The sequence below is a fragment of the Ahaetulla prasina genome, chromosome 18, assembly GCF_028640845.1.
Source record: "Ahaetulla prasina isolate Xishuangbanna chromosome 18, ASM2864084v1, whole genome shotgun sequence".
Lineage (NCBI taxonomy): Eukaryota > Metazoa > Chordata > Lepidosauria > Squamata > Colubridae > Ahaetulla > Ahaetulla prasina.
Window position 1 is genome coordinate 1 of NC_080556.1, and position 101,934 is coordinate 101,934.

The 101,934-nt window shown below is 50.2% G+C and overlaps 7 protein-coding genes across 21 annotated transcripts; 6 read left to right on the top strand and 1 right to left on the bottom strand.

The window, feature by feature from the left end:
* Nucleotides 1-8,210: 8,210 nt before the first annotated feature.
* Nucleotides 8,211-79,549, bottom strand: LRRC38 (leucine rich repeat containing 38). Of its 7 annotated transcripts, XR_009152483.1 has the most exons (4): nt 79,465-79,549; nt 72,824-73,726; nt 11,287-11,336; nt 8,211-8,819 (listed from the first exon to the last, which is right to left on the bottom strand). XR_009152483.1 is itself a non-coding variant. In XM_058161208.1 (2 exons), exons 1-2 carry the CDS (start codon nt 61,427-61,429, stop codon nt 58,024-58,026), a joined length of 873 nt encoding a protein of 290 aa, XP_058017191.1. In that variant the 5' UTR covers nt 61,430-64,404; the 3' UTR covers nt 55,639-58,023. The 7 variants fall into 7 exon arrangements, 1 of the variants encoding a protein (XP_058017191.1); XR_009152479.1 differs by lacking the exon at nt 11,287-11,336 and having other exon boundaries at nt 79,465-79,547; XR_009152480.1 differs by lacking the exons at nt 8,211-8,819; nt 11,287-11,336 and adding an exon at nt 49,518-49,655 and having other exon boundaries at nt 79,465-79,547.
* On the top strand, nt 16,579-23,674 carry LOC131187063 (arylacetamide deacetylase-like 4). The gene is made up of 4 exons (XM_058161205.1): nt 16,579-17,097; nt 19,226-19,442; nt 19,966-20,029; nt 21,584-23,674. The coding sequence occupies exons 1-4, from the start codon at nt 16,915-16,917 to the stop codon at nt 22,356-22,358; spliced, it is 1,239 nt and encodes a 412-aa protein (XP_058017188.1). The 5' UTR covers nt 16,579-16,914; the 3' UTR covers nt 22,359-23,674.
* Nucleotides 32,550-41,819, top strand: LOC131187066 (arylacetamide deacetylase-like 3). The gene is made up of 4 exons (XM_058161207.1): nt 32,550-33,378; nt 34,013-34,229; nt 35,033-35,096; nt 38,233-41,819. Exons 1-4 carry the CDS (start codon nt 33,205-33,207, stop codon nt 39,011-39,013), a joined length of 1,236 nt encoding a protein of 411 aa, XP_058017190.1. The 5' UTR covers nt 32,550-33,204; the 3' UTR covers nt 39,014-41,819.
* Nucleotides 44,697-50,013, top strand: LOC131187064 (arylacetamide deacetylase-like 4). The gene is made up of 4 exons (XM_058161206.1): nt 44,697-45,570; nt 46,124-46,343; nt 48,161-48,224; nt 48,880-50,013. Exons 1-4 carry the CDS (start codon nt 45,394-45,396, stop codon nt 49,652-49,654), a joined length of 1,236 nt encoding a protein of 411 aa, XP_058017189.1. The 5' UTR covers nt 44,697-45,393; the 3' UTR covers nt 49,655-50,013.
* Nucleotides 50,491-53,557, top strand: CFAP107 (cilia and flagella associated protein 107). The gene is made up of 4 exons (XM_058161212.1): nt 50,491-50,980; nt 51,126-51,239; nt 52,630-52,807; nt 53,340-53,557. The coding sequence occupies exons 1-4, from the start codon at nt 50,870-50,872 to the stop codon at nt 53,543-53,545; spliced, it is 609 nt and encodes a 202-aa protein (XP_058017195.1). The 5' UTR covers nt 50,491-50,869; the 3' UTR covers nt 53,546-53,557.
* On the top strand, nt 64,606-76,782 carry PDPN (podoplanin). Of its 2 annotated transcripts, none has more exons than XM_058161211.1 (5): nt 64,606-65,050; nt 68,700-68,794; nt 70,332-70,416; nt 73,396-73,501; nt 74,423-76,782. In XM_058161211.1, the coding sequence occupies exons 1-5, from the start codon at nt 64,735-64,737 to the stop codon at nt 74,427-74,429; spliced, it is 609 nt and encodes a 202-aa protein (XP_058017194.1). In that variant the 5' UTR covers nt 64,606-64,734; the 3' UTR covers nt 74,430-76,782. The 2 variants fall into 2 exon arrangements, with proteins under 2 accessions (XP_058017194.1, XP_058017193.1); XM_058161210.1 differs by having other exon boundaries at nt 73,396-73,507; nt 74,423-76,781.
* On the top strand, nt 79,533-101,663 carry PRDM2 (PR/SET domain 2). Of its 8 annotated transcripts, none has more exons than XM_058161198.1 (10): nt 79,533-79,608; nt 81,292-81,362; nt 83,867-83,895; nt 85,594-85,715; nt 86,329-86,432; nt 86,640-86,792; nt 89,991-90,120; nt 93,954-94,070; nt 95,436-99,849; nt 100,628-101,663. In XM_058161198.1, the coding sequence occupies exons 5-10, from the start codon at nt 86,424-86,426 to the stop codon at nt 100,638-100,640; spliced, it is 4,836 nt and encodes a 1,611-aa protein (XP_058017181.1). In that variant the 5' UTR covers nt 79,533-79,608; nt 81,292-81,362; nt 83,867-83,895; nt 85,594-85,715; nt 86,329-86,423; the 3' UTR covers nt 100,641-101,663. The 8 variants fall into 8 exon arrangements, with proteins under 8 accessions (XP_058017181.1, XP_058017180.1, XP_058017177.1 ...); XM_058161197.1 differs by having other exon boundaries at nt 85,594-85,711; XM_058161199.1 differs by lacking the exon at nt 79,533-79,608 and adding an exon at nt 79,696-79,714 and having other exon boundaries at nt 85,594-85,711.
* The last annotated feature ends 271 nt before the right edge of the window (nt 101,664-101,934 follow it).

Genomic DNA, 101,934 nt, shown 5'->3' on the forward strand with positions numbered 1-101,934 from the left:
TCTTTCTTTGACCACAGGAGGGCGCGGTTTTCTCTCCCTTAGCGATAGCGTTGAGGCCGTCGGAAAAGCCTTGGTTAATGCTATGGGATCGAACGGTGCCATCCTGTGGTCAAAGCGGGTATTGCGGACACAAAAACAAACCACCCTTTTTAATGGGACGTTAAGGTTATTATCCTGTATCTTTTATTATTGACGCCTTATTAATACGGTATTAGGGCAACGGGAGTCTCGTTTGCTGCAGCGTGGGCGCGGTAAAGAAAATCCTGCTTCAAAGGCCGTACACCGAGTTAAGGTGGCCTATTAATAACAAGCCTTTAATAATAAAGAATAACCTTCAAATGCCATTTAAAAGGTTTTTCTTTGGGTGGCTGCTAGAACCTGCTTCAACCCCAGGATGGCGCTCTTTTCTGTCCCTTACCGTGAGCGTTGAGACCATCGTAGATCTTTTTCGCTCGGTTTGGGTCTTGAAGGATTCCTTCTTCTGTGCCTGTGTTGTAGCTCCTCGGCCTCCTGTTGCCCTATTAATGTTAATAATTAGGGATTTAATAATACAAGATATAAAATAACAACCCTAACCCAACCCCTAACCCTAATCCACCCGACCCTGACCCTAAACCCTAACCCCAACCCTAACCCCCGTGCCACCTTTGCCAGATTCGCTTTACAACTGTGTAACTCACTTAACAACTGCAGTGATTCGCTTAACAACTGTGGCGAGAATGGTCATAAATTGGAGAAAAACTCACTTATTTCCCTTAGCGAGGAAAATTGGGGGCTCAACTGAGGTCATATGTAGAAGGCCGCCTGAAACAGGGCTGGAAGGGAACTTGGAGGTCTCTTAGTCTAACCTTCTGCTCAAGAAGGAGATCCTATACCTAATTCCATCTCTTGGGTGGGAAGGGAGACCGGTTCATTTTCTCGGTAGGATTCTGAACGGCTGTTTGCACTGGGCGACACCTAGAGTTGCTTTCTTTAGCCCCGGTGAGACTCGCAAATGTTAGAAATAACAAGGTCACCCGAGTTGGTCTCCCTTCTGAAGAGAGTCAGGGAACAAGGACTTCGACCTCCTGAGAGCCTGTCTATCTCCCCTGTTTGGGCGGCGGGTTGGAATAGATGACCTACAATGTCGCTTCCGACTCTGTCGTTCCTTCGACCCGAGTATGACTGGGAGGTGTCTATTTTAGGATTGCCTCGTACGTCGCATTACAATCGCACGATCTGGATACTAGCAGGGAACGTTAACGCAATTACAGGAAAACTGAAAGTGGCGGTGACATCATTTCTCCCGTATGCATCTTTCAGGTTTCATTTTTGGGTGGGGAGGAGGCAAGGAAGACTGCAGGGGTGATCTGCTGCCTTGATGGATGTGTGAGAAAGCTAGAAAAGGCTGATTAGTCAGGCCTACTGGGAAGGTCGCTGAGAAAGGAAGTTGAAGTGGGATGCCAGGAGAAGGGCACAAAGGAAGTCGGCCATACTGGGAAGGTCGCTGAGAAAGGACGTTGGGATGACAGGAAGTCGGTCGTACTAGGAAGGCCGCTGCAAAGGAAGTTGGGCGGAAAACTAAGAAGGATGGACGGAAGTCGGTCGTACCAGGAAGGCCGCTGCAAAAGGAAGTTGAGGTGGGATGCCAGGAGAAGGGCACAAAGGAAGTCGGCCATACTGGGCAGGTCGCTGAGAAAGGAAGTTGGGGATGACAGGAAGTCAGCCATGATGAGAAGGTCGTTTTAAAAGGAACTGGGGGACGGCCGCTGAAAATGGACGGGAAGTCGATCGTACTAGGAAGACCGCTACAAAAGGAAGTTGAGGTGGGATGCCGGGAGAAGGGCACGAAGGAAGTCGCCCGTACTGGGAAGGTCGCTGAGAAAGGAAGTTGGGTGGAAAACTAAGAAGGATGGACGGGAAGTCGGTCGTACTAGGGAGGCCGCCGCAAAAGGAAGTTGAGGTGGGATGACAGGAGAAGGGCACAAAGGAAGTCGACCATACTGGGGAGGTCGCTGAGAAAGGACGTTGGGATGACAGGAAGTCAGCCATGATGAGAAGGTCGTTTTAAAAGGAACTGGGGACGGCCGCTGAAAATGGACGGGAAGTCGGTTGTACTAGGAAGGCCGCTGCAAAGGAAGTTGGGCGGAAAACTAAGAAGGATGGACGGGAAGTCGGTCGTACCAGGAAGGTCGCTGAGAAAGGAAGTTGGGCGGAAAACTAAGAAGGATGGACGGGAAGTCGGTCGTACTAGGAAGGCCGCTGCAAAGGAAGTTGGGCGGAAAACTAAGAAGGATGGACGGGAAGTCGGTCGTACTAGGAAGGCCGCTGCAAAGGAAGTTGGGCGGAAAACTAAGAAGGATGGACGGGAAGTCGGTCGTACTAGGAAGGCCGCTGCAAAGGAAGTTGGGTGGAAAACTAAGAAGGATGGACGGGAAGTCGGTCGTACTAGGGAGGCCGCCGCAAAAGGAAGTTGAGGTGGGATGACAGGAGAAGGGCACAAAGGAAGTCGACCATACTGGGGAGGTCGCTGAGAAAGGACGTTGGGATGACAGGAAGTCAGCCATGATGAGAAGGTCGTTTTAAAAGGAACTGGGGACGGCCGCTGAAAAGGACGGGAAGTCGACCATACTGGGAAGGTCGCTGAGAAAGGACGTTGGGATGACAGGAAGTCAGCCATGATGAGAAGGTCGTTTTAAAAGGAACTGGGAGACGGCCGCTGAAAAGGACGGGAAGTCAAACGTGATGGAAAGGTCGTTTTAAAAGGAACTGGGGACGGCCGCTGAAAAGGACGGAAGTCGGTCGTACTAGGAAGGCCGCTGCAAAGGAAGTTGAAGTGGGATGCCAGGAGAAGGGCACAAAGGAAGTCGACCATACTGGGAAGGTCGCTGAGAAAGGACGTTGGGATGACAGGAAGTCAGCCATGATGAGAAGGTCGTTTTAAAAGGAACTGGGGACGGCCGCTGAAAAGGACGGAAGTCGGTCGTACCAGGAAGGTCGCTGAGAAAGGACGTTGGGATGACAGGAAGTCAGCCATGATGAGAAGGTCGTTTTAAAAGGAACTGGGAGACGGCCGCTGAAAATGGACGGGAAGTCGGTTGTACTAGGATGGCCGCTGCAAAAGGAAGTTGGGCGGAAAACTAAGAAGGATGGACGGGAAGTCAAACGTGATGAGAAGGTCGTTTTAAAAAGGAACTGGGGGACGGCCGCTGAAAAGGGACGGGAAGTCGGTCGTACCAGGAAGGCCGCTGCAAAAGGAAGTTGAGGTGGGATGCCAGGAGAAGGGCACAAAGGAAGTCGGCCATACTGGGCAGGTCGCTGAGAAAGGAAGTTGAAGTGGGATGCCAGGAGAAGGGCACAAAAGAAACCACCCTTTTAATGGGATGTTAAGGTTATTATCTGTATCTAACGAATAACCTTAAAATGCCATTTAAACGAATTTTCTTTGGGTGGCTGCTATAACCTGCTGTAACCGCAGGATGGCACTCTTTTCTGTCCTTTACCATGAGCATTGAGACCATCGTAGATCTTTTTAACTCGGTTTACGTCTTCAAGGATTCTTTCTTCTGTCCCTGTTGTGCGACACCTGGGCCACCCGTTGTCTATTAATTTTAATAAGGCTTCTAATAATAAAGATACAGAATGCTATTAAAAAGGGGTTTGTTTTTTCTTTTTGTGCCTGCTATACCGACCTGGACCACAGGAGGGCTCTGTTTCCTCTCCCTTAGCGTTGAAGCTTAAACCCGCCCCCGTGACGAGAAAGTAGCTGCACGAGGAAGTTGGGCGGAATACTAAGGATGGACGGGAAGTCAAACGTGATGGAAAGGTCGTTTTTCCAAATGGTGGAACGTCGCGCTGGGGGACGCCGCGTTGGACGGACAGGAAGTGTGCCGTGCCGAGAAGGTCGCTGAGAAAGGAAGTTGGGGATGACAGGAAGTCAGCCATGATGAGAAGGTCGTTTTAAAAGGAACTGGGGGACGGCCGCTGAAAAGGGACGGGAAGTCGGTCGTACTAGGAAGGCCGCTGCAAAAGGAAGTTGAGGTGGGATGCCAGGAGAAGGGCACAAAGGAAGTCGACCATACTGGGGAGGTCGCTCATACAAGCACTGGCACGGTAATCGGCAGCCATGCGGAGAAGGGCGACGGAAGCGGATCGGACCCTGAAGAGGAGCATAGAGTGGCGGCGGTTTACCTGCCGCTCTGCTCTGCACTGCGGGGCTTTTTGTGGCTGCCGTACCGGCTCGGACCACCCGATGACACCGTTTTCTGTCCCTTACCGATAGCGCAGAAGCCATCGTAGGCCTTTTAAAATCGGTTTCAGGATTCCTACTGTGCCGGTGTGGCGGCCCCTGGGCGTCCTGTTGCCGTATTAATATTAATCGTGAGGCGTTGAATAATAAAGATACGGAAAAATAAAACGTAAAATCCCGTTAAAAGGGTTTTTTTGTGTGTGTCTGCTATTCCTTCTTTGACCACAGGAGGGCACGGTTTTCTCTCCCTTACCGATAGCTTTGAGGCCATCGGAATGTTAATGCTATGCGGTAGAAAACTGCCATCCTGTGGTCAAAGCAGGGATTGCAGGCACAAAAAGAAACCACCCTTTTTAATGGGATGTTAAGGTTATTATCTGTATCTAAAGAATAACCTTAAAATGCCATTTAAAAGGTTTTTCTTTGGGTGGCTGCTATAACCTGCTTTAAACGCAGAATGGCACTCTTTTCTGTCCCTTACTATGAGCATTGAGACCATCGTAGATCTTTTTAACTCGGTTTACATCTTCAAGGATTCCTTCTGTCCCTGTGTGGTAGCCCCTGAGACTCCTGTTGCCCTATAAATGTTAATAATAAGGGATTTAATAATACAAGATACAAAATAACAACCCTAACTACTAAGCACTAACCTTAACCCTAAACCCTAAAGTCTAACCCTAATAGAAGGATTCACTGGAGAAGAGCCTGATGCCGGGAAAGATTGAGGGCAAAAGAAGAAAGGGACGACAGAGAATGAGGTGGCTGGATGGAGTCACTGAAGCAGTAGGCGTGAGCTTAAATGGACTCGAGGATGGTAGAGGATAGGAAGGCCTGGAGGAACGTTGTCCGTGGGGTCGCGATGGATCAGATACAGCTTTGCAACTAACAACAACGGCATTTATAAATTATTATCTGTATCTTTATTTGTTGTAGTTAGCTGCAAAGTCGTGTCTGACCCAGAATAATAAAAATGCAGAATAATAAACTTAAAATTCCATTAAAATCCCATTGTACCGAGAAAGTCGCTGCGCAAGGAAGTTGGGAGGATGACTAAGAAGAATGGACAGGAAGTCGGCCATGATGGAAAGGTCGTTTTTCAAAAGAACTGGTGGATGTTCGCGGTGGTAGGGCAGGAAGTTCGCCTTGCCGAGAAGGTCGCTGAGAAAGGAAGTGGGGGGGGTGACTGAGAAGGAAGGACGGCCATGATGGAAAGATCGTTGTTCAAACGAAATGGGGGACCGCTGTGGTGTCGGACAGGAAATTAGCCATTTAGAGAAGGTCGCTGCAAAAGGAAGTTGGAGGGATGACTTAGAAGATTGGAACGGAAGTCAGCCATGATAGAAAGGTCATCTTCCAAAGGCATTGGGGGACGGGCGCGGAGAACGGACAGGAAGTCTGCCGTGATGGGAAACGGTGCTGCGAAAGGAAGTTGGAAGGGGACTCGGCAAAGGGCAGAAAGGAAGTCGGCCATATTAGAAAGGTCGCTCAGAGAAGTACTGGCACGGAAGTCGACGGCACTGCTTTTTGAGGCTGCTATTCCTACTTGGACCACTGGATGGCACAATTTTCTGTTCCTCAGGGGCTGCAGAACAGGCACAGAGAAAGAATCCTGTTTCAAAAGCCTAAACCGAATTAAAAGGCTTCAATAGATACAGAATAATAAAGTTAAAATGCCATCAGAAAGGGTTATTCCTATTCGTGCCTGCAATATCTGCTTCGAACACCGGGGGGCAGTTTTCTGTCCCTTAACTATGATGGCCTCAATGCTATGGAACAGAAAACTGTGCCATCCTGTGGCCATAAGCAGGTATTACTGCCACAAAAAGAAATTAACCTTATTTATTTATTTATTTATTTATTTATTTATTTTGTCACAACAATATATTTTCATATTTTCAAGACTACTTCAGCTTTAATTGCAATAATACAAGAGCAACCAATAGATTTATGCTTAATGTCAACCGCTTTAATCTAGATTGCAGAAAATATAACTTCTGTAACAGAAACATCAGTGCTTGGAATACTTTACCTGACTCTGTGGTCTCTTCCAATAATCCTAAAAGCTTTATCCAAAAACTTTCTACCCATTCCTAAGAGGACCGTAAGGGGCGTGCATAAGCGCACAAACGTGCCTACCGTTCCTGTCCTATTGTTTTTCTTTTCTTCTTCCTATATGCTTATACCTTCTAATATTTATTCATATATATTTTTATATACTATATAATCTTTTTGTATGATACTTACATATATTGTTGTGACAAAATAAATAAAAAATAAATAAATAAAAACAATCTGGAACTGAACACACTGAAATCCGTAGAAATGGTGGTAGACTTTAGGAAAAACCCTTCCGTATTTCCACCTTTCACAATACTAGACAATGCGGTATCAACAGTAGAGACCTTCAAATTTCTAGGTTCTACCATACTGCAAGATCTAAAATGGACAGCTATCATCAAAAACTTCATCAAAAAAGCACAACAAAGAATGTTCTTTCTGTGCCAACTCGGAAAGCTCAAACTGCCCAAGGAGCTGTTGATCCATTGAGTCTGTCACCTGCACCTCCATAACTGTCTGGTTTAGTTCTGCAACCCAACAAGACAGACACAGACTTCAGAGGATCATTAGAACTTCAGAAAAAACAATGGCTACCAACCTGCCTTTCATTGAGGACCTGTATACTGCATGAGTCAAAAAGATGGCTGTGAAAATATTTACAGACCCCTCGCATCCTGGACATAAACTCCTACCCTCAAAACGACGCTATAGAGCACTGCACACCAGAAAAACTAGACACAAGGACAGTTTTTCCCCGAACACCATCACTCTGTTAAACAAATAGTCCCCTCAACGCTGTCTATTTACAGCTAACTATTTACTAAGTCTGCACTACTATTAATCTTATCGTTCCCATCTCCTTCAACTTATGACTGCATGACTAACTTTGTTGCTTGTATCCTTACTGTTTATATTGATATTGTTTCCTGATTGCTTATTTGTACCCTATGATTACCATAAATTGTTGTACCTTATGATTCTTGATGAACGTATCTTTTCTTTTATGTACATTGAGAGCATATGCACCGAGACAAATTCCTTGTGTGTCCAATCACACTTCGCCAATAAAAAATTCTATAATAAAGAATTATAACCTTAAAATGCGGTTAAAAGTTTTCTTTTTTTGTGTGTGGCTGCTATATCTGGATCACAGGAGGGCACTGTTTTCTGCGCCTTAGCAATAGCATTGAAGCTATCGAGATATTACTTTATCGTGGTAGTAAGTAGTAGGGGATGACTATTAAGGTGACCAATCGTCCTCCTTTAGGTAGGACAGTCCTTTCGTAAGTTCTGTCCTCTCAAAAAGTGTCCTCCTTTTCAATATTTGAAGATTAATCTGTAAATCTCCATATTCGATCGATTCCAATTCACTGCATGTGATGTGATGTATTTGTATTTGACCTGATGATTTGTCAAGACTCGGTACAGTGCGGTGAAATGCGATTATGAGACGCATGTGCTACGCACGGGAGAATTGTTTTGAGAGAGTGCGCTATGCGCAAGAGTGCGCCGTGCGCAAGAGTGCGCCGTGCGCAAGTGGCTTTGTTTACTTCTTACTGAAACACGACACGGCACACACGCACGCATTAGACTCACTTTTTTCTCAGTGAATATTCAATCATACGTAGGTGAGCACAATTCACTTTTATTAATTCCATATCTATTTAATAAATTCCAAAGATGTATAATTTTATTTACAAGTTTATTCGTTTATGTTATTGTTTCAGTTTTAATTTTATTTATTCAATTGCTAATGATTTTTGGAAAAGTGAAAAATCGAGATTGAAAAACTGCAGCACTTGCCATAAAATTCAATATGAAGGATATTTCTTGTTCAGATATTTCCAATATATTATTAGAAGATGATACATTGACAAAAAATATTCATTCAGTGGAAAAGTACTCATTTAAATAATTAATAGGCATGTAAGCATAATTACAATATAAAATGTTGTTGTAAATGTTTTTTATTATGCATTTATCATATTATAGAGTATTCTGTATTGTTGCAATGAATAAAATGTTTCTTTTATTTACGATTTTTTTTCCTTCAAATTTTTTGTGTCCTTCTCATTGTAAAAAAGTTGGTCACATTATGACTATAAAATTTGGACGGGTAGTCAGCCATGATGGAAAGGTCATTGGCACTGAGGGTCAGCGACAGTGAGCGGACAGGAAGTCCGCCATGCCGAGAAGGCCGCTGCACAAGGAAGTTGGAGGATGATTAAGAAGGATGGACCAGACGTTGGCCATGGCACGAAGGTCCTTTTCAAAGGCACTGGGGGAGAATCGTGATTAACGGACAGGAAATCTGTCATGCCAGGAAAGCCTTTTGAAGATGTCTGAAGAGGAAGCCGGCGGCCATGCGAAAAAGGCCAATGGAAGCTGCTCATCCCTTTTGGATGAGCATAGAGTAGCGGTGCTTTTGCTGCTGCTCTGCACTTTGGGGCTTTGTTCCTCGGTCTTCCCGATCCTGGGCAAAAGCGGAGGAGGAGGAGCCACTCAGCACGTTGCCCTCCCTGTTTTCTTTTTCCTAAACAATAAAACATAATTGTGCGTTAAATTGTTTTTATCTTTTTTCCCCCCAGACCTTCTGTTCAGCAAACTATATTGGGTCAAATTCACCTGAACCTCACCTTTTATCAAGGCCTGAAAATCAGGCAAGCTCCCTTAAAACCCATATTTCAAACAATTATGATAGTGTTTCCATGACTTTAAGCAGGCCCTACGGATGGGCTGTATGCTAAAATAAAGCCAGGTCACGATACACACTTGAAAGTAAATCAGGAAGACTGTAATTGTGGAGTTTGTCTGGCAAGAACAAAGAATGCTTAGCTACAGGAAATATGCAAGTGTAAATCTTGTAACAATTCTGGGTAGTTAGAAAACTGATAAAAGTAACAATAGTTAGACAACTTGCAAGCCTCATCAAAACTTAGGAATACAGATACTCTGCAACCAATTAAATGTGTATTAGATAACTCCTGGAGCATTCATTAGCCAAGGTTTAGGAATAGGGACAGCTAGAGACCAATAGAACAAATTTTAGTATTACTACTAAAATGTTTATTAGATGATATTTCTTATTATCTCACCTTCTCCCGCCTTCTCTTTTAGTGAAAACGAATAAAGCTTTCTTAATCCTTGGGTCTTGGGTCTTGGCATTTTGGCCAGGAGCCCTTCTCCTTGGAGTACTCCAATAAAAAGCAATCGGAAAAGCTGCACCCCATGTCTGGCATCCATCATTGACTTTGGCACCAGGTTCAGACCCGAACTGGGGACAACACTACGAGGCTACAGCACACTACCGTAAATGTCAAGAAGGTTTAATTCTGCCCACCTTCCCTGCAACAAATGACAGGTCAACCCTTTGAGCTGTGGGGAGCCATAGTACTGCCGATGGAAGAATCCCACCAAAAGGATTAGACGTGAGGTATCGCCTATCACGACCCTTATTTACAAAGGAGCACCTCGGGGGCTGAGAAGGGCAGTTAACTGTCGTAACAAGAGCCAGCTGTTTGGGTGAGGTAGCAGAAAATTCACTGGAAACAGATGACAACTGTTTCCCATGTATTCTCAGCTGCCTGTTTTCAAAGTTGGTCAGGAGATGCTTCACAGCCGAGTTTGTTCTTCAGAGCCATAATCCGAGATTAAAATCTCTTACCGGCAGCCCATTGTAGGACTGAACTGCAGCGTCCCGATTAGCCAGCTCCTCAGTGCCTACAACTATTCAAGCTTCTAATTGTTCATTTCTTTTATTTATTAAATTTATATGCCACCCATCTCACTGGTGAAGCAATCCTGGGTGGCTTACAAAATAATGGCTAGAGAGACTCGGTTTTAAATACTGCATGGTATAATCTTATGTAACAGCCTAAGCCCGTGATGGTGAACCTATGGCACGTGTGCCGCAGGTGGCATGCATAGCCATATCATTGGGCACGCCTGCTCAGCTCCAGTGTGCGGGCCAACAGAATTAGGGAAACAGGCTGTTTCCTGCATCTGGAGGGCCTGGGTGGTGGGGGGGAAGGCCTGTTTTGGCTCCAGAGCCTCTCTATGAGTGTATGGAGGGCTTCCCCACCACCCAGGCCCTCCGGAGGCCAGAAACAACCCATTTACCAACCTCTAGGAGTCTCTGGAGGTTGGGGACAGCAAAAAACGCCACTTCCTGTCCAATCAAAAGTTGTTAAACGGGCCGTTTCTGGGCTCCAGAGGGCCTCTGGGGTGGGTGGGTAAGGAAGGCTGTTTTTGCCCTCCCCAGACTCATAGAGAGGCTCTGGAACCGGGCCATCGCCTGCCAAGGTGGTGGGGTCGCACAGGCATGTGCGGGGGTGGGGCGCATAGAATTATGGGTGTGGGTATGTGTATGCATGACCCCCCGCCCCCCCTCCTGGCACCCCCACTGGCCTAACCGGTCTTCGTAGGGCCAGATGCTCTGAGAATAACGACAGAGAAGCAAAGCACATTGGCCAGCCTGGCAAATGTGTAGCCTTGCCTGAAAAGTAGAGAGAGAAGATTCTGGGGGCTTTTGCTATGGGGGGAGTCTAGGGGAATCCTCCGAAGATTTCATATATTTCTCCGATGAAACATTCTGCGGTTTCTGACTAGATCTGTCTACAATGAGCCTTCGGTTTCTTTTTTCATATTATATTTTGCTTATTTCAACTGTCAGACTGGGATACAGAAGAACGTCAAGGAGAGGACTACCGAATCTGCAGACGATGCAAAGCTGGGCTAATGCTCTGGAAACGTGTTCAAAAGAAACGTATTCAAAAAGACTAGCTGGGAAGGGGGGACGGACACAAAGTGAGTGAAACAAGAAAACAAGGGAAAAATATTATCTGTCTGGAGAACAAAAGTGGTTCAGATTTCCACTTCGGTGCTTGTTTTGCTTTGACAAAGGTGACAGTCGCAAGACGTGGAGTGGCGAGCTACTCATTCATTCAAATTGCCAGAGTCAATAATTAATAAGACCAAAACAAAATATGTTAAATTCTCACATCTGTTCAGTCGAGCTGACTGGTCCCCTGTCTTCAAATCTTATGCTGCACTAGAGAGACAAAGGGAAACATGGAGGGTCTGAGCTGAATTAGAAAACCTGGTTATTTAGAGCTTATTCAAAGACTTATTTTAACAGTCCAAATTTCAATGGATGCAGAATTTGAACGTGGCACAGGAAGGCGTTTAATGACGACTCATTCAGCAACCGTTTGACAGGACGGTGGTGCTGAATGAGTCGCATTTATGATATGTCCTCAAAGTTCCAGCCCTCCCACATCCCCACAGTCAGGTGATCACGATCCAGGTGTTTGGCATTTGGCTCACAGGGCAGCTAAAGTCTCCCACGGTCACTATTGTGACCTTTCCTGCTAGGTTCCCATAAGTCACATCCATGGGGAAAATGGCAGGTTGCTCCCGTAAGTCACTCCCACTCAGGCTGCTTTTTTTCCCCCTAAGGCTACGGAGTCCGAGTTCCCAGGGATCTTGTACTCGGTAGCGTATGTGCTCACAGCACCCTGCCTAGCCTGGATTCCATAATGCCCACTTGTGCTTCTGTGGCACCATGCTAGCCACTTACAGGCATGCCCTCCCATGCCTGGAAGCAGCCACCCCCCCCAATCGATCACATTCGTGTCAACTTGGGACAGTTGACCCATCAGCCAAGCAGATGCTGCCCTAATTCACAGAAACCCAAGAAGAAGTTCAGCAGAACCAGATTTTTAATTCGGCTGTTAATAACAGTTCCTGTAAAAGCAAGTTTAGGCTTCCTGTTGATTTCCTGGCCTGGCCTGGCCTGGCCTAGGGAATGAAGCTGATGGCGGGGCCTGGAGTTCAAGAGATCCAGTCGCCTTCTGATTGCCTTAAAGTACTGGAACCCAAATTACAAACTTCCTAGGTGTGAGTTTGCGGGGTTTGTCTCAGAGGACTCAAAACCTGCCTAAGACATTCCTCTGTTGGGAAGGTGGCTCAGGGCAGCTGACCCAGAGGAGAATGGCACGAGAAGTCCATAATTAAGAAAAGGGTGCAGATATAAATAGTCTTAATCAGCAGAAAGGATGAAGATTCAAGTGGGATGAAACCGGTGCTGACAGATATAAGCTCAATAATTGGATTTTGAAAGACATTGGTTTCTTCAGGATTCTGCAAGATAACTTGCATAATTATGCCAGATTTAAGCCAAGCGCTGTGGACCATGGTGCTTCACTTCACCGCCTTGGTCACGCTTTTACTATGGACCTTTTACTATGATTTCACCAGGACGCGAATCCCACCGGGAATCAGCCAGGGGGCAAAACTGCGCCTGATGAATTTGGCCATGAGCTTTGTTCTCAGACTGGTAAGGTTCCTTCCCTGGACCCTGTTTTTTGCTTTCTGGCCGGCACAGGCCTCAGCTGGGTGAGCCCGACTGTCCAAAGGGGCAATTTGCAGAACTCATAGGAAATCCGGTGTGTGTGTGTGTGCCAAAAACAATTGGTTTTTGCAGATTGCCTGGAACCCACCTCCCCTCTGTTGCTTTCTCATTCTGATCCGGTTGTCAGCCTAAAACGCTGCCTTCCCCACCTCGAGTGCCTCCCACCCACCCACCCCTCCCTCCCTTCGCAGCACCCTCAGATCTCTGGGATGAGCCGGTAGCCCCCTTCTTTGAAAAGACGGCATGGTTGCCTGCGTGTGGGTTGAATCAGTGGTGGGTTTCAAAAATTCTCACTACCGGTTCTGTGGATGTGGCTTGGTGGGCGTGGCATGGCTTGGTGGGCGTGGCAGGGGAAGGTTACTGCAAAATCTCCATTCTGTTACCACTCCGGGGGAAGGTTACTGCAAAATCCCCATTTCTTCCAGATCAGTTGGGACTCGGGAGGCAGAGAATAAATGGGGGTGGGGCCAGTAAGAATTTTTACTACCGGTTCTCCGAACTTAAGCAACCTACAAACCGGATGGACTATAAACTAGCGAGATTGGGCCAAGTGGGAGGCAAAGGGGCACTTGGGCCCGGAGATTGGTCGGATACTGAACGGTGGCAGACCCTGTCTCTTTTACAGACAGGGACTGCAGTCTGTAGGAGTGTAAGTCTGGTGAAAAACCCAGGCAATCTCTATTTCCACAAATAGAGAAAATGAACAACAACAACAAAAAGGATTTGCCCTCCAAAAAGGCTCTGGAGGCCTTTCATGCCAGTCTCCTTCACCCGTCGGCATTCATTCCGTCTCCAGGCAGGAGACCTCGCCTTCAACTGTGCCTCCCTCCCACTCTGCCTCAGAAGAGACCATTCTCCCCGGCAAAAGTGTTGCGCAGAGGTCGAGGGGACCTTTCCTGGTAGACACTGCTTCTCTCTCGCCTCTCTCCTGTCTCCTCCTCTTCCCTTGTCCTCTTTTTCTGAAACAGGTTCTTCCTGTTTTCCGAGCCTCTAGAAGAGACATGGTGGCCGGCTTCGTGTATACCTTCCGAGCTTCAGTAAACATGCAAACCATCTGCCCAGGTCTGCTCCTTTCATTTCTGCCCCCAGCTAAAAGCAAAGAGGGAAAGGGCAGGGAGGGGGGCGTTGTGCCATGACACATAATGGGCTTTCTCAGGCCCATGTCTCAGGCATGCCTCAGGCAAGAAGCTGATCCCTCCAGAGGGCCCCAGATGGGCAGGCCTTGTCCGGGGCCCCTCTGCCACTGGGTGTTGTGACCCAGGCCCAAGTAGGTAGTAGGAAACTCAGTCAGTGAAAAAACAAACAACCTTTATTCGAACAGCTGAGAATTACTTCATTCCCAGCATATTTCAACTAAATTAAAACAAATTCCTCCCAACACAAATTCCTCAGTCCTATCGCAAACCTTGCTCCAATTAGGCAAACTGCCAAAGGCCTTTCTTGGCAAATGTTCAGAAGTCACAAAAGTAAATGCAAGACATAGACAGAGAAGACGACGAAGCTATCAACATTGTTTTCCAGCAAAGAGCCCAAACACCGTTGCTGATCTGTTTTAAGCCTTATAGGAGGGGCCAATCATCTCTTGGCCCTACTCCCGAGTCATCCTCTTTGCTTGAGCTGCTCTTGCCTTCTGGCAGCTCTTCTCATGCGTGTATTAGGAACAGGCTCCTCCTTTTCCTCTGCCTCGCTACTGTCAGCCTCTGGAGGCTCCGGAGTCCGCACATCACTCCCCGATGGCCCTGGCCCCACATCTGCCTCATCGCTATCCGACTCCATTGCCAGCTCCGCAGGCTGCTTTCAGACCACAACACTGGGGGCAATGGCTGCCCGCAGGAGAAAAGAGGAGTAGTAAGTAAAAAAGACCCACCTTAGACTGCGACCCCAGCCTGAAGGAGGCCAAACAGCCACCGATTCCATCCAGCAGCTGAGAGAGAGCATCCGGGTGGGGGGTGGGGGTGCCCGGAGTCCCTCAGGCAGAGTCACCAAGCGGCTGGACTTCCTTTGGAGCCAAGCAGCCGTTTCCCCCCCAGTGTTGCCCGGAGCTGTTTTCAATCCATGGGACTTTCACTAGAATGACATCCTGAGGGTTTTCTTTATAGGGGGTGTCCCTATTCCATTTGTGTTTGTGTGTGTGTGTGTGTGTGTGTGTGTGTGAGCACACATGTGCTCACTAAATGTGACTCCAGGAAGAAAAAATAATTGCTACCAACCTGCCTTCCATTGAGGACCTGTATACTGCACGAATCAAGAAGAGGGCCATGAAAATATTTACAGACCCCTCGCATCCTGGACATAAACTGTTTCAACTCCTACCCTCAAAACGACGCTATAGAGCACTGCACACCAGAACAACTAGACACAAGGACAGTTTTTTCCCGAAGGCCATCACTCTGCTAAACAAATAATTCCATCAACACTGTCAGACTATTTACTGAATCTGCACTACTATTAATCTTCTCATCGTTCCCATCACCAATCTCTTTCCATTTATGACTGTATGACTATAACTTGTTACTGGCAATCCTTATGATTTATATTGATATATTGACCATCAATTGTGTTGTAAATGTTGTACCTTGATGAACATATCTTTTCTTTTATGTACACTGAGAGCATATGCACCAAGACAAATTCCTTGTGTGTCCAATCACACTTGGCCAATAAAAATTCTATTCTATTCTATTCTATTCTATTCATACAACAAAAAAAAGGAAATATAATAAGTCCCTGTAAAAGCAACGAGGAATGGGGGCGGGGGATGGGGGGCATCATCTGCCACACCATGCCGGATCAGCTCACCTCCGTTTTGGGCCAGGTCCTGAGGGAACACCTGGAGGGACCTTCAAGACCATCTTCAGGGGCCCCAAAGGCTTCAGGGCTGCCAGGGAAGGACCACTCCAGAGGGCAGGTGCTGTAACAGTGAAGGGTTCCCCCCCCGCACCCCAGCAGGAGGCACTCTTCCGAGGCAGCCCCTGCAGCATCCCCTTCTGGGTGAGCCAGAAGCCAAAGGGGACAGGGGTGGGCCTGCTGCGTAGGGCTGGCCAGAGATCCCCAGCACCTGGAGTTGCATCCAGAAAATGTGGCAGCAGCCCACAGAACGAAAGCATCCTACGCGTGGCCTTCAAGGGCAGCCCCATGCCAAGTGCACACCATCACGGCCTTACCAGAATTGAGCTGCCCATCCAGAGATTCCCACATGCTCCCCATTCCCAGGGGGCCCGGTGAAGTTCTCCAAACCAGGTTCGCTTGGGGGAGCTGGTTGGGGGAGCGCTCTGTCCCCCTCCGGAGCCCTGGCTCTGCTCTCTCTTGGCCCTCCCTCGATGCCTCCCCTTCCCCTTCCAGCCTCCTCTGCCTTCAAGAAGCGCCTGGCCAAACAGGTCAAGTTGGCCGAGGGGAAGGACGCCGGGCCCCTCTCCCTCCAAGGTGGCTCTGGCTGTCCTGGCAGCTCTTGCACAGCAGCGCTTGAAGCGGAACTTTCCCAAGAGACCCGGAAGCGCCTGCTACAAAGCATACATGGGCTTACGGACTGGCTCGGGACCAGAGGCATGGAAGCAGAAGCCTAAAGAGAGGTGAGCTAGACTAACCTGCTTTTCACTGTTATCCGCACTGATATTTTTATCTCGTTACAGTTGCAGATACGTACCTAAGACATAAGCAGCCAGTGAGCTTGGGCAGGGCAACCTTACCGACTGGATTCACATCTATGCCTGCTGGAGTATATATGCTAAGGGGTGGGATAAAAGACAGTGTATTTCTCCCCAATGGATCCTCTTTCCAAGAAAGGAGCCCTAAGATCCTGTAGCCACACTTGTGCCAAAACCTTCGATTTCTGTAAATCAATGTATAGCCAATTTTGTATTACAAAACAGTGGTTGGCAGAAGCTCGCCTAGGGCAGAACCTGCCTCTGTAGTCCATAATTAAGGGATGTAAACAAATACACACTCTCATTTAATCTGCAGGGTGATCATCCAGTAGAACAAGGCTGACGTTGGCCCATGAGATCATCAAGACTAGAAGGATTTCAGAGGAGTTCTGTTTGTTAGGAGTTTGCAACATGAATTGCATAAAAATACCAAGTGCACAATTAAAATCCTGAAAGAAAGGGCATCGAGCTGTGCCCGTCTCCCGTAGCTTAAAAGAACTATGTGAAAACGCAGCCCACCCAGACCAAGGGCGAAGGAGACCTTTGGCCAGATACTTGATCTTCCCGTGGAGATGGAGATGACTTTGAGCCAAGCGCTGTGGATGCTGACGCTTCACTTCAGTGCCTCAGTCGTACTTTTACTCCTCGGCTGGACCCTCTACTATGACTTCACCAGGGCACGAATCCCGCCAGGAATCACCCAGGGGACGAAACTGCGCCTCATCAATTTGATCATGAACGTTTTTCTCGAACTGGTAAGCCTCCTTCCCTGGACTCTGGCTTTCCTTTCCAAGTGTCTGTCTGGCTAGTGGCTGGGTGCTCCCGAGGGTCCAAAGCAGGGATGAAATGCTCCCGGTTCGGACCGGATCGCGCAATCCGGTAGCGATGGCGGTGAGTGGTTCAGAGAATAGGTAACAAAAATCCCTGCCCCCCCCTTGCCCAGCTAAGCCACGCCCTCATCAGAGGTTTCTTTTTTTAGTTTTAAAAGCATTTTTTTGTTGCCTTACTTTTAAAAGTAAAAAAAAAAGCCTCTGATAATCGCACGGCTGAGCTGGAATCGTCAGAGCCTTTTCAAAGCATTTTTTCTACAACCTCTTTGGCCGAAGAGGTTGTAAAAGAATGCTTTGAAAAGGCTCTGACAATCCCAGCTGAGCTGGCTAATAGTCAGAGGCTTTTTTTTCTTTTAACGGAAAAAAATGCTTTAAAAAGAAAACAAAAGCCTCTGACAATCAGAGAACTCAGCTGGGATCATCAGAGGAGCCTTTTAAAAGCTTTTTTTCTTCGGCTGAAGAGGTTGTAGAAAAATGCTTTTAAAAGTAAAAAAAAAGTTGGCCATGTCCACCCAGTCACATTAACTGCCCCCCAACCAAGGCATGCCCATAGAACCAGTAGTAACAAATTTTCCATTTCACCACTGGTCCAAAAGGGCGATTTGCAGCATTCATAGGAAATCAGGAGGGGTTTTGCTGATTGTTGGAACCCACCTCCCCTTTGCCACATTTTCACTCTCATTCGGTTATCCGTGATGCTGCCTTCCCCACCTCCAGCCAGGAATCCCAACCATGAATGCCTGCCTGCCTCCTTCCCCGCTGGGTGTCCCTTTGCAGCAGCCTCCTTGGAGAACGCCTCTTGGCAGGGCCTCCTAGGGCTCCGAAGGGCTGGGATCAGTGCAGAGCCCCGGGGGAGACTGCCCGCCCACAGATCCCTGGACTGCTGCTTGGAGATGTTTCCCCCATGCCCTATTTCCTTGACCTTGGGCATCCTTATGTCTTTTTCCCAATGGAAGAACACAAGCCGTGCCCTGCTGGATTGGACCCTGCAGTCTGCTTTTGCAGCGGCCAAACCACCGCCCAGGCATATCTCAGCAGATGGCTTTTGCAGGCAATTGCCGTCAAGGCCAGGTGACCAACATTTATGACCACTGGTTTTGGATCAGGGGTGAAATCCAGCAGGTCCTGACAGGTTCTGAAGAACCGATAGTGGAAATTTTGAGCAGTTCAAAGAACCAGCAAATACCACTTCCGGCTGGCCCCAGAGTGGGGTGGAAATGGAGATTTTGCACTATCCTTCCCTTGCCACGCCCACAGAAGCGGTAGTAAAAAAATGTGGATTTCACCACTGCCTTGGATACATGTCTGTACAGTGTCCGAGGAAACACTGCATATAGCTGGTAAAGCTATTGTAAATTACGGATTATGCGGAACAAAGGATCCATTTAATTGGAACTGCCAAAGAAATCTGATTAAAGGCAAGGTTCCAAGTGGTGTAATTAGTCCATTCAGTTTGGGTGCCCACAATACTATTCAATGGGACAGTTTGAAACTGTGGGGCAAAGTTCATTTGCCCAACCTCAAGACCTGCTGAATCTTCCAAGGTATTTGGTGGGTCCGATAGGATCCTTCCACTCGCTTCCGTGCTTGGATTTGAGGATCCCATTGGATCAAATCCTTAAGGCGGCTCCGAGGTGAAACAGCAAGATCCCTCTGTCCTGGACGCAAGGAAGCCGGCAAATTTCTCTTGGAGTGGAGAAAGGATTTGCCTCCCAGCCGAGTAGGTCAAGGCACAGATGAACAGACGGTGTGCAGCCTCTCTGGGGTGAGCCCCCTGGGTAGCCACGGACGGCTGCATGCAGACCGACTGCTTCCCCTGTCCCCCCACCTCTGTGGGTTTCCCCACTTGTGATTCATGGAAAAGAAATGACTTTTGTTTTTTCTTTCATAAGGAGAAGAGAAAGTGAGTGAAATTAATAATTCCGGTCACATCTTCCCCAAAGGTTCCCCAAAGTCTGAGGAAAGGGAACTCACTTTGGGCAGCCTCTGCATACACGCCTCACGCCTTGCCAAGTCAGGTTTCTTCTTCCTTCTGTTTCTCTCCCCCGAGCAGGCTGTGATTCTGGAGAAAGTTGGCATCTGCCCCCAGTACGTGGTATGGAGGCTACTCATCAACGGGATCCCCCCGGGGAGAGCCCCTGACCTGACCATCGAGGAGATGCTTTTTGAGGCGGTCCCAGTGAGGGTCTATTGGCTTGGGAGAGCAGGTGCCGAGCCCAGGCGAGGACTGGTCTGGATTCACGGAGGAGTGGGCCTCTTTGGCAGCCCCCGTGAGTAGCACCAACAGTTGGCAAGAGGGGCTGAGTGGGGTCCTCCTGCAGCAGGCCAAGGGTGGTGCCTGGAGAAACAGCCAATCCTCCCATCAATCAACTGACAGATTACAAAGGTTGTTTTTAAAGATCTTCTGCCCGGCCACAGTTGCCAAGGTCTTTCTCACAGGTCTAGAAGGATGTTAAAATAAATTATGTGTCATCGTCATCCGTCCCCCCATAAATGAAATCGTTTGCTATCAGTCATTTTTGGCTTTCAGCCGGATGTTAGCACGAACACCATAAACGTTTTAATACTCAGATGTTGAACTAAAAATCCATTCTGGGTAATATCAGGGCCAAATCAAGGTTTCTTCTGCATTTGGGCTGAAAGTCCTCATCCCTTTTCTAAACATGTACCTCCACACTAGAAAACATCATCCTGTTCCAGGAATGCATGCATTAGCCTATAAATTAAGGGGCTGATATAGTGAGACATTCTCATCTAAAGATCAGTGCAACCATTTTTTTTGCCGTATTTCAGGAGCCTATGAACGGTTGTGCTGCCTCATTGCCCGGGAGGTTGCCACAGTGGTCGTGTGCATCCGGTAAGTGGGCTCAGGTCGGCTGTCTCACAGAAGGCTGTGCTCCATCGCTGGGCAGCATTCTGACCTTCGGTCTCCAGCCAGCCAGCCCTTCTCTGTTCCACATCTACAGCCACCCGAACGGTCAGCCAGCTGGCTGCACCCCATGGATGTTTCCAGTTTACCCCTCCTCTTGAAAACCCTCCCCTCCCGATTTAAACTCTTTAGGAACTGGGCATGCTGGGTGGGGCACATGTAAAAGATGACCATTCTGCATTCACTGATCTGCTCAGATTCCCCGGGGGTGGGGGGTGGGGAGGGCAGGGACAGAGAGCTTTTTGGAGAAAAGATTATCCAGACCCATTTCAGGTGACTTTCAGACCAGGGCGCAGCACAGAGATGGCCTGGGCCACGCTTGATCATCCTTGTGCTCCAGGATATCTTAGCAGCTTTGGGCACCATTGATCAGTTGCCCATCTAGACAACTTCCAGGGTTAGTGGTGGGGAGGGGGAATTGCAGTTAGGAAGGTTAGGGTATCTCACAGTCTGGGATTGAGGAGGAGACGGCAGGAGCGGGCAGTGGGGCCGTCCTCTTGTGCCCACGAGGTCCCTGAGACGACTACTCGTGCCCTGGCCACCTTGCCGCTGGAGCACTGCAATGTGTTCCATGTGGGACTGCCCAGGAAGACCATGCGGAAGCTACTGCTGGTCCAGATTGCAATGGGTTTTTGTCTTCAATCATTTTCATCCGCCCTGGAGGGTCAGGCGGAAAGTGGGCAGTTCAGGGCCCTTCAATGAAACTGGATCATGATGGGGGACCGAGGAAAGGTGGCCCCTCCTCCCCTGCTGCAGCCCCTGCCCTCTTCCCTCAGAGATATATGGGCTGCGCAGGGATGCTGCCTCCCCCAAGATTCCTCCGGGCCCCCGCAGGCCCTGGCCCGCTCTCAGTGGAGCCACTCAGTCCCCCAGGGGGCCTAAAGCTGCCGGCACAAGCCACCAGTGCTCTTGCCTCCGGTAGGCGAGGCTGCTTGCCACTCAGCCACCCACTTACCCTGCCTTTAAGGAGGCTCTACCAACAAAAAGCACCCCTGCAGGATGGCGAGAACTGCCTTTGGGGCCCTGGGGCAGCCTCTGCAGGGAAGCCCGGCCCTGTGTGGCAGCGCCTGGGCCCCCCACAGCAAGGAGCAGAAAGGCCAGCCAGGGGTTGCTGGCCCTGGAGGAGCAGCTGAGTCCTGCCAGTCCCAGGTGGCTGGGTGGGCAGCAGGCCAAGGCCTGTGGGGGGCCAGAGGGAAGAAGCAGAGCATGGGCTGCTTCCGGGGGGCGGGGGGGCTTAATAACCCACGCGTTCATTTAACAGCCACATCAGAGAGAGCAGGGGATGGGGGTCCTTAAGCAAGGCCGTCTGGATTAATGGGCACTTGTGACCATAATAGAATGGCCCCTTACAGGCGCAACTTGAGGACTGCCGGTATGGGAAGCTGCAAGCAAGTAACTATAATGAATCAACAACAATAATAGGAATAACAGGGATGCCAATGTGTTTGTAAGATTCGTCTTTTGGCTTCTCTGTTGCTGTAGGTACCCCTTGGCACCGGAGCACCCCTACCCGGCTCAGCAACTCAGCTGCTATGCTGCCGTGTCGCACTTTCTGAAGAATGCGGGGGACTACGGAGTGGACCCCCAGCGGGTTGTGCTGGCTGGCGACAGCAGCGGAGCTGGCATTGTTGCTGCCATTTCCCAGCAACTGGTAATGAGAACCGACCTTCCGCCTCTCCGGGGCCACGTGCTCCTCTACCCTTTTCTCCAAGCTCTGGATTTCAATCTGCCTTCCTATCAGCAGAACCACTCTGTCCCCTTATTAGTTAAAAAACAGGCTGCTTCTCTCGGCTTGCTCTATCTGTTGGGAACCGATGCCAGGGTCAAAGAAGTTATGTGCAATGCCCACGTTCCGCAGGAGCTCAGGGCAAAGTACCGGAAATGGATCAGCCCAGAACTCATCCCGGAGGAGTTCAAAGTCTCGGCTCACGAACCGTTTGTACCCGGTCTGTTTTCAGAAGATCTTTACCAAGCGTGCAAAAGAGCCTTTGAGCCCACACTTTCCCCGCTCCTGGCGGAAGATGCCATCATCCGGCAGTTTCCAGAGACCTTCCTCCTAACCTGCGAATACGACATTTTCCGAGACGACGGCCTGCTCTACAAGAAACGGCTGGAAGAGAACGGGGTGTCTGTCAACTGGCATCACCTGAGGGATGGATTCCACGGGATCTGCCTGCTGACCGGTTTGGGGCCCCTGGAGTTTCCTAGCACCAGGAAGAGCATGAAAAGCATAATCCAGTTCCTAGAGAGGTTCTAGAAATCCATCAGCCTCGGCTGGTTTTTCCCTCGCTACGCCCCCCCCCCCGGGTTTCCATCTTCTCCCTACTGCCAGGACAGGGGGTCCCTGCAGGCGATCTCTCTTGGGGGTGATCTTTTAACCACTGCAACCTATCACCATAATGCTGGGCGTGGGGACCCAGGCAGGAACACCAATGTTTTCCAGGGAGGGAGTGGGGAGGCACCTCCCAGGGAGAGGCCTGAGTATGTGCAGTGTGCACCTGTGTGTGAGGTGGATGGTGGTGGAGGTGGGGGAGAGGTTCAGGGGAGCCCCTGCCTACCCCAGAATCTCTGTGAGAAGGTTGCAGCTGTATCTGGGGAGGTGCCATCCCTTGGGGTAAGCAACTAAATTGGATTGGACTCATTCGGATTTCACCTTGTTGCCTTTGGGCCCGACTCCAATTTTCTGTCCTGCGGGCCGATGGATGTGGCTAAAAAAGTTAAAGAAGTCAAGGAGCTAAATAAATTTCTTTTAACAATGTTTATAAATCTTCCTGCATTGGACCGCCAGCATATTCACTATATGGGAAAAGTTCCCAAGGTTTTTTGGGGGCTGCAAACTCACGACAGGGAAACAGATGGCTTCACTTCCCATGAGGTGGCCTGATATCCCCTTAATGTCCCTCCCCCGCTTCTTAGCCTGCCTTCCCTCACGCCCCAAAATCTGGGTTAACTGTACAGATGAGCTCTGTTCGCCTGACAGGCGGTGCCCAGGCACAAAACCCTTCGAGGGATAGCCAGATCCACCCAGGCGGGCGAAGGTGATCCTTGGTCTAGAGAGCCACCAGGCAGATGGGCTGCGTTTCTATGCCCACACATGGGTGGGGGGAGGAAAGTCCTGAATATTTCAAAGATGTTTTGTGTCCAGCTGTAGTGTCGAGCTCCACAGATCCTTGGTCTTCTCCTTGGTGATCCGAAAAGAGAGAGGCAGAAGCCCACTCTATGTGTCCCCCATCTCCCCGCCCCCCCTGAAAAGCCTGAATTTTGCTATGAGAAGCTGATGATCTGAGCCTGAGCAGTCAGCCCCAGCTCTTGTTTTTACTGCCTGTAAGGAGCTTCTGCCTCTTTGGCTGCAAAGTAGTTCATCGACCCAGTTTCGGTATTGACCCTCTGGGGATGTCCATGTGTAGAGTCAGCTCCTTGGTTGTTGGAAAAGGGTGTTTGCTCTGAATCTTCCCTTGACACAATTCTATTGGTCTTCGCCTTGCGTCCTTTTCTACTCCAGGGCCAAACTTGCCTGTTTGATCTTGACTTCCTGATCACCATTCCAATCCCCTATGATGAGAAGGGCATCTGAGTCCTTCGGGAGAAGGACGGTACAAAAATTAAATTATTATTATTATTATCTCTCTTTTTTTCCCCCTCCCCCTCTTCCTCTCTCCCCAACCCTCACTCTTCAGCCTAGGGCTTGGGGGGGGCACAGACTTAGATTACTGTGATGTTGAATGGTTAGCCTTGGATTCGAACCCGAAATCATCCAGTCATGTATCAAAGCACACGGGGGCGCATTCCTTTCCTTTTGTGCTGGCTGCATAACACTTCGTTTTGCAACCTGCTCGAGGGATGAAACTGCACAATCCAAGATGACACAACAATGAAAGCAGTAAAACTGCAACAGGCTGACAGCTGCCCTGCGAAGGATTTCGCAATCTATCCGTTGCACCAGGCAGAAAGAAATAACAAAATGCGCAACCCCTTTGATTTCTGAAGGGCACTAAGTGGCCCTTCCAGGCTTTGGTCATAATGGCCGCTTGCCACCTCACAAACTCCAGAGGCAGAAAGTTTCCAGAATGTTCCTCGGAGGTCTGGGACACATGTATGGGATCTCGGGAGACCGCCAGAGACCCCCTCTGGTACAATGGACACATTCCAGGCAGGGTCGGCTGAGTTTTATTCGGACTCTTCCCTCTTCCTCCAGAGAGCTCAGGAACTGAACATCTTCCCCCCACTCCTCCTTTCTCAGCATCAGGCCAATGTCACATTGCACTAGCTACATCCAAATGCAAAATTTATTATTATGAGCTTCAAAAATGTTAGCAAGAGGTTCTCTGCCCCGGTTGCTGGATGGGTGTGGCCATGATGGGTGTGGCCTAGTCCAGTGGTCACCAACTAGTGGTCTGTGGACCACTGGTGGTCCTTGAGAAAATTTTGGTGGTCCACAGAAAGATTATTTGCATTTTTTATATTGCACTAAATCAGGGGTCCTCAAACTACGGTCCTGGGCCAGATGTGTGCAATGAATGTTTCTGTTGCTGCAGAGAATCTCCCCCTTCAGGATCTTTTTGTGCAGGTCGGAGGGGGGAAGAAATTCTGACTTGGGGTCTGCTTCAGCCTCCTGGTGCAGGGCTTTGGGTGAAGGCTGGAGGGAAGTGCCACTGGTGGCAAAGAGCCAGAGGGCCTTGTTCCAGTGGGACTGCATCATGGCCTGGAACTGGCTGACCATCTCAGCCCACTGAGCCTCCAGGCACGGGTACCTGGCCTTGCACTCCCACAGGTCTTCCCTCTGCTTGGAAAGCCTATGGTCATAGTCCTCAGTGAGGTGCTTCTACTGAGCCTCTTTTTTGGTCAGATCCAATTTGAACTGAGCCAGCTGTTTTGCCAACTCTTTTTGGTGGTGGCTGCTTAGCTCCAATAACTGCCTCCTGTTGGGGGCAGGCGAAGAGTGGCTGGGAGGGGAGGTGCAAGTAGAAGCTGGCAAGGCACCCCTTGACGTGAGTGACATTGAGTTGGCCATGCCCACCCAGTCTACGTGACCATCTAGCCACACCCACAAAGCCGGTCATTAGGTAGATCATATTAGTAGTCCATGGGATTTAGAATTATGAATTTAGTGGTCCCTGAGGTCCGAAAGGTTGGTGACCACTGGCCTAGTCAGCCTCCTGCACCATGGTGGGGAGGGGCGCTTTTGCCCTAACCGGATTCCAGAGGCTTTCCTTAAGCCTTCGGCAGAAACGGCCTCCCCAGGCCCTGGGTGACCTCTGGAGACCAGAAACAGGCCTGAATCTCCGGTAGGCCCGTTTTTCGCCCTCCCTGATCCTCCGTGCATGCTCTGCACTTACCTGCATCCAAAACAGGCTGCATGGGGACTCCTGGGAGGGGTGCAGTGGGTGGAGCCAGCCAGAAGTGGGTTTGGCGGTTCTCCAAACTATACAGAATCTTAGCTAGCCCCCAGCAGCCCACCCCAGCTTACTACGCCTTGGATAATAATGATGATTAAGAGTGCAAAAGAACTTTATCTTGAGTTCTCCCTCTGGACTCTTGACACTCAGCCTGCAGACCCCGGTGGCTGCCACGTGCTCATCTCCATTGCCTCGCGTGAAGGTCGGTCTCCCCACAGCCGTTCTTGCGGTGGCACATCTCCCTCACGTTTGATCCTGCCTGCATCCCATGCGTTAACCAGAAAGCCCTCTGGCCTTTTACGTAGGAGGAAAGGACTCCAAGGTAGGCAGAGCAGCCACCATGCGCAACGTATTAAATTCCCAGGCAAAATTAGGTCAGTAGATTCTGAAGGAGGCTTAAGTAGTTTATTACCGAGATTAAGAATGTGATTGCAAGGAGAAGACAATGGGGCAGGATATGAATCCTGCAAACTTCAGCTCAGCACCTGATCTTTCGGACAGGAATAAACAACGAGGCAGAGACATGTGCCTATGCTGGACTGGGAAAACATAGCAGGGCACAGAATACAAGCTGACAATGCCCAGTTCAGTTCAAACCATAAAGAGGCATGCGATTCATTGAACAATGCTGATTTTACGTTATGACAGCCTTGGAAAAAGTGACTTACAACCTGCACTCTCACGACTGTCACACTCCCCCCACCCCAAATAGGAGATCACCAGCTGGCAGGAAATCCTGCAAATAATGATTGCACAGCTTTAAAAACATGGCAACCGGTGTACATGCGAGCCAACTGCCCAGTGGTCAGATTAGAGCAACTGACCTGGGGGTCTTGGGATGGCTACAATCTCAGAGATCGATCCCAAGTATCACCTGCTCAGCACCATCACAACCTCAAATGGCCGCTGAACGGGTGTTGTTAATTGAGGGAGGTCTGTACAGTTTTTGGAGACACAGATGGTGTTATTCACATAGATTTCCTTAAACCCAGCACTAGACGGCAACCTTCGAAGATTGAACCTATGATTCAGCAAAGCCCAGAAGCACATGGAGGAAATATTTTGAGTGTCAGCCTTTCCTCACCGGGCACCCGAGAGTATTTCACCAACTTGGCCCCCACCACCCATGTAGTGCAAACTGGCAGCATGCGAGTTTGATCTTTTCCCCCTCCCAAAATGGAAGGACCTCCATTTGACTCAGATCAAGACACTGAACAGACAGAGGCGTTACTTTCCACTCAGCACACACCCCGTTCCCCATGTTGTTGATTCCCTTGATGGGAATCAACAGCAGGATGCTTTTCCTGTTCCTGCTGTTGATTCCCTTGATGGTTTGTCCCTTGCACTCTTTTGGGTCAGGAGTCCACCATCCTTACAAACTAAAAATTTATCCCACAAGGCAGGCAGCCAATGCCATCACACACCGATTTCCTAGACAGAAGAGTCCTCTGGTGGGTAGAGGAGGTATTGCAAGTTGCGGGAGGAAGCCAGGATTCTACAGAATGGGACCATTAAAAAGCCTGAGGCGGGCACAGGAATTGCCTGCTAGTTTGGGTGGTCTGTTCGTTGTGGCTCTGGGACAGAAGAGGCTCAGCAGAGTCTAAGTGGCTCAGTTCTGCAGTACAGGAAATCCTCCCCCGTCATGGATCAACCTAGTCAAGGAAGGATGCCCCTGTTCCACGGGAACGGGCACTCGCCAATGGGGAAGGAGTTTAGCTCCCCAGTTGGTGGCCACCTACTGCCTTCTTCATGGCAGCAATCTTCCCAGGGCTCAGCGGCTAAAGGTGGGCAGGCAGAGGGCCCCATTATTCTCAGCCCTCGTTTTTTGTTGCCCTGGCCCTGGATCAAAGCAATACTGCATCTGATTCTAGCGGCCAGGCCCTGTTTAAGTTGGGAAGCAAACTCTCAACTCTGAATCCCACCCACACACACACCCACACCCAGTACTTGAACGGCCCCCTCCTCTTGTCCTATGGAAGGCTGCCCAGACCTGCGTCTTGCACCAGACAGTTTCCACCTGGTGAAAACATCAATCTGGATCAACCCACAGATCTGCAGGCAATAATGGCGATGTGCAGTTCCCGCAAGGAATTAGTGTTCCTTCCTGTGGTTTGCAAGGCTGATCTGTCCTTCCTCCTGAGGTGAGGCAGAACAACGGCACACTCGCACACCCAAACGGAGACCATCTGTGGGTCTTGCTCCACGGGAGATTGACTGATTTATGGACTGAGAAAAAGCAACCCAGAGGGAAAGGCGCCTCGGAGAGGGCCCCGTCTCTCAAGTGGGGAAGTGGGACGACCAAGGAGAGGGCCTGAAGCTTGACAGATGTCTCAGTAAAGGAAGCGTTTTTCCCAGAGAGAATGGTCTATGGGGCAACCCGGTCTACCCAAATATGGGATTGCTTCCACTTTCACCTTTCAGCTCCAATCCAGGAGTCTTTGCAGGCATCCGCTTTTGTGACAAACTTTTTTCTAAAAATTGAATTTATATATTACAGAAAAAGAAATAAAGGGATACCAGTATAGACCTATTTCAAGCTATTAAGCTCTGGTCAGGTAGCCTGGGATTCAGACCTGGGCTACTTATATATTAGGTAGATGTATTAACCTCTACCTAATTCAGGTACATTCAACACAAAAATAGTTTGTTGCAAAAGCGACTGCCTGCGAAGGCTCCTGGATTGGGGTTGAAAGGCGAAAGCAGAAGCATATTTGCTTCCCATATTTGGGTAGACCAGATTGCCTCGATAGACCGGTCTCACAGGAAAAAACACTGATTCTCTCCCCTGGTATAGCCAACAAAGCAAGGAGAGCACGTGGCTTAGAGGTTAATACATCCACGTAATATGTAATCTGATTCAAATCCCAGAAGGGTCTGGCTAGCTGGCAAGAACTAAGTAGCTTGAAATAGATCTATACTAGTCTCCCTTTATTTCTTTGTCGGTAAATATAAATTCAACTCACTTTTTTAGGACCGTCCCTCCTCAAACAGTGATAAAGAGTTTTGTGGGGTGGGATGGTCATGGCTCATGGCCAAAGAAAGGCTAGTTTTGAAAAAACAGTAACATCTTCCATCTGACCAGTCACTCTGCCAGAGAAGGTGGTCCATGTTGAGATGGAAAGGCTACAACTGAACTTCTCAACTGCAGTGAAAGACAAGCTTTCCTCGGAAATGCCTTTGAAACACTGATGATGTACCCTAGTTGGGTAATGAAACGTCTGCAAGAAAACAGCCAAACTCAGAGACCACTTTATATTTTATGATTCTGACAAAGCTCAGCAGAAACAAACACCCCACTGGACTTGTTAATCTTCTCTTATCTACCCACTTTACTGGAACATCATATTATCACGATCAAGATTGTTCAGTCTGCTAATGACATCCGATTGCTCATGGCTTCCAAATCTTGCCAACAAGTCCGCCTGTGCGTGACCTCCATCCTTGCAAGGGATGAGAGAATGGGAACCGAGCAGTGTTTTTAACAGATTAAGAGAGTTGGAAGGGATCTTGTAACCTTGCCCAAGCAGCAGACCCTACAACAGTTGTCCTCTGTTGTCTTCTATGCAGATTGGGATTCTTGTTCCAGTCTGGATACAGGCAGGGATTACCACACCTGTCCCTGAACTGAGGGCACCTCACATCCCTTGTAGGGTGGGATGGTCATGGCTCATGGCCAAAGAAAGGCTAGTTTTGAAAAACAGTAACATCTTCCATCTGACCAGTCACTCTGCCAGAGAAGGTGGTCCATGTTGAGATGGAAAGGCTACAACTGAACTTCTCAACTGCAGTGAAAGACAAGCTTTCCTCGAAATGCCTTTGAAACACTGATGATGTACCCTAGTTGGGTAATGAAACGTCTGCAAGAAAACAGCCAAACTCAGAGACCACTTTATATTTTATGATTCTGACAAAGCTCAGCAGAAACAAACACCCCACTGGACTTGTTAATCTTCTCTTATCTACCCACTTTACTGGAACATCATATTATCACGATCAAGATTGTTCAGTCTGCTAATGACATCCGATTGCTCATGGCTTCCAAATCTTGCCAACAAGTCCGCCTGTGCGTGACCTCCATCCTTGCAAGGGATGAGAGAATGGGAACCGAGCAGTGTTTTTAACAGATTAAGAGAGTTGGAAGGGATCTTGTAACCTTGCCCAAGCAGCAGACCCTACAACAGTTGTCCTCTGTTGTCTTCTATGCAGATTGGGATTCTTGTTCCAGTCTGGATACAGGCAGGGATTACCACACCTGTCCCTGAACTGAGGGCACCTCACATCCCTTGTAGGGTGGGATGGTCATGGCTCATGGCCAAAGAAAGGCTAGTTTTGAAAAAACAGTAACATCTTCCATCTGACCAGTCACTCTGCCAGAGAAGGTGGTCCATGTTGTGATGGAAAGGCTACAACTGAACTTCTCAACTGCAGTGAAAGACAAGCTTTCCTCGGAAATGCCTTTGAAACACTGATGATGTACCCTAGTTGGGTAATGAAACGTCTGCAAGAAAACAGCCAAACTCAGAGACCACTTTATATTTTATGATTCTGACAAAGCTCAGCAGAAACAAACACCCCACTGGACTTGTTAATCTTCTCTTATCTACCCACTTTACTGGAACATCATATTATCACGATCAAGATTGTTCAGTCTGCTAATGACATCCGATTGCTCATGGCTTCCAAATCTTGCCAACAAGTCCGCCTGTGCGTGACCTCCATCCTTGCAAGGGATGAGAGAATGGGAACCGAGCAGTGTTTTTAACAGATTAAGAGAGTTGGAAGGGATCTTGTAACCTTGCCCAAGCAGCAGACCCTACAACAGTTGTCCTCTGTTGTCTTCTATGCAGATTGGGATTCTTGTTCCAGTCTGGATACAGGCAGGGATTACCACACCTGTCCCTGAACTGAGGGCACCTCACATCCCTTGTAGGGTGGGATGGTCATGGCTCATGGCCAAAAAATTCTCCATATGAGGACCACAATCATAGCTATATTAGCAACGTAACACCACTGCAATAGCGAGAATTGATGGGAAAGGAGCGAGATGACGCACATTTAAAAATCGGCAGAAGGTTGGGGATTAAACCCTCATGGTGACCAGATGGGATTACGATGCCCAGCTGATGGCAGGAGAACTGCTGAGAAGATATTGGCCCCAAGAGAAGCCTGTAGAATCCTCAAACTAAGGGATCTACTTGGACCTCCAGCCAACTGCATTTCCTAATCGGACAGCCTGTTATAGAAAACAAGGATGGACCCAGTGCTGCCTCCCATCACACCTTCCTTCCTGCTTTGTTCTTCCTGTAGGTGAAGCACAGAATGGGCGGGGAAGAGAAGGTCAGCCTCCCCTTATCAATCCTGGACCATCTATTTTTCCATGGATCAAAGCAATACTGCATCTGATTCTAGCGGCCAGGCCCTGTTTAAGTTGGGAAGCAAACTCTCAACTCTGAATCCCACCCACACACACCCACACCCAGTACTTGAACGGCCCCTCCTCTTGTCCTATGGAAGGCTGCCCAGACCTGCGTCTTGCACCAGACAGTTTCCACCTGGTGAAAACATCAATCTGGATCAACCCACAGATCTGCAGGCAATAATGGCGATGTGCAGTTCCCGCAAGGAATTAGTGTTCCTTCCTGTGGTTTGCAAGGCTGATCTGTCCTTCCTCCTGAGGTGAGGCAGAACAACGGCACACTCGCACACCCAAACGGAGACCATCTGTGGGTCTTGCTCCACGGGAGATTGACTGATTTATGGACTGAGAAAAAGCAACCCAGAGGGAAAGGCGCCTCGGAGAGGGCCCCGTCTCTCAAGTGGGGAAGTGGGACGACCAAGGAGAGGGCCTGAAGCTTGACAGATGTCTCAGTAAAGGAAGCGTTTTTCCCAGAGAGAATGGTCTATGGGGCAACCCGGTCTACCCAAATATGGGATTGCTTCCACTTTCACCTTTCAGCTCCAATCCAGGAGTCTTTGCAGGCATCCGCTTTTGTGACAAACTTTTTTCTAAAAATTGAATTTATATATTACAGAAAAAGAAATAAAGGGATACCAGTATAGACCTATTTCAAGCTATTAAGCTCTGGTCAGGTAGCCTGGGATTCAGACCTGGGCTACTTATATATTAGGTAGATGTATTAACCTCTACCTAATTCAGGTACATTCAACACAAAAATAGTTTGTTGCAAAAGCGACTGCCTGCGAAGGCTCCTGGATTGGGGTTGAAAAGCAGAAGCATATTTGCTTCCCATATTTGGGTAGACCAGATTGCCTCGATAGACCGGTCTCACAGGAAAAAACACTGATTCTCTCCCCTGGTATAGCCAACAAAGCAAGGAGAGCACGTGGCTTAGAGGTTAATACATCCACGTAATATGTAATCTGATTCAAATCCCAGAAGGGTCTGGCTAGCTGGCAAGAACTAAGTAGCTTGAAATAGATCTATACTAGTCTCCCTTTATTTCTTTGTCGGTAAATATAAATTCAACTCACTTTTTTAGGACCGTCCCTCCTCAAACAGTGATAAAGAGTTTTGTGGGGTGGGATGGTCATGGCTCATGGCCAAAGAAAGGCTAGTTTTGAAAAAACAGTAACATCTTCCATCTGACCAGTCACTCTGCCAGAGAAGGTGGTCCATGTTGAGATGGAAAGGCTACAACTGAACTTCTCAACTGCAGTGAAAGACAAGCTTTCCTCGGAAATGCCTTTGAAACACTGATGATGTACCCTAGTTGGGTAATGAAACGTCTGCAAGAAAACAGCCAAACTCAGAGACCACTTTATATTTTATGATTCTGACAAAGCTCAGCAGAAACAAACACCCCACTGGACTTGTTAATCTTCTCTTATCTACCCACTTTACTGGAACATCATATTATCACGATCAAGATTGTTCAGTCTGCTAATGACATCCGATTGCTCATGGCTTCCAAATCTTGCCAACAAGTCCGCCTGTGCGTGACCTCCATCCTTGCAAGGGATGAGAGAATGGGAACCGAGCAGTGTTTTTAACAGATTAAGAGAGTTGGAAGGGATCTTGTAACCTTGCCCAAGCAGCAGACCCTACAACAGTTGTCCTCTGTTGTCTTCTATGCAGATTGGGATTCTTGTTCCAGTCTGGATACAGGCAGGGATTACCACACCTGTCCCTGAACTGAGGGCACCTCACATCCCTTGTAGGGTGGGATGGTCATGGCTCATGGCCAAAAAATTCTCCATATGAGGACCACAATCATAGCTATATTAGCAACGTAACACCACTGCAATAGCGAGAATTGATGGGAAAGGAGCGAGATGACGCACATTTAAAAATCGGCAGAAGGTTGGGGATTAAACCCTCATGGTGACCAGATGGGATTACGATGCCCAGCTGATGGCAGGAGAACTGCTGAGAAGATATTGGCCCCAAGAGAAGCCTGTAGAATCCTCAAACTAAGGGATCTACTTGGACCTCCAGCCAACTGCATTTCCTAATCGGACAGCCTGTTATAGAAAACAAGGATGGACCCAGTGCTGCCTCCCATCACACCTTCCTTCCTGCTTTGTTCTTCCTGTAGGTGAAGCACAGAATGGGCGGGGAAGAGAAGGTCAGCCTCCCCTTATCAATCCTGGACCATCTATTTTTCCATGGATCAGCCACCGGGCTCCTCACAGCCTCCACGGGCAGCTTGGCAGAGGAGGAGGAGAATCTGTCCCAGGTGAGATGCAATGGTATCCTACGGGAAGCGCCTGGCCTGCCTTCTTGTTGCAGGTGCTGTCTACCCAGCCGTCTTTCTGCTCTCGGTCCTTATCCAGTACATAGGAACCGTGTTTCCTCCTGGGATCGATCAACCCCTGAAGGCCCGCATCTTCCAGACGATCTTCATCACAGTGTTAATTATGGTAAGGTTTCCTTTCATTCCTTTTTTCATGAACTGTGACAGAAGAATTGTAATGATTTATCCTTTTCTTAAAAGATTAGAATTGGCTTGAATTCATGAACGTTCACATCAATGGAACAGAAACAGTTTATTGAAGCTGTGAAACTGACTGTTCAGTATCTGTCCAGATTTGGAAGCCTGAAGGAGGAAGGCTTCCCTCTGTAAAAGGCAGTATTCCCCCACTGAAGTCCTCCAGCTGGTTGAGCTGGAGGTCCCATGACTCCTAGCAGGCTCCCACCAATATCATAGGGCACCTCTAGCTTATGGAGGTAATCCACTTTGCAAAGTTTAACGTCCTGCTACATCTATTCTGCCATAGCTGCGATCTACTACAGCTTAACTCCCTGTAATTTGGGCACTTCGGGTATGCGTTGAAGGGAGACCAACAGGATGCATCACAAAACTGAAATGCAAACTCTGCCTCACGTCCACAGACAAAAGGCACAGAGCCCGGGTGGCTACACCACGATGTCCATTGTTTCATTCTGAAGCCTGCTGTGGGTACCATGTGGGTGTAGGAATTCCAACTCTCTGCGGTAAAAGATTAAGGTGGTCTCCCAAAATTAAATTTTCCTCTTCTGTGCTTTGGCCAACAGGGAATTGTTTTAGAGGAGCTCGGTTTGTGCCGCCTCCTTGATGTCTTACGGCTTTCGACTAATGGAGTACCTCCATGTAGGGATCCATCCCTTGTCATTCAGAATCGGAAATTTGATGGGGTGCCAGTGAGGATCTACTCATCCAAAACGGTGCCAACTACAAAAAGAAAAGCTGTGCTTTACTTCCATGGAGGAGCGGGCGTTCTTGGAAGCATTGGTAAGGCAACAGGGACTATTCCAAGCCAATCTCGGACAGCTAAGGCGAGAAGGTTAGGCAATCTCAGGGCAATAATAGCTGGAACCCTAAAAACTTCCCACGTAATGGCAAAATCCTTTCAGGTTGGCAGTTGGCTACCAAAACACACCAGGGAGATTTCATGGAGTTGCCTGGCATTCCCAGATCACTCAATGTTTCTCCCTCTCCCTCCCTCCCTCCCTGTCATACAGACACACAAACACACACAGAGAGACACAAAGTGAGCGAGCGAGAAATGAATACAACTATCCACACTAAACTTAGAGCTTGGTAGTGATCCTACTTCCCTAAGTACAATGCGAAGGCTATCAAAGGCGCTTTGGCCATCCAACCAGCCCTCCCTGTCAGATTGATACTTCTTCCTTTACCCTGTGTAGGTCTGGAGACTTCCACCAGTGTAAGTGAAACAAACAGAACTTTTGTTAGGCCAGCGGTCACCAAACCACCTTAACCCAACAGCTGAAAAGAGCAAACCCATCCAAACACGGCCCGTTTGCTGAGCGTATCTGAGGATGAAAGCCGAGAGGCCCAACTGTATTAAAACCTCTCCGCTCTCCACCCCGATCCACCTGGGGGATTCCCCCCATATCTGCCCTTTGGCAAAGTATCCCAAAAGCAGGAGAGCTGAGCAGCGACCGTTGCCGTCCTTAGTGTGACCACTTGTCTTCCGCAGACCTCCCTCCGAGGCTCCAGGCAGGGAAAGAAAGAAAGGGGTTTGCAGGAGTGACTTTTCATCCAGGGCAACTCTCCACTGCTTCTTTCAGATGCCTATGAAAGAACCCTGCGCCACATGGCCAAAGAGGGGGATGTGACGGTGGTAGCGGTTGGGTGAGTGTCGCCTCTTCACCTCTCTAATCTGCAGCAACGGGGGTGGGTGGGGGGGGTGTAGGTAGGGGTAGTGGGAGGCAAAGGGCTCTAAAATTATGGTCCAGGCTGACAGCCTTGTATAGGTAAGCAAAGAAAAGGCGTCTGACTGCTCTCCGCAACAGACAACACACAATCACGCTTTGTCAAGGCTTATGGAATGAATCTTTCCCCAGCTGGAAAGGGTCCCTCCACCCAGCTGCCTCCCGAGGTCTCCCCTGGGGATTACATGGAAAGGGAAGGGAGGGGGACTTAGGGAAGAGCCAGAAAGTGGCTGTACGAGGAAAGGAGGGGGGAGTCCCCAAGTGAAGGAGAAATTCAAAATGGAGCCCCCGGGTCCTGTTTGGTATAAGTTTGGGCAGAGAGAAATTCTGGCGTGTTTTCAAGACTCCGACCACTCTATCTCACAGCCCAGCTGGCTCTGCCTCTTGACCTGGCCTACCCCAGAGGGCTGACAAAGGCTAACATGGATAACTCTGCCACTAAGGCTAAATTTAATACCCTCTTTTAATGGCTCCGCACCAGCTTGAAATAGAAGCCGCTGAGCCATTCCGAAATGCTTTGGGCATCAGTGATGTCAGATCATTATCAGGTTCCGGAACGGTGCGACAGAGGAGGGGCTGACACCGACAGTTGCATTTTGTGGCGATATTTAAATTTAGCACCTGGAGCAGTAATGGATTGGGCAGGAACCAGAAGACTCCACTGTGGTTGATTGGTTGAAGAATGCTGGCCTAAGGCAATCTGTGCTGTGATTGGTTGCTGTGGGTGTCGAGGGGGTGTTTCCCTTTTTTCCTGCCTTTTCTTCGGTGTGCTCTGTGATTTACCTCACTGTGCCCTTGGTGGCCTGACTACCTTGCTTACTCTAAATGTAGATGTAAAATATTTATTTATAAAAAAACAAATTTGTGTAAGCGTCTCTGACTTAATTGGACACCTGCTGTGCAATTCCCTGACATATCCTTGGAATTGGGTGTCCAACAATTTTGTTGGGTTTTACTCAGGGTTAATTATGATGTTTTTTTTTTTTTATTCAAAAAGTTTTTATTAGTCAAAAAAGGTTTATACAAATACATATCAGGTATGGTAAATTTTCATTTTTCTTATCTAAAATAAGAATTTTACTCAAATTTTTTAACACATACAACAGCCATAAGGCAAGCAGGTGACACGAAGTAGCTAAGTTTGCAAATTTTAAATACGTAATAAAGAAGAGTCAAGAATAAACAGAATATCGTACAAAAGAGAATAAGGAAAACCAACACAATCCCAAATATCTTTATCACTTCCTAGTTTTGGATCTCAGAACTCTGGGTTCAGCCTGACCCAACTCCAGGGCCGCAACAGCGGCAGCCGCTTCAGCCCCATGATCTATAACCTCCCCTTCTTCAATTCCTGGGTCATCTGATTCCAGGAAGGCTTTGTGTTCCTCCACATAGGCCGTAGCCTCCGCAATTGTACTGATTTTTTTCGTAATGCCCTCCCGGAAAATCATCAATCCTCTGGCATCAGCCATCTGAAGCCCACTCCCTTCTGGTACAATTTGCTTGACAAAAAATAATATTTCTTTCTTTTTTCACGTACCTGTCTGGGAATCTGCCTCAGAATGGCTATCTCCCTGCCCCTGTAAATCAGTGCCCCACTCCTATGTTTTCTAAGAATTTCATCTCTCGTCTCTCTTCTCACAAATTTGACATGAACCTCTCTGGGAACTGCATGCGTGCGTGCATATTGCGAATTAACTCTATAAACTCGATCCACATCCCAATTCATGAAATCAACACCTCTCCCAAGAAATTCTCCCAACAATTTAGTCACAACATCTCTCAAGTCTTCTTGGTCCACTTCTTCCAAATTTTGAAACCTAAGGAAATAAGACATTTTATCCATCTGTAGTCCAAGCACAGCATTGCCTGTCGTCTCCTCTCTTTTCTGCACTGCCCGCATCTCACCCTCCAAACCTTCCACTTTCTGCTTGTTTTCTGCTGAAACTTGTTGAGTATCCTTTAAATCCTTTTGGATAGTCACAATTTCTGCTCTTATTTCATCCAATTTCTTGTCCATATTAGATAACTTTTCCAAAATTCTCTCCATCTCTCCAGCAGTTGGTCTCTGACCTTTTGCCATTAAGGAAAATAATACAAAATCCTCAGGCAGGCACAGTATCCTTGTAATTTCCTCCGGATCCACCAGGGGGCACTCACAGGAGCAACGAGTCCAGAGTACAGTTAGTCAACCAGGAAGCCGAAGGGAAGTGATGTCATCAAAATTCTCATAGTGAAGGCGGAAGCTGGACGCCACCACTGTTCCCCAGAAGGAGGGGGGGCCTCAAACCTTCCCTCCTAAATTTCTCCATCACCTCTTCTCTCCAGAGCTCCACAAAACCGGTAATCTTCTTATTTTAAGTTCTCCTCTCTCCAGAATAACTCGTGCTCCTTCCAACCGCAGGGGAGAAAACCCCGCACCGAGCACTCCACCACGCCACCGATATTCCCTTCCTTCTCCTCCTCAATTCTTCTCCGTGCCCTGTTCACCACCAGGCTGCTGCAGTTATAAATCCAATGCCCCGTGTCACGGGCACAGCGCCCAGGCGACGACCAAAATAATGGCCGCGGCCTGTGGCCTCCGAACCCCGCCGAGCCTAGGACGCGCCAGCATCGGTCCCCACAGTCCTGTATGTCGGCTGGGAGACCCCTGGCGAGCCGTCCGTGCGGCAGGTGTCCTTTTCGGAACACCTGGCCCCTGAGGGCCTCGGCGGCGGCCGGATTCGGGCGCTGGAGGCAGGAGAAACCTTCCAGACGTCCGTTGCCGCTGGATACCGGAAGTCGTCTCCGGTTAATTATGATGTTGACCTAGTCCTTATGATGTTTATTGGTTAACTTTCATAATTTCACATGGACATTTTTTAGATCCCACAGCTTAAAAACAGTGTACTACCTTGGTACTACCTTGAATCATTACTTTTATAAAAGCTCACCGTAGTTGCAAGAGTGTGGTTCCATCTTACATGTTTTTAAAACAAACTGTTACAAAAGAAAGCAAGGACTGAATTCATAAAGGAACCAAGAATCCATAATAAGTAATTTTCTCCTGCTTTTAGGTATGGACTTGGGCCAGAGAATCCTTATCCAAACCAGTATACTGAATGTCTGAAGGCTGCCATCTACCTCATGGAACACGCAGAAGGTTATGGCGTAGACAGTTCCCGTATCATCATTTCTGGAGACAGTTGTGGAGCTAATTTTGCCACACGCATTTGCCAGTTACTGGTAGACCGCAGAGACCTTCCCAAGATCCATGCTCAAGCACTGATCTACCCAGGACTTCAGGCCATGGATTTGTCTTTGCCATCCTATCAGCAGAACTGCAGAAGTCCTCTCTTGTGGAGAAAACTGGTCGCCTACTTTTGCTGCCGTTACCTTAACAAGTCAACTTCCTTTATAAATGACTTTCTGAAGAGCAGCCATGTCCCCAAGGCCACCCAACTAAAGTACCAGAAGTGGGTGAATGCCAACAACATCCCCGAACGGTTCAAAGTCAGGGGCTACACAGAACAAGACCACTCTTTCTCCAATTTTAACCCTCAGCTGTACGAAGAAATGAAAGAGATACTCTCAGAGACTTTTTCCCCTTTGCTGGCCGAAGATGCAGTCGTCTGCCAGCTCCCTCAGACCTTCCTTTTGACCTGCGAGTTTGATGTCCTTCGAGACGACGGGCTGCTGTACATGAAGCGGCTGATGGACAATGGTGTCCCAGTAACCTGGAGCCATGTGGAGAATGGCATGCATGGAATAATGCCCCTTTTTGGCTATGGCATCCTGTCTTTTCCTTCAGCGAAAAGGGTCGTCCATGATGTCACCGATTTTATCAGACGCTTGTGAGGCCAATAGAGAGGCATCAGCTTTTCATCTTGTTCCTGAAGCGCAGAGAATTTGGTGACCCAGACTTGTGCTCCCCTTAGGAAAAACTGCTTACCTGCTGGTCAATCAACCCTGGATGGAGAGGGGAGGTCCTCCACACAAGAGTGTAGCTCTTAAGATCATAAGGACTTCCTGGCTCAGAAGAACTCTTGAAGAAGATGGCCACCCAGCTGCTTCTCAAGGCAGAGGCCCCTATAATAGTGACAGAGGTTGTGCCAATGATCCCCACCATCAACACCCTGATCTGAAGTGTGTGTGTGTGTGTGTGTGTGTGTGCCAGCCAGGGAGGGACTGTGCCTGGAAAAGCAGGACCTTCATACCCGGGACCCTCAGCCACTCCTGACAAAAGAAGTGCAGGAAGACTCACTTCTCCCACAGGCAATTTCAGAATGAGAATCAAAGGAACTTCGTGTGTGTGTCTGTGTGTGAATTCATTCCTTTCAGTGGAACCCCAAGCTCCACTCCAAAGGGACCCACAGGGGAAATCCGACTCTCTTGCGTCCAGGGGTACTGAGCAAGGGCTGATGGAGGCAGGGCTCTGGGAGGCCACGTGGTGCAACTGCAGAAATGCGAGAGGCCCTGTGCTGACTTCTCAGCCCGGGAGCATTGTAATTATGCCAATCAGAGCATGGCCTCAGCTTCTCTGCCAGCATCAGATGCCTATGGCAGTGACTCAGCTGGGAGAGAAAGGGCATGCCAGGAAGCAGATTGGCTTGGAGAAGAGACGGCCTCTCCGACACCTCAAGGAGGTAAACCAACAACTCCACAAGGATCCATTGGCCTCCCCTGAGAAGGCGCTCCATTCACCCTGCTCACAAGGGAAGGGCTCCTCTGATCAGCAGCGGCCCTTCTCAGCTCACCCTCCCCTCCTTCTGCTTCCCTACCCACCAAAACATATGTCGAGGCTCAGCATCTGAGGTGCCACCTATCGATAGTAACTATGTTTGGATCGCAGCCAATTCAGGAAAGGCGGGCTGCATTGTTTTCACAACCAGGAACAGCAGTTCACCTATTCCACAGGATACCGAAGGGTCGTGGGCCTCGGGGAACCCAACCGCAGCCACGTCAAGGAAAGAGGCTCCCTCAACCTCCAGACTCCCAGGGGATGTTCCGGTCTGAGGGCTGACCAAACGACAGCAGTCAAGGCTGTTATGGACCTTCCAGCTCTGCTTTTGGCCTGGGCCAGTTATGATGACCTCCCCCAGACAGAGATTCCTCTGTGGACTGACCAGCCTGTGCAGCTCTCCCTCCTTCACTGGAAGATAATGATCCCTCCCTCTCTGGGAGGGTTTGGAAATATCTTTTCCCCCCCATGTCTATGCCGGTGCTAGTTAGATGGGCTCCCTTGGGTGAGGGCTTATGGTGGCTTGTGTCCTTCTCTGCACCAACAAAACATAAGATGAAATGATATTAAGAGATATTTAAGAGAGAGGAGTCGTCCAATTATATCAGATCTAACTAAAGAAATACTAAACGGGAAAATAATAATGACAGCTGAGTTGAAAAGGGCAATACAAAAACAAAAAAATAACAAAACTCCAAGCCCAGACATAATCCTGGGTGAATTTTATAAGGTATTTCAAGAATTATTAGATAATTTACTATTACAAACATATAATGAAGTATTAGAGAATGCAAAGATACCAAAATCCTGGATGGAAGCTTTAATAACACTTATCCCCAAAAGCAATACCGAAAAACAGAAGATTCAGAATTACAGGCCAATCTCGCTGTTAAATGCCGATTATAAAATATTTATGGCCAAAATAGAAGAGAGGATTAAAAGTATATTAAACAATTTTTTAAAATCAGATCAAAATGGTTTTTTGCCCAACAGATACATCAAAACTAACATGAGAACCATCATAAATGTACGTACTTGAATATTATGAAGCCCACCCAGATAAGCAAGTAGCTCTGATATTCTTAGACACGCAGAAAGCTTTCGATAACTTGAATTGGGACTTTATGATCAACCAATTAATAGAAATGAATTGGGGGGGAAACTTTATAGAAATGATTAGAGCAATTTAGCGAGCAAAAATAATTATAAATGGTGAATATACGGAAAGCTTCAATACAGAAAAAGGAGTACGACAGGGATGCCCTCTGTTCCCCCTATTATTTATTCTCTCCATAGAAATATTAATGCCACAAATTAGAGAGAATTCAGAAATAAAAGGATTAAAAATTAAATCACAGGAATACAAAGTCCAAACATTTTTTTTATTTTTTTTATTTTAATTTATATCCCGCCCTTCTCCGAAGACTCAGGGCGGCTTACACAGTGATAAGCAATAGTCTTCATCCATTTGTATATTATATACAAAGTCAACTTTTATTGCCCCCAACAATCTGGGTCCTCATTTTATCTACCTTATAAAGGATGGAAGGCCGAGTCAACCTTGGGCCTGGTGGGACTTGAACTTGCAGTAATTGCAAGCAGCTGTGTTAATAACAGACAGACTTAGTCTGCTGAGCCACCAGAGGCCCCCTTTGCCGATGATCTGGTATTCATTATTGAGGAGCCCCTAGAATCTGGACAATTATTATTTGAAGACATAAACCAATTTGGCAAAGTGGCAGGGCTCAAAATAAACAAGGACAAAACTAAAATTTTGATCAAAAATCTAACATATAAACGGATTGAGAAATTAGAGGAGAACATGGGGATTTCGAGAGTCAAAAAGATTAAATATTTAGGGATACAGATATCAGCAAAATGCACCACAATAAAAAAAGATAACTATGACACATTTACAAAAAATCCAAAAGAATTTAGAAACTTGGTCCAAATTGCAAATATCACTGATTGGAAGAATTTCAACGATAAAGATGAACATACTACCCAGATTGCTATATCTGTTTCAAATTATACCAATTAAATTAGAAAAAAATTTCTTGGAACAATTAAATAAAATTACATCAAAATTCATTTGGTCAGGGAAGAATCCTCACATTAAATTTAAAATATTGCAAGATAGTAGAAGTAGAGGCTGCTTTAGTCTCCCAAATTGGGAGCTCTATTATCAGGCTGCAATGCTAACATGGCTTAAAGAATGGATCCAGCTACAAAATAAACGAGTACTAACGATAGAAGGCCATGATCACCAGATTGATTGACACAGTTTTCTCTGGGACGGGAAAAATAAATATCATACATATTTTCACAGACATTTATTAAGAAATGCCCTTTTACAAGTTTGGGAGAAAATTCAGAAGGATCACTATACAAAAGTCCCAATTTGGTTATCAACTATGGAAGCAATATTACACGCAAATACATGGACTTGAGTAAAATGATAACACATGCAGAGCTACTTGATGAAAAAGGGGAAATAAAATCAATCCAAGATTTGAAACAAGGATTAAACATGGAATGGTGGCTGTATCTACAAATAAAAACTAGATAAAGTGGGACAAATTGTGGGATAGAAACTATAAATTAACAATGCAGTAGCCTATAAAGAAAACTTTAGAAACATAGAAAATGTTCCATAGATGGCACTTGGCACCAGCAATGTTGGCCAAAATGTTCCCAAATTTACAACCAAATTGTTGGAGATGTGGTTACAAGCTAGACACATACTACCATATGTGGTGGATGTGCCCCAAGAGAAAAAAATCTGGCAGAAAATTAAAAATTGGTTGGAGGGAATTACCCAATTAAAAATGGAATTTAAACCAGAACTTTATTTATTAGGAATAATTAACCCAAAAATAGACAAATATTTACAATACCTAATACATCATATATTAATGGGAGCAAGGATTGCTGTCACATATGGATGGGAGCAAAACAATGTACCAGGAGAGGAAATAATAATCCAAAAAAACCTACAGTGTGCAGAAATGGATAAGATAATGCTGGAAATTAAGGAAAGGGAAGAGTTAGAATACTATAAAGTGTGGAACAAATTATATGATTGGTTGGAAAAAAGAAATCAAAATAATAAATCGGAATGTTAATCTAATTAATTTAAAACTTGGAAGTGTAAGTTACTGAATAGTGTTAACCGGATAATGACGGTTCTGTAAATAGACACCAATGTCTTCTCTTCTCTTCTCTTCTCTCCTGCATTCCTATTCTATTTCTCTATTTCTCTTCTCTTCTCTTCTCTTGTTTTCTCTTCTCTTCTCTTCCTGGAGAGCCTTCTCTGGTTTAATAAAGTCTTGCCTTATTTGGAACCGGCATTGAGAATTCACATTCTTTCACCTTCTCTTCTTGTTCTTCTGCTTCAAGGTGGCTGGAAAAGCACCAGACGGAGCAAAGCAAACTTTGAAATGCCTTATCAGTGTTTTATCGGTGTTTTTCTGCTCCGTTTGTTCCCTTGCAAAGGAACTGAACCAGGGTACCTGAGAACCTTCACTTGACCTGAAAGGACAAAGGTCCCCCCTCCCCCGAGACTTCAAGGAGGGTTTTTCTTCCACCTTTCTGACTCCAGTGACTTCAGACCTGGCCCGGCTGCTCATATTCCCAGCACTCCCTAATGCCAAATGCGCCCAGCTAGTTCATCCTGGATCCCAAGGGTCCCATGTGCAGACAGAACTCGAAGGAAAATGATGCCTTGGCTAAAAGCACAGCCTACGTTTCCATATGGCGTCCCCCGGGGTGAAATGCTCCTGGTTCGGACCAGATCGGCGGATCCAGGAGCAATGGCGATGGGTGGTTTGGAGAACTGGTAGCAAAAATCCCTGCCCCTCCCCCCCCCGATGCCCAGCTGAGCCACTCAATTGTCAGAGCCTTCTTTTTTTTTACTTTTAAAAGCATTTTTTAAAAAGGTAAAAAAGATGAAGCCTGATAGGCAAAAAATGGGGGGATGGGGGGTTTGTGAGAGAGAGAGAGAGAGAGAGAGAGAGAGAGAAAGAAAGAAAGAAAGGAGGGAGAGAGGGAGGGAGGGAGGGAAAAGGAGAGGAAGAAAGGATTACAAACCTGGCACTAGATGCAGCTTCAGAGAATAATCCAGGGCTGGAAGGGACCTGGAGGTCACCTAGTCCAACCCTGCTCCAGCAGGACATCGTTAGTGAGTTTCTGTCTTTTGATCCCCCAGTCACATAGCCCACCCAGTCACATGACACCCCCCACCAAGCCACGCCCATAGAACCGGTAGGAAAGAAATTTAGATTTCACCATTGGTGTCGCTGGTAAAACGATGGGGGGGGATTTTTGGCAGTCCTGTCTCCCACTTTGCACTGCAGAGATCCTGAGGTCTCCTGCCGAGCCTCTCTCTCGCTGGACAGTTCCCAGAAGGATCCCAGAAGGGCCAGAAGGAGCTCAGCACATCTTTCTTAGGGAAAACCTTTCTAGAAAACCTTTCTTAGGGAAAACCTTCTTTCTTAGGGAAAACCTCTCTTGAGCAAGACTCTCCTGGTCCAGAGTCACCCGGCCTCATCACCTCCGTAGTATGCCAGGTGCCTATCAGAACCTGAGCAGAAATGTCTGTCCCAGTTTCAGGACAGCGGAAATTTTGAGTAGTTCTGAGAACTGGTAGGAAAAATTCTGATTGGCCCGACCCCCATCTATTCTCTGCCTCGAGTCCCAGCTGATGGGGAAGAAATAGGGATTTTGCAGTATTCTTCCCCTGGATTGGGGAGGGAATGGAGATTTTACAGTATCCTTTCCCTGGATTGGGGAAGAAATGGGGATTTTGCAGTATCCTTCCCTTGGATTTTTTTTTTTTTGTTTACATTTATACCCCGCCCTTCTCCGAAGACTCAGGGCGGCTTACAGTGTATAAGGCAATAGTCTCATTCTATTTTTGTATATTTTTACAAAGTCAACTTATTGCCCCCCCAACAATCTGGGTCCTCATTTTACCTACCTTATAAAGGATGGAAGGCTGAGTCAACCTTGGGCCGGGCTCGAACCTGCAATAATTGCAGGCTTCGGTGTTCTTAATAACAGGCTATTACCAGCCTGAGCTAACCGGCCCTTTGTGGAGGGAATGGGGATTTTGCTATAACCTTCCCTTGCCACGCCGACCAACCTACAGAACCGGTAGTAAAACACGTTGAACCCCACCACTGACTCCAAATCCTATGGGGAGGGAACGTCTGCTTGTGCAGTTACCGGGGATGAGGTGCTCTTCCTTTTGAGCTGACTTCAAGCAACAGCGAGCACTCCTGCGGGGTTGCTGGTGGCGGTGGAAGGGGTCAGATTCAGGGCTCCCCTGGTCCTCGCCGGCGGGGCTGCACGGGCGGGGTTCGAGCGGCTTCTACCCCGAAGAGCGCCAAGCCCCGCCTGACTGTAGGAAGGGAGGTGCGGTCCGAGGGGAGCTCCGCCCCGGCCACAAAGCTGGAGGTCCAGCGCTGCGCCAGCTTTGCCTCCCCTGGGCGACCCAATGGGTTTCCCGCAGGCGCTGCTGGCGCTGGTGGGCGCGGCGGGACTGGCCGCCCTGATCCTGCTGGTACTGGGCAGCATCTACTTCGAGGCCACCAACTCGGAGCTGCCGGCCGGGCTAGAGCAGCCGGCCAGGCTCCGCGTCATCCACGCCTGCCGCATCGGGGCCGCCGTCCTGGTGAGAAGGAAGGAAGGAAGGGAGGGAGGCAGGCAGGCAGCCCATGTCGCCCCGGGGGGGCACGGGGAGCCTCTGCGGAAGAGCCGCGGTGCTGCTGATGCGCGGAAAGGGGGCAGAGCCAGGCGGGTCTGCGGGGGCGTCGAGGGGATGGATCCCGCCTGCGCCCCTCCCCGGCCCGATGAAGCCGGTCGGGAGTTCCCTCTACGGAACGAGCTAAGCCTGGAGGTCCCGGGCCGCGCCAAAGAAAGCGGTCTCCCTCGGGACAGCCGCGCCCGGGGCGCGTCTCGCAAGGGCAGCCCGGGGCGAGCGGCGCCGCCCCGCCCGGAGACACCCCCCCCTTGCTTCGGAAGCCCGAGGAAAGTCCCGCGCTGCCTGGCACCGAGGGAGGCGACTGAGGCAGTCCCTGCGCCCAGACCCCTGAAGGGAGGGAAGGGGAGGCCGAGGACCTCTACGGGGCCAAGCTGGGCTTTCCGCGGGTGGCCAGCCGCTTCCGAGGCTGGTCCTTTGCAGGCGGCCCACCGCTCCAGCCCCTCTTTTTTGCCCCTCCTGAAAGGGACGCATCTTGGAGAACCTGCACCTCTGCAGTCAAATCCAGTTCGTCCGGTTTGTGCGCAACGCCTGGACGAGGAGGAGGGAGTCGGCCCTCCGCATCCAGGATGCCGCCTTCGAGGGCATCCCTGTCCGGCTCTACCTGCCCGAAGCGCCCTCCGCTGACAGCCCCAGGAAGGGCATCGTGTACTTCCACGGAGGGGGCTGGCTATTCGGCAGCCTGGGTGAGTCCCGGTCGCCGGAGGTCCGCTGCCTCTCCAGGAAGAGGAACGCGGGGCTCTGCCAACGCCGACAAACCGCAGCTGTTTTCCAAGGGGAAGAAGAGCCGGGGGGGGGGACTTTTCAGGAGGGAGTGGAGCAGTGGTGGGTTTCAAACTTTTTTATTGCAGGTTCCGTGTTTGTGGCCTTGTGGCCGTAGCTTGCTGGGCATGAGGTGGCAGGGGAAGGATACTGTAAAATCTCCATTCCCACTGCACTCCAGGGGAAGGATACTGTAAAATCTCCATTCCCTCTCCACTCCAGGGGAAGGATACTGCAAAATCTCCATTCCCACCCCACTCCAGGGGAAGGATACTGTAAAATCTCCATTCCTTCTCCACTCCAGGGGAAGGATACTGCAAAATCTCCATTCCCACCCTACTCCAGGGGAAGGATACTGTAAAATTTCCATTTCCTCTCCACTCCAGGGGATGGATACTGTAAAATCTCCATTCCCTCTCCACTCCAGGGGAAGGATACTGCAAAATCCCCATTTCCTCCCGATCAGCTGGGACTTGGGAGGCAGAGATGGGGGTGGGGCCAGTCAGAATTTTTACTACCTGTTCTCCAAACTACTCAAAATGTCCGCTACCGATTCTCCAGAACTGGTCAGAACCTGCTGAAACCCACCTCTGGAGTGGAGTGCGGAAGAGACACCATACCACCCTCCAGCTCAGTTCCCAGAAAAAGAAGGTGGTGCTGGGGGGGAAGACACAGTAGACCCAGGAGCGGAATTGGCTCTAAATCTAGCCGCCTCCAGGACAGAAACAGCAAGAAAAACATCCATGAATGTGAAAGGCAGGATTTGACCCAACATTGTATTATTCAACTCCTGCACATTGGCAGTATACAGAGGGAGAGGGGGGAAGAGAGTGAGAATTTTTAATTCTTTGCTGATCTGACCCCATTGGGATCCTTCATGTTGAGTGTGCTGAATAATTCAGGTCAGCTCTCCAAACTGAGGGTATTTGGATTTCAGAACTGAATTGCCAAACTAAACTGATCAGAATAGAATAGAATAGAATAGAATAGAATAGAATAGAATAGAATAGAATAGAATAGAATTTTCTTTAATTGGTCAAATGTGATTGGACACACAAGGAATTTGTCGTTGGTGCATACGCTCTCAGTGTACATAAAGAAAAGATACATTCATCAAGAATCATAAGGTACAACACTTAATGATAGTCATAGGGTACAAATAAGCAATCAGGAAACAATATCAATATAAATCGTAAGGATACAAGCAACAAAGTTACAGTCATACAGTCATAAGTGGAAGGAGATGGGCGATGGAAACGATGAGAAGATTAATAGTAGTGCAGATTTAGTAAATAGTTTGAAAGTGTTGAGGGAATTATTTGTTTAGCAGAGTGATGGCGTTCGGGGAAAAAAACTGTCCTTGTGTCGAATTGTTCTGGTGTGCAGTGCTCTGTAGCATAATGTTGAGGGTAGGAGTTGAAACACTTTATGTCCAGGGTGTGAGAGGTCTGTAGATATTTTCACAAATTAGGGGGAAAAATGGTTTTCTGTACATGACTACTGAACTATTGGATCAATTTGGAAGCAACCAGTTGATTGAAAAGAAGGGATCCAAGGGAAGGGCTTTGCTGCCTTCATGGACCATTTGCTGTTCAGGACTTGTTTCTCAGAGGATCTTGATGAAATGTTTTTGGGCAGTTTCTACAAGGGCAGCATTTAGGAGACGCACGATGAGGGGAGGCAAGGGCTGTCTGTCTGTCTGTCTGTTCAGTCAGTCATGCCAATGATCTTTTTTTTTCAGGGAGCCAGGAGCACCTCTGCTGCTACTTGGCCAGAGAAAGCGATTCGGTGGTTGTATCTGTGGGGTAAGTTATCCCAAGTGGGGTTTTGTCTTCTTACCCCAGATCCTGGGAGTGCAGAGAAGGTAGCCCAAGAGAACAAGCCACCAGCTTGGTGAGGCCAGGGTACCCAACCAATATCCCCAGAAATCTTGGCTGGATCTCCCCAACAAAACAGAAGGGAGCAGTCAACACCATTTCCCTTCATTGAGAAAAGCAAAGGGAGCAAGACTCCCCACCCCCAAGGAGAAATTAAAACCGGGGGTCCTAAACTGGCAGCCGCCCCCTTCCAGAGATGGGCTTAGCACCTGAACCCCTGTGCCATGGCTGGGGAGGGTGGAGGTGAAAGGACCCAGGTGGATGGGTGAGTGGGTGGGTGGGCCTTGGGGGGGGTGGCCTTGCACCTGGCTAATAAAGCCCAAGGGCTGGACCAGGAGGCCATCCAAAGCAAGAGGGGCTAGGCATGACCAACTAAGAGATGGCAGGCAGATATTCCTAGTGCGGGCAGTCCTTCTGGAAGGGAAGGCTCTCCAAGTGCTCTTCTCAATGGGAGGGAACACCAGGGGGGGGCTTCGCCTCTTATTGCCCAGGGTTTCTGCTTCTCATCTCCCCCCCCCCCCCCCCGTCTTGAGGGAGCAGGTCAAAGTCTTCCTCTGAGTCATGTGCACCTCCTTCCCTGCAGGTACCGCTTGGCTCCTGAGCACAGGCACCCCGCCCAGCTCAACGACTGCCTTGCTGCTTCCACCCACTTTCTGAAGGTCGCGGAGGACTATGGGGTGGACAGCAGCCAGGTCATCCTTGCTGGAAATGAGGCGGGCGGGAATCTCGCCGCCAGGATCTGCCAAATCTTAGCAAGGAGATCGGGCCCCACCCAAGTGCGCGCTCAGATCCTTCTCTGCCCCGTTCTCCAAGCGGTAGACTTCAACCTGCCTTCCTACCAGCAGAACCGGGCCGTGCCGCTTCTGTTCCGAGAACGGGCTGCTTTCTACCTGCTGCAGCGCTCGACGGGAGATGCTTCACGCCTGGGGGACATCTTGGAAGGGTCGCACGTCCCGATGAAGCTAAGAGCGCAGTACAGGAAGTGGCTGAGCGTGGACCACCTCCAGAAAGAATTTAAGGCCAGGGGCTATAAGCCCACCTCCTGCCTTGCTCCCAAAGAGGATGCCTACGAGGCCCTTCAGAGCCTGATTTCGCCTGAATGCTCACCGCTTCTGGCGGAAGAGTCCGTCCTCTCGCTGCTTCCCGAGACTTTCATTCTGACCTGTGAATACGACGTCCTGAGAGATGATGGCCTGCTCTACAAGAAGCGCCTGGAAGACCAGCGGGTCCCGGTGACCTGGTGCCATCTTGCGAACGGATTCCACGGAATTATAGACTTTTTTGAGAGAGGCTGGCTCGGTTTCCCATCCGGGAAAAAGGGGGTGGATGATATTGTCAGCTTCATCAAAGGCTTATGAACTAAGAAGAATAACAATATTAGGCCAGGAAGCAGAAAACATTCATTTGTCACAAATTCAGTCCAGTTAGGACCAGCAGCCTGAGCAGAAAAGCTGAATCGCTCTGGAATTTGAGCAGTGGCCAAGCAGATGGGGTGCTCAGTCTGCCTTTGCTTCCCATGCTTCCCACCACGGAGAAGAGAACCAAATGAGATGCTCTCGGCCAAAAGGGGATTTTCAATGCTGGCTTCATGGCGGCATGGCTGGCCACAAGACACGGCCACGTCATACCATCCTATGGTACTGGACTTGGTGTCTGCTGCTCTTTTTTTTTTTTTTGTAAACAAACAAATGTTTAATACATCAATCATCCCTTCCAGGCAACATCTCGGTGTTTTCTTCATGGCTCCATCTTTTTGTTGTTTATTCATTTCAATTTAATCTATTACCATTTTTCACAAATACAGTTTTCTAATTATACCATTTTCTTACATAATTATTCATTGCTTATCTATATCTTTTTTCTAACCAATGGTAAAATTGATCCCATATCTTAAAATATTCTGAATGCTCTCTTTCTTTGATCATCGAAATTAATCTATTCATTTCTGCACATTCTAAAATCGTTATTATTATTATTCACTGTGGTATTTCACACAGACTTCCGTGGCATTCATTTTGTTTTATTTGCACACTGACTTGAGACTCAAGATTAATAAAGGTTAGAAACGATGTTTTTGAAATTTCCGTGTGGGCTTGCAATTCAGGAATGAAACGCAGCTGACTTGCTCTGTTTTATTAACGTGGCAACTTAGCCTTGTACATAATCCTTTTGCCAAGTAGGTGTAACCAACCAGGTTCAGGCTAAAAAAAAAAAAAAAAAAGGGGGGGGGAGCTGGAAAAAAGAACCTGCTGGGAGTCTGCCACATGAATGCCTTGAGTTGTATCCCACGTGCAGATAAAAGAGACTCCCAGACACCAGAGATATTCTTCCATTTATCCTCCTGATCGTCATGCAGACTTTCCAGGGAACTAGAAGCGTCCCCTGGGCATCCAGCCCCATAGCCCTGAACCCCCATAGAACAAGCCCAGGGACTGATTGCAACAGAATCTCCCGTTACCGTGTCACAGGAGGGTAACCAAGGCGATGGGCAACAATGGAGAACCTGAGATGAAGGAAGGCCACAAAGGAGCCTCTAGAAGCTCTTGGGCAGAGTAGGAGAAAGGAAGGCGAACATGATCAATCTATGCAGAGATGTCCAGGAATGCACCCTCCCCAGCTGGAAGGTGGAGCCGAAGTACTCAACCAAAGTGCTAATTGGAAACTGGGGAGAGGAGAGAAGAAGGGTAAGGAAGACACCCACCCCTGTGGGGGGGGGCACCAAGCTAGTTGGCACTGGAAATCGGGACCCGTGGTTTCCCAAAGGGGGCGCCCGGCCTGTGGATGATCTCCGCTTGTTTCAGTGATGGCTGTTTAACTGGGTTATTGTAGTTTGTCCGCGATAACGAGGGGACTGGTCAAAGTACCTTCAAACAAGATTTCATCCCTTTCCCTACCGGGACACCGGACCGAACTGTGATGCGGAGGCTTATGAAGCGGCTGGAAGTGAGTAACGGGAGTCCTGATCCAAACTTGGGGCCTTCCAGGTCCAGGTCCTGCCTGAACTAGGAAGGCTGTTGCGATTCCAGCCAAAGTTGAGAAGGGGACCCCCCTGCTGTCGCTCCCTCTTTCACACTGAGCCACGTGTGGGCTGCATTCACGTACTGCACTTAACCGTGGCAGAGAACAAGAGTCATTTCCCAAGTTTTTTTTTTTTATTTACATTTATATCCCGCCCTTCTCCGAAGACTCAGGGCGGCTTACAGTGTATAAGGCAATAGTCTCATTCTATTTGTATATTTACAAAGTCAACTTATTGCCCCCCCAACAATCTGGGTCCTCATTTTACCTACCTTATAAAGGATGGAAGGCTGAGTCAACCTTGGGCCGGGCTTGAACCTGCAGTAATTGCAGGCTGCTGTGTTCTAATAACAGGCTTCTTACCAGCCTGAGCTACCACGGCCCCTAGTGTGCACAATACACTAAACCAGACACTAACCCGAGGGCTCAGCCACCCAAAACCAATCAAGGTTAAGGTTGTGACCCAGGGCCAAGTAGGTAGTATGAAACAGTCAGTATAAAAACAAACAATTAGAACAGCTGATAATTAACTCATTCTCAGCATAGTCCAAACTAAATCAAAGCAAATTCTTTCCAACACAATTCCTCAGTCCTATCACCAATCTTGGTCTAATTAGGCAAAGTGCCAAAGGCCTTTCTTGGCAAAAGTTCAAAAGCAAAAGACGCCAATAAGAAACAAAGGCAGCAAGACAAAACTATCAACGTTGTTTTCTGACAAAGCTCAAAAGCCAGTGCTGGTCTGTTTTAAGCCTTATGGGAGGGGCCCTACTCCCGAGTTGTCCTCTTTGCTTGAGCTGCTCTTGCCTTCTGGCAGCTCTTTCATGTGTGCATTAGGAACAGGCTCCTCCTGTTCCTCTGCCTCACTACTGTCAGCCTCTGGAGGCTCCGGAGTCCGCGCATCGTTCCCCGATGGCGCTGGCCCCACCTCAACCTCCGATGCAGAGCCCTCATCAGGGCCTTCCCCAGCCTCCAGGACTGGCCCATGTTATTCCTCAGCCTCATCGCTCTCTGACTCCATTGCCAGCTCCGCAGGCTGCTGGTGGATCTCAACAGTTAAAGCATGGGCTTCGTCCCACCGTGGCTCCATTCAAGCAAGCCACGACATTTTGGCTACATTTCAGCTTTCCCAAACTGTCACCACTGGTCTGACTCTGGATTCCGTCCTCCCCAGTCCAGATCCAGCAATCCCAATTCACCCTGTCAGCCTAGACAGTCAGGCACCCACCCACCCCCGACATGATGGGTGGGGCATCTGCAGCTTGCTCCTCCGTCAGCCTGCCCACCACCTTCAAATGCCACCTTCATTGCCTTTTAGGGCCTGCCAAGAAAGTATATCTTGACCCATTGTGAAGAAGCCAGGCATCAGCATCTGGTCTCGCAGTATGACGATCAATACAACAGGCACGGCCACAACCCCCACCTGCCTCCACTCCGCACATGGGACAGGCACAAACTGGCCTGGATGCCAGAGAAATCGGACTACCCCCTCGTTGGTAGGTTCTGGGAGGAGGGAAGGCAGTGAGGGGTGGGGGCGGTGGGCTCCGATGCTAGAAGGCTGGGCAGGGGTCTTGAGGAACACCTGTGGAGTCTGCAAGAGCAGCAGCTGGACATCTGCTTGCAGTGGGACAAATGGGAATTGAAATGGGTCTCCAGAGAAATGAGGAAGGGGGAGCATCCAGATTCTTGGTGGGCAGAGTCAGGGCTACCAGACCTCTGCCTACAAACACTACTGACACTGCAACCACTCAGTGGATGGTGTGTGTGTGTGTGGGGGGGTCTGACAAGGTAGTTCTGGGAATGATGGCATCACACACGCACCCGGGAACCAACTCATCCCCAGGGCCCCCGCCAGCATGCAGAAGGAAAGGCCCACCTGCCTTGGTTTGGCCTCGGCGGCCTTAAGCTTTGCTGCCTCAGCTCCTCTATTGCCGGTAAAAGTAAGTTATTTGGGGACAGTTACAGCCTGCTTTCCCATTTTGTCCTCCCTTTTATTTCATACCCCCCCCAAAATAATATTCTTTTCAGAGCCCCCAACCAGCTACGGACTTTTGGAGCACTTGATGAAAACCTGGCACAGTAAAGAGCCGGAAGTGGGCAAGAGCATCTACCACAGTTCCTACACCAAGCCTCCTGCCTCAGCATACGCCCCCCGCCAGCGGCCAGACACCAGGCGCATCCTGGAGCAGAGCCGCAAGCAGTGGCTGCTCAGAAGCCTGGATGCCCCTGCCTGAGAAGGGCAGAAGCCTCCTGCGGAGGGGAGGGGTGTCGGTTTGACCAGCCAGGGGGCCCGAAGGCATTCTTCTGAAGAGAAGCTCCAGCTCTCTGCAGGAATAAAGAGAGTTGGAAGCTTTACAATGAGGAAGCTGGAGCCATAAAGCACAAATCGAAGCCTTGTTGCCTTTGTGCATTGCATTGCCTCAGCAGAGCTTTTCCACAAGTCACCCAATAGACCGAGGAAGAGATGAGGAGGAGTTTAACGAACCGGATGGCATCCTGCTCCAGTTTCAGATGTAATGGCTTCCTATGTCAACCACAAGTCCAGGGACATAGAAAACGGAGGGAAGCTTGCATGGATTTCTGCTGAGAACGGCTTCAGGCCACCTGGCTTTGAGCTCTCTCTCTCTCTCTCTCTCTCTTTTTCCTTCCTTGGCACCTGGGCCAAATAAAGCTGCTGGGGGCACTCAGAAGACTCCAAGCTTCTCTTTCAGTGGTGGGTTTCAAATTTTTTTACTACCGGTTCTGTGGGTGTAACATGGTTTGGTGGGCGTGGCTTGGTGGGCGTGGCAGGGGAAGGATACTGCAAAATCCCCATTCCCTCCCTACTCTAGGAGAAGGATACTTAAAATCCCCATTCCCTCCCCACTCCAGGGGAAGGTTACTGTAAAATCCCCATTCCCTTCCCACTCTAGGGGAAGGATACTGCAAAATCCCCATTCCCTCCCCACTCCAGGGGAAGGATACTGCAAAATCTCCATTCCTTCCACACTTCAGGGGAAGGTTACTGTAAAATCCCCATTCCCTTCCCACTCTAGGGGAAGGATACTGCAAAATCTCCATTCCCTCCCCACTCCAGGGAAAGGATACTGCAAAATCCCCATTTCGTCCCGATCAGCTGGGACTCGAGAAGCAGAGAATAGATGGGGGCGGGGCCAGTCAGAATTTTTACTATCGGTTCTCAGAACTACTCAAAATTTCCACTACTGGTTCTCCAGAATTGGTCAGAACCTACAGTTGGATTAGGACGGAAAGTAAAGGCTGCTCCGATGTGGGATATTGGTTGGTGGGGTGGGGGGACAGGGCAAAGGAAAATAAATAGACGGAACAAAAGCTACCCCCAACCCCCGGAATTTGACTTGAGTGCCTCTCCCCCCGAAACATAGTTAACAATCACAACATCGTGCTGGTTGCAGTCAATTTTACACCCAAAGATCACAGGATGAAACTTTTCGTAGGTTAGACACATCCTGCATTGGATCACAATTGTGGTGCTACCTTTGGGGATGAAGAAAGATTTTAGCTTCAGAGGGAAATACTCTTTTAGGATCTGAATTGTCACAGTCACCCACATTCCCCCACCATCACTTGACCTGGCTTTCCTCCAAGCAGGTCCCTCTGCTGCAAGGAGGGGAATTGCGACTTCCACCTGCTGCGGGGTGGTGGGGGGTGGTGTCACTGTGGGAGATGGCCTTGAGCCAGGAGGTCTCTCATGGAGCTTGCTCTGCCCCGGACCGAGCCCCAGAAGCAGGGTGGATAAAAATAAAAGATTTTTTAAAGAAACAAAAAACAAAGCAAAAACGGATTTTTTTTTATTTAAATCAATTTTTTTTTATTATTAAATTTATTTTAATAAAATGCTTTTGGAGTAAAAATCTATCTAGAGATAATTTTCTACTTAAGATACATTCATAACTTAACTTTATTCAGCATGAAACGGAGCTTAGTTATGTAGCATGAGGCTGTATATTCTGCAATAATGGGACTGAGATGACAGTTGCTCTTTAAAAATTATGATTTAAATCGAGTTGATTTAAATCAAGTCATTTTACTAGTGATTTAAATCATGTTTTAAATTGACTTGATTTAAATCAAATCCACCCTGCCCAGAAGGCTCTCATACAAGCTACTGTTAAGGTGCAGAAATATCCACCCCACCCTCACCCACCCCTCCCCATCACTGTTCCTTGGAGGCCCAGATTCCCGGTTTGCAGGGCACCAAGAATCCCACCGAGGAAACCTGGCCCAGACCCTCCCTCTGGCGAGCACAGGTGGGGGGACGGGGCATCTGAGGCAGGGAGATGAGGATGAGGATGCACAGATGATACTTGGGGGGATCCATAAGGGAGAAAGGGGACTGGGGGCTTCTCTGGGAATTTTAAAAAAATCCCTTCCCACTTCCACACTGTTGCCAAGGGAATGGCATGGAAGCTGTTATAAGGAAACGCATGCATGAAAGCTGGAGCACTAAATGTTCTTTTCTAAGAGGGTCAGGATAGAAGAAAGCCAACAATCTGGACGCTCCCAGCAGTGGATCCCTGGGATCCATTTTAGCATTTCCAGAAATGTCCACAGTAGATCCTTCCATGTCACAGGTTTCAAAATGTAGCAATGAGGATTTTCCATCGAGGCATTTTGTGCTCTCATTTCTAATGATCTAAGAGACAGTGCCTACTGTAACAACATTGCCAAAAAGGCACTAAGAGTTGTTAACCTAATCTTGCGTAGCTTCTTCCCCGGTAATATTACACTACTAACCAGAGCATACAGAACATTTGCTAGACCAATTCTCGAATACAGCTCATCTGTCTGGAACCCACACTGCAAGAACAGTCCTCCACTCCTCCGCTCGCAACGAAATACCTTATGCTACCAGGCTTGAAATTCTGGGTTTAGAAAATTTAGAACTACGCAGCCTTCGGTATGACCTGAGCATAGCTCGTAAACTCATCTGCTACAATGTCCTACCTGTCACTGACTACTTCAGCTTCAACCACAACAATACACAAGCACACAATAGATACAAACTTAAAGTGAACCGCTCCAAACTCGATTGCAGGAAATACGATTTCAGTAACAGAGTGGTCAATGCCTGGAATGCACTACCTGACTCTATAGTTTCTTCCCCAAACCCCCATAAACTTAGACTGTGTACTGTTGACCTCACCCCATTCCTAAGAGGTCTGTAAGGGGCCAAGCATAAGCGTATCTGCATGTCTACTGTTCTTGTCCTAATATTCCTTTTTTTACTTACTCTTTTCATGAATCCAAACTATGTTTATACTTTTTATACTCTTAAAGGCTTTGGTCCCAGGATGCCCCCTGGAATCCTGCTGCTCTCAGCAAGACTGGGCAGCCTCACCCCCATCGCCCATTACCCAGCAATGACCAAAGCATTCCGCTGCCCAGATTGATCAGCCTTGCATTTCAATCTGTGTGCCTGATTCCCACGTTGGCAGGTTTAGGCTGACGTTTAGTTACATTTTGAAATAGCAGAACCTTCCCAACCAAGTGTTTGGGATCAAATGATGGAGAAGGGGGCACATGGGAAGCCAAGTGGTAGCAGTGCTTCTGCGAAGACCCCTCAGAGACACTCAAAAGCGGAGGGGAGGGCAAGGATCCCACCATTTGACCTTTTGCATAGTACATAAAATTATCTACCACACTGTCCTACCTGTCAATGACTACTTCAGCTTCAACCACAACAATACACGAGCAAATAACAGATAGAAACTCAAGGTAAACCGCTCCAAACTTGATTGCAGAAAATATGACTTCAGTAACAGAGTGGTCAATGCCTGGAATGCATTACCTGACTCTGCAGTTTCTTCCCCAAACTCACAAAACTTTAACCTTAGACTGTGTACTGTTGACCTCACCCCATTCCTAAGAGGTCTGTAAGGGGCCAAGCATAAGCGCATCTGCGTGTCTACTGTCCTTGTCCTAATATTCCTTTTTTTACTTACTCTTTTCATGTATCCAAACTATGTTTATACTTTTACCTGTTATATTATATATGATTGACAAAAATAAATAAATAAAAATAAAACAAAGAGCCAGGGGCCATTTCTTTTCCATGAAAACGAAGGAAACGCCAAATGAAGAGAAGAAGAAAATGGCAGCTATCCAGGCGCTGTGCTTGAGAGCCCCGGGGGGGTGGGGGTGGGGAGTTGGGCTGGCCTCCTCCTGTTACTGAGACACGGGGGGGGGGGGGGGGAGGAGCCACCCTCCTGACTCTCCCCCACAACGGGAGACGTCCCAGACTGGGCGGTGGGCAAGGGCTGCCTTTGCTCAGCTAGGGGCTGGCAAGCCAAGCCGGGCGTGAGGAGGCAACTCCTGAGTGGCTTGGGCAGGGAGGGAGCCAGCCAAGTGGCAACAGGCACAGAGGGCAGCTGCAGAAGTGAAGGCAGCAGCATGGAGCTCCATGGGGCCGCTTCTTGGGACCAAAGGAGATTTGTACAGATGGATTTCCTGCTGTCCACAGAGAGAAGATTTAAAACAAAGCGCCCACTGAAAGCGCCAATCGGCCTCCTGCTTCTGGGCCTCTTCTTGCCTCCTGAGAGAGTCACTGGGGAGGATCCCAAAGTAATCTCATCCTGTCAATCCTGCTCAGCCCATGGGAGAGGGACCCTTCAGCCCACAGCTGTCCTTTTCAGCAAGTGGAGGCAGTCCCTGGCTTCCTTTGGCAGGTGGGCGCAAGGAAAGAGAAGGGCGCTCAGCCTTCCTCCTCCTCCTCCTCCTCTTCCTCTTCTTCATCCTCTTTTCTGGGCGTGCATCGCTGGAAACAGTTCACAAGCAGTGCCAGAACAAAGCTGGAGATAATGGCCGCGACGGAGACAGCCGCCCCAGAGAAGATGATGATCAGGAGGTCCACCAGAGACAGACGGAACTTGCAGTCCCGGAAACTGGCTTCCGTCAGTTCGCTGAGCCGGACGGAGCTGTCCTCCGTGGGTGGGGTGCACTGGATCTCACCCAGACCTGCAGCAAAGCAGGAGGCAGAGAGGGAGGGGGAAGGAGGGGCACAGAGCAGGGTGGGTTTTACTCTTGGGAGTAGCATTCACAGCTCACCTGCCCAAAATATCCAGAACTGGATAAAATCAGGTGTTCCCGCCTCTTTTCAAATTATTCAGCAGAGCTTTCAAGCACGGTGCCTGAAGTTCTCTGAGCTTCTGGCAAATGGCAAGATGCAGATGAAGCAACCGACCCAAGAAATCCCTACTTGGGCCTGGTCTCCTGGGGGGGGGGGGCGAGCTGTGAAATTCCCCCCCCCCAGGCGGGAATGTGGTATAGCCTCCAGCCAAAGCCTTTTCCTTCTCTCTTCACGGAGTCAGAGTCAGCGCTAGGCCCTAGAACAGGGGTCTCCAACCTTGACAACTTTAAACCTGACAGACTTCAACTCCCAGAATTCCCCAGCCAGTTTTTCTGGGAGTTGAAGTCGGCCAGGCTTAAAGTTGCAAAGGTTGGAGACCCTTGCCCTAGAAAGTGGTCAAGTGAAGTTTTGGTCATTTCGAGACCATCATTAGTGATTGTGGGTTTTCCCGTTTGAATCAGCGCAAGGCTGCCTAGACAGACTCACAACCCTGTGCAATTGTGCTACCTTCCCAGCTTCTCACTCTGGCAGGAGAGCAGCCGTGGCTCCTCCTCGTGAGTTCCAGTCTGCCAGCTGGCATCCTCAACACTGGTGTGTGTGTGTGTGTGAAGAGGAGACAGGAGGGGAGAAGGAAGTCCACCGTGAAGTGGCTGCCTGAGCCAGATTGCTGGCACTTTCCGTTCCGCCTGGCATCCGGCTGGCACAGAACCACCTGCCCAGAGGAACTGATCTGCAGCTCCCTAGCCTACACCAACCCTCCCTCGGAGTTTTCAAAAGATGTCCTCAGGCAAGGACAAGGAAGCCCATTTGCCCGCTTGACCCACCCCGGCCACTCTGCCCAGTGACCAGAGCAGGCGGATCATTGGCGGGGAAGGCACTTAGGGTCATAAATGCTGAAAGGAAGCCTGAGGCCAAGGCCCTTTCGCTCCAGAAATCTCTGTTAGGAAATGTATAGATTTAGAAAATGTTGTCCGTGATATGTTTTTCACATGAGGGCCAATTGGCATGTAATTAGTTCATTTTGTGTTCCAAACTTCCATCAAAAATTGTACACACTGTACCCGAATCCTAGTCCAAGTTCACAGGGGTCCCCCATTTCTCAGAATGCCTAGAATTTCACAAAGGACTGGACAACAGATATAGAATCAAAGGGCTGAAAGGGGACTCAAAGTGGTGGGGGGGGAGAAAGGGGGAGAGAGAGAACAGAGAGAGAGAGACAGATAGAACAGAGACAGACAGAGAGACACAGAAAGAGAGAGAGAGACAGAGCAGAGACAGAGAGAGAAAGAGAAAGAGAGAGAGAGAGCAGAGACAGAGAGAGAAAGACAGAGAGAGAGAGAGACAGACAGAGAGAACAAAGAGAGAGACAGAGACAGAGAGAGACAGACACAGAGAGAGAGAGAGCAGAGAGAGAGAGAGGGAGGGAGAGAGAGAGAAAGAGAGAGACAGAGACAGAGAGAGCAGAGAGAGAGACAGAGGGTGGGAGGGAGGGAAGGAGGGAGGGAGAGAGAGAGAGAAGCTTCTGTGGGTTGATTTTAAAACAGCAAAGCTGAAGAATGCCAGAGAGGCGGAAGGTTTTCTGGGGAGCCCCTGCTAAGCTTAGAGGAAGCCCAGAGCAAATGGCAGAGACTCCAGTTAAGGCTTGGCTCAATCTCCACACGGGGAGTGACAAGGACTCTCAGCTGATCCCCTGGTGCAGGAGGGTCCAGTTTAGACACCCGTGCCCCAGGTCATGCTCTTGCACCCGTGCCAGCTGTTTCTCGGACCTGATGGAGTAAGCTTCTGCCTCCCAGAGGAGACCCCATTCCTATCAAGACCCTGACTCAAGCACTTGTGGGAGGAGGACCCCTCTCCCCCGAAACCTTCTCAGCAACCCATCTGCTTGGAAGCAGCTGCAAAAGCCTCCCAACCCACCTGGGGGCCTGACCTGCTCCAACTGGCTCAGCCCCTCCCCCCCTCCTGAGTGTCCCCGCGGCCTCCCTCCCCTTCTCTGTCTTACACCACGTAGCATAAGGGAGCTCAGGCTGGGGCCTCCTTTCCACAAGGACTTTTCAGGGAGCTGCTGCGATTTGGGACCATCAAAGGGAAAGGGCAGGATGCCTGGAGCCGCCCTCTCCAAGTTGGGCAGCCTTATGAATCCAGCAATGAACAACTATGAAGAGACTCCCCTAGGCCAAGAGGAAGACAGGGCAAGATCTATCGTGGGAGAGAGAGGGGGGAGGGAGAGTGGGAAGGAGGAGAGAGGGAGGGAGAGAGGAAGGAGGGAGAGAGGACAGAGGAAGAGAGAGAGGGAGGGAGGGAGAGGGAGAGAAGGAGAGGGAGAGAGACCATCTGCGGAGGAGAACAGGACGTGGGGAGAGCGGCAGACAGTGCCCGGGGGGGAAAGGGAGGGAGGGAGGGAGAGAGGGAGCCCGTTGTTACCTTGGGGCAGTCTGAACGCGTTCTCCTGCAGCCAGCTGAAAAGGCCGGCAAAGTCACAGTTGCACGGCCAGGGGTTGCCCTCCAGGCGGAGGACCCGGAGGTTGGGCAGGTCGGCCAGGGTGGCCACGCTCAGCCTCTGCAAGCGGTTGTGGTTCAGCTCCAGCACCTGGAGATGCTCGAGGCTGGCAAAAGCCGCCTCATCCACCTCGGCCAGGCGGTTGTTCCCCAGGCAGAGTTTGACCAGCCGTTCAGCTGAGCGAAAGAGGCCAGCGCCCAGCCGACTCAAGTTGTTGTAGCTCAGATCTAAGTAGACCAGCTTGCCGGAGCTGCCGAAGGTGCCATCCGGCAGGGCAGCGATGGCATTGTTCCTGAACTCCAAATAGACCAGGTCACTGTGGAAGATGAAGAAGTCCTCCGGGACCCTCTGGATGCTGTTGTTGCCCATCAGGAGCTTCCGTACGTCCAGGGGGAGCGGGGTGGGCACGCCAGGCAGCCCCCGGCCCCGGCAATCGACCGTGTGAGAGTCTGTGCAGCTGCAGGTGGCAGGGCAGGGATGCCCTAAGGAGAAGGCCAGGCAGAGCAAGACCAAGGGTGGCACGCCTGGCAGCATCCTGGGAGCTCAGCAAGGCCAGGGGAGAGCCATCGCCGCTGGCAGAGAAGCCGGCATCTTGGCAGAATGGCAGCCCTGGCGTCTGCGTGTGAGGCAGGAGAGCAGAGTGTGGTTGGAAGTGTGTGGTCGAGCCGGCAGATCACGTATCCTGGATCAGATAGCAGACATGCAAGAGGAGGCGGGAAGGCAGCCCGTGCAAGGGGGAGGGAGAGCTGGGGGGGGAGGGCGAAGGGGGGCTGCTGCGGCTGGGGAAGGCTTGCTGAGGCTGCCCCCGAAAGCTATGCCAGAAGCAGGGTGGCTACTACCCAGGAAGGCCCCGGGTTCAAAAAATAAAAGAAAGTAAGTCTACGTCTACATGTGGTGGACCTGCCCTAAGATTAAGAAATTTTGGGGGAAGATAAAAATCTGGCTGGATGAAATAAAAGGGCAGAAAATAGGAAAAAAAACCCGGAACTATTCCTATTGGGCATTCTGGAAGGAAAAATGGAAAGAAATATACGATATATCATATTACACATATTGATGGCATGTAGAATTGTGATATCCCACCGGATCAAATTATTATAAAAAAAATATATGAATGTGCAGAAATGGACAGATTATCGATGGAAATGAAGGAGATACTGAATACTATCGAATATGGAATAGATGGTATTCCTGGCTGGAGAGTAAGCATAAAACTTAAGGGAGATTTTTGTCATGAGACTGAATTCTGAATAGAGATTAAGATAATTTAAATAAGAATGTTGGTTTAAGATAGAGATACTTAGAAGTAGAATCTGTATATAGAGGTTAAATAGGATAAGAGATACCGATGTAGGAAAAGCTGTTATGAGTAATATAATTTTGATGCCTTTGTCTTTGTTTGTTTTAATTATTTATTTGTTTTTTGTACGGCGCTTTTTTTCATATTCTGTATTTTAACTTTTGGAAATTCAATAAATATTTTAAAAAGAAAGAAAGAAAATAAGTATGTCTCATGCTGGGTCCAGACCAGCCAAATGCAAACCTATTCACTTCTTTCATCTGAATTCATGCAACCAAGGTCAGCCAAATCCAAGGGCTGTGTTTACATGACACGCAAGTGCAAGCAAATACGCCACACAACGGTTTCCAGGAAGCCCTGTAAGGAGTGGGAGCCAACACAATGGCCGATGATCCCACATCGCACCAAGTCACAATTCACTCGAGCCTGTTTCGAGCCCAGGCGAACGTGTGTCGTGGGACGTTCGTGGGTTGGTCCTGAGTGGGTTATCATCATCCGGAGCCACGGCCTAAGCAGAGGAACATCCCGCAAATGGCCACATTTCCCGCTATGGGCTGCCTCAAGTCATGGGAATACTGAACCCGACCGCTGCAATTGCCAACATCAGTGGGCTGCGCGTGGAGAATACCTGGGCCCTGGGGCGGAAGGGGCTTCCCCAGACCAGGAGATCCCTCGGAAGGCAGCAGGAGCTCAATGCACGCAATGGCAAACCCAAAAAGTGAAACAACAAAACCAAACCACCATGCATTCGATGAAGTTGAACAGTGAACTCTGTTCAGCTTACGTTTTAAGGAATGCACCATCCCGAACTAAAGGATCTGCGCTTTTCAAACGTTCCTAAGTTTGCAATGCCATCCTTCCCCCTTTTCCTGTCTTTCTTTCCCTCTTCCCTTTCCCTTTTCCCTTCCCCTTTCCTGACTCCTGAGCAGGCTACAGCATAAGAAAGGGCTCTTGATTCCAAACTACTTGCAAAATAAAAGGGATGCATTCCAAAAGTTGTACATGTTAAAGTGTCCACTAGAGGGAAGCACCTTCTTTGGAAAACAACAATGTTTTCTCCCTTAAGTGTTTTTGTTTTGTTTTGTTTTAATCTGCCCTTTTTGGTCAGTGAAAAAAGAGAGTCCAGGATGACCACTGTGGCTCGGCTGCTGGAAGACAACTTCAAACCCTTCTCCCCATTTCTGCCCTAGAGCCAGAACTCATCAGCCCTCCTCCCCAGAAAGGGGAACTGCCTTTCTGTTTTGCTTGTAAGAGGAGTGTGCGGGTGTGCCAATGACCAATCTTAAACTTCAAGAAAAGATCAGAAAGCTGAAGAGTTTGGGGGGTGGGGTGGGATGCTTTAAAACCAAAGATTTCTGGGTGAAAATATGACAAAGGTCCAGGTATCTGGCCAAGGTTATGTAGGAAGTTAGCACCCACCCCTCTCCTAGAAGAATGAAATATTTTAGAAAATATTAAAAAGGGCAGAATATTATATTTCCCTGGATAAGAAATGGAGAAACATGTTTTAAGGACAAAGCAACTCCCTGCAGCTTCCTGCCTCCCCCCACCTTTGTCAATGGACCATCATCTGCAACGCAATAGGACCCATCTAGCAACAGAAACTCACCACATGGCACTTGGGAAGATTACATCAGCCAGCAAGGCTAGCTAAGACTCCCACCCCCTGGGAGTCTGACAACCAATCAGGGTACTCTTCCTGTGCCCCAGGAAGTTCAAAGCTCAGAGAGGGCATAAAAGCAAGGCACACTCAGTATCTCAGCCCTTTTTCTGTTCAGGAACTCAAACTATGTAATCCTGTCCACCATTAAACCATCTTTCCAAGCAGTCTCCATGTTTCCAGTGTCTTTTTACCCATTTAGAACTGAACCCAGATGGACATTTCTTCCAACAATTCCCATGATTACAATCCCTCCCCCTATTTATCCATTCCAACCAGTTTAAACCGTGTTTTAACTGCATAATCATCATCATCATCATCATCACCACCATCATCATCATAATGTGTGCATAAGAGCACTAGCATGCCTACAATTTCTGACCTAATATTTCTTCTATTTGTATCTATTTTATGTATCCAATCCATGCTTATACTTATTGCCTAATATGCTCTTGACGAAGGAAGGAAAGACAGACAGACAGACAGACAGATTGACTGACCGATGACCAACCAATCAACCAACCTGGACTTATTCCCAGTTCACAAGGAAGCTTCTCTACCTGCCCCTTAGGTTTCCTTGAGTTTCCAGTGAAGAACCCTTGAGCGAGGGTCAGGATAAGCCAGATATCTTTGTGTTCCCCCACATATTCCCCGCTGCTCCATTCCTGAGCCCCCTCCCGTCTTGCCAGAGAGAGAGAATGCCAGGAAAGCTGCTGCCAAGAGGTTGCTCTGGGGCTGCTCCCCCCACCCCCAAAACCCCTAGCAGTCCTGCCTGCCAGGAAGGGAGGGGTCTCCTTTCAGCATCCGCTCTGCCTGTTGCCTCGTCTTCATGTCTCATCAGGGAGGATCTTCTGAATTTCCTGTAACATTAAACCTGAGATGTGGGGAGGACGCAGGCAGGGCCCGCCCCTTGGGACCCCCCCCCCTGAATCCCACCCAGTTGCAGGCCCAGGGGTGAGATCCCTTCTTGGCTGCATCCATCACTCTGTCAAGGCCGCCCTGGAGAGCAGAAGAGTGGCAGCTGCAGCCTCAGCCAAGCCCAAAAAACTTTGGCCGGACCGGGACGCCTGTGGGGGAAGCAGATTGATTCCTCAGGGCCAACTTCTTCACTTCTTTTGGAACAAGAATCCCAAAATGACCATTAAAATACGGCTCCTCGTTTTCCTCGTGGCCATCTCCATCTTTGCCAAGGAAGGTAAGAACAGCGCAGGGGCATGGTTCTTGCTGGGGAAATTCAGTATTTTTGGCAAAATGTTATGTTAGTTTTAGTTCACCCCTCCTTGAACGTTCAGGGCTGCTAGGCATCATATGTTCAAATTGTAAATGTGAGTTTTAAAAGAAGCCAAAGCGGCATAAGTGATCTAGTGACGTAGAGTTTAGTCAGGGAAAAGAGTTCCACATAGAAGTTTTGCTCTGCTTTCCTACAGAGGCCCCGAAGGTTCTTCCCTCTGTAAACACCCCAGAACAGGGGGAGCCTGCCTGCCTTTCTCTTTTGTGGGAGAAAGCCAGGGGAAATGGGCAGGCAAGCAAAGAGGAAGGTTTTTGAAGAGAAATGTTTCTACTTTCTCTGGGAAAAACGATTCGTTCCTCATAAAATAATTTTCATTTTTTGGAAACCTCCTTCCTGTAGCCAGACCAGGGTGGGGGGAAGAGGAAGGGACTCAGCCACCTGGCCAGGACTAACCATTTCAGAGACAGGACAAAGCAGAGACTGCTGTTGCTGAGGCTACGCTCCCCAAGACCACCAACCCCCACACACCCGTTTTATATGGGTCGATGCCCATAAAACGCAGAGGCAGCAGCCACAAAACGAAAGTCCCCTTTGAGAAGAGTGGCAAGCACTGCAAGTCGAAAGACCCAGATGGGGCAGGAAGGGGGCAGGAAGAAGGGGCTCCTCCCTGGTGGGGCTGACAGCTGCTGAACAGCCTTCAAGCCCTCTTTTTTTCTGCTGATGCATTTTATTTTATTTTATTGATTATTTTTAAAAATCCCTTTATTATTTTTATAAATAAATCAAGGTGGCAAACATACCTTCTCCTCGTTCCTCCTATTTTCCCTACAACAACAGCCCTGTGAGATGGGTTGGGCTGAAAGACAGGGACTGGGCTCTCATGCCTGTGCTTTTCCCGCATGGGAAAGTGCCAGCCAGGTTGGAGTCCGCTGAAGACCCGCCAGAGCCAGCCAGATGCCCCCACTGGCTCTGGCCGAGGGAAGGCCCGAAAAGCTCTCGCAGATGGCAGATGGACACTTTCCCCCAGAGGGCGGGGGGGGGGAAGGACACCAAACCAATAACGCTGCCCATGCCAGCCAGGCGCCTCCAGCATTAACCAAGCATTTCAGCAGACACCTGCAGAAATGTTACACACAAACACCCACACCACCTCTATGCTTCAAAAGGCTTTCCTCCTAAATAGTCACGATTCATTCATCCATCCCACCCCGCATGTTTTGGTGGGGCTCACACGTTGCCCTGAGGCGTAACAGTAGCTGGTTTGTTGTGGGGGTGCCTGAGGTGTGAATGCAGAGGCCCAGGTTTCTAAGCCTGCGCAAGAAATTCTTCCACCCAAAGGAGAGACTCGGCCCCCCAAAGTGGCCTGGGAGTTTCTCCCTGCAGAGGTTCTGGAAGCCTTGGTTCTCGGGGGGAGGGGGGGGAGTTGGGGGCAGCCAGAGGGTGTCACTAGAAGGCAACGCTGAGAGTTTGGGCTTCTGCTACACCCCCCCCCAAACCTCCTCTCCTCCCAGATTCATGACGTATCAGCTTATGAGTCAGGTTATGAGTCTGCTTACGAGACTATGGGCTGTATGAGTTCATTCTGAGGGAGGCTGGCTCTGCAAATAAAGCAGCTCAGCAGGGTCTGGGCTTTCTGCTGCTCCATGACCCCAGCAAAGGTTCCATTTGACAGGATGGGGCAGCCCCGGGTTCAGGCCCACCCACATACACCCCCCCCTCCAAAGCTGTTGCTGAGGAACAATTAGGAGAGGCCCCCTGCAAGCCGCCCTAAGCGATCCAAACGGCTCCTGTGCCTGTAAACAGCCAGGAAGTCCTACTGGCATTGGCTGGGCCTGCAGGGCATACACAAGCGATGGATGGGTCAGCCTCTAGGAGTCGGCTTCAGGTGGTCCTGCGGGTGGGTGGGTCTGCAGGGAAGATGAAGTTGCAACTTATCATCCAAAGTTAGAAGCGGAGCATGTAAAGTTCGCATCTACAGGGTGATGACACCAGCCATACATCGCCGTTTTTGCCACCAAATGTTGGGGACGCTGCATGTTCAGGCTTGGGGTTCAGAAAACTGCCTGGTGGCGTTTGGTCACTTCTGGAGTCTTTGGAGTGCTGTGATTGCAGACTTTGGGGCCATGTCTTGTGCCAACCTCAGGAGTTGGCAGCTCCAGAAAACTGGATTAATTAATCATGCTGAACCAGGGGAGCAACTGGGTGCTTTGCCTATTATCGAAAAAGTGGCTTCCACTCCAATTCGGTCCCAGGCGACAATGTGGGTTATCCTTAGGCAATCAGATCCGAGGGGAGGCTCGGTTGCAGCTGCTATCGTGACCCTGGAAAATGTTGTGCTTTTTAATGTGTGAACTTTGTCTTCCTCCCCACCAACTCTAGTCCTAAGAGGAAGGTTGACTCAGCTCTGTGGGTAAGGCTCCAGGTCCGTCCTTCTTAAAGGTTAGGTCGTTAGTTGCAGGCCAGTCCCTCACCAGGCGGGCGCTCCTTGGCAGGAGGCGGAGAGAGGGAATGTGCTTGATCAGTTTCTGGCACCGGTGGAGGGCAGTGAGTCACCCACCTCTGCATCTGTTTTCCGCAGAAAGAGAATTAAGCCTTACGACAGAAATGAAACTGTACCACATCAGCTTCGGGATCCAGCTGGCCACCTCACAGCCAAAAGGGCACTAACTGCCCTGTGTGGTAGTGCCAGGGCCGAATTAGTCTGAAAGTTCTCCAACTTACCCAGAGGAAAGTTTCCTCGCCAAGCCTGGGACTCTGCCGACGGTGAAAAAGAATCCGTTGAACGTCGTCCTTTTAAAAGCCTCTTCCTGCCTGGCTGGTTCCATCTTTTAAGCCTCCAATGGCTACAATGGCCAACTTGGGGCTGGGCCTGATGGGCGCTGCCTGTTCCAAAGCCCCCCTGCGCCAGGGATACCCCTGCAAGGCTGCTCTGATGGGTCACCTTTGCTTCCCAAAGAGAGGCCAGGAAACCGGCTCCCCATTTGGCTGGGGCCAAGTGATGACAGCTGGGCAGGGACGCCTTCCTGCTGAGAAAATCCACAAGAAGCCACAGGAGCTCCGAGGGCAGCCCAGGCCAAGGCTCACCTGCTCTGGCCCTCCAAGAAAAGGCTCCATGCCTGCAACGCAGGATATATAAGATGAAGCTGCTAATTAGCCGCTAGTTAAAATGCACTGCCTGTCAAACAAAGCAGCCGGTTCCTTTCAGGCCTTCTCTGGGAAATGCCCACTCCCACTCCCTTACTCCTTCTGCAAAACAGCCAGGAAGAAGAGGAATGGCCAGACGGGGAAGGGGCGTCTGTCAGGGGGCTGGCCCCCCTTCAGAAACCATGGGAAGGGCGTGACTGGCACGGCTCCTCCCTGCCAAGCGCTGTGAAGAGGCAGGGCTGCTTCAGGGAGGCTTGGCTTCTGGGTTGCAGGGGGCCTTGTGCTCGTGACACCCCTAAAGCCTCCCCCTGCTCCCCCCCCCAGACCCCATGGCTGCACTAGGGAGGGAAAAAAGCACACTGGGAGAGATTCCTCCCTGGGCAAGGGACCCACAGCCCCTGCAGGGCATGAAAGATCCCCAAACCTTTCCTGCCCATCCACTTACCCACCCCTCTTGTCTCCCCTTCAGCAACCGCAGCACCAGCGGAGGAGGAGGAGGAAGAACTGGCCACAGCCCCTCTGGGAGCCAGCGAGGGTCCAGACTATTCCGAGGTGCCCACTCTGGTGAGTTCCCCTCCCCTTTGGCACAGCCTGTGCCTGCTCGCTCATCCAGCGGGGACCGTAATGGCGGGTGAGGTGGTCTGGGGGCACAAACTCCCACAGGGGGAGAGCAAGCCCCTCCTTCTCCTCTTGGCAGAGGTCCCTCAGGAAACCCACCACTCCCTCCATGCAAAGGTTTCCCTGATGGCCAGCCCAGCCCTGGGGGGAGGGGGGGCCTGCTGTCGGTCGATCTTGGCACCACATCTGGTCACCCACTCGTTTAGTTACAAGGGCACTGCGGTGGTCACACTTGCAGCCTCCCCGCAGTCACGTGATGGGAATTCAGGGGCTTGGTGGTCACCCAACTGGCTGCCAACAAGCAAAGTCAAGAGGGGAAGCCAAATTCACTCAACAACTTTAGATACACTCCTGGATTTATTAGTTTAGTTGAGTTTACTTGTTACTGCACATGGTACAATGAAATTAAATACTGTCTTCAGTGTAGGTTATAACTATAAAAATAAAAACACAAACATACATCCTTTACATTCTATATAATTGAAATTGAAAACCCGATATTGCACTATACCGTAGAATTCAATATGGTTATTGCCCTGGGATAGAAGCTGTTTTTCAGCCTATTTGTCCTTGTTTTTATTATCCTGTACCGTCTTCCAGATGGTAATAGTTCAAAAAAAAAAAAAAAGGGTGTCTAGGATGAGATGGATCTTTAAGAATGTTTTGAACTTTCTTAAGGCAGCAGGAGCTATACAGCTTTTCCAAAGAGGGGAGAGGGCAACCCATGATCCTCTGGGCAATGACGTTGACCCTCTGGAGTGCTGTCCTATCTGCCACTGTGCAATTGACAAACCATACACAGATACAGTAAGTTAAAATACTCTCTATGGTGTAGCAGTAGAAGGTCACCAGCAGTTTCTCATTCAGTTGTTGTTTCCTGAGAAGTCACAGGTCGTATAATCTCTTTCTGCAGCTCTTTTGACCAGTGCTGCAATGTGAGTGGCCCAGGTCAGGTCCTCTTTTTACGTTAACACCCAGAAACTTAAAACTGGCCACTTGCTCCACTCGGTCTCCATTGATAAAGAAGGGCTGGATGTCTGATCTGTTCCTTCTGTAGTCCACTATAAACTCCTTGGTCTTATTGGGGTTAAGGGCCAAATTATTGTCTCCACACCATGGAAGCAACTGATTAAATTTATTTAATCTTCTGTGGCATCCGCCCATCCAGTAGAAAGCCCGTTAAAAGCCCCTCCTTCCCCTGACTTTATGGACCTGGACAAGACTGTGGGTCCTCTCTGCGGTGGCCTCTGTGCCTGTAAAGCCCCCTCCCTCACGGCCCTTTGGAAGATCACCAAAGACGGTTTTAGATCCCCATATCTGTCACCAGTGTCTATCCTGGGGGAAGGCTGATTTATGATTGTTGCTGTCGATAACTTTAATCTGCTGCAGCCCTCTTGATTTGGGCAGGCTGTAAAATAAATAAGCCACCAAGGCCACCCCCACCTCCGGCATGGCCACGATAACGGACAGCTGTCTCTTGCAGGAACTGATGACCACAGACAGCATCTCGTCTTCCAGCGACCTTGGGGAGAACACAACGGACGCAGAGCCGCCCACAACCTCTGAGGGTAAGGGCGTGGGTCTGCATGTGGGGCCGTTGTGGGGATTTGTAAGACTTGAAAACGTTATTTTTCTTAAAAAAAAAAAAAAAGCTACCTGCCACCAAAACAGCCTCCCTTGCTGATGCCCTGTTGACAAGCCGACCCAAATTAAAGGTTTACATAATGAGCAGGCCAGATCAGGTAACGCCCAGATTAGCCGGCCTTCCTCCGTCCCCTCCTTGGGGCAAGCAGGCCCCGTGCCAGCCCTGGCACCGATGTCAGAAGGGGTCTGCCCATAGAAACCAGGATGAGGGCATGGGCTGAATCTCACGGAATGCGCTAAGAGATTATCAAGTTGCTTTCTTGGATTACCACAATCCTTAGATGAACCTGGTGCCACCCTAACCAGCGCTTCTCCCCTCCAGTAACAGAAAACCAGCAGCATCTCCTCTGGTTCCCTGATTCTTCCTCCTCCTCCTCCCCCCCCCCCTCCCAGCTTCTTCTTGATTCTTTAAGGCCGTGACCCAGCAAGGCAGCCCCTGATTAAAGAGGGGACGGCCAACAGACCAAGGCAGCGCCCCACAGCCATGGCCATCCGAAGGAAGTCAAAGCAACCCCTCCCATGACAGGAACCCCCTTAATAAACAAGCACCATGAATTGTTTTAGGATGGGCTGTCTGAATTTGAGAAGCAATTGAGAAAAGCCAGCTTTGGCAATTTATTTAAATTGGATAAAGTTGTATTTTTGCCTTTTTTTTTTTTAAGAACTCATGCCAAGAACCAAGAACCAAGAAGAAAGGCTGTGGATCTTAGTAAAAAGTTAACTGGATTTTTCCAGGCACAGCTGGTTTTCTATTAGAGGCCAGCCGAAAGGGCACAACTCTTATCCGAAGGGCTAAACTTACATATCTTGTTGTGGGGTTTCTAAGTAGGGAGTTTGCAAGGCGTGGTTTCCAAAAGGACGCTACTTTCTCATCTTTGAGGACGAGAGAATATAACAATAGTATAATTTCATGAACCTTAGCTAACTTAATAATGTGGTATTTGCAATATAATGCTTGACAGGCTTCCTTCTAGAAAAGCCTGCTATTGCACGAAGCCAGCAGCATAAGGCCTCACACAGGACTATTTTATACAAGAGGTGATAAACTTGTCGGTGTAACATTTTATTGCCCCAAAGTTGCAGTCAGAAGCAGAAAAGAGGCTCAAAGCGAAACTGCTCCCGATAAATAAATAAATCTTCGGCAGTTTTTCTCCAGGTGGAAGAAGATTCACAAGGAAAGGCTCTGTGTGTTAAAAGCAGAAGGATCAACCGGCATTTGCAGCCCGCAAGGAAGGCAGCTTTCTCCAAACTCCCAAGCGAGAATATGTCTACCTATCTATAGTATCAGTAACTTTATTTTCTTTATTTAAAAATAAAAACAGGTAAAAAGTGGATGAAAATGACAAAGAGTAAAAAGGTTGTGCAAAGCCTTCGGACTTCAGAGGGATTTAGTCATCTGTACCAGGGTACACACAGTGCTGCTGTGAGGAGTTACCTTTGGAGGATTTAAAAAGCTAGTTTGTGAACAAACCCAGGCCCAGCCCGCAAAGGTCCGAACTGGTCCATCGTTTTCATTGGCTTCCTACCCATTTATGCTCTTAAGGAACTTGAAGGGAGTGGAGGCAACGCATTTCAAGATCTAGCAGCCACTACCCAGAAGCCCGCTCACCCGCCCATGCGTCACCCTGGGGAACTTGGGGGGATACGTAAGGAAAGGTTAGGGCAGGGTCGCCTACACAGCCTCCCTGGCAAACTCAGGTTACTTTGAGCTCTTGGCACAGTGGAAAGTGGAACTGCAACAAGCAGATCAGAAGACAACAGGTGCAAACACCCCACTGCAGCAAAAACACATGTGATAGCCCAAACACACACACACACACACCCTAAGCTTAGCAGGCCCAGTCTTAAGATTCCTTAAGCAGCGCAGTCTTAAGATTTGTTAATACACTCAAGGTCTCCATATGGACAAAAAGCCACTGCAGCCTGCGACAGGCAAAGGGGGAACGACACAACACTTCGTCCAGAAGGGCAAAGGCGGTCAAGGCGGTCTGCTGAGTTCAGAGGAGTGGGGGCTGCCTCCCGCTGACCCTTTCAGACCGCAGAGGTCTGGATCCCAACCTCCGCCAGGCCCAAAAGCAGGCGCAGAGGGCTCCCCTGCTGAACTCGGCAAGCTGACCATGACGTTTAACTATATTAAACTGTTAAGTAGGTAACACAACAGGAGCCAGCAGGACAGACAGGCCCCTAAGCAGCAAGGCCACCAAGCCAGCCCATGCAGCTGCTTCTTGCACTGATAGGGAACTCAAGTGCCTGCACTAACATTCCTACAGCAACCTTTAAAAAGTAGCAAAAGTAGCAAAAGTAGCAGCAGCAGCAGCAGCAGCAGCTTACCTTGTGATCTGCCAGGCGATGGGGATGAATGGAGATTGAGTCTCTTTCCCTGATCCGGGCAGCGCTGCCTCCCCTCCAGGGTGTGCCTGGGAGCGCCGTAGCCTGATTCTCTTGTTGCCCCCAATCTAAACCCTCGGAAATGAACTGCCCATCGCAGCAGAAGCAAGATGTTGGCGGAAACGGCGGCTCAGTTCTTCCTTTAAAGGCCGGTTGGCGTCTCATGGATGAGTCCGAATGTCGAGTGGAAGTGCCAGGGTCTTGGCTCGCCTCTGGTGGCCCCGGCTGACCCTCCCAGCCAGTCCTTAATGGGGACGCGGTTCTCCCCAAGTCTTAGGGGGCGATTGCCGAGTTCCAACTCCCATTGTACCCTCAACTTGGCTGACTTAGGAAGATGAGATCTGCTGTCTGCCATGGCCAGAGGGCACCTGAGGGAGAACCGATGTGCCCCCTCCTCGGTGTGGGGGTCGTATTCCACCCATGGGTCTTACTCCCAGGCAGACCCGGCCTCGGACTGCAGAGTAGCCTCGCTTCTTCCAAGTGACACTGCTTGTCTCTCTGCTTCGCCCCTTCAGATCACCTGGAAACGGTCACCCTGGTTGGCATCATCCTGGGCACCGTTGCAGCTATTGGAGTGGCCACGGGGATCGTGATTGCCCTCGCAAAGAAAATGTCCGGCAGGTACTCGTAAGTGCTCATCTGGGAGGGGATTGGGGTTAGGGCCGACGGTCCCCTGGCTCAGTTCTGCCAAACTCATGCAGGGGTGGGGGGGTGGGTAGTTGTCTGAGAAGCAGCTCTGCTGATTTCAACTTAAAACTTCTCCGTGGGATGGAAGACCCACTTCTCCTCCCCTTCTCAGTGGCCCCCGTGGCTTGGCTCTTCTTCCTTCTCAGCTCCCTCAGCCACCTGGGATCAAAAGAAACAGCAATTAGTTTTATAAGCCAAGATCTCTTCTTGGACTCTTTCCCCTCTTTATTTCCCCCTTGCAAAGGGCGACTTAAGTTTTCCTGGACTGCCATTTCCGAGTCCTCCTTCTACAAGCTGCAAGACGGCCTCGCAACGGTGTTTCCAGCAGTCTCCTCTGCCCCTCCACCACCCCACCCCACCCCACCCCACCCCACCTCTGCACTCCTTGGAGCCCAAGGGCTCCCCAGGAAGAGAGAACTGCAGAATTCGTTGAGGCAGCCCAAGGATAATCCCACCCCTGTCTGTACATTGATCAGCAAATGCAAATCCATTCACTGACTTTAAACTTCCGTCTCCCCACCACCAGGAAAAAAACCTGCCTGCTGGAATTGTGGAAAACTGGAAAAATTTGTACTGGAATCTGGCCCCGATGACACGAAACGGCATGTGCTAAACACTAAAAAAAAACCCCAGCTTTTAAAAGGTTGATTTTAATTGTGGCTTCAAATTCAGAAGAGACTTTGGGCTGGTCGGTCCTTTCCTTCCAGCCAGACCTACCTCACAGGGACGTGGCAGGAAAAAGAGGAAGGAAAGGACTAAATGCCGTATAGAGGCAATCTTGAACTCCTAAAAGCATAATTCTGAGCACAGCCCATTGTTTTGTTTTTTGTTTCCCCTTCCCTCCTTTTTTTCCAGGCCCTAAACCTCACTGAGGACGCTTCGTAAAGCCACTTTGATTTCAGGGGAAACCTCTTGCATTAGCCCGACTGGTCCGTGGGAGGAGAGACTGGATGTATGATTAGCTGATTAGAGAAGGAAGAACTTTGCACAGTCAAGCGCATTGCCAAGGAAAAAGGAAAAAGACTGTTCAACAACAAAAACAACAACAAAAAGCCCAGCTGATTATCTTTTTGATCCCGTGTACAGATAATACTCAAGTGACCCGTTACAGGACTCCTAGAGCCAGATGGGCCCCCAGGCGCCACGTCCTCCTCTCGGTTCTCGCCGTTTGGAATTGCTCTTCAACCCGTGTGCTGCCGTTTGGGCAAGAGACCGGAGTGCCTCTCATACACACCTGGGATGCACTTCAGCCACCTGGGCATCCCGCCCTTCGAGAATTTCAAACCCCAAAAAGACAAACCACCACTCCAAGTGTGGCCCTTGATTCCATTGCATCTCTTTCTTGCCTAAAGAGGCCACTTTCTTCTCGATTGCAAAAGATCAGGGCTGGCCAGTTATAGTGAGCTAGCAAGCTCCAGATGTGACAGCTCCCATAAAGCGAGAAGTGAACATTTTGCTTACCCAGCATTTGAGATGGCCAAAAACTTGGGGGGAAGTACCAATAGGCTCTCTTCACTGGCTCCTTTCTGCTGGGGAGCCCTGGTGCCACCCAAGTACCCCTTGTCACCTTTCCCATAACATTAATTAGAAGAGGGCAGGGGTATTTGGGAGGATCTCGGTGAGACAAGGGAAAGAAGAAAAAAGCAAACTCTTTCCCTTCGGTGTGCAACTGTCCACTCTTCTGCCTCCAATGCTTCTGATTTTTCCCGTGTAGAAAGGGAGATAATTCTGCATACCCAGAATTGGCCCCTGTGTGCATAATTTGGTCCTCCCACTTAGTAGAAATGCTCTAAGAGGAAGCCACCCTGGTCAGGCAAAATGGTGGCTGTGTTGTGACCCAGGCCCAAGTAGGTGGTAGGAAACCCAGTCAGCGTAAAAGCAAACAAACTTTATTATAACAGCTGAGAATTACTTCATTCTCAGCATAGTTCAACTAAATTAAAGCAAATTCCTCCCAACACAAATTCCTCAATCCTATCACCAACCTTGGTCCAATTAGGAAACTGCCAAAGGCCTTTCTTGGCAAAAGTTCAGAAGACACCGATACAAAACAAATGCAACAAGACGAAGCGATCAACGTTTTCCATCAAAGAGCCCAAACGCTGTTGCTGGTCTTTTATTTATTTTGCATTTATTTGCATTTATATCCCACCCTTCTCTGAAGACTCAGGGCGGCTTACACTATGTAAAGCAATAAGCTTTAAGCCTTATGGCTTAAAATAAGCAATAAGCTTTTAAGCCTTATGGAAGGGGCCAATCATCTCTTGGCTCTACTCCTGAGTCATCCTCTTTGTTTGAGCTGCTCTTGCCTTCTGGCAGCTCTTCTCATGTGTGCATTAGGAACAGGCTCCTCCTTTTCCTCTGCCTCACTACTGTCAGCCTCTGGAGTCCACACCTCACTCCCCGATGGCCCTGGCCCCACCTCTGCCTTTGACGCAGAGCCCTCATCCGGGCCTCTCCCAGCCTCCAGGACTGGCCCATGTTCTTCCTCAACCTCATCGCTGTCTGACTCCGTTGCCAGCTCCGCAGGCTGCTGGCGGACTACAACAGGCTGCTGCACGTCCATGAAAATGTAATGAGCCAAACAGTGGGCGGCAAGTGGCATAAATCTCAAATGTATTTAGCCAGATTGCAGCCTGCCTGTCCAAAGAGCAGCCAGCGGCCTCTGAGCACTCCTGGGCCCTCTGCTTTGGCCGCTAGACCCTTTGGGATGCATCCCCTTCCGAATTCAAACCTGGGGATATAACCGGGTCCCAAACACCAGATGGTATTTTCTTAAGGAGTATTTTAAGCATTTTTTTTGTGACAGCAGACTCCAAGTGACATTGAACATGAAAACGAGAGTTACTGTGTGCCACCTTCCACTTAAGTCTGTGCACCTATTTTCGTCCCCATAAGTAATGAAACGAGCGTTCAGCAAGACTGGGAAATACAACACAGTCCCAACAGCCTCTATTTCAGCCTATTTGGCTGGCACCCAATGTTACTGGGGGCGGGGGGAGGTTATTTCCCCTCCCATCTAAAGTCAAAACAGTCAACTGTATGGAACACGTGCTGAAGATCTGGGGCAGGAGGGGTGCCTTCTCTTATAATGATAGTCCCCCCCCTTCCAAAAAAAGGCTCAAATTTTGGGCTATTATTGAAATAATTTTTTGGGGGGGAAATAAAACCTGTAGTAAAATTGGAGAAGGGCAGCGTTGTCTTCTTTTTTAGGAATTAAGACAGATGTGGGATTGTTTGCTAAAGCTTGGATGAAGAAGGCCGGGTTTGCCTCCTACCCTCTTGGAACAGCTGACAGTTGTGTAGGTGGGAAGCTTGCCAAATGTGGTTATCCATTTTAAGACATTGTCTTAAAAGCAATTGAGGGGATTAGAAAAATTCACAGAAAAGTTGTCCCATTCAAACCGTTTTCACTGCTTTTCTGCTCAGTTGTCTTGATTCAGTTTCTCCTTAAGTCCAAATTCATCAGCAGCATTTCTTGTGGGACAAGATGTCGACACAGACGTCCAAGGGACCCACCCATTGTCCGGATCCTTTTTGCTTCCCACGGATGTATATCTGGCCTCCTCACCCGGAGAAATCCCCCCAACAAAGCCAATAAAAAAAAAAGTCTGCACTTCTTGCCAGAAAGCGATTCTAGGCATCCAGTGGAGCAGACTGTGATCCCTAGATAAGCTGGTTAGTCTTTAAGGCATCAGAGTGAGTCTTCAGTGGGCAGCTGTTGCTGTACAATACACAGGGCTCAGTTAGTGTTAACCTGAGTGAGTGCTGGGCTGATTTAACACGGCATGTGAACCCTCTCTTTCCAGTTAACACCAGGAAAACGGATTAGGTCCTGCAGGCAGGTTAAGCGCCTTTGGCAGAGGCAGCCGGGTTGGTTCTGCCAGGAAGGGAGGGCAGACAATAAAGGCGGGGCGGGGGATGGGGAGGACTGGGGCTCCCACTGAAAGATGGGATCTGGACATAATGCAGCAGCAGCACACAGGAACGGTAAACAGGAAAATAGTGTCACCATCTGGCAGGCCTGGAACTATGCTCTGGGCTTCGATTCAAATTACAAGGAGAAACGTTTCCTGTTATCTCCTACTCTGTTCAAAAACATATTTTCAAAACGCTTTAGTATGTTTCTCCAAACTTCAGTCCCCTCGCTCTTTATTTCATTATCTCAGAGGGAGATGAACCCCTCCCCTCCCTCCCCGGTCCCCTGCGGATGCAGCTGTCAGCAGCTGAAAAGCAGACACTTTCTTCTCCGACCTCCTTCCCTCCCGCCCAGGTTTGGGTTCAATCTACATTCCTCTCCTCTCAATTATCACCAGTCCCATGCGAATCACCCCCAATCTATCATAAATTCCAGAACTTCATCCTAAGTGCTGCCTAGTGGTGGGGATGTAGGATGTCTAATTGCTGAGTTAGAAAACCTAATTTGCAAGATGAAAGAACAAGTTTTTGGGCCAAACTGGCAGTTTGGCTGCAGCGGCAGCTGAAGGGCCCTAACCTGAGCAATAAAGTCACGGCTGGAGCAGAGACTAAGATGAGTAATTTTCTTTCTGTTGCTGAAAATCTGTCTGTGGGAACTTTCAACTGGCCAAACCCAAGATGGGCGACAAGATTGATTGCGCCCCACTGATGATGGCTCCTCTACGGACAGCCACGACACCCTTTGACACCCTGGGTGCTCTAGCGATGGGGATGCTGGGAGGGCCGGGGTTTGCTCCAACCAAAGAAGCCCGTGGGGGACCCTGGCCGCCCCCCGCCTCCACCCACCCAAGAGAAATGAAGATCCTGGACAAGGAGAAGCCCAGATCCTCTTCTCAGTCCCTTGGAATGGGAAACGGGAGAAGGAGAAATGATGGAGATTAAGGGGGCAAATAGGCTCCTGTCTAAAAAACCAGGGCCTCCCGCCTTAGGGAGGAAAGCTGGCTGGGTGACTTTGGGCTAGTCCCTCTTTCTGAGCCCGTCTCACAGGGCTGTTGTGGTGGTGGGGAAAGAGGAGGAGAAAGGCGTGAGTCTCTTCGCAGCCTTGAGCTATTTATGAAAGATGATAAAGGCCAGATAGAAATAAATAAATAAACAAGTATCCATCCTGCACTGAACAAACAGATATAAACTTATCAAATCAGTGGGGGGTTTCAAAATTTTCTACTACTGGTTCTGTGGGTGTGACTTGGTGGGCATAGCAGGGGAAGGTTACTGCAAAATCCCCATTTCCTCCCAATCTGCTGGGACTCGGGAGGCAGAGAATCGATGGGGGAGGGGCCAGTCAGAACTTTTACTACCGGTTCTCTGAACTACTCAAAATTTCCGCTCCCGGTTCTCCAGAACTGGTCAGAACCTGCTGAAACCCACCTCTGTATCAAATGCCTCAGTACAAATGTATCAAAAGCAAATGAATACAAATAAGCAGAGAGGGCAGAGGCGGGAGAAGGGGGCGAGGGGGAGCACCAACTCAGAGGGAGGGAGGGAAAGAAAGGAAGGAAGGAAGGAAGGAAGGAGGGAAAGGAGGGAAAGAAAGGAAGAAAAGGAAGGGAGGGAGGGAGGAAAGAAAAGAAAAGAAAGAAAGGAAGTAAGGAAAGAAAGGAAAGAAAGAAAGGAAGGGAAGGAGGGAAGGAAGGAAAGGAAGGAAGGAAGGAGGGAAGGAAAGGAAGGAAGGAAGGAAGGAAGAAAAGAGGGAAGGAAGCTGCCAGGGGTCTCAGGGAGGGAGAGAAAGGGGGGAGGGGCGTCCCTCGCAAGGGAAAACCTCCGGGGGGGAGGAGGAGGGGGGCAAAAGCTGCCCCCCCATGAGGAGCCGTCCTACCCCACCCCGCCCAACAACAACCCCGCGAGGTGGGCCGGGCCGAGCCGAGCTCGGGGGCGAAACAGAGGCGGAGAAGGGGGGGGGGCTGCGGGGAGGGACTCACCGGCGCCGTCCATCCTCGCGGGGCCGTCGTGAGGCGGGAGAGGAGGGCGGGGCTTATCCCTGCCCCGACGCCTACGTCACTTCCGGGCCGCGGCGGCCAAGATGGCGACCGGAGGGGCCGGCCGGGGCCGGGAGAGGCGCGCAGGTGAGCGCCCCGCCCCCCCCGCTCCCCTCGCCTCCCCTCCCCGCGTAGGCATGGAGGGGCCTCCCAGGGGGAATCCCTGCGGGAGGGGAAAGGGGGGCTCTGCCCGGTGCGTGGGGGAGGCTCAGCGGGGGGTGCGGACGGGGCGGCCTCGGGGGATGCGCTGCCGGGTGGGGGGCGAGAGAGAGAGAGAGAGGTCCCAGCCACGAGGCGGGGGTGGGGGGGCTTCTGGGGGTGGGAGGAGGGCACCGAGGACCCCATCGCCTTCGCAGACCCTCCGCCCAGAGGAGAGACCCTGTGGCAGGGAGGACTTCGGCGGGGAAGGGGCAGCGACCCCTCCCCGAATAAGAGTCTCTGGAGCTCAGCTCAGCCTCCTGGACCCCCACCCCTCCGAAACCATCGGGGGGGGGGGAGGAAGGAAGGAATAGAAGGAAAGGAAGGAAGAAGAAGGAAGGAATAGAAGGAAAGGAAGGAAGGAAGGAAGAAGAAGGGAGGGAGGAAAAGGACGGGAGGAATAGAAGGAAAGGAAGGAAGGGGGGGAAAGGAAGGAAGGAATAGAAGGAAGGAAGGAATAGAAGGAAGGAAGTAAAAGGAATAGAAGGAAGGAAGGAAGAAGAAGGAAAGGAAGGAAGAAAAGGAAGGAAGGAGAGAGTGAGTGAGTGAGTTGGGGAATTGCTGAACAAATAACTCTGGCGCCAAATGCGACAGGCACCCTGGCTGCTCTGCTCTGCTCCGCCTTTGGCAGTGCTTGGTGGCTGGTGAACCGGCCTCTCTCTCTCCCTCTCTCTGGATTCAGGAGATGGACGAGTTCCTCATGGCCTCCCTTACAAGGCGGGCGTGTTGCGGTAGGGACGGTGGTGGTAGCAACTGGATTTATCGTGGAGGGTACCTGTAGTGCAGGGCAGACACCGAATAAAAACAAACAGAGAGAGAGAGAGAGAGACTTTGTCTCGGGCTCTACGGAGGGCATCATGCTCTTATTATAATCATCATCATCCCATGGCACATGTTTGATCCCTTCAAAGCACTAAGCCAGTGGTAGTCAACCAGGTCCCTACCACCCACTAGTGGGCATTCTAGCTTTCATGGTGGGCGGTAGGGGTTTTGTCTGATATTGAAGCACTTTCCTCTTTTTTAATTTAATTGACTTTTTAAAAAAAATTCATAGCATTATTTAAAAACATTTTCATTAGGTTTTCATAAAATTCCCCGTGACAATTTAAATTTCTGAAAATATACTATTTGTATCGCCCGTGCATAAGTTTAGTTCACGTTACATTAGTGAAATTAAATGGCGCTATAGTGCGATCGCAAACAAAAGAGCCTCATCCCAGAATAGCTTGCGCATCTCCCCCCACACCATCCAGCTGTGACAGACAAGCAGAGCTGGTAGCCGGCGCACCCCCCCCCCAATCCACAATGTGCGAGAGGCATGCGCAGATACACGGTGCATTACTGTGGAACCGGTGGGCGGTTAGAATATTTTACTACTAACAGAGATACAAAAGTGGGTGGCAGGTATAAAAAGGTTGATTACCCCTGCACTAAGCAAATGATCTTGAAAAAAAATGAATTGGGTGCCTATGAAATAAGGGGGCTAGGGGCTTTTACAATTACTCGTTAAAATTATTTTGAATTATGTATTTAGATGCTTAAGGTATGACCATTATCTTTTTTCCGTTCTAGGTTTCGTGTAATCGCAGGAGCTTCTTTCTATTTCACTTCTCAGAGCACGTCAGGATTCCAGAATGAATCAGGTGAGTTAAAATGTAAGGCTTTCTCAAAATTATTTCTACCTGCTAGAAATATAGCATTGACTGATTTTCACTTGATTGTGTGTGGACATGTGCTTGCTCGTTCCAACCTGCATCTAGATCCATTCCAACAGGCCCTTTTTCAAGGACCAGGAAAGCTTCCTTTATAGATAGAGAGATAACAGCAACCTGCAGGCCCCTGAACTCACTTCCTTCTTCTACAGTGTCAGTCCCGTGAGGTAAAATGCATATATTTTAAAAAATAAGCCTGTGTGAGCCTCAGCGCAGACACCGTCCTGCAATAAAAACAGTTCTTTAGCCACAGGTTCTTGAAGGAGATGGTGACGAGGATCCAGCCCCTGCCACTCTTTCTGGGGAAGGCGCTCATTTCCACTGGAGGAAGCTGCCTTCAGCCACATGGCCCAGGAATGCAGCCTTGATTAAGTCTCCCACTTGCTTGCCTCTTGTGTCAGGACTCTGATGACCGGTGAGGCTGCTTGTTGTGCAAATCCTGGTCTGAGGACTCCCTCCCCTACCTCCCTTCCCAATACCCCAGCAAGTATCTGGGTGACCAAGGGAAAGGCGGCTGTTCTAAGATGCTCCCTCTTTTTGAAAATAAAACTTGTGTATGTTTGTGTAAGTGCTAAGTTACAGCTGATGGTTTTTTTCCCCCAGTCCTCCTTTTCTGAACTGGGGGGGAGCGGGTTCTGCCCTCCCACACGGGTTCACTGGTGCATTGATTGAAACTGCAGTTTGGGAGAGGAGAGAATGGGGCTTTTTGGGGAGTTTGGGCAGCGTTGGTCTCCCAGGTGATATTTGTACAAGTATTGGGAACCTTTGGATTACTCAAACTGCTGGTGGTAGAAATCTTTCCCTGGAATAATTTAAAGTGGCTGGATTACATAAAAGATGGATTACTGTACCTTTTGGAGTATAAGATGCACCTTCCCCCCCTCCAAAAAAAGGGTGAAAATCTGGGTGCATCGGAATGTGGCCCCACCCAGCTTCTGAAACAGAGGTTTCAGAGGCTGAAAGAAGCTTCAGAAAAAAAGCCCCAAATAGAGCTTCAGAAAAAAAACCCCAAACAGAGCTTCAGAAAAAAAGCCCCCAAATAGAGCTTTAGAAAAAAAGCCCCAAACAGAGCTTCAGAGATTTTTTTTTGAAGCTCTGTTTCTGACGCTTTCAGAGGCAGAAAAATGTTTTTTCTGAAACAGAGTTTCAGAGGCAGAAAAAAAAAAGCAAAAAAAAGCAAGGCACAGAGCTCACAACCAAGGAACCTGTTGCTAAAATTCACCTCTGGGAACAGCTGATTAGGGTATTCCAGGAGGCCATTCCACCTGCCAATCAGTTTTTTTCTTATTTTCCTCCCCAAAAACTAAGGTGCGTCTCATACTCTGAAAAATACGGTACATGCTGTTGGCCAGCACTTCCAGGGGTGAGCAGTGAGTGCTCCAAAGGACAGCTGGCCAGCGTCTCCTCGGATTGTTTTTGCTTAGCCTGCATGGTAGAAGTTGGAGGCTTGTGTCTGTCGGCTCCTTTCAAATCAACTGACTTAACAAAAAACTAGGATACGTTTGTGCAGAAGAAGGCAGGGGGTGGGTGGGTTGGTGGGGGAAGCAAGTACCATGTTTTCAAAGGAGACCCAGGGAAGTCTTTTTATAACTCTTCCCTGCAAGGTAGAACTAAAGGGGCCCCGACAGGGTTTGGGGCATGGGGAGCCTGGTGGGGGGGCAGCTGTGGGATGCTGCAGGGAAGAAGCCACCTCTGGCAATGACCGCGCAGGGTCACCCCTTTGCTTGATCTTGTAAAACTTCAGACAGCCTTCAGCCTACTCTCAAAAGACCTCCTGCAAAGCACCAGGTGACTGCCACAGAGGTTTGTGCCCTTTTCGGTCTTTAAAGAAAAGCTCTCCTATCCCTGCTTGGAAAGTTCGTCCCAGCAGCAGGTGCGGCTGCTCAGATTTGGCCAGTCATGAAACAAAACCACAAGGAGCGTCTTAAGATCCATGGTGGTTGACAAGCCAGCGAGAAGTCCCTTTGCTTTGCCTGCTGCTGGGTAGTTGCAGGAACTTTCTGAGGAGGCCACACGGTGACTTGGAGCTGGCTTGAACTCCGAAGGGTCCCCAAGGTTGGTGTGCCCCAAGGCCCTCCGGCTTCCAGACACCCCCAAGCGTTGGAGCCCTTCTTAGCCCCTCTTCGCACTTCCTTCACGCTCTCGCCTTTCTTCCTTGCCGTTTTTTCCTTCGTGCCTCTGCTGCGTCTCTCTTGGTGTCTCCTCTCTGCCCCCTGGGCCAGTCGCCGCTCTTCAGCCAGTCGCAGAGACCTTTCTGTGCAGCTCAGGGATGCTCTGACCGCACAGAGTCAGCTTGGCGTCTGGGAGGCACAACTGCCTTTGCATTCACACTCAGCTTTGGTCCCAGAGCATGTTCGTTTCGCTGGAGTTAGAAAGTAAATACGTTCTGTTGTTTAGCATCAACTACATCGTGTTCTTCTTTTCTCCTTTTTCAGTGCCCTTTGTTGACAACTTGTAATGCCAGGTCTGTATACAGTAACCTCCTGCTTCTTCCGAAACACCGCAGAATGCCCTATCTTTTGTTCTTTCTTTCTTTCTTTCTTTCTTTGCTTTTAATGCCTTTTTATTCAAAGGAGGCTTGTTCCTTTCTTACTCAACTTTCTTGGGGGAGCCTTGGAAAACAGCTTAATTAACAAGCAGGCTCCAAGATTCTTAGTTGTTGATTGATTATGTTAATATGAAACATTTTACTCGGCTAAAGATGCTTCCATGTAATCACCTGGGACACAAATAGACAAAGTAGCATCCCTGACAGTTCCGAATGCCGCCACCCCCCCCCCAACCCCTAGATTAAATCGCAATAAAAGCAGAAGGTTTTTGGACTCTCACAAAACCATCCAGTCTCTGCGAGATGCAAATATTTCTGCAGGGGACCTGGTGGCAGCCGATCCTTGCGGCCCGTCTCAGCCCGTCTTCCTCTTTACCTACAATGAAGTTCTTCAGTTAGGGAGGCAGGTGTTCCCGAAGCCTACAGGTGGCATACCGTCCTTTTCAAAGAAGACCCCTTCCTCTGACAGCGAGACATCGCCTGCCTCCACCATCTCAGAAAGGTCCTGCCCTCCTTCTCACAGTGTCTGAGTCAGGCTCAGAACAGATCACTTGTTAACTGACCGTGATTTGAGTCAGAATGTGCCTTTGTTTTTAGAATCCAGGGGTTGTGGCTAAGCAGAATGTGAGGATCCAGCCGACGGGCGCCAGCCCCCCTGGTGGTAGTTTGATCGGTTTACATTAATTGTAAACTTCATCATCGTTTTTTACATACACTTTTTTTGCTTTGGTGTTGAACGGGTGATCCAGTTCATTTAAGGACGCATCTAGAGAAGGAGGCTGGCAGGAGCTGTGGCATTAAATCCGAAGGCCACACTTGCAGTTTTTCAGGTGTTTTTGAGAATGTGTGGAGTCTTAAACGGCAGGTGGCTTTGTGGGCCAAATTGGGGAAGGAAGAGCGGTGCATGTGAGTGGGATAGCCGTCAGGAGGACCTGCTTAGCTCAATCCCCACCTTTTCCTCCTGCTGACTTTCCTTACGATGCTTGCAAGGTGTTCATGTTTGAAAGATGATGCTCAAGGATGTGGTTGAGGCAACGAGGCCCAGAGAGTCAGAAAAAGTAAACTGGTCAGCCTATTCTCCAAAGCACCTGAGGGCAGGACGAGAAGTAAAGGGTGGAAGATCATTCCAGAGAGACCCAGCCTAGAACTTCCTGAGAGTGAGGACAGTTAATCAGTGTAACGAGTGGAAGTTGTGGATGCGCCATCACTGAAGGTCTTCCAAGAAGAGATTGGGCAGTCATTTGACTGTGAGGATATAAAGTCAAGGACCCTGTTGCTGTTTTTTGAAGCAGCCGCCCAGGCCAGAGACGTGGGGCTGATGTGGGGCTCGTCAGGGTAACAGCCTCTTTGCAACAGCCCCACTCTTGGGGGGTGGGAGGAAGTGAGGCATCTGCCCCCTCCCGCTGGAGGAAGTGTGAAAAGGAAAGTGTCCTTTCTGTTTGCAAGGGTTACGTTGCCAGGGGTTCAAGGGCCGATCCGAAAGAAAGGGAGAGGCCTGCCTGAGGCTCTGGGCATGGCGTTGCTGACTGCAGCGTGGGTGGCCTCCTGTCGCTGTCTCCTGTGCTCACCCGGGCCAACTTTTCTTTTCTTTTTCTGTCCCGGTTCCCTTTCCAGAACTCAACCGGACCTTCAGGATCAGTTGAGACTTTGGCTGATGTCCCCGAGCACATCCTCAAAGGGCTCCCGGAGGAAGTGAGGCTCCTCCCGTCCACTGTGGACAAGGCCCGGCTTGGTGGGTGAGCCCAGAACAAGCGCCTGGAGCGGGGGGAGGGGGGGACGAGGACAAGGCAGGCCCTTGGCAGGGTTTCTTTCTGCCAGTGGGTGTCATTCTTCCTGTGGGCAATGATTAAAGAGCTCACAAATGATTTGTCAGCCCCTACTCAAATGAGTTTAAATTTAATCAACTTATTTTTCACCCATGTGCCCCGTCCACCTGACGGGCGGTAGGCCTTGGCGGGAGGCAGGTGCAACCCTCAGGCGGAGTGGGGGAGGGTTGGAACAGTGGAAGAACAGCCTGGGAAGACCATCTCCAGGGAGACAACAGCAGCTCCAAGAAAGCCTCGGAGTGGGCAGTTTCTGTCACAACGGGTCTTTGACCCACACCGACCACTCGCTCCTGTGGTCCATTCTGTGGCCGTTATCAGTTTACCCAAAGTTGTTGCGCCTTGTGGCATTTCCCTCCCTCCTGCCACGAGCCCAAAGAGCTCCAGAGCGTGGGCTGAAGGCCGTGGACGGGGCCTGCTCTCTTGCAGTGCACCTTACGACGCTCGGGGTCTCGGCCCCTTCACCACGGCAGCCAGCCGAGGCTGCGGGGGGCTCACCACTCTTTTTTCTCTCTTTGGTCTTCAGGTGTCTGGGCCACAAAGCCCATTTACAAAGGCAGGAAGTTTGGCCCCTTCGTTGGCGACAAGAAGAAAAGGTCCCAAGTCAAAAGCAATGTGTACATGTGGGAGGTAAAGCAGCCCCTCCCTTTCCGGGGGGGGGAGGGTCTCCAGGGGAGTAAAGAGGGAGCCCGGGAAGGAATGGGGGTGGTGAATCCTCCGGGGGGGGGGCACATGTTTCTCCCCTTCCTTGATCCCAGGCTGAGACCATCCCTCTCTCTCCTCCCTCTCTTTCTCTCCCCCCATACCCCCAATCTTCCCCCACTGCAATACTTGCAGGTCTATTACCCAAACTTGGGGTGGATGTGTGTGGATGCCACGGACCCGGCGAAGGGGAACTGGTTGCGTTATGTGAACTGGGCTCGATCAGGAAAGGAGCAGAATCTTTTCCCATTAGAAATCAATCGGACCATTTACTACAAAACATTAAAGGTAGTACTTGCTTCTCCCTCCCTACCTCTCTCTCCCCCCTTCCTCTCTCTCCCTCTCCCTCCTTCCCTCTCCCTCCTTGCCCTCTCTCCTTCCCTCCTTCTCTCTCTCCGTCTCTCCCCCTCCCTCTCTCCCCTTCCCTCCCTCCCTCCCTCTCTCTCTGTGTGATAAATGATCTGGTCTTGAATTCCTTGTGAGAAAGGGCTGTTTCCATTGTAGGGGGGTGGGGAGAGCCCACCCTCAGGTCTAGTCTTTTTTCCAGCTGGTGGGCGGCATTTCTGTCTTCTTCCCTGCCAGGAGGCCTCAGCCAGGACTGTTGTCACCAGAAAGCGTGGGGCATCTTTTTAAAAGTGCTTTTAATGTCTTTGGCTCTTGGAAAGGATTTTAAGGCTGCCTAGCAAAACTTTTAAGGCTCCAGTTTTTTTCCTTTAGAATCTCCCTCCCAGGGAAAAGATCGGTCTGACAGTTGCCAGACTTTTAAGGTACATCTTGCGTACCTTCAGCTTCCAGGTTTCTGAAATCCTGTCCGTCCTTAATCCCAAACAAGGAAATTTCTTCCCAGCAGCCCCCTCAGAGAGGGAGGGCTGGGGGGGTGGTTCCCTGTCAGGGAGCGGAGCCTTTGATTTCCCCAACTTGGAGGGAAACAGGTGAAGGCCCCCTCGGCCACCGGTTGTTTGCTCTGCTCTTCACTGGAAAACCCGATTCTGCTACAAAATTGGGTCAAAAAACATGTCAGGGATTTTTTCCAAAAAGGATTCCAAGAACGGCAGTGTTTTGAAAAAACCTCAGATGTCAGGGCACAAGGACAGGCATCCCGACAAAAGCTGCGTCAGGTATCGCGACACAGCTAGATTGGGGAAACCTTTTTTTTGCAGACACCTTTGGCAGAGCCTCTTCTCTAACCTTTGGCCTAGCTTGGCAGTAGAAGAAGTAGCCCCGTTTAGCAGCAGTTTAGCAGCAGCTCCGGGGCTAAGCCTTTGTTCACTCCCCTCCATTCTAGATAGCCGGTTTGAAACTGACAAAGTGACAGTTTCACACCTTTGGCTTTTGCTGGCCTCCTAACCATTCCCCTTACCATGGAAGGCTCATTGGCCTGGGACAATTAACAACAACGGAGGTTTCATTTACGTTCACTGGAGAGGAAGGGATCACAAGAATGTAAGCAGGCACACGGTGAGGAATACCCATCAAAAGCAATGTGTTAACACTGGTAGATGTGAGGATGCGATGCAGGCAGTCCGGTGTGTTCTCCATGTTGTACCCTGCTTACTCTCTTGTAATCCCTTCCTCTCCAACCACTCTGCCTGGTTAGGAGTGGGGGGGAATCAACCGATCAGGCGCAGGACAACCATCTCTACTCACAGTGATGGCAATCCCATGACTGAGGGATCCAGTCACATTGGTCCTGATGTGGCTTTTACAAACACTGTCATAACTTTGAATGGTCGCTGAATGAGACAGTTGGTAAACAAGGACTACCTGGGACTTTTTAAAAGGAAGGGTTGCTATTCACCGTTAACTTCATTTTTGTGGCCTCTGTCTTTAGTTCTGTGGCAAGTTCTGCAGTTTTTCACTGCAGTAGTTTCTAAAGTCACAATCTAGGAAAAATTGCCATCTGCAATCATTCCCCCGTGGGGAGAAGCATTCTTGGTCCGAGGAGAGCGAAGGGTTGTTTTCAGAAACCGTCCGGTGAGGCCACAGGCTCTTTGGTCTGCTTCCTTGCTATGTAGCCACCATTCGGCCTCTTGGTCATTCCCATCCTGACAATGTTTAGTTTCTTTTTATAAGTATTAGTTTGCAGGAGTTGCTGATGCAGCAAAGCGGAGTTGCCGCTTTCCTCACTCAGTGACTCCAGGTGCCTCAGTGTCATCGTATTAAAGCAATCTAAATATTTCATTTCTTCATGCAAACGTAAGTCCCTAACAAGTAGCTGAGTAGGTTTGATTAGTAAGTAGGTTTGATTAGTAAGCTTCTAATCAGATTTGTGGAAAATGTGACTGTTATTAATACTTCCTTTTGAATGCTTATTGAAAGCGATGTGTGTGTGTGTATGTGTGTGTGTTTGTGTGTTTTCAAGATGGTTTAGGCCTTACAAATAAAAACAAACTCCATAGTTACACTTACAAACTCTGTGAAAGTTTCCACAGATTTAAGGCAATCTTGAAAACTAAAGAAAGTGGCTTTGTAGTGAAAAATGGCATTTGAGTGGTCGTCACTATTCATTCATCACCTTCCTTCCTGAGTGTTTTCAGACTTGACAATCTGAAGGGCAATTTTGTTCCATTCTGATTTTTGGGAAGCAAAATAGAAGGCTGGGCTTTGATAGATGGCGGAAGGAGATTTGTGGCTCAGATGTCCTGTCCTGTCAGTCATGTTGGGGAAAAGGCTGGAGGCATGGGGTGGGGCCGACCTTGCTTTAAGAGGGTCCTGCAAGTCTGTTTGTGGCAGGGGCTGGGGTAGAAGAGACTCAGGAGGACTTCTGAGCCTGGGGGATGGAGGGGGGGAGGGAACAGCCTTCGATCCAGCAGTTCTTCCCCTGGGGAAGGTGGAGCGTTTGTCCTTGTGGTTGCCTAGAGCGCTGGTTGGTTGAAAGATGGATCAACAGCCCTTTGTGGGGCTTAGGTGACAGGCCCAGCATCCCTTGCTGCCTTTTCAGAGTAGGCGGCTGCAGGGGCAGGAGTTCAGTTCAGGAGTTGGGCTGGGCAGACGAAGGGAAGAAGCAAGCAAGCGCCAGGCTCCCTCCTGCTCCCTCCTCCTCCTCCTGCTGCTGGGATGACTCAGCCTGGAAACATTTGGGCTTTCCTCGGTATGCAAATCGCAGCCTTGTGCTGCGGTCCTCCTTCCAGCAGAGGGGCTGGGTGCAGCCCTGCCGCCTGGCTCGGCCTCCCTCTTTGATGCTGATGCAGCACGGCCAGCCAGCCCGCTTGCTTGCTTGCCTGCGACGAAGCCAAGTCCCCCAGGGTTAAAGAGTCCTTCCTGTTTGGCCGACCAGGCCCTCCTCGGCAGGCAGCCTCTTCCCGGCGGCCCAGAGAGCGGCAGGGGCAGCAGCTGTGCGTGATCCTTCTGGCCACCGCCCGCCTGCTTGCTTCCTCCCCCTTCCTTCCTCCAGCCTCTGCGTGGGTCGGCCGGTCGTGGGTGGGCGGCTGGCGAACAACCTCCGGTGTGATTCGTGTCCCGCTTTTGTCTCTTTCCTCCCGGCAGCCAATTGAGCCCGGGGATGAGCTCCTGGTCTGGTACAATGGGGAGGAGAACCCAGAGATAGCAGCTGCCCTGGAGGAAGAGAGGGCCAGCCACCACCGCAGCAAGAGGAACTCCCCCAAGGCCAAGAAAGGTAAGGCCCTTCTCTGACACCCCCCCCACCTTTCACATACACACTATCTGCCCTCCTCCACTGGCTAGGTGGGTGGGCTGGCGGGCTGGCTGGCTGGCACTCCCTGCCAGCAGGAAAAGATGGCCAAGCAGGAGAGGGGTGAAATGATTGTGTGTGTGTGTGTGTGTGTGTGTGTGTGTGTGCGCGCGCACACGCCTCCGCCTTCTGCCCGCCTGTTCCTGCTTGTGAGATCAAGAATGGCTCCGCTTGCTCATTCACTCGATGCTGCTTCCTTGTTCAGGCAGCTCTCAGGCTTGGCTGCCTCTGGGTTTGCCTTCTCAACTGGGCTCCGTCCCCTCCTACTGGCTTCCCCGCCCCATCTGCCCCTCCCTGGACCCCCAGGATGCTCCCCCCCATCCCTTTGCTCCTGGCACCCTTAAAACAAGGAGTGGGTTCCTGGGCCCAGAAAGAAGTGGCTCTTTTAACTCCGCCCACGGGGAGAGAGTTTCAGGTATTCCGTGGCTCCGTGGCCTTTTTGGGAAGCTGGGCTGACCTTTTTCCCCAGGAGCAAAAGGGCCCTCCCTCCCTGCCTCCTTCCTTCTCTCGGGCTCTGTTAAGGATCCCAGATTCAGGGTGCAAATAAGATTCAGTGCCCGGCAAATAAGATTCAAGGGCCGGATTTGCACAGGTTGTGTGGTGAGGATCCCATTTCAGGAGAGTGTTGAAATTTGGGCAGTGAATCATCAGCCTTTCATCCCGTGATCACAGTGGAGCTGCTCTCAGTGCTGCCCTCAAGAAAAATCACTTCTACGTTTCTTCTGAGCTTCTTTTTTGGGGGTTGAAAGGCTGCCCTGCCAGGCTGCCGGGGAATCCCGAAGGCAAAAATCGCAAACCTTTAGGGGGGAAGTGCAAAAAAGAGGGGGGGGCATAATGTTGAAGACATGGTGTAGTTGATTATTTAAAAAAAAAAGTCAGGGAAGGCAAGAAGAATGAAACTGCGGTGTGTTGTTTTTGTAAGAACTTTTCTAAAATCTTGATAGCCGAGAAACAGAAGTCAACATTCTTGGGATATCCTTGTTCTCATTCATTTTCAGACTTTTGTTTTGTGCAGTGGCTGAAATCTCAGGGTTGCTGGCCGTTCACTGCCTGCTCTGACAAAGGGTCCAGCACATCGTTATTGTAACGCCTAGGCCTGTGCCATGCCCCCATGCAGCACCTGGCGGCTGCTGCATTTCCCCGTACCTGGTGAATCTGGAGAGGCTGCCTTAGACCTTCATATAAGCCAGTGGTGTGTGTGTGGATTTTCTTAGCAATATCCCAGCCTTTCTAAGGCAGTTTTCAAGGTCCTTTATAGGAGAAACAAAACAGCACAGCCGAATGTAAAATAATAGGCGAGGTTTAGCTGGATTGGGCTGACCCGTCCTGCGAAGAGATGCAGCTGAATCTCTTGGCTGCCTCAAGACGCCTCCCCTCTAACCTCGGTGGGCGAATTGAAAACCAGGCCAGGTTGCTGCGTGATTTTTGAGATAACCACGCTGGACCAGGCTCAAGCGGAGGCTGGTCGAGGAGTGAAGTCGTTTCTGCCTAAGGGAGGAAACGGCTTCTGTTCCCTGTGGACTCAGCTATGCAAGCAGCCTAACATAACCGTACCCAGAACAGCCGGTCAGTTGTGAACTGGCCTCGAGTCCCCGGTTTTATCCGAGTTCATCCTTATTTCCTCATGAGTAAGTGGGACTTCTTCTCAGAAGTGCCTTTGCGCAGTTGTAACTTAAGACCCGAATGCGAGGTTAGGATTTTCATTTCATCCATTCACTGCAGAATGGGTGGCCTTAGAAAGGGTGGCCTTGATAAAAAGCCCCCAGAACAAAACAAGGCAGGAAGGGAGCTGAAAGACTGTTAATGCCGAGCATTGGTTGCCAGAGAAAACCGTGCGGGCATCTCCCGCTGGTGCTTTCACCCCTCCTGGGTGGCACACCCCTCAATGCCAAGGGCTTGTTTTATGAGGAAGGTCTTTTTGGAAGGGAATTCAAATCTTCTAAATCCATTATTTAGTGGAATTTTGTTGCGTAGGAAGAAAAAAAGAGGGCAGCATTGCCTCTCATTCACCTTTTCATGCAGGGTTTTGACTCTCTTGGGCAGTGTGACCCAAGAGGCAAAGATAGGGAATCTGGTGGCTCTGTTTAGCTCTTCTCAGAAATTTGGTTTTTCTTCTTTTGAAATCATATGATATAATAAAAAAAAGTGAATGACACAAGTAAGTAAGTAAGTAAATAGCCCCCTGTTCTGCTGCTCTTCCATATCTTGAGTCTTCAGTCAGAAGTAAATGGTTCCAAATAAGGATGTGGAAATTTCACAGATATTAGGAAATAAAATTAAGAGAATCAAAAAGTAATTTACTCATGGTTAATTCTTTCACATTTTTTTTTTCATTGCTTGTGGAGTTTTTCAAATCAGTGGCCTTATCTTCATTAATTCCATAGTTTCCCCCACTTAATTCACTCAATATTTTAAAAGTCCAGGCTAAGGAGAACAGTGATCAAAAGTCTTGGGGAAAGATGTGGGCAGCTCTGGACCAAGGCTCCTCCTCAGCGGATGGTTGTGCACTGCTGAGCCCCACTTGAAGGGGAAGGGAGAAGGGGGTAACCCTAAGCCATCTCCCCCTCCCCTGCTTCCATGAGGTGTCCGAGTGGCTGCTCTGCAGGACAGCAAGAGATCCAAGCTGGTGGAGCTTCACCTGACCAGGCCGGGGGTGGGGGGCATGCCCCCTTGTGGCTTCTGCTGAGAGGACCCAGGGACGGATTCCCCAGGTGTGCTACTGGGCCCACTTGTACCTCCTGCTCCAAGGTTCAAGGCTGTCTGGAGTGTATCTTTCTACCTGAGGGCAGTTTTGGACCACAGCAGGCAGGAACCACAGTTGAGATAGCAATCCCATCATCATCATCATCACAACAACTGGTGCTTCTGAGGTTAGCCTGGCGGAAGAGATGCTGCTTGTTGCATCTTTGTGATCACATTGACACCATTTGTGCAGCTCGGCTAGAGATGCTGCGACAAGAAAAAAAGAGAGAGAGAAAGACTTTCTGCTTGCTCCTTGGACTCGGATCGAGTGGATCTAAAGTTACAGTTGCTCTCAAGTTGTCATTCTGGCTGTTTTTAGTAAGCAGAGCAGCTGCTGGCTGAATCAAGGCGGTGAGGGTTAAACCGACATTAAGGTCACCCGCGCTGAATGCCAGGACGGCTGCTTGAAGGGCCGGGGGAGGGGGGCAGGGTATCCTCCCTCTCGGGAGCCGTAGAGCTACTCCTTCATCCTACTCTACGCTCTAGGAACTCTGGGGAAGATTGAGCCTGTGTGTCGCACTGAACCCCCCAAATGGATTAATTATGGTTCCTTGAACGAGCCACACTGTGCTGGGCAGCCCTCAGTATAGCCTCTGGGTGGGTCTGGGCCCCGGGCAGAGCTGAGCCCAAGTGGGAATGGTTGAGCGAGAGGTGCCCAGGGACCCCCAGCAAACCTTCCTGATGCTTTGCTCACCAGCTGGGTGGCTACTCTGGAGTGGGAGCTGGCTCTCGAAAGAGCTTTGAAGGATGACAACAGGCCTCCGGGGTTTGGGACATGCGGAGACTCCTGTCCACGGGGCCGAGTGTCCGGCCCTCCTGGAGGTAAAACACTGACGAAGCTCCGGCAGAGCCTTGAGAGGGGCCTCCTGCACTCTTGCTAGCCTCCCCCACAGCCAGCATCAGCATCCTCCTCGCTTAATTTGGCCACATTTGGTTGCTTGCCAGAGTGGGGAAGGGGGGGAGCGTCTAGAAAGAAGCGCTACATTTAAACATCGAGTTTTTCCTTTTCTTCTTAGCAAAGAAAAAACCCCAGGAAGCTAAAAACAAAGGAAAGAAAGCCAGGGATAAAAAGCGGAAGCCTCCTTTGGAAGGTCTCGATTTGACCCCTTTCAACATGAGGGAGACCAAGGAAGGTAAGGATGGGGGTGTCTGTCTCCTACCCTCCTCCTTAAGGGACCGAGGGGTGGATGGGTTGAAGAATCTCCAAGCACAAGTCAGGATCAACATCTCAAGGTTTGCAAAGCACCCTGTTCTTTGAAATGTGAAAAGAAAACGCACCTTAAGCAGCCCAGAATGCTTGGCCATAGAATGAGCCCCGCAGGATTAAAAGGGGCTGCAGAGGAAACGGGACCCGCTCAGAAAGGGAGAGGGGGATGGGGAAGAAGGTTGGAGCCATTAGATGCTGCATTTGGTGGTGATGGTGGGGAGAGCAGGCTCTTACAGGAATTGGACCTAGAAGTCTATTTTTGTAATAGATAATTGTATTGGATGAATTTTGCTTTAAAGGGGCAATGCATTGCACATAAAGTACCATATTTTTCGGAGTATAAGAAGCTCCAGACTACAAGGTCCACTAGCTTTTGGGGAGGAAAACAAGAAAAAAAAAATCTGCCTCTGCCTCCCAGCAATTTGCCACCTTGCAGCAAACAGCCTGCTTTAGCTTCCGCACAGTCTGATTTAGCACGAGCAGCTGATTGGCAGCTGGTTCTGCCTCCTGGAATACCACCAATTAGCTGTTCCAGGGTGCTGCCAATCGGCACCATCGCCGTCCATCGCTGCTGCCACCTATCACTGCCTCCATACGCCCCATTTTTGGCCTCCATACTTTCCCTTTTCCCACGCCCTATTTTCGGCTTCCGTGCGTCCCATTTTTGGCCCATTCCAGGCTGAAAACGGGATCCCAGAATATCACCAATCAGCTGTTTCAGGCTGCGGGGATTGCTGCCGCCTATCACCACTGCTACCTATCACCGCTTCCGTGCATCCTGTTTTCGGCCTGTTCCAGGCAGCAGGGACCAAAAATGGGGTGTGAGGAGGCAGCGATAGATGGCAGTAGGGATTGGTGGCAGCGGTGCTGATGAGCAGTGGTGATCCCTGCAGCCTGGAACAGCTGATTGGTGGTATTCCGGGAGGCAGATCCAACCGCCAATCAGCTGCTCGTGCCAAATCAGGCTCTGCTGAAGCTGACCAGGTTGCTGTTTGCTGCAAGAAGCAGAGGCTGAAGGGTGGGGGCTGGTGGGTGGGCGGGGCTTCGGCAACATTCTCTCTATAAGATCACAGATATTTCCACCCACTTTTTTGGGATGGAAAAGTGTGTCTTATAGTCTGAAAAATACAGCATTTGTGGCTTGCAGAAGCAAATTCCCCCCAGACTTTGGGAGCAACACACAGGGAGTGTTCTAGGATACTGCCTTCATTTTATCTATTTTATTCATTTGTAAAATGTATTGGCTGCCCATTTGACCTCAGGGTAACTCTTGTTTTCTTCCATTTCTCAGGCCAGAAGCTGGAGGATGAAGCCGCAACGGTTTCCGTGGTTTTGCCCCTTGACCAGGCCGCCATCATCCAGGAGATGGTGAATCAAGATGTGCTCCCTAGCCTGCTCATCTCCAGTGCGGCCTGCGAACTGCCTGCCACAGCTGAGGACCAGCCGGAAGGCCTCCTGTGTGGATCAAAAGTTTCAGAAGAGGATCTTGAGTGGCGGGAGGAGCAGGATGAGGAAGAAGAGCAGGAACCCCTGGAGGAAGCGGGAGAGGAAGAAGATGAGGAAGATCCTCTGGAGGAGGAAGAGGAGGACGAGGAGAGCTTATCGAAAGAAATTCCGGATGTGGAATCAGGATCGGTGTGTGGGGACAGGCTGGTGGAGTCTGTGGAGGAGCAAAGCAGCCTCTCCGAAGACTCCCCCGAAAGCTCCCCCAAGAAAAAACCCTCAGGGAAATGTCCCAAGATGAGGGGGGAGCCCAGCACCCAGGGGACGCCCATGTTCCCCTGCCAACACTGCGAAAGGAAGTTCACCACCAAGCAGGGCCTGGAGCGCCACGTACACATCCACATTTCGGCCATAAGCCACGCCTTCAAGTGCCGCTACTGTGGCAAGGCATTCGGCACGCAGATAAACCGTCGGCGCCACGAGCGGCGCCATGAGGCCGGGCCCAAGCGGAAGCTGCTCTCACCCTTGGCGTCTGCCCAGCTGCCCGGGGCCAGCACCCTGGTTGCTGACGGGAGTGTCCCGAATGTAGCCAAGGCCAGGCAAGAGGGTCCTGCCCCGGAGACCGAGAGAGCCGCTTCCAAAACACCGCCCCCTCCACTGCCTTTAGAGGAGAGCAAGGAGCCCAAGGAATCGCATCCGTGCCAGTACTGCAGGAAGGTCTTTGGCACCCACACCAACATGCGTAGGCACCAGCGGAGGGTCCACGAGCGGCACCTCATCCCCAAAGGTGTTAGGAGAAAACCGGAGGAGCCCCAGGCTTCTGTGGGCCCAGTCCAGCACACCCCCAGCACATACCTGGCCAGTACAGACCTGGAGGAGGAGGAGGAGGAGGAAGGTGAGGCCGACGACGTCATGGATGTTTCCAGCAACATCTCAGAGAATCTCAACTACTACATTGACGGCAAGATCCCGTCCAATAGCAGCACCAGCAACTGTGAGGTGATTGAGGTGGAGCCCGGCACCACCGAAGTCTATGGCATCAACTGCCTGCTGAGTCCTGTGACAGTGGAGATCTCCCCCAACATCAAGGCGGTGCCGGTGCATCTGGTGGAGGAGTCTAAGGAGCCCCCTGTCGGCGGGACTCCTGAGGCCAAAAAGAGAAGAACAGCGAGCCCCCCGCTGCTGGCCAAGGTGAAGACGGAAATGGATCCGGAACCCATCACCTCGCTGTGTTCCTTGACGATTCCCCTCACCATATCGACTGTGGAGAGCCTGCCCTTCCCCAGAGAGAAAAGTGTTTATTTATCCTCCAAACTGAAGCAGCTTCTTCAGACACAGGACAACAATAAGGTGGCCACCTCCCCCCCATTGCCAGTGGGGGAGATCCCAAAGCTGGGGCTCCCTGCAGCCTCCTCCCCTCTCCTCCCGGCCACCTCGAGCAGGTTCAAGCGGCGCACCAGCTCCCCGCAGCACAGTCCCGGCCTTCGAGACCCTGGGAAAGCCGGCGAGGGCAAGCCCACTTGGACCGAGGCGGCCCTGAGTGTGAAGCCTCCCAAGCTGGAGAGACGGAGCAACTCCCCTGCGTGGAGCCTGTCTGGGAGAGAAGAGAGGGAAGCACTGAGTCCAGAAGAATACAAGGCCACCAGGGAATGGGCGCCAAGCCCCCCCTTTGGGAACGTGTGCAACCAGCAGCCCTTGGACCTGTCCAGCAGCATGAAGCAGCGGTCAAACGGGAAGAACCGGGCCCAGGTGCCCTGGGAGTCCGTGCTGGACCTCAGCGTACAGAGGAAGCCGTGCAGTGATGGTGAGGGCAAGGAGGCGACCCTGCCAACAGGGGGCACCGTCAAGAAGAAGCCCACCACCTCCATGTTGCAGAAGGTCCTGCTCAATGAATACAATGGGACAGGATTGGGGCCCGAAAACCCCTCCCCAGACACGAGCCCAAAGCCGAATGCCTGCAAGGTAGCAGAAGCCCCAGAGCCGCAGCCTGGCCCGGCTCCCCCAGCCCCTGGGCCAGAGTTGGGCTGCTCTGGCCTCACCGCTGCTGAGGTGACTTTGCCGCCAACCTCGACCTGCTCGGCACCATCGGCCTCTCCCTCCCATCCTCCATGCCCTCCCATGCTCCAGGCCCCCACGCCTCCCCCTCCTCTCCTTCCCACTGTTCCTTCGCCACTCCCGGAAGACCCCAGCAGCAGCCCCCCAAGCTCCTGCCCATCTCCCCTGTCCAATACCACAGCTCACTCCCCACTGCCCATCCTTTCCCCAACTGTCTCGGCCTCCCCTCTTCATTCTCTAGAGCCTCTTGGCTGCGCTTCACCCGGGCCACCCACGCTGTCTTCGTCCTCCTCTTCCTCCTCCCCCTCCCCCTCCTCTTCTTCCTCCTCCTCTTTCTCTTCCTCTTCCTCTTCAACATCACCGTCCTCCTCTCCTTCCCCGCCACCCCTCTCAGTGGTCTCTTCCATCCTCTCTCCTGGCGACCAGCTGGAGAATTCAGCCCCCCTGGTGACTTTCAAGCAAGAAGAGGGAGAGGCCATGGGTCAGAAGCTGAGGGAGGACCCCCAACCCTCCAGCGCGGCAGAGGCTGCCCTGGAAACCTTCAGCAAGAGCTTTGTGTGCAACGTCTGCCAGGCCCCCTTCCTCGCCATCAAGGACCTCACCCGGCACCTGTCTGTTCATGCCGGGGAATGGCCCTTCAAGTGCGAGTTCTGCGTCCAGCTCTTCAGGGAGAAGGCGACCTTGTCAGAGCACCGGTTCCTGCTCCATGGGGTGGGGAGCATCTTCGCCTGCTCTGTCTGCAAGAAGGAATTTGCTTTTCTATGCAACCTCCAGCAGCACCAGCGAGACCTGCACCCTGACAAAGAATGTAGCCACCACCAGTTTGAGAGCGGGACTCTGCGCCTGCAGAATTTCACCGATCCCAGCAAAGCCAGCGCGGAGCAGATGCAGAGCCTGCCCAGCGCTGCCGCCCTGCAGCCCTCCAAGGAGGAGGAGGAGGAGGAGGAGCTGAACGATTCCTCCGAAGAGCTCTACACCACCATCAAAATTATGGCAGCCGGGGTCAAGCAGAAGGACCCTGACGTCCGCATGGGCCTAAACCAGCACTACCCCAGCTTCAAGCCACCCCCATTCCAGTATCACCACCGGAACCCTAACGGCATCGGGGCCACGGCCACGAACTTCACCACCCACAATATCCCCCAGACCTTCTCCACCGCCATCCGCTGTACTAAGTGCGGGAAGAGTGTGGACAACATGCCCGAACTGCACAAGCACATCTTGGCTTGCGCGTCTGCCAGCGACAAAAAGCGGTACACGCCAAAAAAGAATCCTGTGCCCCTGAAGCAGGCCATCCGCCCTAAAAACGGGGTTGTTTTGCCCGGCCTGGCCGGTAACGCCTTCCGCCGTGTGGGCCAGCCCAAGAAGCTCGACTTCAGTGTGGAGGCCAGCCGGGCGGCCTCCAACAAACTGAAGCTCAGTGCCCTGAAGAAGAAGCAGCAGCTGGTCCAAAAGGCCATCCTGCAGAAGAAGAAGTCTCAGCAGCAGCAGCAGCGGGCAGAGCTCAGGACCGGCAGCGCAGAGCCCAGCGCTCACGTCTGCCCCTACTGCAGCCGGGAGTTCACCTACATCGGGAGCCTGAACAAACACGCCTCCTACAGCTGCCCCAAGAAGCCCCCTTCCTCCTCCTCCTCCTCCTCCTCCTCCTCCTCCTCAAAGAAGAAGGCCAAGAAAAAAGGCGGGGGCCCGTCTCCTGGCAGCAGCAAGAGCGGCGCCAACCCCCGTCGGCGAACAGCCGATGCTGAGATCAAAATGCAGGGCTCTGCCACTCAGCTGGGCAAGACTCGTGCCCGCACCTCGGGGCCCGCGGCCGTCCAGCTGCCGTCCGCTTCCTTCAAGCTGAAACAGGGCGTCAAGTTCCCCAAAAAGGGCCACCCTCCTCCGCCCATGGCCAGAAGCGTGGGCCCGGTGAGAGTGGGCAAGGCGATCCTGCCGGAGGGGAAGCGGAGCAAGGGGGCCGCCAAGAGTGGGGGGCCCTCCCCTGGACTGCTGGGCAAAGCCTCACGCAAGCTGCACATCCGCATCCAGCGCGGCAAGGTGGCCCTGGCCAGCCAGAGGAAGGCCGCCGACCGGTTCAGTGCCAAGTCACGGGAGAGGGTGGGGGGGCCCATCACCCGGAGCCTGCAGCAGCAACAGGCCACATCTGCAGAAGCCACAGAGGCCCGAAGGGAGGAGAACACCACCCGGCCGGAGCTTAAGGACTCTAGGTGAGCTCTTCCACGGGGCTCCAGACGGGTCAGGTGCTTCTCCGGAGAGGGAAGCGTGGGTTCTGCCTTGACTGGGGGAGGAGGGGAGTACCAGAAAGCCCCCCCCCCCCCCGGTCCTGCTCCAGCCCACGGAGCTGTTTCTTGGGAGAAGCTGGGACATGGGCAGCTCTGCAGCCAGGGAGGGGTCGGGCCGTCGGGGCAGATCCCACTTGGCAAGGCTGGACTCCCTGGACTGGTTCTGTTGCACACAGCCCGGTCGGAGTTCCCCTAGTTGGTGGGGACTGAGCCCGGTTCGCCTTGAAGTGGACTGGCTCACACATGACGTTAGGCCAGAGCCCGAGTCCCACGTTGGCTCGTCTGCAGACCTGGCCAAGGTGTGCAACAGAGGCCATGCCAAGCATCGTGCCACCACCACCATGGTCCTTTCTCTGGCGTCACCCATGGCTGCTTGCTTCTCCCTGGCCTTCCCCCGTCCTGCCGTGCCCGAGGCATCGCCTTCTCGCCCTTGTGGGTCCTTGGCCGATACAGCCATCGCAAACGGCAGCCTTAAAAAGCTTATTTCTAAGGCCCAGAGCCGCCCATCTTCAGCGGGTTCCTGTTGTAGATACGAGGCTTGGCACAAGCCCTCCGTGGCTCTCTTGATCCGAGGAGGGCACCATCCAACTGCCAAGCGGGGGGGGGGGGGGGAGGGAAAGAAAATTTCTTCTCCTCTTCCTCCAACGGCTCCCCTTCTTTTCACCCTTTTTCCACTTCATGGCTTTTGCTTTCTCCCCTCCAGGAGCCTCCCTTAAGGAGACCTCGACAGCGGAACCCTCCAAACATGTAAATGAGATTTTCCTGGTCAGGAGCTCGGCCCGTCTGATGTCTGGCACAGCAGCAGCAGCAGCAGCAGCAGGAGAAAAGCGAAGGCTACATCCTCCCAGCAGGCAGAGCTGAGGATGCAGCGGGCAGTTGCCAGCGGGCTCACCGCAGAGCCGGTCTCGGTTCCCTCACCAGCCCAGCCCGGCGATTCTTAGCTGTAGGGACAAGACCCTTCCACGGAATGCTGTTGCCCGTCTTCTCCCCTGGCAGCCCTGGGGTTTTTACAAAGGACTCGGTCAAGTTCCTCGGGAGCAAATGCCACCTTTGGATTTCTGGCTTTCACCTGTCGCAGTAAGGAGGGAAGCAGATTAAAAACTCAGCGGGAGGAGGGAGGAGCTTTGCCAAACGCGCTGGGAGCAATGCTCGCTCGTCAGAAGGCCCTGGGCAAGTATCAGGGATGACAAAGTGTTCACATGGCACCCAAAATAAGTTTCAGTCCCTCACTCTGCAAAGACCTTGGTGTCAGGCCAGCTGGTAAGAAAAGACTGCCAGGGGCCCCCTTCCCTCTTCACTGCCTCTTCCCTGCTGGCTCTGGAGCCAGCCGCTGCTTTTCACCCTGGGGGGAGGAGTAGGAGGGACGCTGGTGGGCAAAACGTTTCCCGTCCCAAATTCTGTTGGGCTGGATGAGAGACGTCAGCGGTTTGGTGGTGGATGACCAGCTCCCTGCAGAAGACGGTGCAGCCCCCAGGAGAGGCCGTCCATTGGGGGAGGGGGCGGGCTGACAGCAGAGTGGGCAAGAGCCCCCTCCTTTCCCCCCTTGTTGTAAAGCAGAACTGAATCTCACCCACCCTTATTATTTTTTCCGGAGAGGCGGTTCCTTCCCCCCCCCCCCAACCTTGCCTTTCCATTTGAGTGAACAGTAATGGCTTCATTTGACTTTGCTCTCTCCCCACACACACACACCTATTTTAAAGTTACTTGTCCTTGACTTAAAAAAGAAAAGTGATCTACCTCTTAAAATCTAAAGTTCTGATATTGCTTTGGCAACTTCATGCCACTTGAACCACCTCTCGCTATCATTCCCTTTTGTTTTTTGGTTGCGTTTCTTCCGATTCATGGGGGACATCTACACCCAACAGTTGTATAAAGCATTCGTACCAAGTTTGGAAGCGGGGGGGAGGGATAAAATATTTAAAATTATTTAAATTGTTTTTGACACTTCAGTTGTATTATATGTGATTTACATTTTACATTAATTTGTTTATGTGGGAGATAAGAGAGGGT

What these genes read in the sequence shown, in the direction of transcription:
- PDPN (XM_058161210.1), top strand. Translation starts at nt 64,735, where the DNA reads ATGTGGGGAGGACGCAGGCAGGGCCCGCCCCTTGGGACCCCCCCCCCT. An exon ending in CTCCATCTTTGCCAAGGAAG is followed by an intron (nt 65,051 to 68,699) that starts GTAAGAACAGCG and finishes TCTCCCCTTCAG; the next exon opens with CAACCGCAGCACCAGCGGAG. An exon ending in GCCGCCCACAACCTCTGAGG is followed by an intron (nt 70,417 to 73,395) that starts GTAAGGGCGTGG and finishes TCGCCCCTTCAG; the next exon opens with ATCACCTGGAAACGGTCACC.
- PRDM2 (XM_058161194.1), top strand. An exon ending in TTTACTACAAAACATTAAAG is followed by an intron (nt 86,793 to 89,990) that starts GTAGTACTTGCT and finishes TCCTCCCGGCAG; the next exon opens with CCAATTGAGCCCGGGGATGA. An exon ending in CATGAGGGAGACCAAGGAAG is followed by an intron (nt 94,071 to 95,435) that starts GTAAGGATGGGG and finishes TCCATTTCTCAG; the next exon opens with GCCAGAAGCTGGAGGATGAA.
- CFAP107 (XM_058161212.1), top strand. Translation starts at nt 50,870, where the DNA reads ATGATCAATCTATGCAGAGATGTCCAGGAATGCACCCTCCCCAGCTGG. An exon ending in GGGGAGAGGAGAGAAGAAGG is followed by an intron (nt 50,981 to 51,125) that starts GTAAGGAAGACA and finishes GGGTTATTGTAG; the next exon opens with TTTGTCCGCGATAACGAGGG. An exon ending in ATCGGACTACCCCCTCGTTG is followed by an intron (nt 52,808 to 53,339) that starts GTAGGTTCTGGG and finishes TATTCTTTTCAG; the next exon opens with AGCCCCCAACCAGCTACGGA.
- LOC131187066 (XM_058161207.1), top strand. Translation starts at nt 33,205, where the DNA reads ATGGTATCCTACGGGAAGCGCCTGGCCTGCCTTCTTGTTGCAGGTGCT. An exon ending in TCATCACAGTGTTAATTATG is followed by an intron (nt 33,379 to 34,012) that starts GTAAGGTTTCCT and finishes TTTGGCCAACAG; the next exon opens with GGAATTGTTTTAGAGGAGCT. An exon ending in GTGACGGTGGTAGCGGTTGG is followed by an intron (nt 35,097 to 38,232) that starts GTGAGTGTCGCC and finishes TCCTGCTTTTAG; the next exon opens with GTATGGACTTGGGCCAGAGA.
- LRRC38 (XM_058161208.1), bottom strand. Translation starts at nt 61,429, where the DNA reads ATGCTGCCAGGCGTGCCACCCTTGGTCTTGCTCTGCCTGGCCTTCTCC. An exon ending in CGCGTTCAGACTGCCCCAAG is followed by an intron (nt 58,287 to 60,819) that starts GTAACAACGGGC and finishes GCTTTGCTGCAG; the next exon opens with GTCTGGGTGAGATCCAGTGC.
- LOC131187063 (XM_058161205.1), top strand. Translation starts at nt 16,915, where the DNA reads ATGGAGATGACTTTGAGCCAAGCGCTGTGGATGCTGACGCTTCACTTC. An exon ending in TGAACGTTTTTCTCGAACTG is followed by an intron (nt 17,098 to 19,225) that starts GTAAGCCTCCTT and finishes TCCCCCGAGCAG; the next exon opens with GCTGTGATTCTGGAGAAAGT. An exon ending in ACAGTGGTCGTGTGCATCCG is followed by an intron (nt 20,030 to 21,583) that starts GTAAGTGGGCTC and finishes CTGTTGCTGTAG; the next exon opens with GTACCCCTTGGCACCGGAGC.
- LOC131187064 (XM_058161206.1), top strand. Translation starts at nt 45,394, where the DNA reads ATGGGTTTCCCGCAGGCGCTGCTGGCGCTGGTGGGCGCGGCGGGACTG. An exon ending in GCATCGGGGCCGCCGTCCTG is followed by an intron (nt 45,571 to 46,123) that starts GTGAGAAGGAAG and finishes CCCTCCTGAAAG; the next exon opens with GGACGCATCTTGGAGAACCT. An exon ending in TCGGTGGTTGTATCTGTGGG is followed by an intron (nt 48,225 to 48,879) that starts GTAAGTTATCCC and finishes CCTTCCCTGCAG; the next exon opens with GTACCGCTTGGCTCCTGAGC.